Genomic DNA, 144179 nt, shown 5'->3' with positions numbered 1-144179 from the left:
AGGCAAATCCTCTTGTTCTTTCAAAAACATGAATGTGTCTTTATCTTCAGGCTATAAAGCAATGCAGAAATAGTGTGGCCATGCTGGCCAGGATGAACCTAAAGTGCTAGAGAATAGTTCACCAGGCTCAGATGCTGCAAGTGTCTTCATGCAAACTTTTGTTGCCCTTTACTGACTTTGGAAAATCTGAGTCTTTCTTTGCCCTCATCAATGGATCTCTGCTCCTTAATGTCCATCCTCAGGACAAAAGATCACAGTCATTCTTTCAAAGGCTTTTCCTTTTTTTTCCCTGTTTTCCTTGCCATTCTTAAAGCAAGTCCAGAAAAAGGGTGTGTTCTAATTGTCTCCTTCCAAACAATGTCACGATTTCCCCCTTACAACTTTTCCTGCTAGGGTCAGAATGAAAAGCAATTATCAGTGAGCATTTAAGGGTAAATGACACCTAGTGTAAAGCCTACAGGGATAAATTGGTGAATATACAAACAGGTAGCAAAAACACATTGAAAACAGTATTTACATTTGAACCTGACACAAAGCAACTCTGAATAATAGACTTAAGAAAAAACAACAACAACAACAAAAACCTACCCAGTAAGATGCAATTACTGTAGAAGCCAGAAGGATAAAAAAGTCCTCTGAATTATCACCATTTTCTGACCAACTACTAAACGAACAGTTAAAAGGGGCTGAATACTTTCTAGGCTAATACAGAGAGGCATTATGACAATCCTGCTCCTAAGCTTCTCTGAGCTTAAATCAGCATGAGTATATTAGAATAATGCCACATAATTTTCTACTTGAATCTATCATTTTGCTGTTACCTGAAGGGACACTGTAAGATACACTACAGTACTATAAATGTAAATATTCTGTACACCAAGTGTTCCATGAGAATGGAAACTTAATGATGTATATATTACAACATCACTGCTGGAGTTAGGGTTGTATTAGCATTTTTGTGATAACCCACCCCACCATTTCCCAGAGGTTTATAATTCAACTGTAAAAATTTACTACAAGTTAAAATTTAACATATCAAGTCCATTCCAGGAGCACTTTAAGGAGACAGCTATCTGCATGTTTTGAGATTGAAAATATAATGTAAACATATAATATAATAATATAAACATTAAACATACTTGCTAGTGTTCAATGGGAAAAAATTTAAAATTGTCTTAAGAAAAAAAAATCATAACAGCCAAACCTGAAAGCGTCAAGTTAAAATAATTCATGCACAATTAAAATAAATTTTCAGAAACATTTTATGAAGTGTCAAAATAACTGCTAGGAATAAAACCCGATGAAAAATGACAAGATCCTGAATTTCTTCTATGTTTATTTATTTTTCTGTGTTTAAAGACCTAATTTTCAACCTGTTCTGTTTGGGCTCACAGCACTTATTTTGCTAGTACAGCTACAGATTCACCCTCTGAGTTATTGATATGCTTTTATAATGCAAGATATACTCTAAGTAAGCTGAGCTATGAAAGAGTGTCTTCTCCTCAAGCATGCTTTCTCCCCAGAGCTCATTCCACAGATTTAGCTCACCCTGGTAGCCACCATGTCCAGCTCAAACCTCAAGTAGCTGTGAAGGAATCAAAGCTTTCACTTCCCTGATCCAGTACCTATAGTTGTTGAGGTTAGTTCTCAAGAGACCTTTGTTTGCTCAGATCATACCTAATATGACTAAGGGAGACAGCTTTTCCTATGCCTGCAACTGTATTGTAAAGCTTTGATACTCACTTATATTTTCATTGATTTTTCTCTGTTATTGTTGCTGTATACATTTTGCTTTCTTGAATATAAATAAGGTTTATTGCTAAGATCTAGGTTATTGCCATAAGCTATTCTACAAAATGTAAACTATTTCTTCTTCTGTAAGAGTCTGGGAATGATCTGAGCCCAAACTCAATATATATTTTTCCTCAGAATAATAATGGAATTATGTAACATAGCCCAAAACTGGGAAATTTGAGGTGGGATGATTGAACACATGCAAATTTGAAACTAGGATTTCAAAATCACCTTACATTTTGTTTTCAGAAAATCAAGTTACCTCTCTGTAGCTTCCTGTAGCTTCATTTTTTTGCAGAAAAAGTTGAAAGGAATCGTAATATTCTCCCATCAGCTAAAATTATTTGTATTATAATTCAGTGTAAAAGTACTTAGCGTGGAGGAGTGGAGCAAGATGATCTTTAAGGTGCCTTCCAACTCAAACCTTCTGTGTTAACACCTCTGCATTATACAATGGCAGATAGCCCATGGACAGAAGAGTGTATGTGTAAAAACATGAGATACACAAGAGAGTACTGAAGAACACTGAAATTTCTCAGTTTTCATTCTTTAACATTCTTTATTTGTGTTGGAGAAAAATTACTGAGAAGCCAAAGCAGTGCAACACTTAAAAACATGAGTCTTCCAGATGGATCCAAGTGGAAAAAAATTCACCTGCAAAAATCAATTGTGATGGCAACAGTATGCTTTGATGTGCATGAAAACAAATCTCAAGTTCTTGTGCAGAAATATGAAAATCAGGGCAGATCAGGGAAGAACTTACTATTTACTTAGTTACTTGAAGCTGACTAGATCCTTTCAAGCTAAAAACATACTCAGTGAAGTAACCATGAAGCTGGGAGCAGCAAAAGCACAACAGCTTTGAGGATTATGATCAGAGTATCAAATAGTGATGTCTACTTCCTTTAAAAGTTTGTTTGCACTTTGCAATCAGCCATATGTTTTTCTCTCCTTAATAATTTCCTTCCCTAGCACTCAAAACCCACAGCAGTTTAGCTGAAACTTCTGCCTCTAAGTCGTGTTGAAGTGTCAAGAAGTGGTTGCCATAGAATCTTTCAATGGTAGCCAGAGCAGACCTTGAAAGGGCAGGATATGTGCATAAGAATTATAGAAAAATCATTGCCAAAAGCATTCTTAAGACCCTTCTCCAGCAGCCCTTTCCTGCCTAACAAGTGACACTGGGCCTTAGACATGTGACCAGCCTGTCTGTAGGAGGGAAGAGCTCCAAGTGAAGTTTAAATTCAAATCCTGACCTTCCCACCAGACTGGTTATCTTTCAGGAAAACACGTATGTTGGTTCTCCAGTCTCAAGTCTTGGCAGCTTTGATAGAATTGCTATCCCCAGGTTTTCAGATGAATGTTTTTCTAACATTTCTCATTTTTCCTCCTCCAGCTCCCTTTGTAGATGCACTGAATGATAGTGTTGTACAAGCCTGGTGAGCTCTCATGAGAATCAATTTGACTAATACATATAAAAGGGGGTATTTAACCACAAAAGGACTTTTTTCCCATGAATTGGAGAAAAAGAACAATCATTTCAGCTAGTTTCTCTATGGAAGTCGGAGAGAAGTGATGGTTTCCCCATGGATTAACATTTCCTGACTTTGCTCTTCACACAAAGGTTACAACTACTTATGTTATATGCAAGCTATGCATAATAATTAGAAACAGGGCACACTGTCTAAATCATCATACTTGTTAGCATTTCAATGCAGATATCATTTTAATCCTTGCATTTCTAATGTCAACAATAGCCGCTTACAGTTGCCACTGAAATCTTTAATTTCTCTCCTCTTCATATTGCATCTATGTACACACATTGTTCATTGATTATGGTTTGGCATTTCTTCTAGGTTTTTATAACCTTGGAGTAGATTTATGCACACAAGAACTTAAACTGGCAACCTAGTACATGTTATACAAGAGAGGTTATATTTGAATGAAAAGTATTGAAGTTACTATCCTATTCAGCAGGATTATATAGATAATAAAGGTCAGCTGTGATACATACTATTATGTTAACATGCAAAAGAATGCATAGTAGTAGTACTATATGATGGGAAGGGTTTATTTATCATAAAAGCAGGTCATGCTTTAGGAATAACTTTAGGATAGCAGTAGACAGTGATAGTGGATTATGGTAGGTTTGTAGGAAAAAAACATTTTCATGTCAGATATAACAATTTAAAACTAGAGTCAGAATCTCAAATCCTAACAAAGCAAAGAAAAATACCTGAGGAACTTTAGAAAGAAGCTTTCACAAAGGCTTTGAGCTGGTGTGGTTGTTTCCATCAGCAGGTTTCTTGGCAGTGGATCTATTCATTCATATTAAACTCATACTGAAAAGTCCTGACTGTGACAGTGATTTTGGCATATCATGCATCAAGAATACAAGTATTTTCTGTGATGTCCCATAGTCAGTAAAACTAATTAAATCAGGACATTCTCTAATAATTAAAAATAAACATTTTTAGTTTTCATAGCCAATAGTTGTCTCCCTCACAATTCTTCCAGATTTTCTGCAGTTTGGAAAAGAAAGGGGGGAAAATTTCTCTTCTCGGTAGTTTTCTTATGGAAGATGATGAGTGTAACAAGGTACTTAAGGCCCTGTACAAGTCAGTTCTGAAACACAGTTCATACATTACTTATGAGATTTTACTGAAATGTAAATCTGAGCAATTTTCATTTGTTCCCTTGGTCTTAAATGAAACAACATTTACTGAGTCCAAGGAATCATTCTCAGAGTTCAAATTCTAGAGAGAAGTGTGTGGTATGGTAAAAATTATTAATAAAAAATACATACATGTCCAGGCAAATAAAGCTTCTGCACTAAAAAAGTTCACATTTGTCTGTATTAATGTTTAATGCATTTGTAAAAAGCAGTCCTGGTTTGTAGGATATAGCCACAAAAGTGTCCTGCAATCTACTAGCACTTATGATCACAGCATGGGTCCAAAGAGGATTGTCAGAAATGCATGATCCATGTTGATAGATCAGAGGAACCATACAGAGTATATTAAAGCCATATTATAGCTGTTAAAAGAATGCAAAAATATTTCTGGATTAGCTCTAAAATTAGAAGTTAACTTATCATTTGATTGGCTTAAGCACAGAGCATATTAGCAGTAGGTATTGGAGCTTCCTGAGAAAACTCAGTTATGACCTACAGAAACCAATTACATAAGAGGGAGCTAAAAAAATTAAAATTATACTAATCGTAATGTTTATAAGTGCCGTGTCTTTCTAATATAATAAAATAAAAATTTTGGAATACTATGATGTGTTCTACCATAAGCAGTTTATATCCATGGTATCAAAAACAAAGTATAGTGCATCATTTCTTAGGTTTAAAAAGTGCCTAGTAGTTTATCCAGACAGTTTTCTCACATCTCTGATTTAACAGGATATGTAGCATTTAAAAACAATATAAGCTTAGCACCCAGGCAGAATATACTTGCTCTAGCATTTTTTCAGATGATTTTACAGAAGGTTATTTCAGTGATATTGCTGCTGTTCCTACGTTTGTGTCCAGGTAAGAGCACCATGATCTGCCAGTCCGCAGAAAATATTTTCCACTATCTTCACAAGATATTTCAATTTCAACTGAAAAAGATATTTAAAAGGGTTTTTTGTATCTAAAGACTACAGACATAGCAGTAAAAGTTAAAGCAATGAATTGAGTAATTGCACAGAAATTCAAAGTGCTAATATTTGAAGTAAATGTGACCCCAAATAAACATGTTAGATGCAGACACCTTGTTGAAATGCAAGCTCAAGTTATTCTCCCTTGAAAGATAAAAAAGGGCAGGGGATCTCAGCTTAGTCTCAAGTTGTTATACATACACACATGACTACTTATAACCTGAACTTGAGACTTGAATTCTTTCTTATTGAACAAAAGCTTAATCCTCCAAACTCCTTGGGGAAATAGCCTTAAACAGGTGAAAATAAAATACAATTAACATGGAAGTGAAAGGAGATGAGGAGCCCTTTGAGACAGTAGTGAAAAAAAAAGGCAAAACAAATTAAATTTTCCAGCCTGAATAAATCTTTCTAGGAAATATTAAAGCAAAAAAGGATAAGACAAAGATATTAAATAGATCCAAAATTATGAGTGCACTAGAAAACACAGTACAATAAACTTGAAACCAGCCTCTTGAGAAAAGATTAAAAATAAGAATTGCAAACTATACGAGAAGTATTTTGTAGAAACTTCATCTTGTTCAAAAATAAAACAAACTTATCTTTCCAGATGCAATTTTCTGTAGTTTAATTTGGTAGGCTAAATATTGGTTTTGAACTTTTAGCTGATTTCTGTCTAACTAACTCTAATTGTTATGTTTACTTCTAATTAGCATTCAGCAAATCCATTATTATGAGTTATTTACTATGTAGAGAGGCACAAAAATATCTTGAAGCCAGAGCAACCAACTAACATGTTGTTAAAATTTTCTTAAAATACTGAAGAAGAGGTTCCAAAATGGCTGCAAACTTGTACTATCACAGGAGGAGTCAAGAATGATTTACAATCCACTCTTGTAGATAATGGCTCCCAAACAAGAGAGTCAAAGCATACCATCATGTCTCCAAAATCCTTTATGATTGAACTGCAGTTTGTAAGATAAAAGTATTTCCTAGTATATGTCATGTGATTAGGAATATGCTCTTGTGCATTGTGCAAAATTCATTTGTGTGTGTACAGCAATTGGTTTTAAAGAGCCAAGGGACAAAGCAGATATTGAGCATTTCCAAAAAAAAATAGTGAAGTCTGTCAGACCAAGATTCCTTCCTGATTCCCTAGGATTACAGTCTCCATAAGGGCAAATTCCTATTTATAGGACAGAACTGGCAGAGTGTTGAACCACTGGAATATCAAATCTTTTATCATTAATTTGGCAGACAGAAATTAAGCCTAAGTCCCCAGTACTTGAAATTGGAGAAAGAAATTTCCATGGGTGTCTTTGTTCTAGTTTCAGTGTGCACAGTAATGCAGCAATGGAGATGCAGTCACAGACTGGCAGCTGTATACTTCAACCCCCAGTTTGAATTTTAGTTATCAGTGTCTGTGTTTTTGTATATGTAGATACAGAGATACAAGTATATTCATTTTGTTCGTAGTGTGCTGCAATCACACCTACATTTTACTTTGTAGTTATACCTTCAGGGAATAGCTTTCAGGAATATTATGCTGGGAAACTTCCCAGGAAAATGTCATTAAATGTCTGCATTTTCTTTCCTATCCCTCTCTTACTCCTGAAATTTTCTCCTTCACATCAAAAGTTTACTGTTACTTTGAAGTAATAGGAATCAAAGAAAAGGGAGAAAGCTGGCTCTCTCAGAACCAGTGTTGAAAAGTTCCTGAGGATGTGGGAGAGATGAAAGAAACTGGAATTGTTTCAATCAAAGATAAGTTGGAGGTGGGAATGCAAAGATTTTTGGACAAGTCCATGGAAGATGGGGGGAAGTATATATATATTTACACATATATTTGAGGGGTGAAAGGAAGTAAGCACAAAATTTCTGAAATCTACTTCTTTATGTTATTCATTAAATCCTTGCTTTGCCTCCTTTCAGTCAACTTCTTGGTACTATTTCAAAAATGAATCCAAGTTTAAATAAAACAGTCATAGAAAATAACTGCAAAGCCCTTCAGAGTGGGTACAATAAATGACAACTTTCTGCAGCTACAGAAAGATGATGTTGATATGTTTAAGCATTTCATCCATTTCAAACCTTTCTTCAAAAATATTTCAGTCTTTATCAGTTCCTAGAGCTAAAAAGAATAGACAAATACAGCTCTTTGGATTACAACAGTTTCAGGCTTAAGAATAAATGTAATTTAAAATACTCTTTTATTGCGTATCGGTTTTTAGTAAGTAGAAGTCAAAGTCAGCAAACTCTGAAAGAAGGTAACTAGTTTGGCTCTGAGAAATTCAGGGTGTCTGAGAAGCTCCTCTCAAAGACACAACATACAGATGTCCTAGAACTCACCTGGAAGAAATACTGTCCAATCTAATATGGATAACTGCAGGTATAAATCCACCTTCTCTGCTTCTGTTTGCAAAGCCCACTCATTGCAATTCTATAAATATCCCTTTAAATCAAAAGGAGATGTAGCTTCTAATATCCAGAATCATGTCCCATCTTTAAAGAATCTCAGAAGAGAGAAAATTTTATTCCTTTTCTCTTCTTCACTACAGGAATAATTAACAAAGATGAGAAAGGACAACAATAATAATAAAGCCTCATTTGTGTCTCCAAAGCTATCCCAAGCTTCATCCAGATATTAAGGCAGCAAGACAGAGATTGCATTTCATTGGTAGGAACAGAGAACTACAGCTCTGCCAGTCATCTCACCATCTGGGCTTGTATGAAGCAGGGAGATACAGTCTGGAGCACAAACTATTTCCCATAGCCACAAAAGCAACTTCTTCACTTGGACCCCACACACTGGTAAATGCTAGGTACCTTTTCAACAAAACAAATGTATGCATCATAGCAAAGGAGAGGAAGGGGAACTTGTACCTTTCATGCCAATCCTTCTCCAAAAAAACAGCAGCTCTGCTTTCTCTGAATCACTTAGTCCAGAAATGGATCAAAAATGAAGAAGGCAAGCTGAAGATAATCTGCTCAATTATATAAATTGAAAGTGATTCCACCAGCTTCTCGGTAGACCAAGTATTGCATCTGCATATCTGTAAGTCAATATCAGCAACAGCAGCATGAACTTTCGGTGTTTTGCTGAGGTATAACAGGAGGAATAGGTATGGAGCAGTGGGAGTAAGGAAAGCAGAGAGAGAGAGCCCGAATTATACATATCGTGCATGGATCCTATACATTTTTGCACCTTTATTCAGATTCTATGGAATTTCATCTTTAGGGGGAGGAAGAGAAGGCAAAAAAAGCACAGGACTACGCATCACAGGCCTGTGATTACAGAGAAATCCTGTAAGTCTGAATTATGTTCAAAAAGCAAGAAAAAGATTCATAGATGCAGGAATATCAGAGATGAAAAGCTATGCTACTAATTAACTCCTTCCATGAGCAACACCAACCTGAAAGCCAGAGTTACACCCTCTTTCCCTCACCACAGCCTGACACAGAATACCCAGCTAGAAACTAAACTGAGAAACCATACAATCAAAAGATGAGATGGCTATTCTGCTTGGGGGGGAAAAAAGGGGTAACAGTCATTGACTCCCTTGAATTCAACTTTCCTTCCATTGAATTATCTTCACAAACTTCTGCTGCCATCACTACATAGATAATAGTGATCTCCTTTCATTAGGACAAAAAACATCATGCCCAAAGATTCAAACCAAATTAAATTCATTCATATTACTGCCATTTGATATTTCATAAGAGGAATTATCTTCTGAACAAATATAGAGGCTGTTATGTGAGGATTGCAGGGTAATTCAGCTTGGAAGGTATCTCAGGACATTTCTAGTCCAACCTCCTGCTCAAAGCAGAGCCAACTCTGAGTACAGATTCCTGGAACCTAACTCCATCTCTTTCATGATCTCTCTGGCACTGGAAGCTGATATTAAGTGTCCCCATATCTATTGTGCCATCTCTTCTCCAACAAGCTCAGTTCCCTCAGTCTCTCCTCACAGGACAAATGCTACAGCTCACCTACCATTTTTTAAAGTAGTTGAGTATTAGCTTCTAGATGGAAATAGAGCACATCACATATTCCTTCATTCATCCAGTAACATCTTATGGAAGAAATACTACAGAAAGTTTAGAAATTAGGTAAATATATTTTTTTTATAATGGCACTATGATCTATACTGGTGCAGTTAAATAACAAACTGCTATACTGAAAATATTGCTATAGAATCTCTTATAATTCATAAAATCGGAAGAAAAGTCAGGTTGGAAGGAATTCTAGTCCAACTTCTTCCCAGAAACAAGGTCAGCTGCGAAGTCAAGGTTTTAATTCTTCAGTCATCTACTATCACGAGCAGCAGATGAAGAATTCAACCTTATTTTCAAGAATTCATTTTCTTGCTAACTCACATCTTATTATAAGATTCTAAGGAATGAAAATATTTCATTATGCACATGGAAATTATAAGGCAAGAGGGAGGGGAAGCCATCTGTAGTAGAATACACTGCTCCTATTTACATTCTCCTATCAGTTTGTTTACAGTGAACCCTCCTGAACCTCTCCTTGTTAGATAGGATGCCTTCCCTTTGTGTTAAGCAGGCTTATGCTCAAAGTCAGAATGAGCAGATGGAAAGAAAACTTTTAACAACAAGAGTGCTCCTCCATTGTACTTATGATAACAAAACAGTACAAAGTGTCAGCAGTAGGCAGTCTCCTGCCATCTATAATATTGGGTAAATTTTTGGTTTTCTTCAATCCAGAGTAGGCTGTTTCTGAGCAACTTGAAACATGCAGAAAATGATTTTTAAAAAAACTAGTCAACTGAGGACAAAATTCAAAGGAAGTCTTTCATGCCATAAGGTCTTATCCTTTTGTGTATCATAAATGCAAAAGAAGTAGTCAACCTACAGCCTTGGTTCAGAGGTAATGTACAAGTACAATTCATTTATGTCCCCACTTGCTGTTTTGCAGTCAGGGCACCTTAGGCACAGGAGGGAAGAGAAACAAATACCTCAAACAGGCAATCAGAATCTGCTTCCAGCCAATTCCCTCAGTGTTGAATTCAGACACAGCAGCTTGCACAGCAGTTTCTGGACCCTGCTTCTAGATCTGCCTGAACCCCTGGGATTGCTGGAGGACTACTGGGTACTCTGAGGGGCATCAAGGCTCCTGCCACTGCCAGGTAAGGATAGCTACAGGAGACAGAAGTGTCTAGCAAGCTATATCAGCTTCTAACAAGATCTCATAGCTCTTGGTCAAAGGCTGTTCTAGTCCAAATCAGGATATTAGGAAGGGTCAAGCACCCTTTCAACAGGAGCTACAGAGAGGCATGGGTGCATTCGTTTGTGGATAAAGGGGCTAAAAAATTTTAATATGTGCCTAGCCAGCAGTAATGACATGGCATAGGGCACAGTGACTGAAGCAATTAGTCCCATTATCCTCTGGTTGCTGAGGACTGCTTGGAAGAAGCAGGACCCACTCAACAAGTGGAGCAAAAATATCTTTACCAACAGGCTGGCCAGCCTGGTAAGGAGACCTTCAAATCAGGAACAAGGGGGCTGTGAAGTTGGCAACAGCCAATGCAGAAAGGAAACGATGGGTGGGGTTGGCAAGTGTGCAATGTGATGTGGACAGGAAACACCTCAATCTGACATGAAGAGGATGCCTCAAGTCTATGCAAACAAATTAAGTACCAAAAGGACAGCAGATTGCTTAAGTTTTCTCTGAAATCAGTACACTGGTGCTTCTCTGAAGTGCCTGTTTGCAGTTTGCAGCATGAGGAACAGGCAGGAGTAATTACGTGTCTGTTACAGGGCTACAACCTCCTTTGGTTAGAGACGTGGGGTAGCTCACTAAAGTGCTGCAATGGGTGAACACAGGCTTATTAGGAAACCTTCTTAGGAATGGTGGATCCAGAAGCATCCACCACTTGGATGGTCAAGATGGTGAGGAGGGAGAATTGCCCTTGATGTGAAAATAGCAGATGGGTGATGAGCCAGCTGACAGCTTGTAAATCAGAATCATTGGGCAGACCAAAATCAGTAATATCACAAGGAAGTACTGGATTTTGTGGCCTTCTTCAGACAGTTGTAATAAGCCTCACATGCATAGGCCCTTGTGCTCATGCAGACTTTGACCATTTTTCAAGGATTATTTCCCACCAAATTCAAGATTGGCCCACCACAATGTGCAGACAGCCAAACAAAGGCAGCAGAGAGCTCCTGAGAATCTCGACTATTAAAAAAAAAAATAATAAGGGGTGGCAGGAGGGACACTTGACTCAGAAGGAATATAGAGATATGGTCCAAGTGCAGGATCATGTGTTGGTGTTAGGTACAACAATCTGGACCTGAATGTGACAGGGAATCTACAAGGTAATCAGCCTCACTTCAATCTCTGAGAAGGCAATGAAGCAAAAAAAATTGGAAGTACTTTCCAAAAATATGAAAGATTTTGGCACTTCCTCCTATAACTTTCTCATATACATATTGACGAAATACAGAGTAGATTAGGGGATAGTAAGCAATGTGGATTGAAAACTGGCTGAACTGGCAGGATCAAAGGGCTGTGATCTGCAGCACAAGGTCCAGGTGACACCAATCCCTAGCAGTGTCCCCTGGGGTTGATACTGGAGCCAGTGTTGGTTAATATCTTCATTAATTACCTGGAACATGGGCCTGAGTGTACATGAACAGGAGGAGTGGCTGGTACACCAGATGGTTATGTTGCCATTTCAGAGCAACAACAGCCTGGACAAATGAGCCAGCAGAAAGGTCATGAAGAGGGAAAGGCAGAAGTCCTGTATCTAGGAAGGAATAATCCCATCCATCAGCACAACCTAGGGGCCAACTAGCTTGGAAGCAGCTCTGCAGAGACGGGAATGGACAACTTGATCATTAACCAGCAATGTGTCCTTGTGGCAAAGGCAGTCAGCAGATGCCTGGTTTGTGTTAGGGAGAGTACTGCCAGAAGGCTGAGAGGGCTGATCCTCCTCCTTCACTCAGCACTGGTGAAGCCACTGAGTGCTTGGCACAGTCCTGGAATCCCCAGTGCAAGAGAGACATGGATATAGGTGGAGCAAGTCTGTTTACAGGATGTGAGGATGATTAAGGGTCACGTGAGGAAAAGCTGAGAGCTGGGACTCCAGCCTGGAAAAGAGAAGGCTCACATCTGATCCTGTCAGTAAAGAAGATGGAAATAGACTCTTCTCAGTGGTACAAGCCATAAATTAAAGTACATGAAGTCCTGCTTAACCATTAAAAAAAAAAAAAAAAAACAGGAAGAAGAAGAAGAAGAAAGAAGCCCCACGTTTTTGGCCTGAGGGAGATTAAGCATTGGAACAAGTTTCCCAGAGAGGTTGTGGAGTCTTGGTTCTTGAAGATAAGATCAGATTTAACACAACTCTAAGCAACCTGCTCTAGCTGACCCCTTTTTGGAGAAAGGGAGCTGGATGATCTCCAGATATCGCTTTTCACCTCAATGAGTCTGTGGTTCTGTGTCAGTGTGGTCGCCTTCCCAAACTCATTTCATTGTGTTACATGTAGACTTGTGTTCACTTGATGGGAACACTCCTCTGTTTTAGCTACATTACAAGCATGCATTCATATCCATAACAGAAAAGGATCATGACCTACAAGCCCTGGAGTGCTGTAGGGACATGTGTATGCCGCACTGCGCCCGAAACATTGGGAACTGCTGATGGAGGAGATTCTTCTAGTTAAAAAGCCTAAGCAGAGACATTATAATTAGCTATGGACTCAAAGCTATATTTGCTGGCAGTAGAACTCCCAGGAAGAATTACTCTGATTTACAGTAATTTTCCACTGAGGATTTCAAACTTCACCCAAAAAAAATTTTTATGGGTTCATAATATAAGAGCAGAGATGAGAACACTCCCCAGGAAAGTTTTCTGTGCTGGAATATTTCTGTAATATTTTTGCATCCTTTCTCCACTCTCATTACATACAAGACTGTATTTGCTGGCAAAAGGATTAGGAAAACTGAAAAAACATTGTCATACTCTCTAGAATCAGTGATGAAAAGAAATGGCTATCTAGTTTCCAAAATATTTCTATTTGTCAGATTTTATTTTTTTTTTTTTGCAGTTTTGAAACAGAAGAGGAGGGGAGAGGACAAATAAAAATAAAATACCTCTTGAGTTTATCCTGTTGACTCTGGCACTTGCAAAGGAAAGCAGAGCTAGAGGTTTGCTCTCCTGCTCTGAATTAAACAAAGAAGGGAATTGAATTTAAGTCTCCAGTTAATGCCCTGTGGGTTAATTTATAGACTATGTTAGGCAAAAAACCAAAATTTTGTGGGGCTAATATGACTTTACTATGCCTTTACAATATCAAGCACTAAAATAAATCAAAAACTGGCACACTTTAGCTTCTTAGCAGAAAATAACCGTTATATTTTTTAACACTTTATGGAAAAGAGAAAAACAAGCAAAAAAGAAGCTGAAAGCAGGTATTTCTGGGTGGGAGATTGCTTGTTTTACCGTGGAATCTTTTCTATCACCAAGTACATTTTACAGGATGATAACGGTGCTAGGAAAAGTCCTTTATAGGACAGCAAACCATTCTGTGGGATGAACTAGGTTAATTTTAAGAACAAAACAGAAAAAGACAAAATAAGGAGTACCAAAAACATCAAAAAAGGCAGAGCATATAATACCTGTTCATGAATATTACACCACATGGTACAGTACATATGATATACATACACACACCTGCACATATGCACTGCCATGTCCTGCCTCACTCCTGTTCACAAACACACCACAACTAGCTTTAAGCTAACTACATAATTGTTGCTGTCAGCATAATCACAGCATCTCAGTGCAGTCTGGGAGACCTACTGGGGAAATTTACCCAAGACCCATTGGTAATCTCTGCTAAGACCAACACTTCCAGAACAATACTAATAACTATATTTGAAATAGAACGTTTAACTTCGTATATTGGCACAAGACATACTTATTCAATACTACTGAAGGATATTCTCTAACTCATAATTCATCATGGACAGAAAAAGAAAAGGAGAAGACTATAAAGCTGACAAAGAGGCAGCAACCTTGTACATTTATATCACCTAAGAAACATCTATCTGCATCTTGGTTCAAAGGTTCCCAGCACAGTATTTCAGAAGAGCAGTCTCACCTGGCTAGGAAGCAGTCACAGCAGAGGTCAGGGAGCCTGTAAGAGTGAGACATTAATTTCAGACAACCAGACATCCTCCAGGATCCCTTCTTACTTGAACTGTCTGAACAGTCTCTGTCTCTCTCCCAAATCCAAGATACTCAAAGCCCCAAATGCCATGAGGGATCCCAGGACGTGGCAAGAGCCATGAAATTCAAGCTCTTCAACCTAGCTTTCACTCCAGAAAGGAGAGATGTAAATGGATCGACATCTAATTGTTTCAACCACCGTGTTGTTTAATCACCAATTAGACCTCATTTCTCATCTGCTAAGTCCAACCTATTGATTTCCAGTCACACACTCTTCTTGTTTACTGTAAAGACAAAGGCATGCCTCCTGTCTGCTCAGAGGAAGCAGTAACCGTGGCCCCATGTGTGCCCCAGCAGCCCCATCAGCACACATCCCTGCCTGTGCCGTGCCCAGATGCCCACGTCAGGAGCAGGGCATTTTATTTCAGGCATAGCTGCACAATAACAAGTCTGAAAGCTTCGGGCTGAAGCTGGCTCAGAGCAAACATCTGACTATGCAGATAATACAGTCGAAAGCTGCCCTGGGGTTGTGCCTGCAGAGCTCTCTGTTCGCATTAGTTTTCTGACTTTCTCAGACTTTTCTTAGAATAATTTTACATAATAGATTGGGATGGCACTTGGGGTAGGTGCAGCAGCATAACCCTTTATATAGGGGTTGTATAGAGGCCTCTGTACAGCATAAGTACCAAACTAAAAGCAACACATCTTCAGTTCCTGGCTGTCAGCTGTTCTTGGATTAATATATTTTTTAGCTCTTTGTCAGTATTCCTGATAGTCAGGCACCTTCTTAAGTATTTTTAATCATTGTTTCGACAAAATGTTTTGGTTTCAACAAAATAGTAATTCCTGACAAAAAAAAAATGTGCATTCATTAATGCTGAGCAGCTCCATCAATTTCTTAAAATAAGCAAAAGTAACAGTATCAAAAGCGGTAAGCTGCAGTCATATGCATAGTAGAGGCAGGAAAAAAGGCAAAAAGTGACCATGTAGCCAAGAAACTCTAAAAAAGGTTTGCATTTATTGCCTGGGTATTTTATATGCTGACCAGTATAAACCTACTGTTTTTGCAAGACATTAATGCATCTCATCTACATACTGTACATTTTCATGTTGCTGTGATCTGAATGGGTCTTTCTTATCTATCACTTCACAGTTTATACATCTTATTGATACCACAAAATCAAATTCTTAGCAAAAGGACAGTCTGTCATTTTGTGGAAAGTAATCTATACAAAGCTATGCTTCTGTTAAATTATCTGTACCTATCAAAATAATCTGATTACTTCTAAGCTTCCCTAAACTATTCAGAAGGAGAAAATTCTGTTAGAATTAGGAGTTATGATTTTTATGTCATTCTAATGTGCTTAACAAGATAAATCATTACAGAATTCAAACACTTTGGCAACACATATCCCCGGCAGGGGAATGGACATTAAAATGGCAACAAAACCGGTTTCTCATGCTCAGGAGACACCCTAGAGGGCTGTCCTGGAACAGAACTTCAGTTTTGCATGGGCTTAAGTCAGATAAAACCAGTTGAAGGAAATAAAATTGAATGTTGGAGAACAGACATTTCAGCAGTTCCTATGAAGAAAGGAAAAAATTGCAAACCTACCATCACAGATAGCTGTAGAGACACAAGCTGATTAATGAAAAAATAAAGCACCTGATCCTGTGTTTGGCTAGATGCTGAAAAGCAAAGTCCATTTATTTAGAAGAACAAGACGACAAAGATACAATCTGTTTAGAACAAGAATGTAATTTTCAGTTGCATGTCCACTTTCAGCAAGTGCAGTTGCTGCGGGAAAAACAGAAATCGAATCACACTTGCTGCTAAATACATATTTAATTGCTTATGTTTTTTTTATATTTTGTTTTGCACCAGACTGTTTACTCTGCTCATGATGATGTGGAATTAGTGTTGCTGTTTTCTGCTTCCTTTAAGCAGTCTTAAAGTGCCACCTAGTGCACATTTAAGGCAACAGCCCTGCCTAACACAGCAGTGCCAGGGCTGAGCATGCAGAATAGTCTGGCAGATTTTATTTCATGTAAAAACACTTCATTATCTCCCTCCAGTCAATTTCATCAAATTTTAGAGGCTGAAGTGAATTCTGCATCTCTGGGAATGTGTATTAGTAGAAGTTAATCCAGTAAAACCCTAGATTGATATAACATCAGAAGTTGTACTAGTGCTGTCTAGCCTTCTAACCTGCCCAGCTGTGACAGAGAAGGGACAGCTTGTCAGGGAGGCTGGAGCACTCTGGGGCTGGCTCTCAGCACCAGCTCCCACCCAGGGCGCTTGCAGTAACATCAACCTAACCCAGCAGGCTGGACCCTGCCCAGGGGCCATCAGCCCCACAGAGACAATCCAAGCCCCAGACCTTCTGTCCTCTACTCAGCAAGAAAGGATGAGCCCTATGGCTCTGTTTGGACTTAGGAAAACAAACCTTAAGGAGTGGATTGATCTCTTCTGAGGCTTTGGAAGAGAGTGCCAGGGCCTGATACCCTCCCTAGAGTCACAGCTGGCTGCATCAAACTAAGCAGCTACAGCAACACATATTGCTGAAAACTGCAGTTATTTAACCACACACAGACATAGCATTATACATCATCCTAACTGCTCATGTTTTCCTTGGGAGTGAACAAATCACCAGTGCTCTGTGGCACAGTGAAAGAAAAGAGAGATTGTTCCTTTTTTTAATCACAAAGATAAAGAGCTGTGACTTACTTAAAATCCTGTCGAGAATTACATGTAAAAATCTGAAATAACCTGAGCTTTTAGCTACCTGACATTTGCTTGAGCCACAGACTTCTTTCTCCCTTACAAAACCATGTACACTCCAAACGAGCTCTGCTTTTCCTTCACTAATAATCTTAACACTGCAATGGTGTGAAAGAGCTTGTTTCTCAAATGCTTAAATATTACTCTTGATGTATAGGGATCTACCTGTCTTTTGTGATATGTTGTGATAAGGTAATTTCTTCTGCAAAGCTTTCCTGCCAATACATTGTACTGAAAGAAATCACAGAATCACAGAATAAGGATCCTCAGGTCCTACACCCAACCCTTCACAGCACCATCCCCAAGAGTCACACCCTGTGCCTGGGAGCATTGTCCAAACACTTCTTGAACTCTGCCAGGCTTGGTGCTGTGACCACTGCCCTGGGGAGCCTGTTCCAGTGCCCAAACTCCCTCTGGGGAAAGAATCTTTTCCTAATATCCAACCTAAACCTCCCCTGACACAATTTCAGGCCATTCCCTCGGGTCCTGGTCACCACAGGAAAGAGATCAGTGCCTGCCCCTCCTCTTCCCCTCATGAGAAAGTTATAACTGCAATGATGTTTTCCCTCAATCTCCTCTTCCCCAGGCTGAGCAAGCCAAGTAACCTCAGCCATTCCTCATAACACTTCACCTCAACACCCTTCATCACCTTTGTTGCCCTCCTTTGGACATAGTTTAGTTTAATAGTTTAATACCTTTCGTATATTGCAGTGCCCAAAACTGCCCCCAAGACTCGAGGTGAGGCTGCCCCAGCTCAGAGCAGAGCAGGACAATCCCCTCCCTTGCCCAGCTGGCCATGCTGTCCCTGATGCTCCCAGGACACGCTCGGCCCTCCTGGCTGCCAGGGCACTGTGACTCAGATCCAACTTTCCACTGACCAGGACACCCAGGTCTCTTTTTGTGGCACTGCTTTCCAGCATCTCATTCCCCAGTTTGAACCTACATCCAGTGTTGTCCCACCCCAGGCACAGAACCCAGCATTTGCCCTTGTTGATCTTCACATGGTTGGTGATTGCTCAGCCCTCTGACTTGTCGAGGTCTCTCTGCAGGGCCTCCCTGCCTTTGAGGGAGTCAATAGCTCCTCCCAGCTTTGCATCATCTGCAAACCTGCTCAGTCCCTTCCAGTCCTGCACTGAAGTCATTTATGAAGATGTTGAAGAGCACAGGGCTGAGGATGGAGCCCTGTGGAGCCCCACCAGTGACAGGTCACCACTCTGATGTCACCTCATTCACTGAAACCCTTTGTGCCTGACCTGTGAGCTGGTTGGTAACCCATTACATGAAGTGTTTATCCAGCTGTTTGCTGGAAATTTAGTAAACTGGAGTTGTAGACAATATTTTCAGCTGGATAATTATAAAAAATATTAAGAGTCCTGCAGTTACCACTATCACAAATAAACCCAAAACCAATTGAGGATCAATAACACATCCAGCTGACAAAACTCAGTGACAAGATGTCCATATAATTAGAACAGCAGCATCTGCTTTCCCCATGCTGCCTCACAGACATCACTTCGATCTTGCCTGTTTAGATATTTAGCATTTACATTGATGAGATGAATCTAAATTCCCAGGCAGAAGTCACTGTACCTATACATCAAGAATATTTTAACTCTTTTTCGTTTTCTCTTTGGGATTAAATCAGAGTTCATAGTATGCCTCTGCCTTTTGTGGTTTTATTAATTTGTGCCTAATTACTTATAAAGCTATTTTGGTTTGACATTATTCCTACTTGAGTTCTGTTAAAAGATCTTCAGCAGCTGTTCCAGATCAGTGTAAGCATTATTTCACATCCATTTTATCATCAGAATTAATGAAGAGAAAGAAGCACCTGACTTATTGTGTAATTCAGGGCAAGCGGTTTTTCGCTCTGCTTAGTTTCTACATCAGTACCACCTTCACAAAGATTTATCAAGAGTCACTCTTTTCTATTCATACAACACTAATCACACCCAAAAAATGTCAAGAAAATAACCAGCCCTCTTTTCTGTGTCTTTTAATGGTGTATTTAAAATTGGTGTAGTGCAGAATCCAAATATTTTAAAGTGTCATTAGACTACAGATAACAGGACCCAAAAGATCATTAGTCCATCTGGTCAAACCAAGACAATAAGACTTTATACTACAAGATTTGAAAATTCCCTATAATGTCACAGCAAGAACTGCTATGCAGTAATGAATTAATTTATTTATATTTGCCACAAGCAGCTTGTTCTCTCATTCTCTTCCCTGTAACCAAATTACATATGCAAAGTAGGATCTGGTAGGATTGTTTTTCCCTGCATAAATATATACATGCTGCTGTGTGCCTATTTTAGAGAAGTCAAGGTCAAAAAAGTATACTTTTCATTTGAAACAGAAACTCTCACTGTGGTCTCTATAGAAGATTATTTTAAAGTCTTTGCTGAAATATAGACCTTATTTGCCTGAACAGCCAAAGTGACAGTACCTGAAGGCTTTCTTCTGAAACTTGTGCTTGGTGGAGTGTTGAACCCAGCCTTTAAACACCTTCAAGCTCTTAGGGGTTCAAATTTGGTCAAGGAAACTGAGATCAATATCACTGAAGGGTTGCTTGCAAGAAACCACTGAAGCTGTCCAGTCTAGTCTCACCCTCCAAGCAGGATTATCAGCAGAACTGAATCAAGTCATCAGTAGAAAAGTCCCCAAAGACGGTCAGTCACCTGGCTCAGTGCTGCACTGCACTCCTGGGAAGAAGGGTTGGCTAACTTGACCCTCCCTATGCAGAAATCATGGTCATTACCTCCTGATACATTATTTGTACCTTCTGAGGAATTTTGGTTCCCTCATTTTCATAATTCCCCATATTGAAGTAGTTATAAATATCTATTAGATCACTCCTTAGTCTCTACATGACTTTATACAAGCCCAGCTCCCTCAAAGAGCACATTCCTGCAGTCCATCTTGGTGGCCCACTGACAGACTACCAATAAATAATGTATGTATTTACTTAATTGAAACATGGCTGTGTTCTGAATAAAACTTCCTAAGTCACTGGGATTTATATTTAAACATGCTGTAATGGTGTAGACTCCAAAGCTGCATCATCTGCTGGGCAGGACAGTACAGAGAATGACAGAGGGTTTTTCAGATGCTATTGTACAAGAGCACACACAGAGAATTCATGCTCCCCGTAGAGAATACTGCACTGTGGCTGAAATTACTTCAATGTACACCTCAGGTCTAAACTAAAACTCTTGCATGTATCTTGTTAACATTCCATATGGTTGTGGTTTGGCCCCTATCCCCAGATCATTTTGATTGGATTCATATCACCTTACACAACTGACAGTGCACTATAACATACATTAAAATGCTCATATCTTAGATCAGCTCTTTCTAGGTATTGTCAGGTTTCATAATGTCACAGTCAAACACACCATCCCAATGGATCTTTGTAATAACTCCGGGTAAATTTTCAGCAGGTCTGGAAGAGGATTGACCCTCCTGAGAGGATGGAGCCATATATGAAAGATCAGTTGGCATAAGCATGATTCTCTTTATACTATTGTTTGTCTTGGACCAAGTATTTACAATTTCAGGATTCACAACTGAAATCTTAAGTGAACACATCATCAGAATAATCACAGCCACAGCTTCATTAATAAACTGAAGGGTTAGAAATTAGAATGTGGAATGTATTTTCAGTATACAATCTAGTGTTCAGCTCAGAGCAGGAGCAGCAGAGTCTGGCCAGCAAAGTACCCCTCGAACATCACCTAATGCTTAGGCCAACACAGGATCTACTTCTTACAGCTCTCGTGTCAGTCACTTCCTTTCCAGTCACTGGTCTAAAAATTGCCTTTTTATCCCTGAACATTTTTACTTCAGAAAACCACTTAAGTAGCTTTAGTTCAGGACTGTGTCAGCTCCACTCTAGTCTGAGCTACATCATATTTTCCTCAGTCAGACCTTTTTTGATCCAATGCATCCAGTTCACTGGTTGTTTTGACATGTGCATTCTGAGAACCATGCTATTCCAAAATGGAAAAAAAAAAATTAACATACTGCTAGAAACAGAGAGAATCTGCAAAAACATTTATGATAGACACCACATCTCAAAATTTTATATTAAGCATTGAAAGATGGAATTCTATTTGTAGGTTGTATAGTCCAATTTCTAGTTTCTGGTCTGTAATTTTGCACATGCATGCAAACAAGTGAGAAAACAATATTTTACTTTTCTCTCCCAAAAGAAAAACATTTTAATCCTGGATCTGAAAGCACCAATGTACAAAGGCCGCTTAAAGGCAGTAATAAAAACCTAACACCTACCCTACCTGCCAATATCTGTGGTGCAGATAACTCAGCTAGAATCACCAAGGGTTTGGCTTAGTTTTAATCTGGCAACTGTTTCAGAGGATTTCCATTACTTTTACACAAATGCGAATGTTTTCCATGCATCATTGCATACCAGCAACATTTTCCAATGTCTTTCTTCAATAAATTTTTACAGAAGACCACAGCAGGAAATTCTGCATGCCCCATTGGGCTAGCAATCATTAAATATACAACATCCTAATGAAAGGCAGTTTAGAGTACCAGCAAAGAACTTTTCACACATTGACAACCAGATTCTCAGTTTTTGAAAGCCTCATAAAAAGGCTTCCAGCTGCCATATAGTATTTGCAACCAAACAAAAACTAATCCTTGGCAAATGTCTTTGCAAAAAATAACTACAGAGGATAATAAAGTGGTTAAAAACAGTCACACCAAGGGTAAAAACAAACACTAACCCAATCCTTTTTAGCCTTCATTCCTATTTCAAATTGATATGACTCACTCTTCCACATCATTCTCCCACCTGTGCAAACTTGGAGGCAATATACCAATTTTCAGTCCTTCAGCACAGACAAATATGACAACTGTCCTGTACCCAGCCAAATTTCACACATCTCAGCATTCAATAGTACAGAACCCAAATTTAGTTCAGCTGAAGCCTAGTACAGACTGACACAGTATTTTAACATTCAACTATGTTTTTCATAAATTTATGATCAATTCATGAGTAAATCTCATTTCATAAACAAGACAAGGGAGTGCAGTTTCTCAAGGCTCTTGCCTTCCCTTTCCCCTTGGCTGCACAGGGACCCGTGACAGCCCTCAGGGCAGCAGGACCATGATTATGGTCTGGACATCAGTGATAGAGAGCAGAAGCCTTTTCCAAGGGCTTGCATTTCACTGTTTTTCAGCTGCAGGAGCCAGTCAGCAAGGCACACAGCAGTGTTAACCCCCTCCAGCACAGCACAGAGAGGAGGGGTAAGACTGCACCCACAGGGGGAACACCAAGGGGCAAGCGAGGCCAGGGAAATTGAATGGAGAGCATTTGGGGTTGTTATGGGCTGGGCATCAGCAGAGCAGCTGGGGCCATGCTTGGCAATGCACCAATGTACAAATCCAACCTGGCAGGAGTAACAAAAGAGTCAGATGATTTGAATCAGCATCAAAGGCTTTATCACAATCCCCCATCCAAATCCTACCCCAAAAAGTATCTTGGCATTTGGGAAGGAAACTTAAGATGATACCTGTGGAGGAAGGCCTTGTGGCAGCTGGACTGCCATGCTGCACTCTCAGTAAAAATCAGTCTTTCCCCCAGCCCAAGCCTGTATTCCCAGACAGCAAGCTGCAACTTTCTCAGAGAAGACAGTGGGTTTGCAGCTGTGTGATATGACTCAATACACAGCCAAAGGCAATGGCACATATCTGACCTATTTTAAACCACAAAATGTGGAAACAACTCTCAGCAAGAAAATATGAGCTTTACTTTCAAGAGCAGGGAGGTCAAAGTAGTCCAGTTATTTACCACCCAAGATGCTAAGGAGGAAAATAAGTCTCTCACTTCCAGTGTTGTTACAGAATCTCAGAAATATTCATGTCTCTAATTACTAGATGATATTCCTAATACTCTTCACTAATGCTCCCCTCATTTTTTTTTCTTGGTCACCAGCAAGCTGAAACTACAAGCATCTTGAACTGACCTCATTAAATATGGCAAATTTTTTTTTCTAGATGGTGTTACATTATTTTCTTATTTACTTTGAAAGTAATATATTAGTTAAACATAAATTAATTGAGATCAGAAAAATGCAATGTTAGAAATAGTAGAAAGACAAATGTATGTTTAACTTTCAGCTAACTTTTAATTTTGTAATTCCACAAGAGAAAAACAGACTTTTCCTTCTCCCTGTCAAAGCAAGCAAAAATATCACTAATGCAGAAATAGTACATTGCAAATGTTTAGAAATTGTTTCTCTAATTCTTTTAACCTATCCCCATGAACGCCACATAAAAAAAAAAGAAACAAACAAAAGAAAAGAAATAAACCCCACAAATAGAGCCTTGTTTTAAGCATTTTTTTACTTAAACTTTTTCCATTTAGCATTCTTAAGTACAGGGAACAAAATTTTTATGTGCTACATTTGTAACTTGCACTTAAAAAAAAAAAAAAAAATGGGCATGTATTTTTTCTTGTCTTGCTCCCTCTCTCTAAGGAACTTGTGCAAGAATCATCTTTTAGCATATCTGCTTATTGGCCTGGTCATTAAAAAAAAGCAAAATAAAAACACAGATGTCTGCCACTAGAACTAGCTAAGGTAGCAAGAGTCAGCCAGGAGCCTGCCTCCAGTGACATCTATGAAGATGTCCTTTCAAAAAAAGGAAATGTTTGCTCCCTCTCATCACTGATTTTAATAAGATTCATTGGCTGAGACAGCTATTCATGCACAGCAGTTATGATCCCGTCAGACTTTCACTGACCTTCAGGGAATTATAAAAAAAGGAACCAATTTCCAGTTCTGGAAAGGAGGAGGGAGAAAGACAAGCCCCCTCTCACTGTGTAAAGGTAAATACTTCAACAGAAAGAGCTCTGATGTTATAAAAGAATTCCGAACAGCAGGAAAGAAGGCATCAAATCAACTGCTGTCATTTTAAATATTTCCTACAAAGGAGGAAATACGCTTTAGTGCAATGAGATATCCAGCAGTGGATTTTTATGTAGCATGCTCAAGAATTAATCTCCATGTTCAACCCTGCACTACTACAGCTGAGTCAGCACCATTCTTTTAAATGACCTGATTCTGCAATCGCATTATTAATATCATGAAAATTACTGTCCTCCTTGCTGTTTTGTGCTATCAATGGAAAGCCACAGAAGCAAAATGCATTAGCTCTCACAGGTCTCCTCTAGGATTATTTGCATCAATACAAACTGAATTAATCATGGAGACATTTGAATAATCACCAGTCGCATGATAGTGCCAGAGCTGTGTCAGGAGCTGTGGTTCACTTCTGTAAAATGTTGCATTTTATTTGTGTCATTGTCATCTGAACCGTGCTTATTTTATCATTCTCTATCAGGATGATATCTTGCAATCTACCCTGTTATTCCTTTTATTTCTTGGCATATTTTATATATACTGCCTGCTTTGTGTTCCCTAATGTTCAATTCTAAATTTTAAGTGGCACATACTTAAATTTATTAATCTGAAGAGGGGAATTCATTCTAAAAAATATCAGCATAACAGAGACCCCCCCCCCTTTGTTCTGAAAGACATTGACTCAACTTTTGATTTGTAGTGTTTTGTATAACTCTGGGCTTTAACTGCAAAGAGGAGAACAACTAGAGAACCAGAGGATTGCTCTGATGGTCAGTAAAGTTTAGCTCTTATTTCTAAGCACTGCTATAATTCAAGCAGACTGCAAATGTCAAGAGTAAAGTACTTTGGAAAAAAACACTCATGACAAAATTGACCAGTTCTAATCCTACTGGATTAGTAACCAGTGGGTTCAAGGCATTTGTGGAGCCTGTTTAGCAACCAAAATTCTACAAACTTCAGCATTTCTAGCAATATATTGGTAAACATTTCAAATTCAAAAGAGGTTCAGATAGCTAGAGTCAGAATTCTGATGAAAGTGCTATAGGCTTTGTCAACATATTTAATCTGCAAAACGGATTTTAAAATATACTTCATGAAACAAAAGCAAGCAGATTTCTCATAAGACAAAGAACATACTAGGAACCTATCAAACACTGTGATATACTGCTGGAAAAAAAGCATCTCCCTCAAAAACAGTACATAAATACAAATGAAAGAGATTCAACAGGCATGAGAGTTACAAGCAGTCTTACACACACAAACACAAAAGCAGGAATCAAATTACTTGTACTCAAAATTATAGAAACACACATTTATATCCCTGTTAAACATGGTTCAAGCAAGTTTTAAACTATGAAAGAAAAATATCCTTATCAAAGGGAATTCAGAATAACCAAAGTGCCAAATGGTTGCCACAGGCTTTGGAAGAAGGACAGTCACAATCTCATCCATCTTGCCCACCACTTTTCTGAGTCCCTCCAGCTTCCAGGCCCCTGCTGCAGCAGTATGGCAACATAAACATGATTTCCCAGAGACAGAAAATTTCATGATGCAAACATCCTCTAAGCAAAACTATGGAAATAGTATTACCATACCAACAATAATAAAATTGGAACAGGAAAAAGCTGCAGTGTACTAAAAAGCATCCAATCAAAGCAAACATTGACTTTCAGTGGAGTAAATATATTCATCCCTGCCCAAAAGGAGACAAGACCTGTCATTTGGGAGGGTAAAGGCACTTCATGAAAGTACCACAGCCAATTTATCCAAACATTCAACTGAGCTATTTGTCATTAATTTTCTTCTGAAATGCTTTTTTCTTTCTTGTATGTGGAAAACAATGTTTCACAGAAGTCCACATGGGGAAAAAAAAAAAAATCAAGTGTTTAATCCTACCCTGTTACTGTACAGCTCCAGTTACCATAACAACTTGCTGTACCTCTTCTCATAATAGGCTTAGGCTAGCTTGTCCATTAAACCATTCTGTGACTGGAACTACAGCTAGTACACTATTCTGCATCCATGCAGCTCCTCTGTTGCCAGAAATTTATTTCATTTTAAGTGTAAATATAGTTCACAGTATTTGAGATTTTATGGGTAGAAAAGTCAGACTATATGAAAGACAGCAATAACATCATTTATCCATGTGGTGTTGCATTAATCATTAATAAAAACCCCAAAACACAGCCTACAGCTGTTCATCAAATGCTTCAATATTTCACTATGCTTGCAACAGGAAATAAAGTATTTTAAATGTGTGTGAATTTGTAGCTATATTTTCAGTTACGTCACCAGTTCGTTTACAACAAATCTGTAGTTCTTTCATTTCTAGATTTGACAATTAAATGTTATTTAAGCCTGCAATATATTTCAACTCTTTCTCAGATATCTTTTATCTCTGTCTTTTGAGAAAGTACTCCAGCTATGGAAAATGACTGTGAAATCTGCCAAAATGCTGTGGGTAAAGTTGGAAATCTGGTACTAATTTTGTTTTCTCCATTTTGCAATACAGATATTCTTTCATAACGTTTATTGTTAAATATCAGCTTCCCTTTAGCATAATTTTGGTAGGAAATGTTTGTAAAAAGGCTAAGATGGAACTTGATGTCAAAGTACTAGGTTGAAAGATCCTCAAAATATCTTTTAGCTGTTTTGAGAACTAGTAATACTTTAATGAAATTACACTATCTATTCAAGATAATTATTCAGTGTTTCAGTGCAAGAGAAAATATGTACATCCAGGCTGGTCTGCTATTTGGTGTTCCCATTCAAATACATTGAAGTAAAGGTGCCAGGCAAATGCAACTTTCAAATGTTCAGAGTCTTCTGGACACCCTCTACTGTCAGGCAGGGTAAAAGACTAAATTTAAAGCTCCAGAATTTTTTTCTGTTGAAAGAGAGAATAAACCTTTTTCTCCAGATGACAAATTTAAATGCAGACAGCTCCATTTTTCGCTCTGCAGAAAGCCTTAAAACCTCCTTTTCAGCAGGTCATAAATTCACAGGTTTGCCCCTATAGGTGATGATCAAGATCCATCCACATCCCCAACAAAATTTTACTCCTCTGGCTCAGGCCCTTGGAGCAGGCTGCACTCTAATCCTGTATCTGGTTTTAGTGCAACTATTCTAGAAAATTCATACTAATACAAGGAATCTGCCTATTAGATCCAAGACCCAGAGGCAAAGTAGACAAGGAGTGGTACCCTCTAATTCTACAGGATAACAGGATAATTTCCACAAAAATTGTGTGAAAGTCTCTGCCCTGCTTGCTGCCTCCTCCCATCTCTCAAAATGCATGTCCAGGTGGGAACCAGGATGAAGGTGGGCAATGGCCTTACTTGCATCTAGGAAAACTCCTCACAGTTTCACTGGTATTCCAAGCAATTTTCTGTACTCTTATTAAGACATTTTCTATACCTTGTCAACTGTTACAACAAAATTAGAGTCCATTTGCTGGTTTTTTAATTTCTTTGTTTCCTTTTTAAATGAATTTCCTATTTTAAATTCTACCCAGCAGAAGTTTATTTCTATCCAAATCATTTGTATCTGCAAAGTTCTCCGAGTTATTCAAATTTGAGGTGTGTTATTTTGTGAAGTTTGAACTTTAAATCATTCCTAAATCAAAGCCAACAACGTGGCATATTTGGACTTAATTTGATGTGCAAAGACCACTATTATCTAGTTAGCAATCTCCTCTCAATTTTAAGTATTTTTAAAAGATCACTGAGGGAAAAATTCTGCAGTGTTTCAGTCAATGCATACAAGTCATTAGCTAGCAGAATGTCTGACCTTAACTATGGATAGAATTTTGTCTGTTTAATTTAAAGTGATGAAGAACAGCCAGAATTTTTGCATGTAAGCATCCTAAGTGGCTCTAGTCCAATTGATTAGTATTTCCTGAGCAGAAGTGGCAGGCTAGCAAACACCACTTTGCAGATGTCAGCTCACTCTGGCGTCAGTAAAGTCGCTACTAAAAACTTACAAAGGACATCTAAGTGCAATAAGAAGATCTTTATTTCGGACCCATTAAAATGCTGGAAATTGCATTGTCAGTAAAACCAGCAAAATGAATATGAAAAGCAATTATTTCTACCTTTAAATAAAAGTGTACTTGAATTTTCCTTGCAAAAATAACAGCATCAAATTCTTGGAAAATCACTAATCTGTTTAACATGGTCCAACTTAATACTGCAAATTCCTCAATATGCAGCCTTCTGTGGAGGATAAGTCAAAGTGAAAGATCAAGAACAGATGATGAAATGACACAATACAACCTGAAGGTTACCACTCCCTTACAACTATAGTTAACTCTATGGCCAAGTTAACAGGTTTTTACTGTATACAAATTGATGCCCTGTTTCTATTTTAAAAATTCATGTCAATCACTAGCCAGTCCATTTACATGAGGGAACAAATAAACATTCCTTTAGGAACACATTGCAAAATCCAAAGCTGTTGTCCAAGACTCTGCTTTGTAAAGCAGTCTGAGCACAACTTGTAGGCAGGGTGAGAACGAACTTCCTGAGAATTCTATGCAAATGCAGGATTTGGAAAAACACACAGGAGCTGTGAGCTTCTGGCACAAGTAATGATGGAAGCCCAGAAGAATTTTAGTTAGCAATAGTCTTAGAAGGCCTGGAACACAGAAACAGAAACTGCATCCTGTCGAGTAAAGTTAGACTTCCATATATCTTCATAAATCTGTCATATATACAGGACAATGCCAGAGAAATGCTTGCCTCATTCTCGACCCTCCTCTGAAGAAGCCTCAGTGGGGGCAATCACTAAAAAACAAGAATTCCAGAGGCATTCATATCCTGAGATGCTGTGACAGCTATGTATCTACAAAAACCATTGAGAACAAGGTACAAAGCCACATCCAAGTACACATGCAAAGTCTCCTCTGTCGTCGTAGCATGAACAGTGGCCAAGTGAGTTTATCCTTTATACTCTTCTAAACACAGGATTTTTGCTGTATCTCTTACCAAGCAGCTGGATGTTGGACCAATTCATAATACCCCGAGTATTACCACTTGCAAATTACTTCCAAGGGAATGAGTACTCAGGAATTTGTCGGAGACCTGATTAGATGGTGAAATGAATCAGTGTTAGAACCGCAGCAGACTTTGATCAGTTTAAAAATGGCTTGTTTGAACATCTGAAATCATTAGCGAGGTGCAAATGGGAGTGATTTAATATAGTGTTGAGAGCAATTAGATTGGAGCTCATTCTGTAGTGTCTATTGAGAACATTATTTTTATCTGGTTTAGAAACACTATAATACTTGCATAATAGATGTGACACCCATTCTCCTTGAGCATTGTTATGGATGTCTTTTCAGTAATATTCATACATGTGAAAGCAGCAGTAAAAATAGTATTTGCTCTTGATCTTTTTCTGGGAGAAGGCTGGAGATTTCGGTGGATCAAATACTTACTCAGCCTTCCAAGCTCTTCAGACATTTATCCAAAGATCTACTAAAGTAGTCAATGCAAATGGAAATGAAACTTTAAGACCTAGCTCTACAAAGCTCTACAATATTGAATTGCTTTAGAAAAATCCAACTACACATACTTTAAAAATGCACCTTCCTTACAAAATGCCATTAATCTGGAAGCTATGCCTCCAGTTTCTCCCAAAATTTATGGCATTACTTTTAAAATAAAACCTAGTAAAATGAACAACCTCCAGAAAGATCCAGTTCAGAAAATATTGTGCTCAAAGTCCCAGAGTTTTCCATTATTTATCAAATTGATTTCTATGTGAAATTCTGTGTTTGCCTCCTTTCCTCTTCCCAGCAGTTCTGCCTTTGTCTCCAATAACAGAAATTTAAAGCTCTTTCTTGTATCGTTTTGCAGTAAAAAAGAGTTGGGAAATATAGCTGGTTCAATGGTAGCCTGTAGAAAAAAAATATATATTGACTGTAGTGGTCTGAAAAATCAAGATATATAGCTCAAGAAGTGACCTACTGACAGACAACAGGGTTTTCAAAATATCATTGTTCCATATAGTTTTATATCTACTTGCATTAAAGTAGATCACATTAAGGGCCTGAGCCAAACCAGTTCAAACTCGAGAAATTATTAGTAAGCTTGGAAGTCTATACACACAGACTAAAAAGTGCCATTTAGAAACAACGTCTGCCTCCATGTGATTTATGTGCAAAAGCAAATTGTGCAGAAGTAGACTAGTAAATGGAGGGCTTTAGTTTTTTCTTAATGGCTGTATTCACCATTAGTCATTTCTTACACACAACACTTACTAATATATGGCTCACATCAGGTTTTCAAGTTGTTTTCCTCATAGTACCTGCATGTGATGTATAGAATTAATTTTATCTTCATTTATATACAAAAATTTGGAGCCTAAAATATGCTCATAAACAGAAATTCTATGACAGTAAAGGAAGCTATTAAACCAAAATACAAAGTTCATATAACCAGCTTTTTCATTCCCATCTATTAAGTCTCTTGTTTACTCAGGCATTGCTGAGATATTTGTCTCTCTACCTAAACAAAAAGCTACAGCTTCCTTCAGGGAAGCATCAGTAGTTCATATCAGTGGCACAGGCATGTTCTGTACTGGTTCTGGATGCAGATTCATCCCAAATCAAAGGATGATTGCCTGTTTCTCAAAGTCCTATTCCAGGTTCCACAAATAAGTTTTGGGTTTTCTAGGGCAGCATTGACAGGGGAATCAGCTTTGGCACATTAATCTTCACTATTTAATGCTGCAAACACTCCTCCTATGCCAAATAATTTATGCCTTTTACTGACGCTAAATCCTTAGAACAAACATATTAACTATATAAAGAATCAGTTTCAAATAAAATGATGATTTCTGCCCCAGTGCCAAGTTTTCACTTGGGAGCCTAAATTTTTTTACCAGGCAAAGCAAAAGCTGCTGCTCCCCTCATTAGCACTCCACAGTTATTGAATGATTACTTCTCATTCAAATACTTCCTAAAAACTCACCTTGCTGATACACGTGAATGTGGGAGACCAAGTGCATGATTTTCACTAAGCTTCATTCATCCTGCATTTTCAGTCAGGTATTTTATGGGAGTCACATAGCATAATCTTTGTCATATGTTTTATAAAGAACAGAGTACACTAATATTCAATAAAAGGTTAAGAACAGAGTAAAACTAATGAGGAAAAAAGAGGTTGTTCAAGTATCCAATATCTATTGGAAATTTTCTCTCCTGCAGGCCATGATGACATGGAAGATAGGGCAGGGCAAAGCAAAGCAATTCAGCTCATGAGTTACATCTAGTTCCCATGAGGAAGTTCATAAGAACAAGATTAAATGGAATCATCCAAAAACATTTGAACTATGAGTTATTTTTCTCAAGTAAAATGTTTCCTGTGCAAAACACAGAATTTTATATATTTTTAAAATTCTGTAGAAAACTGGCCATGTTCAAAAAGTAACAAGAATTATTCTTCTTCTGCAAATTGCCAGATGGAAAATAAACAAACAAGCTTTCAATGCAATTTGTCCCCACTAAAGAGTTTCATTGTTTTGGGTAAGGAAAGGGTTGTGACATTATTTTATTTTAAACAATCAGTCCTTCAAGAACATCCAGTCACTTAAAGCAGAACCATTAAAATAAAATTAAAAAGAAAGCAAACTAATTTCTGCCCTTGTTGTAAGATGCGCAATTGCACAAAACCCAAGAACAGTGAAAGCAAGATCATTACAGAGAGTTAAACAGAGAGAAGCTCCCAGAGGAGCACATAACAGATGTGGATGGTATATTACACCATTGTTATCAGGAAAAATTATTCTATTTTCTTGTAAATTAAGTTAATGTGTTAGTATTAATACTCAAGGATTTGAAAAATAAACCAGATTTCAATTACCATCAAATTTCTATGCATGGTGAGGATCGAGTCCCTTGTGTCAGGATGCATCCTGCAGAGTATTACCTACTTAGAAGTGATTTCTCTGGGTTTTTACCTCCACTGCTTGTGGGACAACAGGGCAAGAGCATGGGAGGGAGGGAAGGCTGACATGGGTGGCAGCAGCAAAAATTCTGACTGTGTCCTCACTGAGAGCCCATGTAGGCTCCCAACACTACCCATCCACCAACCCAACAGGGCTAAAGAAAAGCAAAATTAGGGCAGGCCTTAGAGCAGTCCCTGTTTAAAATATCCCTAGGACTGATCTGAAGAGACAGTGCAGAGCTAAGGGCTGTGGCATGTGCATGAGTAGGGAGAAGCAGCAGCCAAGGGCCCCAAGTCTGACCCAGCCAAGAAAGAAGGAGTAAAAACATTTCCTCACCTCCCCTGCTGCAGCCTCACAGCTCGTTTGTGTTCTCCAGTTTGACCCCACCATGGGCCTTGCCAGGGGAGTCTCTCTGCATTTGGCAAAGGCCCTGAGCCCTTATATCCATCTCTCCCTGCACAGCTTCACAGAGAACCTCCCTGTGCCAGATCCAAGTGATACAAACCAGGGCTGAAGGTTCATTTGTAGTACAAGGAGCCTTCCTCCCACCTCTGGAGCAAGAAACAGGAAACTTGCATAATTAGTTAATTTAGACCCTGTAATGAGCATTGTTTTATGTTCTGACATTAAAGAATGTAGGAATCATTTAAAACCTGGAAGGCAAATTCACTGTTGGTGCAAACAGCTGACTCCAGTGACATTCAGCTTGTTTATGCAAGCAGTGAATTTGGCCTGCGTGTACTTTTTGCTCAATGCTTCTGTCAGACAATGCAGAACAAACAATATTTGGCTTCATCTCACTCTGGGCAGATCAACTATTTGCACCCAGGACTTTTTTTCTTTGCCTGCCAGTTTGAATTTTCCCCCAGCCCAGGCTTTGATGTACCTTTATAACAGCTGCAAAACACATTTCATGCCAAGGAGCAATTTGCAGGCACAGCACTAGACATTTCAGAGCATTGCTAGTTATTCATACAGTATTTTTTTGGCAGCTTTTCGAAATATAATACCATAGAACTGTCGTCTCTCACAGTAACAAGTATTTTCATGCATTAGTCTTTTTTGTGAAAATAATTTATAATTTCTTACCACAACAGAGAACTCATCCTAGCAACACAGAAATTTTAAATCCAATAGTTCATTTTAATAGTACTAATCCTAAAGCAGTCTTAACAAAAGCTATGTTGACATACGTGTACAAAACATCTCAGGTAACAGAAAGGAGGAGAAAAAGGCAAACCCATAAAAAGCACCTTACATCCCCACTGCATGTTTTAGCTGACCAACCTTTCCCCAGGGAAAGAATGCAATGCCTGATAAATCATATACATGCTGTGAAAGCAAAGGCTCATTTCTCCGTTCCTGCTTTTTCTGTACAAAATGTATATAGAAACACTTTTAATTTGGATAAAAATTCTCCATAAGAAAAGATTTCTGTTAAGCAGATGTAAGTCTTATGTACCTCATTTACTCAAAACTCCTAAAGCTAGGCTAGGAAGGCCTTGCATTCTGTCTGAATTTATGAGTAATTACATAGCAAAGATATGGGAAATAGTATTTGTTTTTAAAAAACTCAAACATATCTTACCCCATAGCCTACTATCAGCAAAAAATAAAGCTGCTCATATTAGCTTTGCTCAGTGAAAAGAGTTTCCATCACAGGCTAGATTCTGGAATATGAGAGGATGACTTGTTCTTAGTTTAGTTGCCTTTTAAGTCCCAAATATATCTCCTACAAAGTTATCCAAGGACAGTTTCATCACAGAATTTAAATTCCATTGATATTCAACTACTAGTAATCCACTCCTACAGGCCAACAGCCCCAGGGCACCATTTCTAGCCTTCTATTTTTCTCAGTTCAGCAGGCACATCACTGTTTTCTTACTTTGTGTTTCACATCACAGGCAGACTGAGCCATCACCCTGAGCTACATTTTCAATGTAGAAATCAAACATTCAAATCTCATATTCTGAGAGACATCCATCCCTGCTCACCAAACCCTCCCGTCTCATTCACCTTGTCAAGTCATCTCAGCAGACTTAAAGGCATCCTGATATTCTGGCTTTTAGGAAAGTACTAATTCATCCCCAGGATCTGGGCTTCAAGCACTTCAAGGAGAATAGCAAGTTTCAGCTCACCAGCACAGGTCCCCTCTGTCCTGGAAGGCAGGTGAGCCCTGTTTCTGCAGGAAGGAGTGTCCTTGTCCCTCTGCTCCAGGCCCAGAACCTCTTTGGAAAGAGAGAGAAGGATAACTCCTGCCAATTCACCACTCTGCTCCTGCCCCCTCACACACCATCCCCAGCTGCCAGGGATGAACAATTTGATGTTTAGCTGGCAGCAAGCATCTTGTTCTCTCAGAGAAAGTAAACTAATTGCCTTCATTATTACTGCTGTTCCTCATACGGTTTCTGCTTTGTGCCACTTGGCTCTTTTGATCACTCACCTTAAATATACACAAACTTCAATCCGTTTAGATTTACCAGTGTTGTATTACTCTCTCAGAAAGCAAGTTTTCTCATAGTGTGATAGCATTTGGATAAGTAAGGAATCAGTGTCTCCCTTTGCACCTTATTTACTTTTCCCCTGCCTCCATGTCAGTTAATAAAAAAATATGGATGCAAAGTATACGAAAATCTTATGAGATGAGCTCCTGCACAAATATACAGAGAAGTTAAACATCATCACCTAGGAAATCAATAGCAAAGTCAGAAGATCCAATCTCTTGATCCAAATCCAACAATCTCAGAAAAGTACTTTATGTCTAATATCATGTTGGTTTCATTTATGACATATTTCTCATTGCTGTTGCTTGAAATACTTTCAACAGGGAAAGAAAAAATAAATGATGAGCTGTCCTTTATTTTCCCGGTTTAGTTTTAAATTAAAAAGAACCTCACATCATCCCTAAATCCTATATTTCAAATTTTAAGTTTGCTTAAAGAAGAAAAGATCAAATGAACAGAAGAAATTGTGGATGTTTCTCGTTTAAAAAGAGGGATTTTTTATTTAAAAAGGAAGGAAAATATCTACAAGTATTTCTCAACTCTAACTTGCTAGACATAGATATAAAGTACAAGTGCAATTTAACTGACAGTATATTAAATACATAAGAAAACCAGTCAAACCCTAAAGACTGATTTTCTAATATTTAAAACTTTACTTAGAAGCATTTTTGGCTATTTGGTAGGTGAAAGAGATCCACATATCCAAAATGATCAGAGCACATAGCACAGCAACCAGGTAGTTTTCGAGTTGTCATTTAAGAGACCCAGACAGCAAAATACACAGCCAGCAAGGCAGCTGGATGCACAATTTATTTCCAGTCCCTTTTCTCATAATAAAGACTACTTTTCTGTCATAGAAGCAACATTCATTATATTTGAAGCAGTGAAACAATGAAAACATCATCACACTGTAATTGGCCTGAGGGATGCTGGCACGTCAGTTCTTTCAGTCAGAGGAACATTGTGGCTCATTCCTCCAGCGATCCCCAACCAGAAACAGCTCTGCAGCTGAGAGCTCCTACACCTTTGTTACAGCTATTAGTCTGCCCTGTCAGTGTTAGATATCCTAAAATGGAGTAAGCAAACTCAACAATCAGTCATCCCTACAGGATTCCACTCTGGCTTGTCACAAATTGTGGGGTTTATGAGCAATTACAATTAAATCATTTTGTGCTGAAACTGTTATTGAGAGACACGACAGAAACAAAACCAGCAGCATAATTCAATTTGTTTTCTCACTAAAGATACATTGTTGATCAGCATTTTTCAAATCAAGGCCTTCTACCCTTGTGTCTTGTAAAAGGCAGAGGACATTTCTCTAACCTCATTAAGTTCTCAACAAAGACCAGAAGGAATACTGTCTTCAGTTTTCAAAAGATGACATATGGTGTGTTCCACAGGATTGTCAGAACTAATCTCTGAAATCTTCACCTTAAATTGGCTGACAACTGTGCTAAGCTAAAGTTATTTTTGTATTAACCCTTAGGAATACAGATTGCCAGCAAATAGTAAAACCAGTAACCTTTGCAATGCCTTTTAGCTGTGGACCTGAAAGGCACCAGGCATCATACATCTGCCAGCCTTCAAAACATCCAGTAGGAGAGGTACTAAAGCTACTTTACGGTAGAAGCATCAAGTAACAAATAGAATAAATAGATGGCAAGAGAAGTTTGCAACTCAAGGACAGACATAATTTCCCAGTCTAGCTCACAGATGCAGACAGTCTTGTCATTAAAGGAAGTTATTTCCTAAATGTTTTCCAGACCCACTACAATATCAGCACCAGCCAGTTTGAAAACTTCTGAAATCTAGCATTTTTGCATTCACAGAAAAACACACACAGAAGGCACTCACCCCGGTTTTGTTGACTTTATGAAAGCTGTTCTGGTCAGGACTCACAAAAATACTGATTCCAACACTTCTATTGATGTAAGTCAATAATTTGATGAAACCATGGAGACCTCTGCCTAAATAGAGAATTAAATTGCTATTGTCCTGAGCAAGTACCTAAAGTGAGATGTTCAAAAATATTAAGTAACTTCCCTGCCCGCCCTCCACCCAAATCTATAAAACATAATTCTGCACTTCTCAGATCCCATGGAGAAAGCTGATTAAACACTAACCTAGTCAATTATTACAACCAGAAATCATGTAGGATGGGACTTTATTAAAAAGAAAGTTTTTTCTATAAAGTACAGGGTCATCAATTACAACTTCTTCCATCATTTCAGATGGTCTCTTCCAGCTTTTGCTGAAGTCTGTTTCTAGCATTACTCTGTAGAGCATGTGAGGCTATCTAAAAAGATCAATAAGACCAGTGAACACTAGCAAAATCTGTTTTAACAACACATCCAGACTAATTTTTCTCAGAAACTAGACAATATAGGCATTCTTTATCTTAGTAGTAGAGAAAAGGAAAGCTCACATCTCTAGAAATCATTTCCTTCTGCTGATTTCTTGATCAGACACAAGATCTTTCCTCAGTTCCATCTAGAGAAGTTGCCTTACCCCCTCCTAGATTTTCTTCACACTAGGGCATATTGCAACATACTACTGCTCCAAGGTGAGGTATTTTTCTCATAAAACATTTGACTAGAAGAAAAGAAAAGCCTTTTTGGAAGCAAGGAATATCTATTGTCCTCAAGACATTTTTGTGTTAGATTCCTACATATTTTTATCTCTAAACCTTGCTCCTCACAGCTTCTTCCTAGCTGTATTTCCATAAACAGCTACAAGCCATACTTATTTTTGATCTGCATGTTCATTGTGCTTGACTGTAGTGTTATAAATCACAGCTCATCTGGGTATGTCTTTTTCTTTATCTGACTACTGTTTACAAGAATTTGCCTCTGCATATTCCCCAAGCTGGGAATGTGGTTATTCAATCATGATACATAAAGATCATTTCAGAGATAATCTCAGATTCAGCAATAAGTATAGGCAAAAAGATAGGCATTCCTTTCATGAACAGCAAAGAAAAAATCTTCAGCTGGTTTTGTTCAGGGAACATCAACTTACACAGTGTCTTTGGGATTCATCCGAATTCTTGTGAATAGAGAGTCATCAGAGCCAGAGACTCTCTGGCATGCATCAAACATTAAGTTTGCAAGATCCTTTAGGCAGAGAGAAAGAAACAAAGAAACCATTCAAGTCCTTTTTATATCACATACACATAATACACAAGTGAGGGAGCAAAAAATAACACCAGTATACACTCTTCATCTAGCAGCTCATCACCTCCATGGGAACTGCTATAGCAAAGATTTCATGACAGCTTCATATTGATCAGATGAAAATCAGTTAACCATTTTCTCCTCACAGAGACTCTTGTCTTGAAATTGCAAGCATCTTGGTGGTATAGAAGTTTCTTGCTCAATAACAGAATAGAAGCTTTAACTTCAACAGTCCTGAAAATTAGGCCACCAACTGCATTGTGCTGGATGCTATTCTCAAAATTCACTGCACTCAAAGGAATTATAAATGTCTATCTATTGTTCAAAATTTTATCTGTTGATTTTATGAAGGGGTTTTTTTTGCAGCTGTACAGTCATAATAACATAGGTATGCCTAGATTTTTCCAAACTTTATTTCAATTGTTCCCTAAAAATTAATGATGATCTTTTGCAGTAGGCCAGTAAAAGTTCAGAATCTGTAGACTCTCTTACAGAGCTCTGAGAAGCATTCTCAAAAGAAATAGACATTACTGCGGAAATTCACATCATCAGAACACATGAAATGTTACACCAGAGAATACCATAAGATTGTCAGATCAGTCACAGCTGGCCTATAATTAATAGCATTGCAATGAAAAGTATATGCATGTGCGTGTATATGGAAATTTTTATATGCATAAAACAGCTTTATCTCGCATAATATTCATAACATATAAATTAATACGTAATATAAATAATTCTCTCCTACAATGCTAATGATAGTGGTTTCCAGTTAGACCTCATATACAGTAAAAGCTTATGCCTTTGCCAAACCATGTATCAGAACATGCAACACTCTCTTGCAGGCATTGGCAGCCAGCAGGCCCTAGGTTTGCAAACATCTAGAAATCCAAGCCTGTTTTACACCAGCTACATTGGCAAAAGCGTTTTGCTTTTAAACTGAAATCTTGACCTTTCTAGGGCAACAACACTTTCTACTCTGCATTGCCATTTCCAAATATAGTCAGAAATAGTCCTTTCTGTAGTGGGTTTATGGGAAGGCATTCAGTGCATTTTCAAGTGAAATACAAATCTATTTTCCCAAGCAAAGCTGTGAAATTCCAAGGGTAGGGGAAATGGTTATTGCTGATGTCTGTTATGTGAAGATACAGGGCTGCCCAGGAACTAAGTGCCCCAAGATGTATTTGTGAGAGCCTCCAAAAATCATGAGGAGTGATAAAATACTGTTTCAACAGCATCTGTAGGTCACACCACCTTTCTTACTGGTTTCAGTAGTCCAATAGGTTTTACCATGCCAGATTTGTGGCTGCATTCTCGTGGGCTCAGACTCCCCAGGTGTGTCCAGCCCTGTCTCTTTAGGCAGGGAAGCAGGTCTGTAAAACAACAGAGCACTCCTGCAGGAACAGTCACTGCCATAAACACAGACAGCCCAGCTCCAGGGGACACCCTCATTCCTCCCTCATCACATTTCTACAGTTTAGTGCTTTATACAAATGTTCATCTTCATGACCATAGCATATTTAAAATTCTCCTAGCTGGCTGCAGAAGAGCAGGATCTGAAACACATCTGCTGCCTTCTCTTGACTTCTGATTTAGCAAAACTTTAACAAATCATATCATTTAAATAATCATATTAACATGAGCAGTTGCCACCACTGTTTTGCTTCCTCTCCTTGTACCTCCATCGGGTCTTTTTAACACATAGCATCTCTGATATGAGGACTAATTATTGCTTTGTGTTTGCACTGCAACATGATTAAGCCCTACTTACAAGCATTTAAAATAATAATTGCATACTTTTATAAATTGCCACACAGACAATTCAGGCACAACTGGTTTTTGTCAGTGTGTGTAAAAAAAATTCACTTTACAGTCATTTGGAAAACAAGATACAGCACTGAGGTCAATGCAAGTTGGCAATTTTATATAGATAGAGATATAGAGATAGATATATATTTAAATCCTTGTCTAAAAACTTCAGGATTTAGGATGAATTTTTCATGCCTGAGCCTATTCCTATCTCAACCATCTCTCTAGTGAATAGAGAAAACAAATAAAGCTCATGGAGGCATCCTTGAAATCTAGCTTTAAGACTAAATAATAAAAATTGCATGGAGTTTCTTTCCCACTATTTGGGGTTTAATTAGCTTAACATGTGCAAGATATAACATCATTTAGTCTAACCTAGACACTTCTTCTGATCCGGCCTCAAGTATCATAGACACAACCAATTCCACAATGTTTTTCCAGGGAAACAGATTTTTGCCTGTAAAATAAGTTAAAGTGTTAGTATCTGCAGGTTTACCCAATATAAATGATGGCATACATTAATGTGATGTGAACTTTCCAATGAGTTCATGAGAGAAACATTTCTGTGTTCATGCATCAGTGTGTCAAATTCCTTTCTAGTTGTAGCAACAACATTCATTGTTCTCTCCATTAGATTATGAAGAGTTGTGCTGGTTAGTTTGGGGTTCTCATAAAGCAAAGAACCTAAGAAAAAAGTGGCTATTTTAATCTATGTAAATATTAAACTAAAGAAAATGATGATGAGACTGTTAAGGTGATACAGGTTATTACATTAACCCGCCTCAGCAACTCCTGAGGAATGAAAGCTGGGCCAGGAAACTCAGCTGTAATTGTTTAATGTGGATGAAAACCAACAGTTTAGAACTGATCACATAACTGACAGTTAGTGTACAGTGTTAATGTACAGCATCCATATGAGACAAAAAAGGCAAAAAATCTATTTTTTGATCTAGCAATTATTTAGAGAAATGGAATTTAAATCAGAATTTAGCATCTTAAAAATGCCAACTCAGAATTTGAAGATATTGACATGTTATTGTACTTCATACGTCAGTATTTTCAGGGAACAGGAATATCTTTGCCTAATTTCCTGGGATGTTATTAGGACATAAAAATTGCATGGGAAAGGATGGTTGTGCTCACTTGTACACATTAGTAACAAAATCATATGAAGATCTCACACATGCCACATACTTCTCTGCCAGCTTAATTTTCAGTTTATTAAACATTTCATGGAATTTAGTTAACTCTAGGAATAAGTCCATACCAAGTACACAAATGTGACAGATAAGAGGCAGCAAAGGGAGAGGCACCGCAGGCCAGCCCTGCATCCCCAGCACTCATGAGCTCTGTTTGCCCCTGATACCCCCCAACACCATTCACAGGCAGAGGAAATTAAAAACCTGAATTTAAGCTGAAGGGAAGAATAAAGTACAATAAGCCTGCAGCACATGACTCATTCAATATCACTACCCCCAGGACAGCAATGTTGGGGAACATTGCTACAGGTAGACTTAATGCCATCTTTAATATGCTTAGCATAAGGGGTTTTTTTAATTGGCTATACTGAGTGATTTTTTTTTAATTAACAATAATAGAGCGCAGTCTCCAGACTCCAAAGAGTTTTTCCAAATAAAAAGTAGCTCTAATGACAGTCTCTGAGCTTTTTTAACACAGTGAAATAAGGTAACTCCAGTGTCATTTGAAAGTGACACTAGCAGCAGAATACTGCTCTGTCTACGCCTCAGAAAGAAGAAAAACCTTCAGGAAAATTTGTTCCCCATTCAGAGTCACATGACTAAACTCCACTTAGATTAAGTCAAAACCAAAAGTTATTGAGTCTCTGATTTTCAACAAGATAATTTCGAGGTGTCACATGGATAAACAGAGTACACAAGAGTCTGGCTGGGTACAGCACTGGAGTTAATTCCTTTCCTTCTCACTTAAAAAGTACTTTAAAAGTATATGATTTTCAATTTAGACAATATAGTTTAATTTCACAAAAATGTATGTCCAATAATAAGCAAAAAGAAAAAAAAAATAATCCAAAACACCACATCAACAAATTTTAGGAAAATTTCAATGTGGAGATCAGGAAATAGATCCTTTTGCTCCCTTCCTGTACCCACCAGAGCATTTATACTCTTTACACAATGTGACAGAGCAGTACTTTAATAAGTAGGATGAAATTTAAAATATATTTCAGCACTGAATAGGTATGACTAGGACATAAACTCACCACAAGTGGTGGTATCCAAATTCTCCACAGGAGAAGGCAGTCTTCACAGATGATTGCTTGACTTTCATAGCAGGTTAGAGAATATGTCACACCCCTTTCCTACCCACATATTCTGTTCTCCCTATTATTCTTTCTTTGGTTATCATAACCAATAAAAACAAAGAATTTCAGGTTAAATAGCATTCCCAGTTATAGAAGTAACATTGCACATATTGGGATTAAGGCAATGAATACAGGCTTGTAGTCACCAAAATTTTCAAAGATAGTACCTAGAAATCATGAGAATGGGTGTGAGCAGATTGCACACAAGAGACTGAAGGTGATACCCAAAACATCACGACTTTCAGAACTAATATGATTCGACCCTTTAAAGAAAGAAAAAAAATCTGGGAAAAAAAGAAGTGTGACCATGAAAATGCAATACTAAGCTACAACCATGGAAGCTGCTCTTGATAACTGTTATGTTCTCTTCTCTGTGCATATGACCTGCAGGGTCTCTCCAGAGACACTCACCTCCCTGAGGGGTGTGAGCTGATCTCCAGACTGAACAGACACCCCTGCCCTGTGTGACCAACCACAGGTGCTGCTCCAACAGCTTCACTTGAGACACAGATCCAGAGAAACCAGAGCTGACTGTGCCAGGTCTGGGAGCTTACACCAGGCTACTTTCAATCTCCCCTTTTACCTCCCCCGTTCCAGCAACCATCACCCAGGGAAGAATGCAAAAGGAGAAAATCCCTGAAGCCTACAAAAGAAAAAATAACAAAATAGCAAATCTATATCTGCAGTAAAGCAGGCAGATCCTCACTGCCAGAAAGGGAGGAGCCTGAGACAAGTTCAGCCATCTTCAACGTGGGGAAGGATAGGTTGGTTTCTTTGCTGACTAAAATCCTTCCACTACAAGTACTATGAATAAATGTTGTATTTTAAGAATCTGTTCAGATGAAGTGCATGGAAATTATTTTTGTAATCAGATTCTGAAATGTTTGGGGTATTTTTTTCCACATTGATTAAGAACTAATACAGGGTTCTTCAAGTAGAACTTCAGGTATTCATATGTATTACTCAGTAGACATTAGAAAAGCAAAAAACTACCAAAATACAAGCAAGTTTTTATTGAGGTACACCAAGAGACCCTTAAAAACCTACTTCAGCATGAGATGGAGAGAGTTTTAGCATTTTGAACAAACTTTAAAATCCCATTCTTGTGCTATTTGCAGAAAAAACCTGCAAAGTATTCCCTGCAGACAGAGTCTGCTCTGATAAGAGTTTTATGAGACTTAGCATAATTTAAAATGGAATAGTCTTTTTTTCTCCATATAATTTTCTGTTTCTCCCCATTCTCTGTCTATCCCATAACTTTATTTTTTAGAAGTAGTTTTCCTTTGAATTAGATTTTAAATACTCATCATTACAATTCCATTAAGTAAGACTGCAAGCACAAATGTTCCTCTCAGTCAGGAAAAATGTCCTGTGACAAGTAACATTTTAAAGTTGCTTGGTTTTCAGGTAACATCTTTGCTTAGGCTTTAAAAAAGAATACCAAAAAAACCCCACCACTAAACAAAAAATTCCATAACTCCTGAAAATCCAGTCTATAAACAGATCCATTTTGTTCAAGAATCTCCAACCCACTGTTGACACAATAATCATGATCCTTCAGTTTCCAACATGTGCCACCTATCCAACCTCAACTTTGCCATTTTTAATCATTAATAATGTTCTAGTATTAATCATTCTCTGACAATACATGAATGATGCATCTGCGTGGATTTTGAAGAAGGTTGAATCTTTATTAGCTACAAGGTTTTTCCTCCTCTTCCAAAAACCTGTCACCTTACTGTGCCTAGGCTGTTAGATGACCTCTTTCAATAGGCAAGAAATCACAGCTAGCACTACTAAAGCAAATCCCTTGGCATCTCTCCCTCCTATGAGGATAAGTAAATCAGCTATCCTCTAAGTCTCTGTTCATTACTTGCCCCCTCAGCATACCTTCCTTACAAAGTTGTAAATTGTTAAGATATATATCCCTGTAACATGGCAAACCCTATTTTCATTTCCCTGTGAAACAAAACTGTCCCTTAAAATCCGTGTAATGACATAAGCTGTTCCCTTTTCTTCCAGCTAGTGAAAAACACTTCAGGCCAAAAACACACAGGCAAACCAGGCATTAAGGTCTAGGCAATATCTCCACTGTATAGGAGAAGGACAGGCAGTGCTAACAGAACCACTGTCTGATTCTCAGGAGTGCTCAAATGCAGAAAAGCCTTGTCAGATTGCCAATGTCTGCAGGAAAAAGACCAGGCCCCCTCCACCTTCAAAATGTAAGGAGATATATGTCTCATAAACAGCACATTTTAAGGGCAAGGATATAAGGGAACTTCAGCTAGGGACACATTTTACGTTCTGCAACAGTAATTAAATATCACGATTAATGCCTAAGCAATGTTCCAGCATGCATCAAACTCCATTGAAACACATTTTAATTCCAAATTTTATTCTGATCAACCCCTATTAATGCAGGGGGTGGTCAGCATTTACTTCATTTTCAGCATTTACTGTACTGTACTATTCCCTTTTAACAATTGGATTTGAGATGCAGTACAGACTATATATCTTCAGATAATATTTTGAAAAAGTACTCAACCTCAATTTTTCTTTTCTGCCTGTCAGGGATCTTCATAGGTCTAAAATCATCTGATCTATAAATAATTACATTGCTTTGTTATACAATCACAGATTTCTCACACCTCTCTTTTCTCTGCAGGTCATACACATACAGTGTTACAACCATTCCCTAAAATGGCTTGTGCTTCTGTTATGTGTTTTCCACAGAGAAAATATCTAAATTGAGAATAATTTTTAAAAAACCTCTGAAAACTAACTTCTGTCTTTTGATTAAAAGGCAAAATATTCGAGCAAATATTTACTACTAAGTTGTCTCCGGGTTCTGTCAGTGAAACTACAGCAGCCCCACCAGGCAGGCAGCTTTAGCTTCTGGCATTATCCCTGCACAGGTTTTTCCCTGATGGGCTTTGCAGCAGCACAGCAGCTCACCAAGGTGGGCAGGCACCAGCACAGCACATTGCTTTCAAGAGGGCAGGCAAATCTTTTCAATCACTGTTTGAGTAGTAAAATACTGAAATGGTATTGCTGGAAGAAAATGAGGGCAACATTGATATAAAGGTCAAAGCATACAAACTCACATCTCAGAGAGAAGCTAAGACACTTTTACTTAATGCTGTGTTAATAAGGGTGGAGTAGATACCAATACTGTTTGCAGCTCACATAAATAAAATTGTGCATAGTACTTGGTAAAGTGGTGGGTGTTAAGGTTTCACTTATGCTTTCACCGGGAGAAAATGCAAAGTCAAAAACCTTTTGTATGATAGCTTCATAAAACAGTCAAAAACCCTTTGTACAATAGCTTCATAAAGCACAGTAAAAATCCTTTTGTAAGATAGCTTCATTAACATTGAAAACATGTAAGAGTATGACATTCCTCTTGTACAGGGAACAGCTACAAAGGTAGTAACCCTTACCTCCTGAACATCACTTTATGTTACTTGATAGCAAACCCCTGTGGAAAGCATATTAAACAATATTAGCATAGAGCTTTCTGCTTTACAGAGAACAGAGTCTCCTCACAGTGACTAGAGCAAGTAGAAGAAAAATGATGTCACAAAAGGTGTCCTCTGAATAGTTTTATAGAGAGGTGATAATATAAACCTATTCTCCCAAAATAGAACAGCACAGGAATCGCAGTTTTTACCTAAAGAGGATTAGTTCAATTCTCTTATAGCAAGGAGAAAGTATTCTGTTTAAATTTAAGAAACTAAAAATTAAGAAATATGATTATACTAGGAAAAATTCAGTTTTGTATGACCTTTCCCATTGACAACAAGGTATGAGTAATCTATAGAAACACCAGTCTTGTCATATCAAGCAGTGCATAGCAGCATTAATGCTGAAGACCTTCAAGACTCCCTAATGATAAATGGTTGCATTGCAGTAGCACTAGTTAGCATGCAGAGTGCCAAAATCCCTCCAGAGTCAAAATATTCCCGAAAATACATATCGCAAATTTTGGAAAGTTTTGAAAAGTAAACACAACAGATTTCCTACAAACAAATCAAACAATTGAAGACAGTCTTTATTTAATAATGGGGTTGATTTATTTTTTTAGAAGCAGTAAGACAGCAAATTCATACAAGTTTTAGTCAATAAAATGCTGCTTTTATAGTCTATAGAAATGCTAGACTTATAAGCTTTGAGGATTTATACATAAATAAAGATGAAGCTCAGAAATAGGAACAGCACTCTTTTATTCCTATTTAAAAATATTTAGGAGCCTTTGAGCCAAGCTGAATGATGGATTTTTCATAAATTCAAGTATTCATATTGTCCTGAAACTATTACAATAAAATTTTTTGTTATTTATACATACTTTTGCTTTTCACAGTTAAAAAAAACCTCATTGGGATAGTTCTCCTAATTTTCCCTTTAACAAAAAAGCTTTGTTAAGGGCCATTAGGGAGCCACATCCCCACTCTGACTCCAGCTGCTCCAAAGCCATTCACACAGCACTCCAGCAGCTGGTCTGTGTAGCATTCCCTTGCAGGGATTTTTTCAGAGAATCTTTAAGACACGATCTGATGGAAGGTCAGACAGATTGTGACCAGTATAGGGTTCAGTCAGGCAAGCATTCTGACCAGCTTTGTTTTACAAGTGACCAACAGGTTTTTAATGCCTTTCTGTCTTTATCCACACTGTTCTGTTTCGACTCCCTTCCCCTGCACATTCCCCCACCAGTTTGGGCAGTACCAACAACCCTTTGCAACATTCTGGACCCTCAGGTTTACCACCTTATCCGTTTTAAAGTGCAGTTTGTTTGCAGATAGCTCATTAGCTTTTGTTTGCTTCTTGTCTTTGTCCCATTATGTTTGTCTGCCAGGTCTGTCTCTGTTTTTCAGTTATTGCTTCCCTCTTCTCCTTTTCATCATCGCGTTTGACAAGATCCTTGACCAGATAATCTTACAGAAATGTGTTCCCATGTTCCCCACACTATCAGTTAGTTTGACATACCTCTACATACTCCCACATGGTCTTAGTAACTGCTGATCGAGTGAAATCAAGTAAAAAATACAATTCAGAAATATCCAGGGATAAATTCCCATGGGAGCATTCCACCTTCTATTCTTGCTTCTGGTGTGCTCAGGCAAGGACTGCATTCATACGCTTGTAGAGAACTTATATTCCCTGCATTTACAAAGCAGCTCCATTTTATTTCAATGAATCCTCCAGCAAGGAGAGTTGTACTCAGCATGAGTAAAGGGTGCTTTCAACTCAAAACACAAAGCAGATTATACTGCAACAAGCCAATAAGAGAAAAGAAAAAACAATCTAGATGGTCCACAAACCAGAAACAAGCATGTAGCCAACAATTCTACTTTCTATGAAAAGGAGGAAAAAAAATTACTCTTTCTCCAACTTCAAGGAGAGGCTTGCAAGTCAATGTTAGAATTGCTTTACTCTGTTATTAAATCACTAAAAATGTAGAAAGCTTTCGGTAAAATGTAGCATAACTTTGAAAGAAAGGATACTTTTTCTTTCCCTCATATTTCAATATTTACATTTATTTTTTATTTAGATATTATTTATTTGCCCAGCTAACAGTCCCCACCTTGCAAAGATGGGCACCATCAGTCTTGGGAGCAGCACTACAAAATAGTGTTTTGACTCCCACAACACCAACCCTGCTACAAAATCCAGAACAAATGGTAAGCAGTGAGAAGGTTTTTTTTCTAAATAGTTTTCATTTAGGAGCAGCAATAACCTACTTACCATGTGTGGAGAAGGAGCCTAACAGCGTGGGCAATGACAATACACACTAAACAGAAGAAGTAGTGTCACTAAAGGTGAGGAAGGAAGAATATGAACATCCTTGCAATTTTCTAACCCCCTCCACAGCTCCAGAAGGATTTGCTAGATTTGAAATGTCTGACCTCCAAAAGAGCCTAATTAAAACCTCCCTCTTCCTGAAAGATTTCATGGCCCCCCATTTTTCCTCCTATAATCTAAAGTTCAGAAACAGTGCCAGGAAGGCACAGACATTATGCTTAAAATATATTACACTGGACAACAAAGAAATTATATCCAATGTTTCAAAATTCTTGGAATTAGAGGACCTAGGGTGGAGCTTTTGTCAAAGTGTTTATCTTGGTAACCATTAGAGGGGCTCAATCCTTCTAGGCTCTTACAATGCACAGAGCAGTTTACACGAATGTATTTCAGCCTGAAAGAACAGCTTCCTGTTTAACATGCATTTTGTGTTACAATTTAATCCCTTCATATGCAGAGAATTTGACATAGCACTGTTGGAAAGATTAGCTCTTCCCCCAGCCTCAACCCCTCCTAGGAAACTGTACGTACGTGGCAGTTCACACACATTACCTCAAAGTCATTCTAAGTATCAGCATTTTGTAGCAATTACACTTTACAAAAAATCCTGCAGCTTCTAATTGAGCAAGGCACTTTTCATTTAGGAAAACACTTTATTTTTCCCCTTTAAAAAACACAGTTTCTGAATTCTACCTGCTTACTGATACATTTGACACTATTGGAAAAATAAGGCAACTGATTTAGGAAACAAGAATTATTTACACTAGGGACATCTATATCATTAACTATTTTTTGTTTCTTAATCTGTTCTTTGTGTGCTATAGGTAGAGCAATTCTGCCACCTAGAGTAAAATCCAGGTTCAAGATAAAAAATTTTGGTGAACATATACTGTCTGCTTGACTAATTTGAAATGGAAGAGATACCTTCTCTGGCAGATAATTAAATGCAAATATTATGGGTTTATTCATTTATTTTTTTAAAGCATGCTACAAAATATTTAGTTGGCTGCTTGCTATCAAAATCAGCAGCATTGCCAGACAATCAGGTGAAATATATAATAAATACAGTAATAAATACAGCTGAGATAATTTACATTTTTATTGGCCCTTTCATTACACACTTCTTCAAATATTTCTACAACTTCACATAGAAGTTATAGGTTTCCCCATACAAATGGAAGAGAATTCCCTTAGCAAGGTTTTTAAATTAGGAATTAGTCTATTTGGGCAAATGAGAAAATTAAGAAAATTATAATCCAACTGAGCATAAAAAATTGTTCCGGTTCATTCCTATATATTTATATATATATGTTATATTTCCAAACATTTCTATTTTGGATGCAAAAAACTTCTGCCAGTCGATACATAAAACACTGTCTGTTAGCTGGGAGGGGAAAAGTGAGGCAATGGCATAGCAAATTCCTTACATAGAGCTGATGATCTTTAGTTCAATTTTTATAAAAGCCAGGATTTTAACATCTCATTAGTATGAACTAATGCCTCTACATCCAGTTGTCTCACAAGAATGAAGAACTTATGTCTCCCCAGATAGGAATCTGCGGTTTTAAAGATTCTGATAAATTTAAAGCAATAAAGCATCCTTTTCTGGAGGCTGAAAGGACATATACTGAGCTCTTCCATGAGCAGTTATGTCAAAGTACCTAATATCACATAATTTTAATTCTACTGACTCAAATACATTTGTCATCGTGGTGGATGGAGATTTGCTTGCAGTTAAAAAGACTGAAAATATTAATTTCTTCCTCTATTTTCTCTCTTTCAGTCAGGGGAGAACACCCTATAGAGGATATGCAAGGTTAATCCCTTGGCTCACCAAGCATTGGCTGAAAAGGAGGAACAAGAATTCCCTTCAGGGGCAAGTATTGGATGTAATCTTCAGATCACAAAGTCTTTAAAAATTTGTTTCTAAAAGCCAGGAAAGTTTGCCAGATAAAGCCTCTGTCTTTTGTGCAGATCTGTTTCTTAAACACCTGCTACTCCTGAAGCTGAGAGAGTGAGATAACTGAACCTTGGCATGACCCTTCCTGGCCATCCTCATGTGGTTGTTCTCATGATAAAAAAAGCACCAAAATTAGTTGTTGCTGGAATTAAAAATAGTCTCTGCTCGTTGGCAATAATATGTTGCACTGAATGCACATAGCACACTTCATTTGAGGATCTAAGTGTTTTGCAAACATTAATTAAGCTCTGCACTGCTATTATGATTCACAGAATGCCATTATCACACCCAAGGGATGCAGGAAAGAAAGCCATTGAAGCCAAGTATAGGGAAGCAAGCCCTTGAAAGCACAATGAATCTGGTTCCATTTCAGATCACATCAACCTACATACATCCTAGGACAAAGAAAATAAAGTCAAGGATTACTCAGAATAGAGCAGTTGGTTTTAATGTGATTTATGAAGTATATATACTTTTAAAAAGTACTGGTTTCTTTTGACCTTTCTTCCTTTTCTTGTCATTTGCAGGATTATGTATTATTAGCATTTCCCAGTCGTACTATTATTTCTGTATATTCTGTTATCTTCCTAACCTTGAATACATTCACCTTTCTTTTCAAATCTGCTAGTCTCAACCTACTTCCAATCATTTGACCTTTGAGTATCACATTTCCTCCAAACACCCTATTCCTCAAGTTCTTTCACTTGACATTTCCCTTCAGAGGTCAGAGAACATTTTTCCTCTCTCAACCTTTAGCACATTTTTCAATATTGCACTGATCATTGCTGACTCCCTGGGGAGCAAATCATTTTCTATTCTAGGAGCTAGGAGTAAACAGGCAGGGTGGATCTTGGGAGCCGAGAGCAGTAAGCATTCATTGTCCACCACTACATCCTTTCAGCTCATCTCCATTACAGCAGAAACACATTGAAGGACATCTTCTGAGGTTCCATAACTGGTGTGTTCTGTGCTGTGCTAGGTCTTTGAAGAATCAGTCATGTTATCAACAAGCAGCCAGGATGACTGAGTGCCTCTCTGAAGTGCCTGTGTACCAACACTCAGTGTGCAGACACGAGGACTTGCACACAGTTGGCAGGGCTATGATCTCACTGGGACCATGAAACATGGTGCGGTAACTTACACAGCTTCTGCAAGGGGTGGATGTGGTGGTGAGGAGCTGGAGCTGCCCTTGAAGCAAGAGCACTGCAGGGAATGGATAAGAGTCCTACCTAGGGATGAATGATGAGCCAGCTGACAGTTCATGGGCCCAGAATCCCTGCTTAGACCAAAACTCCAAAACTGCTAATGCTGCAGTCAGTGTCTGCTACCAACCACCTGATTTAAAGTGTTGGATTTTTGTGGACTTCTTCAGGCAATTGTAGAAGTCCCCTGTGCACTGGCCCTGCTGCTCATGCAGGCTTTGACCACCCCAGTATCTGGTGGAGGGAAAATACAGCAGGGAACTGAAGTAATTGAGGATGTTTCAGGAGTGCATTAATGATGACTTTCTGACACAAGTGATCAACCAAAAGCCAGCCAAAAAGGGCAGATGCTCTGCTGGACTTCATCCTTGCAAAGAAAGAATAACTAATCAGGGGTGTTGTGATTTAAACCCCACAGGCATCTCAGCCCCATACAGCTGAGCACTCACTATCCTCTGCACAGTGCTGAGGGAAAAAATTAAAAGAGAAGCAAAAGTGAGAAAAATTGTAGGTTAAGGCAAAAACGGGGAGGGGGTGAACAGAAAGGGAGAACAACAAAAAGAAAAAAATTGCAAGAGCAACTGTTTAGGACAGCCAACTAATGCCCAACTAAATCCCTGAGCAACAGCAACCCCTGGAAAACTCATTCCCAGTTTTATGTTACAGAATCTCTTTTTGGTCAGTTGGAGTCACCTGTCCCAGCTATGTGCTGTCCTAGCCTCGTGTCCACCTCCAGCCTCCTCACTACAGCAGAGTGAGAAACAGAAAAGGCCTTGATAGTGTGTTAGCACTGTTCAGCAGTGGTGAAAATATTGGTGTGTGATCAGCATCACTTTGGCCACCAGTCCAAAACACAGCATTAACAGGTATTTTCTGCACAAGTACAGAAATTAACTCCATCCCAGCCAGACTTAGGGAGTGTGAAGGCTGGGGGCAATCATGAGTTGTGGAGTTCAGGATCCAGAAAGGAGGGGACAAGGCAAGTAACAAGACCCTGCACTGCAGGAAAGAGTACTTTTGGTTTCCTCAGGGACCTGCTTCATCAGAGGAGCCATGTGGAGTACAGTTCTGGAAAAAAGAGGGGGTTAGCTGTTGGATTTTGTTCAAGGATCATCTCCTCCATTCTCAAGATTTGTCTCTCCCAATGGAAAGGACTCCTGCACAGATGAACAGGGAGTTCCTGACAAAACTCATCTATCAAAAGGAAAAAGTAAGAGATGAGAGCAGGGACAAGTGACCTGGGAAGAACACAGAGACACTGTCCAAGTGTGTAGTAATGGAGTTAGATACATCAAAGCCCATCTGAAGCTGGGTCCAGTGAGGGACACAAAAGGCAATATAAAAGGCTTCTACAGGCATATCAGGGAAGGAAGATTAGGGGCAGTGTGGGCCTGCTGAATGGGCTCTATAGTAGCAGTCAGCATGGATAAGGCTGAGGTACACAATGCCTTCCACACTGTGGTCCCTCCTAGCAAGATCTACCTTTCAGAAATCTCATGTTCTTGAAATCAGAAAAAAAGTCAGGAGCAGGGAAAGTGGTGTCAGCAGAGATGGGATGCACCCAGAAGTGCTGAGGGAGCCAGCCAATGTCATTGTGAGACCATGATCAATGATCTTTGAAAAGGCATAGTTATTGAAGAAGGTTCCTGAGGAGTGGAGGACAGCAAGTGCCATCTTCCAGAAGGGCAAGGAGGCAGATATGAGTAACTACAGGCCAACTGGCCTCACTTCAAACCCTGGCAAGGTGCTGCACCAAATAATCCTGGAAGCTATTTCCAAGCACACAAAAGTGATGAGTCAGGATAAACTTACAGAGCAGGATTCATACCTGAACAGCCTGACAGCCTTCCACAACAAAGTGATGAGCTCAGAGGGTGAGAATAAAGTCATGGATGTGGTTTGTCTTTGCTTCATCAAGGCTTTTGACAGTGTCACATAACTTTCTTATAGATAGAGTGACAAAATACAGACTAGATAAGTGGACAATAAAGTAGATTGAAACTGGTTGAACTGCCAGGCTCAGATGGTTGCTGTGATCAGCAGTGCAAAGCCTGGCTGCAGGACAATCACTAATGTATCCCTGAGGTTGATACTGGGCCAGTACTGTTTAACATCTTCATTAATGAACTGAAAGATGGAACAGAGTGTGCCAACAGCAAGGCTGCAGATGATAAATTTTGGGGAGAAGTGGCTGATACACCAGATGGCTATATTGCTTTGCTGCCATTCCAAGGGACTGCAACAGTTGGGAGAAATAAGCAAACCTCATAAAGTTCAGGGAAACCAAATTTAAAGTCAGGTATTTGGGGAGAAATAACCCCATGCACCAGCACAGGCTATGGGGGCAAATGGAAGGAAAGGAGCTCTGGAGAGAAGGGCTGGGGGATCCTGGTGGACAAGGAGTCGAACTTGAGCCACCCTGCACCCTTGAAATATTCTGGAAGCACTAGGCAGAGCCAGGCCAGCAGGCAGAGGGAAATGATACTCACAATGGTGATACACAACACAGGTGCTGTGAGCAGCCCTGCACTCCCCAGCACAGACATACAGCACAGATGAACTGGAGTAATTCCAGCACAGAGGTACTGTGGAATCTCCATCTGTGGATATATAAAAAACCAAACTGAATATAGTCCTGAACAACCTGCTATAAGTAGCCCTGCATTCAGCAGGGGTGTTAGATTAGACAGTCTCCAGTGGTTCCTTCTGATCCTAAAGGTTCTGTGACTCTGTGACCCATGTTCTGGTGACTGAATAAGATGTAAATAAAATAATTAAGAAAAAAAAAAAAAGAAACGGACTTTCCCCCAATATGTTTAAAACTGAATATACAGAAAGAGATCAGAGATTATCAGACATTATCATGCACTAACTGCAATCCACCAGCAGGTTAAACCTGCAGACATCTCACCCACAGTAAGAGCTCAGAACACTTGTGAAAAACTAGGAGGGCTCACTGAGTGCATTGAATTCTAATTAAGACAAGCTGCAAGACTTTTCCAAGAATACAAACTACAGAAACAGAGACTATACTCTAGCAGAATACTTATGTTAATATTGCCAGCTAATGAGCAGAAAAGAGGGCATAAGCTTGAACATTCCCCTCTCCTATTCGTGTGGACTCCATTAAAATATACAGGGTTTTAAAATAACTAGAATACAGATGTGAAATACATAGAGATCATTACTGAAAGTCTTTTTGATGTTGCCATACCACTTATGTTTGGCATTCTCAGTACTTCTGTATCTTTTCCATCCCCCCATCATGTTACTTTATGAAAGTCCCTGTTCAAGACGAAGGAAGGTCAAACATGATTTTTATAATATACTCTTCCCTGGATTTTCATTTTACTTTCCATTCACCCCTCCCCATGCCCCCATATGAATAGGTTAGAGTATCTTGAACAACAGAGGAGAGTTCAATGTAGCTTTGAAAATCAACACTTTTCTTTGCAAGAAAAAATGCTTAGCTCTCAGAAGTTCTACCCCTTAATCTGGTGAATTACTAATATCTAGAATTCAAAATAGTACTTTTAATTAACAGAAGCTTAACATTCATTCAACCCCTTGCAAGAAGCCTGTCACGATTACTTTTATTTTACCAAACAATTGAACTGTCTAATTAAAAGTTACAAAACAAATAAGTGACAATGAAAACTAGATTTCAGCTTCTGAAGCTTGGCTAAATGTATTATGTTATCTATTTATATTCATTAGAGCAAAGATCTAAAGGCACTATCTTTGCCAATACTCACCTTTGAAGGTCCAGAAGACAAAAGAAATCTCTCACTTCAAAGTGACAATAGGCAAAACAACAGAATTTTTCACTTGAAAGATGCATTGCTCTAAGGTATTAGTGGGAATTTATATAAATACTTAGCCATCTATTTATTTTTACATACATATGTATGTGTCTATATGTATATATATATAAAAATTACAAGCACACACTAGCTGATGTTGAGCTTGAAGTATACAATGTCAATTTTCTTTTAAGGAAGCTTCTGGGGTTTGGTGTTTTGGGGTTTTTTCCCCTGTCACACTAGTGTATTCCATGCTAGGCAGTAGCTATTTCATCTAGAACCTGGCTGAGCTGCTCAGGGTTGAGTCTTATCAGGTACAGCCCTCAAATCACACAAAGCACAGCCAGCAGCAGCCTAGGCAGATCAAATACTAAGCTGGGGTGCAGTGGGAAACCGCAGCAGGGACTGCTTTATCTGTCTCTTGAAACACAAAGAACAAAGTGCTACCAGTTCATTAAAAGCAGCTTTGAAAGTCCTGTAGTTTTCTCAGGTATTTCCAGAGCCGCTTAAGATGAAGAGGGCTGTAAAAAGTTGTGCAAGGTTCATGAAGCAAACTTCTTCCCAGTTCAGAGCAAGACATTATTGTTACATGTTATGACTAAAAAAATGGAGAAATCAACACCACACCACCTCATTTTCACTAAAGACAGGTAAATGCCTTCAACAGTGCAGAACATAAGTAATAATAAATTATGTTCTTCCACAGTGAGACTGCACCTTGTGTTTTCATACATAATAGACATTTTCTGTGTATTTTTACAATCCAGTTCTACAGTATTGTGGAAAGAAAGTACAACTAAAGATTCAGTGATTAAGGTTTTAGTTGCACTTCCAGCAGGACTTAGCATGAAGCTGACCATATCACATTAACAGAAATGGGGGGCAGAAGTGCAATAGAAACAGTAATAGCCTAACTGGAAAACATTATTTGAAAGAAATGCCCAAGCTAACTTTCATAAGCTATAATTTCAAGCTGACAAGTTGATGGAGCACTATGTAAGTGTTTCCAATTTATAGGATAATATTTTAAATCAACTTAAAATCAACAGGTGTTGATAAATCTTTCTGGTGTCCATACCAGTAACCTATAAAATTCAAGGAGCAAGGAGGCTTCCAACTATAGATCCACTGAAAAGTAGCACCAATATCATCTTTGAATTCCTGCCATTTCTATTATTCTCTGTCCCCTGAATTCTCCATAGTTTCAGTCACACCCTACAGTACAGTACTGATTAAATTAGATGTCCCTTACTGCTGCAATCCCCACTTTTCTTATATATAGAAAAGCATCCCAGTAGGACACACAGATTTCCCCAAGTCTTCAAGTAGGACAATTGTGAATTGTGCTACATCATGAGCACAGCACTAAAACAGTCATTCACCACTGCAAGATCCTGAAGAAAAAAGAGGAAACAGCCAATGTTTCAACAGAGCTCAGGCTGCACCTAAAGTGAGGGAACTATTTGTTTAATTTCCAAGCCTCTCTGTTAAAATGAATGTTTGACTTCTCCCAGACAGGGAATACAGAAAAAAGTAAAAGGTTTTTTCACAGAAAGCTAAGAAATGGAGCTGCCTGCCTAGTTTATGTAATTCTTTGCAGAGAAGTCATCCTCTAATGTGAATACTAATTTCCCTTGTGAAAAGGAGCAGCAATAATAACCAACAAGTTGAATGTTAACATATTTGCGACCTAACTGTCAAATCAAAATGTGTGAATTACAGTGCTGCTTTCTCCACTGATGTTCGAAATCTAACATATGCCAGTTTACACAGTGCTTGGAGATGGAGAGCATCTTTTAAAGACATGGAAAACAAACGCCCCCTTCTCCCTCTGGAAGAAGAAAATTAATATTTGGTTGTAATGCAAAAAAAAAAAAAAAAAAAATCAATCACAGCTCTTTGATAAAGGTTTCTCTGAGATCCCCTGGAAAATAGGACACTTGAGAATTCTTAACTACAGTAGATACAAATCCAAAACAGTTACAGCAAATTATTGCCAAGGAAGGCTGAATTATTTCCGTACAAATCTCAGACTAGTCTGGTTCCACAGGAATGCTGAAAGGTCTGGCAGAAGCCAAAGAAGATAATCACCCAAACCAAGAGGCACCACCTTTATCTATAGATGTGTATGACAAGTAAATAGCATAGGGTAAATATTCTTCACAATTTTGGCTAAGGGCATGTTTAAGATAATCTAGAGAAAAGAGTGAATATATGTTATTGAGGATCTTACATTTGATTTCAATAGCTCTAGATGAAATGGGGAGCATGAGCAACAGAACTGTCTTCTCTGCTACACACCCAGAAACAAAGCATGGGGAAGTCTGTAGTCTTTAACTGAAAATGCCAGGTGGAGTTTCTGCTTTTGTGGAGCTCCCCTTCTATAGTACTGCTGCAGGGTCTTTATTTTTAAAATACAAAATCTCCAAATAATTCTCAAATTATTACCATACAATGTTAGTAATGAGGGTCTGAACAGCAGGAGTCTGGTCAGAAATGTGGAGGAGCCCCATTTGTGTTTTTCTTCAGCTTGCTTTAATGCTGAAGAGTATATTACCTCTCTCAATATGATGATTCAAAAAAAAAAAGTTTCTCCTTTACAAGAGAAATTATTACCACAGCAGCTAATGATTACCTTGCACACCTTGCCACTCTATAAATGTGTTTATCACTGTATTTATACACACCCAATCCTAAAACCAATGTTGTGCAAATTCAAGTTGATTAGCAGCTCAACACCAAATTCTACATGAGGCTGCCAAGTCTCTTTCCTCACATCTAAACTACATCTACAGCATATTACAGGAAAAAGTAGATGATATTAATAAAACTAATAATCTAATCTCTCTTGTATGCTTTTTAATGCATATTGCATCTTTAATGAAAATAAAAACTGAAAAATCGAACAAGGTGCCTTCATGTTCCTATCCAGTACACAAACATATTACTCCTTTTAGTTTCTTAATTCCTGGCTGCTATGTTATGAACACTGTCACAAAGGGTTTGCAGAAACTCGAAGAACTACTATGTTTCCTTTTATGTTTTCCTACTTTGGGATATTGAAAGAATATTACTAATTTTTTCTTTTCAAAAAAATAACCTGATGCAAGACTACAGTAACTAGAGCTCTTTGAAGGCTTTTCCTTAATTTATATTGGCATGATTTAGGTAGAAATTAGAGAATTTTCTCCACTACCAGCAGAGCCTTAATTGGTATATTTGTCTCTGGCTAATATTAACAATGGTACTGAGTAGCTACAGCAGCTCTCTCAGACATGCAATTGATCATTAGCAATGCACAGTAGCTCTGGCCAGACCTGCCTGGACTGCAGTATTCCAGGCTCAACAAAGCAGAACTCCAATAAAAAAACCCTAAAAAAAAATTTTAAAGCCTTAGATTTGCCTGTAGGATAAGGAGATACATTGCCAACAGGAAAGCAGCAGAGGTGTCCCAGAGCTGCTTTAGGCACTGGAGGCTTCACGAGCCCATTGAAGAACACAGATTGCACTGCAGAAACTTTTCATTGCAGTACACAAGAGTCAAATTCACTACAAAACAACTTCATGTTGAAGGTGATGCTGAGACTGATGGGTTGAGTAGATGACTGAAAGAAATCAAGACCACCAATACAAAATTAATTGTTATATTTAGTCTACACTAGAAAACTTATCTTTTAGGGATGTATTCTTTTCTATAAGAAGTTTCTAAACTGAGGTTTTGAATATTTTTTATTATTTGTACATGTTAATTTTGGAATTTTTACTGTTTACAAATCAGAAGTCATACATCAAAGCAGAAACTACAGACTTAGCACACACCTGTGGCCAAGCAATGTCTAGATGCATGAATGCAGGAACTCTTCAAAGTGACAGGAACCTTGTTAGACAAAGTTCACATTCAGAAGCCCTTTGCTTGTTAGCTACTGGAGATACATTAACTTTGCCAACTTTATCAAAACTCAGTATGTGTTTCTTGTCTCTACTGGTTCTTCTGAAATTAATCAAAATCTGACAATGTAAACTGCAGTTATCCAGGCTGTTATATGCTCCAACTAGGCAACAGTAATCTGAAAAAAGAAAATACTTTAAACACAACAGGGTTGAGGTTTGGGGGAATTTGGAAGGCAGGGTTGGTTTGTTTGTTGGGAGTTTTTGTTGTTGTAGATATTTAGGGTAGCTATCTATCTTACAGTGTTCCTGGTAGATGACCTTCTATCTCCAGAGGCAAATCCTGTTATTTCTGATGTTTTATTTATCTTTTTCAAAGTATTTTATCTAAAATTGCTATAAAAAATTTATACACACTATAGATTGAGCAGAAAGCAGAACTGACCTCTTTTTTTTAAACACAAAGCAGTATTTCCATTGCCAGTCCTCCTTAGGATCCTATATGTATACCTTAAAAAAGGGTGTATTTCAAAAGAGCAGGAGTAAGGGAGGGGGGAAAAAAACAAATATCAATTACATACTGTGTTTGAGCTTCCCTCATACATGTACCTTCAATCATTATTCCAGACTCCTGCATTCCAGAGTACAAATAATTCACAGCATACCCTTCTTCTCCTGTGCCCTGTCCCCTGTCTGTTTCTTCACCCATACAATTATTCATGTGCCTTCACACCCAGGCTGTAATTGTGAAAATGTCTGGAATATTTCTCTATTGCTAAGCATCTTCTGTGTAAAACTTAAGAGAAAAACTGGAGAGTGAATAGTTTGGTAGTAAAGAGAACAACAAGAAATCTAGCAAGAGGTTCAGAAATTACTTCCAGAATATGATTAGCCAAAGGTTGAAAGATAAGACCTCTTAAAATACAGAGGAAACCTGGCCTTTAGAACTTAACTATTTAACTTCCTCTTTGAAACACACAAATAAAAGAGGAAGGATTGAAACAGACAAGTACTGCAGCATTAGACAGAAAATTCAGCTAAACTTCTCTTTGAATACAAATAAATTTCTCTTTGAATACAATAAATTCATTGAATGAAGAAATGTTTTCCACTGTATTGATATATTTGTGGATACTTAGCATATCCTTACAAGGCACTCAAAGTAACAGGGAGCATATGGTAAACCTTTCTGAAACTCTTCCAAAACCAACATAACCAAGAACACTCTATGCCTAGGAATAGCCAAATGCCCAAAAGACCCTACAGGAGATTACCTGTCCCATTTCAACACTATTTCACATCCTCCATCTCACTTAGGGCAAGCAGGGTACTATAGAATTTCACGAGTGACTCTATCACCCAGTGAAATTGGAAAAACTATCCATTTAAAAGCCTAGTTTTGGCAGGGTAAGGCAACAGACTTTGATTCAATAGTAGTCAAATACAGCTCACCAGAAAAAAAAAATCAAACCCTGACTTCACTGATTGCATACCAGCTTGCTGAAGCTGCTAATTAACCAAAGCTCAGTAATGTCCTTTGGGATTAGAATGCTCTGTGTTCCACTTGCTTGGGTGCCAAGTTTTGCAGTAAAATAAGCCATTTCTTATAAGATATGCTATAATAGCTCAATCAACATTGCAAAAGAAATTAACAGCAGGTTCCCAATAATTTAGCTCTCTGAAGATGCTGACTTAGGCTTTGCCAACCTATATGATTTCCCCATTGATAAACAGTTAATACTGTTTAATCAAGAACACTAAAGACAAATTGAAGTGAAATCAGTGACCAACTCATGCATACACTAAATTATTGCTTCTGAAGTGGGCTGTGTTAGACAACTACAGTTGAACATAATTTATATGCAGATTCAACTATCAATATCCATTTTTATCTGGAAAAAAACAATTTAAATTCTCTAAACATGACTCACATTGATCCTGTGGTTCACCTGGTGCCACTCACCGATTTACCCCCCCACTATAATCGTGTCACCTCCACATAAGTGGGATTTTGGATTACAAGAGAAGCTGCTTTGAAAAAGCTCTTCTTGAGCTTCTTCCTTCTCTGAGCTACAAGGAAAGAGAATATTTAATACCAAGGACTATTAAACAACAAGGATTTTTTTTTCTGGTAGAGAGCCACAGGCTCTCAAATCAATCCTCATGCTCAAAATCACAAGGCTACATATTATTCCAGCAGTCACTTGGAAAGGCTTTTCAGCTTGTTCAGAAAGGAAAAGAAAGAGTGAAAAAAAACCCCCAACAACAAACACACAAGCCCAAAATCCCAAATCTTCAAAACGTTAAACAATTTAAACTCAGAAAAGCTCTTTCAAGCAAAAGCAGTAAAACTCAGGATTCACAAGCCTCACTGTGGCACCCTAGTTGCCGAACAAAATGGTCTCCACCTTTCCCTTCACAGCAATATTGCTGTCAAGCTTTAACAACAGCGTGAAAAAAAGAGATACTGGCCAGAGCCCTAAGCAGAACCAAGAAAACTTACCTCAAGATTAAAAAAAAAAAATATATATATATACTCAGGGAACAGGCTAAGATCAATTAAAATTACATAACATTTTCACTAACACAGTTTCACTTTTCAAAATGAAAGTCAGATTTATTCAACATTAAGTGCAACAACACATCAGAAATCAATAAAATCAATTTTCACTTATAAAGTAAAGCAAAGTAACATGAATAAACACAGGAAAATACTGTCTGAGACTCTCCAAGCAGGACATTTCTCATAAGACTCACAGAAAAGGGGGGGAAAAAAGGATTTTTATATGCAAACAGACTTAATTTCCAAAAATTCAGGTTTTTCCAGTTGTAAAGCAATATATAGCTAATGGGAGGTAAACTAGAAAAGGGAATGAAATGCATCATGCTGTACAACACCAAAGAAATACTCCAAATGCATTTGTGTACAGCATTAACAACATGCAATAGGTGAGATTAAAAGCAAGTACAGTGTATATCTTAGAGACAGAAACTAGTCAGTCTGAGGGCTTTGTTTCTTATTTTAGTTCAACAAATGAAAACAAACAGAAGCCAAGAGCAAACAGAGGAAGAGCAGAATCAGCATGGAGAACATCTCTTCCCAGAACAGTAAAGCATCTTAAGATTCAAATTTTGCACACATTTACTTGTCTTGGTCCTCTTCTTGCTGTGTCATTAAAATATATCCAGATCCAATGGGCTTTATGCAAGTATCTACATTTTTATAAAGCAGTAATTAAACAAAACAATGCAAGTCATTCAAATTCTGCAAATCTTTTTAGTCAGGCATTAATATGCTGAACACTCACTACAACTCAGTATTATTTAAATTAAAATAAAAACAGGGCAAGACATCTCCCAAACAGCCTTGCTGAAGTCTAGGGTATTCTAACTATATTTGTTGCTTGGAGAAGAGCAGTGTGAAAACAGACGTGCTACTCAATTAATTTCATTACGAATTATTTAAACAATACTTTTAGACAGCAGCTGGTCTCTTTGTTCATTCTATTCAGTTCAAAGCCTGACAGATTTCTCTTGCCAGTCTTTTTTTTTTTAAGCAATTTTTTAAGACAAACTCCCAAGATCTCCTATAGATTTCGTCAACTATTGAACAGCAAGCAAGCATAGCACACATGCAAGTTATTAGAATTAGAGAGCCAAATATAATTAACTACAAAGTTCCAAGCAGTAAATACATCCACATTCCCCTGGGGAGACTCCATCTTACTGGGAGATGGATTTGAAAGCTGATAAAAAACACAGGTTACTTAGTTCACTTCAGAAGTTCTCTGCCTTCCACCTGAAGACTTGCCAGAATCCATTCTACCACCCAACAAGCTAACGAGCTAGTACAAATATTCAAGATTGTCATTAATTTCTGTAAGAATGGCGTGATGGCTGACAACTGAAGACTGACTTTTGTAGCGTTGGACATACTGACCTTAATTTTAAATTAATTCAAGTCTGAAAATAATTGTGCAGCATTAACTCAAGACACAAATAAACAAATCAAAGGCTAATTCAAGGATAACTTTATCACTCACACACAAATCACACCAGCCAATGCTCTACCTCATTCACCTGAAGTACAACAGCGTTTTTACAATATCCAACTGTGACAAAGTCTTTAAAAGGCAACTATTTATCATTTATCTATTAGTAATTCCCAGCTGACAAAAAACCTGTAGTACTCTAAACAACTACCAGTACCTGTTTATTTCTTTAACAGGAGAGAGATCACAAAGAACTGAGTTGAAATAAAATAAAAGGAATGTGAAGGACAAAGTTTTGATTCAGGTGTCTTTAGCACATATTAAACCAAAACTGACATTAAGACATGCTACTAAAACTTATCTGAAACTGCTCTGAGGTCTGGCAATCAATCACCTCAGTTAGTACTGTAACTACTAAATTTAATGCTGGGTGAAATATAGAATAGAAATTAGAAATAAGAAGGTAATGCCCCGAAGAGTACACCTAAAGAAGAAAGTGGCATTTTTTGTTGGATAAGAAGTTACTGATCTGAAAGCCTTGAGACTGAATGTACCTCTTATCTCCAGCAATCTAAATTGTGAGTGTTCCTTAGGAGGAGACCAAATACCATGGAACATTTTTCATCCTCTCTGGTGAGCAAGAAGCATTTCTTTTTACCTTGCTCAAATGAGTTATCCTTAACATCTAAGCAGAAATCAAACTTCCCACTTTCATTCAGTGAAGCATTAAACACACAGAACACACACACATAATTTGGTAAACTTGAGATTTATAGTTGTAAAGAAAAATGAAAGATAACACAAATCTACTTTATTTCTGAGTGCCTGAAGTGTATTAATAAGTACTGCCATCTATTTAAGCAATATCAGATGCAAGAGCACCCAGGAACAATAGTTTAAAGTTTGATATTGTTACCATTTATATGAATTGGTACATTCTGTTTATGTAATAGAGGACTAAGTGGAGAGTCAGAAAAACACCATCTGTACTGGGCTGGAAGCAAAAACTATCTGTTAAACACCTGTGTGACACATTTGATCTGCTAGTGAAGCCTCAAAGAATGGTCACCTAAACATTTACACACTGTGAGGCAGCCAAACTCTGCAGGCAATTTTTGCTTATTAGTTATCCCATCATCTGTGTCTCCAGTAGAAAATGTTAGCAGCACTTAGACTCAACCAGGCTTCACCATGAATCACTGAAGATGCAACATCCAGGATTAAAATGCCTACAAGCAATTTGGAGCTGTGATTCAAACATGAGATAGTAACACATCCCTATAGTAAGAGCAACTGGAACAGATTAGAAAAATGTGGTCATTCTACTTAACATATTGTGCAAGGAAATAAGCAAATAGACAAGAGGTCCAAGAATTAGTAATTCCCCTACTTGGCTTTAAATAAAAAAATTATTTACTTTCTCCACTGCTTGTAAATACGCTTGTAATTAAATGGGAAAAAAAATATTTCATTGTATACTTATGAAAGTAAGGTAGCAATCACTCTCCAGCAATGTATCGTGGAAATGGAATGAAACTATCCTAAAACTCTAAAAGCTGGTGATACAAGAAATACTAATCAGCTCATTTCCTTCCTGTGCATGCCATGTTCCCATATTTTGGGAAGCAAAAGGGCAAAACCTTGAACACTTTAATTTCTAATTAGCTTTATCTTTTTAGGCTTTCAATCAGTTGTAAATTACTGCCTAACTCCAGCTGGTATGCTGGTATCCATAAATATCATAAGAAAACTGAAATCAAGTATTCTTGGCTTCATCATCTTCTAGGCTTCCAAACAAGGAACAATATTCCTACTATAATACTACTACTTGGCCTATGATTGAGAATTTCTCCTCTTTCAGCAAATTGCCCTTCAGGAAGTAGAGGGTAATCTGCTACCTAGTTATCAGTGGGGGAAGAAAAGTTGACATATGCCTGGAACTGTCAATGGACAATTTTAAGTTCCATCACTGAGCTGTGGGGATGAGGGATGAAGGGGAACCACCAAAATGAAAAACCAAAAAACTCAAACACAATGAACTGTTTTAATCTCTAAGACCACTATAAGATGGTAAAAACTATTCCCCACGGCAACCAAAATGCCTTTCCCAAAACCTTTATGCTAATCAAGTGTCATATTGCTTTTGTAAGAATTGTGGAAAGGTTTGGGTTTGTTTAGTTTGGAAGAACTGGGATTTTTTTTTCTTCTTTATATAAAACCATACATGACACTTCCTCATTTTACAAGTGACTTAAACAGCAACCTTAAACAGGGAGAAGTCTTTTAGGCAATTTCCACAAATGAGCTGCTGTCCTGACAAAGTACTCTAAAAAATATTTAAACAGCAAAGAGCCTCATCTTCTGAAATACCAGAGAATTAAAAATAGAACATGGATTTTAGCTATAAAAGCAAAAAAAACCCAAAACAAACAAAAAAAACCACAAACCAATCTCTAATGACACAAGCTGACTGTCTCAAGTGACTGCTATGTCCCATGAATCCTAGTGGTGGGAATGCTGGCTGGACTCACTGACTGCCAGCGAGTTCAAGTTACACTCTTAGCAAATGGAGGCAGAACAGAGAGCCTTTTGAGGCACATTGTCTCACTTCTTAGATGTTGACATATGCCAGGTACTTCAGGTACTAAGACTGGACTTGATGACTACCAGTGAAGATCTACCTTAGAGACAGGGCTCTCAACATCCCTCAGTAAACCATTTGAACCATTTGAAGACAGGAATTTCTGCAGTGGGAGCAATAGAAGCCACTTACACTGAGGACAAATTCAAATGGCAAGAAATGCAAGTGGCTATTAAAATAATAAAAATTAAACTCAATTAACTTAAAATCAGTTTGTGCTCCAACATATAATACTCACCACTTCTGATTGTATTAATTTAAGCTTTTTGTTCTCTAACACTTATTAAGAAGCAGCTATAAAGTTACAGGACAGCTGATGATACACTGAGTGTTGAGAGTAGTCTGTGCTCCAAAGGATTGCCATTTTGAAGCCAAAATATATCACTATGATAACCTCATTTGAATTGTTTGCACAACATCGTGAAATATCTTTTCCCAGAAAATAGTTAAATTGGGTTTTTTTAAATATATTTAACATTAACTCTCAGCCAATGAAGAGTTCAATACCTCCTCTATTTCACTTTTAGTTATACTTACTACAGAAAACTGAATTTGTCTGGTTTGAGTTTGCCCAATTTTTATGCCAGAATTAAGAAGTGCTGCCCTTCCACTACTCACTACGAGCTTTTTTTCCATGTGTAAATGTTTACTCTCCAGTACCAAAAGGCCACATTTTTTTGGTAATGATAGACACAGAGTTACTCAAACCTCACACCAAGATCTACTATCCAGCCCCAGATCTTATTTTCAACTCAATTATTGCTATAGCCTTCTCAAGTGCATCAAGATTTTTCTGGTAGTAGTCTTCTCCAGGTTGTTTGGGAGGCACAGTAAGTTCCCTACTTGCATAAAAGTAATTGTTCCCTTTGTAGATGTTCAAGTACTTCATCAGGCTTTAAACTACAGCTCTTGAAGGCTCAGCATTGAGGTGGCTCTTCAGCATTAGTCTTTTTTCATTGCTGCTTTTTGTTGTCTGCCACATAGAGAGTGTACAATCGTTGTTCAAAGAGACCAGCGTTACCTTGTGATTACTTTTTTTTTTTGGAGCTACAGCTGTTCAATCTGATGATTCAGAGAATAAAAGAACAATATTATGTTCTCATTATTTTCTATTCCACCAATTTTTTTCTTCTCCAGACTTTATCAAACAGTTGATTTGTCCCATGCTTTTCTGCATAGATGGCCTACAATCAGTCTCTGTTAGACAACAAAACTCTGGATTATTGATGTTGTCTTAGGGAATTAATCAATGTACCAGGACATTTAAAGTACTTGCATATACAAAGTCTCCACCCCTTCTCTTTCAACCATGTCACTAATCACAGTAAATCTGTTAAAATCACCACCACTTCTTGAGGAGAGAACTAACACATTTGGTATGTACAGTGGAACCTAAACAGAAAATGATAGAAAAGACATATATCACTTGATTTCAATTAGCTACAGGTTTTGAAGGCTCCTTACTAGAAAAAATGTAGGCAGTCCGTGAAATATTTTTTTCATACAGTACATCACATACATATTGGCAAGAAGTGAGCCCCTAATCACAAGTCCCTGGCAGTGGCACCTGCTACTGAGGCAACTAGAACACCCCTATGGAAGATCTGAGACTGTTTAGTCATCACTGGGTAAATTGCTTCTGTTGACTAGAGCAGGAGATATTTCTTTGGAATGTACCTCAGAAGAAATTCCTGCTCAGCATTAATATTTTCAAACTGAATAAAAGGCACTGTTACTTAAGCCATACATTTCTTGTCTCCAACTGTTTAAAAAAAATAAAAAGATGTTTTTGAACAATTAGCTACTGCTACCCTAAGAAGGCTTCCTTGTTACCTCACAGTAATTTCAACTCTCCCTAAAAAAGCTTCACAAAAATTGCTTTTATCTGAAGTATGTCATCGCACCTTTATATCTATCTTTATATCTAAAATTATGAGTTAGTATAACAGTATGCATTATAAAATTATACCATTTACTTCAGACATCTCTGAACAGCTAAATCTTCAAACTATACAAAAATAAAGTGTATGAAATCTTACAAAAGGAGGACATTAAGACAATAATAGCTAATTCAAAAAATATAATAACTTATACACAGCAGTAAGCATAAGCAATGTAGCCCACGACAGCTTCCAATTAACAGGACCTCTGAAACAAGCATCAGCTAAAATTGGAACATTCCCAAGCACAATAGCATTTCCAATTTATTATCTTTACCACAGTACAAACTTTCACAACCCAAATGTCCATTGTGTGTCAATCTGTAAACAAGATCTACTATTCCCCCTCCTCATTCTGAGGGGATGAATTTTTTCAGTCTTCAGTCAAGTTTCACAACCATCTTGCATAAGGAATCAAGAGCCTGTTCTCTTGGTAACTAACTTTCTTCTTTTTTGTTTTTTTTCTTTTTTCTCTTTTTTTTTTTTTTTTTGTTTGTTATACAGCCTGCAGTGAATTAAAATCACAGTGAAAGTCCTGGGAAAAAAATGATCTTTACAGCAGGACTTGAACCATTCTAATAATAAATGCATCTAACAAAGCTTCCCATAATAAAAGCATGACATTTCCATTTCCAGAAATCAAGTCAATTAGAAATGCTAAATTCTACTTAAAAACCCCAAAAGATCTAAAAGTGAAAAGATTCCTCTTCTCAAATACAAGTCTTTCAGTTTCACTTGCAGAGACTGTTCCAGTCTGTAAAACAGTAGTGCAATTCATTTAGTTCTACTTCTTTTATTTTTGTTAAAGTCCAGTAGATAAATGTCCTATTTCTATGGAAAGATAGGAAGATGCTCCAGTAAACAAGAAACTTTGGCAAGCCCAGGAAGGCTTACTAGTCCATTAAAGCTTAGGAGTCCAAAGTGGCTTAAAAATGGTTTATGAACAAACTTAAAAAAGCTCAACAAATCAAATTAAAAAAAAAAGCTGAAAAAGACAAACTAAAAAAATAAAGAAATAAATAGACAGAAATTAATGTAAACTGTCTGAACTTTTTAATGATTTCTCATTGACAGCTGGCACAACCGTTGACAGTACAGTCATTAAATATAGGTGACCTACAGAGTATTCCATTAGGGCATCCAGTCTGGAATGCTCAAATGGAATTACATTCCTAAAGATTTTAAAAATAGAGTTCTTATAATATTACTATAGGTTTTCTTCTGCCCACCTCACTTGCACTTCTTCTTGAAGAGGTTTTTTATTTTTGATGGCTTTTTATTTTTTTCACCATTCTGGTAGAGGTCCTGTGGGATGCTGCTTATCCTGGGGACAGAAGCAGCTTCATGGCTGGGTTTACTATCACTGCCGGTTGAAGAACATGAGGTGTGACGAGGCTTTGGGACTGGGATCCCAGTTGAAAGCTGGTTCATGCTGCAAGACTTCTCCAGGATTCCATTATAAACTTTGCTTGCAGGACTAAAGATCATGCTCTTAGTTTCTGCCATGCCTACACAGTCAGGAGAGCCCCTAGAAACATCTGCAGTTAGAGAAGAGGAGTCTCCTGTAGATGATTCCTCAAGTGAGAATTCTTCTGGTGATACTTTCTGAGGAGAAATTGTCTGGTACATCTCAAGACTTGCTGGAGGAGACTGTTTTCTTCCAATGGATGAATTTAAGGAGTCACATTCCGAACCTGTTTCCTGTACTTCCCTGAGTCAGAGCAGAGAGAAGAAAAAGTATAATGAAATGACAATTTCCCTCATACGATTAAAAAGGAAATTAATTTAGAATCAATAACATTAGTCTAAAAGCACCACCCACACTTTTCCTTAGTAGTTAATTAAACAAAAATTAAGTTAAACATTTTAAGTTACAACTTGCATTACATCATTTCATTATCTAAACTTAAGGGAATTAGTTTGTGCAATCTTGCTTTTGTGGGCAGCAGCATCTGCCCAGAAACAGTCATTTGCATCTCACTTCAAAGAACAAAATCTTTCTGGCACGTGAAGTCAGAAAAGTTATGAAATGAAAGAAGGAGATTTAAGCCTATCATATACAAAAAGTTTCTTCAGGACAAGTGTCCCTACCTTTCAACAAGCTCATTTGCTCCTTCCAAAAGGAATTTAACCTTTTCCTATGAGGCCATGTAACAAGAGTAGGTACACGCTCAACATGCTGTAAGAATTGTGTTACCATCCATCTCCTCTTCGCCCAGTAGCTGACATTGCTTTTGATCCTAGTTTCAGATGTAAAAGCCAGTAACATATTGTAATGGAGAATCAGGGTTAGTTCAGTGCACCCTGGATTGTAACATTACTTAACTGTATACGACATGCTAGTTATTTACACACACATACCAGACAAGAACTCTCTGCTCCACGTAGACTATATTAATTTATATTATCCTATAGATTACTTTAACTTTTGGCTTGGTTTAACCTCTAATTCTAAACTGTTAGTCTCAATAATCCTATCAAGAGTTCCAAGTGCTGTTTGCTAATCTCCGTACCATTGTTTATCAGCAGAGAAGTAAATGGCTTCCTCCTCCTCTTCAGTTCGATAGAGAGCTGGGCAGCTCGACACAGAGAGGATGTCAGGGTCAGGGGAGTGCAAAGCGTGCTGAGACTGTGGAGATGATGGCACAACACTGCGTCTTGATCTACACAAGCTACTGCTTCTTGCCAGTGTGCTGGGAGGTTTTACAATGGACCCTGAGGCAGAGAAAAAGCAAACCAAAACCCTCCGAGTGACTTCGATGTTATAAGTATCTACCCTGAAGACTAAGTAGCAGATACCTGCTTCAGCGACAGCGACTTTTAAACAACTTTGACATAGCTCGACAGTTGTAGAGGAAGAAAGACTGGCACAACTCATACATTCTAGTTAGATGAAGCAGCTAACCAAGATGCAACTGCAGAGATTTTGTGCCTGCCAAATACTACCCTGACCAAGTACACCAAAGTTCTGGCTCACTATACTCTCTTGAGAACAAAAAGATTCTACTGAAACTCCCAACCCTTCATAAACTAAAAATAGCAGCGCTGAAATTAGTATGTTACACAATGTCCTGTATTTTAATTGTGTGGTGATCTGGAGGTTAGAAGAAAATGTAAAGTTTTGCAATGTAGGTATGACTAACCAACAATTGATATATACTACACTAGTGGAAAAGTAGGTTAGATAGGGAAGACCAATTTTATTTATGTAACATGACAGAAAATACATCATTTGACTTCATTTTAAGCTTAAGAACTTCCTCTTAGATAACATGGTCTCTTGCCAGGCTAACAATGAATTTCTGGAAGCAAAAAGACTAAGAATGGGTGGAGGCAGCCTCACAAGACTTCATCAGCAAAGTACCCAACAGGAAGTGATTAACTCAAATGTTCCTAACTCAATTCCTTCTTCAAAAGATTATTAGGCAGCAATACTTGTACAGAATCTACAGATCTGTTTTCAGGCCAGCTGTTACAAGTCTCAGGATGCTTCATATCCCTCCTCAAAGTGTCCCATGAAATGCATCACTGCTTATGTAAGATACACCAGATCCTTATTGGTGTTCAAAATTGTTTAACAAACACAACACACTAAAAATCCCTTCAATTCTTTTTGTAGACAAGGATGTCTAGCCTGACAAAATACATTTTATTTTCTGCAATGCCAGTTTATCATCATTTAAGTTATAGTTTCCCTTCCTGGAATCTCAGAGAGATGCAGAAAGTTGGACAAGTTGTCCACTCTCTTTCAGTACAGGAAATCACAACTTCCACTGCACCTTTGCTGACATTTATTTCCAGTCCTGAGCAGGAAAGAAAGGTTTGTGAGTCTCAACATGAGAGTTGTCATGTAACTCAAACTTCTCATTTTACTTTTGAGGAATTCCCTACTGACCTTAAAAGCATGTTGGGAGCTCAAAAATCATCTTGTGTCATTACAAAAAAAATTCCTCAAGGAGCAAATATGAACTGAGATAAGAGATTAAGAATCTCTTTAGGAAATTTGTGCTACAGGTCCAGGTAAATCAGATGCCATCCTATTTGCTGGTATTAAAAAACAAAACAATACAACTGAAAAAAAAAAAAAAAAAAAACAAAAAAACAAAAACAACACAACAAGAAAAACCCCACCACCAAGATTGCACCAGCACTGGATTTTGAAAGAAATAACAAGCATTTTGGTTCTTTGTAGGTATACACACAGGAATATGAAGAATTAAGCTATGACAATTTAACATGTAGAATTTTCCAGTGCAAATGAAACTCACTAAATCAAGGAACCAGCTGAATCCTAATCAGTCAATGGAAAAGTAGAAGTTTCACTATCACCTTCCTGCTGTAAGGACTTTTTTCCATTGTCAGACACTATTTCTTAATCTATTTTTGTTCTTCAGCTTGATACTGATCAAACAGCTCTATTACTCGACACCATATTAGCCTATCAGTGCAATTGCTCTGGCATAATGAAGCCTGTCCAACAGACTTCAAATTTTGTCAATTTTAAGAGTCCAAAGGATGCTGGGGCAAGGCAATAGCCCAGACCACTTTAGATCCAGTAGCTAAAATAGCCCCTTTCTTAAGTGACCTCCTGCACAATGCATTTTGCCTGATGCCCCATGACCAAGACAAGCCATTTTGCTTCTGTCCTTCCTTGTGTGCATTTGTTATTTTTGTCTAAAGGATGGGAGTAATTCAGCAGTTACTGAACTAACCTACAATAACTTCAATAAATTCAAACAATCCTCAACACTAGTTTCAACAACAGATCATTTAGCATATTTTCCTCTCCTTCCCCACTCCTAAGTGTTTCCATATTTTATCTACTGACAGAAATTTTAAAAGCTAGTAAACTAAGGACAAGCTACTTCCTTCATGTGATAACTTTGACAGCACCAGGTTCTTGTGCCTTACCAAAATTCAGAAAGGAAAAAAAAAGGGAAAAAAATTTTTGTGGTGTTACTAAGATTCAGATTACTTTCATCACTGAGAAAGAAATACTTGCAAATGAACTGATCTTAAGCAAAAAAAAAAAAATTAAAGTATAATTGTAAAAGCATACAGTAAAGTTTCAGCTAAGTATGCTCTTACAAACAGTACAGTCCTTTTCTAATTGTAGTTCCTTCAACTGCACTCTCTTGTCTAGCTTCACTTCTATGCAAGAGCTAAATGAGAAGAGTGACTAAAAAAAACCCACAAGTCTGAAGTCTTTTACACATATCCAAGTGTTGTATTGTAGACCATCTGGAAAATCATGACAATAAATGGAGCTCTCCATTTTGAAATCAGACCACAGGCTGCTCTATACAGAATTGGAAGCTTAAGTATAGACATCCATATTTTATTGGGTCTCCAATAAATTTGTTGCTAGGGTTTAAATCAAAGTATTTGCACTGAAGACAACTAGAGAAACAGCGTTCCTTAAAAGTGATCAGAACTTGCAGTAAGTAATGTTGCAAGAGGATTAATGAACTTTTCAATGTGGCCTGCAGAAAAAAAAGGTTGGTACGTTTAGAAGAAAAACAAGTGCCCAAGGCACACTAAGTGAAACCAGCAAAGTGGCGACCTTATGTTATTTTAAAACACAGTTTGAAATTCTTCTGAAAATCCCAGCCCTGGAAGAAAAATGTGCCCACGTGACAGTTTTCCTTCCTACTCATTCCTCAGTTTAAAAAAGCTTGTTTGAATAGCTGCATGGGAGCTCATCTTTTTGATTTGCCTCTAGAGTCCAGTTAATCACAGTCTCCATGAAACAGGCTCTTGTTCTGACACAATGACTCATGATGCAAGGGTGGTCTGAATCCCCAGTGCATATCTTCTGATCACAGTTTAACCAAAGCTGGATTTCTCTCCCTCCAGAAGTCAGCCTCTCTGATGGACACTCAAACAACCCACTGTATCCAAACACAAACATTCTGCCTAAAAGCTTCGCCTGAACAACAACGGGATTTTGTTCTGACCATGAAAGAATGTGCATAAGGCTATGTAGCATGGGGGCCTCCCAAAGGACGTGATCTTCTGCATAGCCTAAGGAACCCTGAGCTAACAGAAACTCAGCTATTCATTACAAACTTTTGTCTAAGTCGCAATCCAAGGCTGACAAGCACTTGCAAAACCTTAGCTGAATTTGCCCCACTCTCCCACTGAAACAAAATAAAGGCTTTTTCTTCATGTTATCTTCATTGCAAAACCCAATTTTTCATTTATGTAAGTCCCACTAGATCTATCTGAAATGTTGCAAAGAATTTTGGTCCTTTTGACTTTGATCTAATCCTGTTTGATTTCAGTACTCTTCTCCCACCTTGACTTGAAAATCCCATGTCCCCACAGTTTTTCCCCTTTCTTTTTACTGAGCTCATCACTTACCATGAAACTGTGAAACTATTGGAGGAGTGTCTTCATCTAAGTCATCAACTCCCCCTGCAATTGGGTATGGAGGAATGGAAACTCGAGGCATAACTACCCAGCTGTGATCAGAGTAGAGAGAGGAGGTCAAGCTTGGTAGCCCAGAATTGTGAGCGATTTGAAACCCGCAAATCTTCTCAATCTGTTGCCATCGATAAAGACGCTCTCGCAAACACGTCGTCAACTCAGAGAGTGCTTTCCTGAAGAAAAACACATATTAAAATTATATGCACTGTTCTTATTGATAAAGCAAAGCAACACAATCATTCCAGCATACCAGAAGATCCATTACAGCTGTAGAAATATTCACATTTTAGTACCTTTTAAATTGCTATTCTAAAGTGCAAAACCACTAAGACACTCAATTCCATAACTCTCAAAAATGCCATTGTTCCAGGAACAAATAATCACAAAAGAATATGCATCCTGTGCTGGTAACCCTCTTACTTTGCTTCAAGAATTTTATGGTCCACTTCATCCAGGGAGGAGCTGTGTGCAACATGTAACGTTCCAAATACAGTGCTTCTCTTCTTTTTTATCTTTTCTGCCTAAAAAGCAAAGTAAAGTGAAATGCATAAAACCAGAAGCATCCTTAAGAGATGACCAAATATTAGCAATATTGGCAAGCAGCAAACAACAATTCAGTGAAGAAAAAAGCACAGATGCTTATCTGCTTTGTGTTTACTATTTCAAATCTCTAGCAACAGATCAAAAAAATTAAGTAGCTGAAGAATAATTTATTACCTCATCTTTAGCAATTGCTAATTGCATTTCTGCATGCTGTCTTTTGATATTGTAATATTGTACTTCAACTTCATGTGTTAACTGAAGCCACTTCTGCAAAGCTTCAGGAACAGACCAATTACTTCTCAACTCAAACTCCTTCTCAGCCTTTTTTAAAGCCATACGAACCTAGCAATCAAGAAGAAATTAAAGTGTCACCAAAAGTATCGTTAGAACTAACAGGTGAATTATAAACACCTTTATGCCCCACAGCAACATACCAAAGTTTGACAGTTTTGGTGTGTGCCTATTGTTGTCAGGTATGCACATCTGGCATCTCTGAAATCTACCATATGACCTTCCATAATTTTTCCAATGATATATAATTCCTAATTCGAAGTTTAAATTTTTTTGTAAATTGATAATTGTTTTAGAACAATAAATCCAAATTTATTGCTGTTCAGATGAAAGTTACTCTCTCGCTTCTAATAACAAGATAAAAAAGAGCTTTTGTATATATTTTTGCTCAGTGAATCCCAAAATATTATGAAAGGCTAATATACAATGTTTACAGCTTCTAATAGTTTCAGGATTATTTTACTAGGTAATGGCATTAAGCACTCTCAGAATTTTTCCATTCAAATCTAGCATTTGGAGAACGCTGCTTTTAAAAGTGCTGAGGATCTAATAAAACCAGGACCAATTTAAAGTCCACACTAAATTTATAAACAGCTGGCAGGTACCTGTACTAACTCTTCCTCTGCATATTTGAGCCTGCTGAGCTCACATTCAGCTCCCTCTCTCAGTTCCCTTAGGCGATGAGCTTCACGTTTTGCATCATTGATCTCATCCATCATTTTGCGCTCCAGATTTTGCTTTTCAACAGCAACGTTTCTATTCTCTTCTTGTGCTTTCTCAAGCCTTCACAATTGAACAAAAAATATGAAAAAATACACAAAATATTTGTTAAATGTTGCAGTCCTCAGGATAAAAAAATTCATCCAGCAACAGGGCAAGAGGCAATGGGCACAAACCAAAGCACATGAGGTTCCGTCTGAACATCAGGAAACACTTTCACCATGACAGTGACTGAACACTGGCACAGATTGCCCAGAGAGGTGGTAGAATCTCCATCCTTGGACATATTCAGAAGCCACCTGCCCATGGTCCTAGGCAATCTGTTCTAGATGATCCTGCTTGGGCAGGAGGGGCCGGACAAGATGTACTCCAGAAGTCTCTTCCAACCTCAACCACTCTGTGATAATAAAGACTCTGCAAGCTTCATGAATCAGCAGCAATTACATCACACAACGTGATATCCACGCCAGGCACAATACCCAAACTCTTAGGTGAACATCATTAAAAGTGTAACATCAAAATACAAGTCTCTATAGACAGCTGTGTTACAGGTGCACCATAGACTATCAACTCTCACACTGCTATATATGCAACAGAAACTAATCAGTTCAGGTCTGTTTCAATCTTAAAAGCTTAAACAGAGAAAAAAATGTTCTCATTTCTATGTATATAACTATTTAAAACAAACTGTAATTATATGAAAATGACAATACATACTTTTAAATCTGTAGGAAAAAAGACTGAGCCTCTATTCTCTACCTTCATCCACAAGTTTGTATTGCCTGCTAAAATATCCAGGAGCAAGCTCTACCCAAGATATCAGCACAACTGAAATCACAATTTCCATGCAAAGGGAAGATGAACAAAATCCAAAAGCAGTTAATGCAAAAAGCTTAAGACTGTAAAAAATCTGAATTCGTGTTTAACCTCAAAACAAAAGGACAAGGTTTTTTTCTTTCAGGTTTTATACCTTTCCTGCAAGTCAAGAAGACTTTGCTCTGCTGTTTGGAGACTTTCTAAGTCCTTCATCATTTTTGTGATATGTTCTCTTGAAGTTCTGTTCTGTGTATAGGCAAACCAGCAGCCTCCAAAACCAATAACTATAGAAACTGTTAATATAAAATCCTTCATCCAGTTGTGAGGGGGACCTGTGCAGAGAACAACACCATCATTAACTAGTTCATTGATACAGACAACAGACTAAGGCCTTCCCCCTCTCTCCCCAGCCTAAAAGGTGACAGAATTTGATGCTAAACAGAATTCTAGCTCCTTTAACTCACACCACCTCCAACAACTACCTTTCAAATGCATTCCACAGCATTTTCCATACAACATAAACAGCTCTGCTCTATTACAATTTACTTAATCCATACTAAAATATTCATTAGACTGAGAAAAGCTTACTAAATCCCTTTGGAGTATTTAGAGTTAAAAGAGTTCCACAATTGCACTTTATCAGGCCAGTAGGAGGTGAAATTCGATTTGAGCAAGTTCTACCCAGTCTGCACCCTTTTGAATACCTTATGCTGAGTTAAAAATGCACTTGGAAAAAATAAAGTACATTTTAAAATGGTAACATAGCACTTTTTAAAAGTAAAAGTTGGATTGTCAAATTATCATATCCAAGATTCACATTACACATCTTTTTTAGCACAACTTGTATAGTCACTTGCCCATCTCTAAAGACAGTTTCTGCAAGCATTAAAGATCTAACACAAAGTGCTTTTCTTCCCCCCACTAAAAATCCCCAGCTGAGATCTGGCCTGACTATTTCAGGAACCCCTGACATGCACAGCACCAGAGCAGAACTGTAACTGTGCACAATCAAGCATGCAGAGCATTGGTGATGTGGTATGGACATGGCTGCATATGGTAAAATGGGTCAGATGTGGAACTCCTGAATGAAATTTAACTGCACTTAAGTATGTACAAGACATAGGTGTTGGATTTGCATCATCATCTCCTTTTTTCTTCTTGGAGAAGGTCATCCCCTCTCATTTCACCATCCCAGCTGCACTCTCGAAGCTAATTAAGAAACGAATGCAACCTCAGTTATAAATGTAATTTAAGCAGTAAAAAATATTTAGAAGACACTTCTTGTGACACAAAAGCCAACATTCATCTGTCAAGTGAGGTTATACTAAAATTTCTACATGATCTTATGCACTTCACTTCAGAAGTGAACCTTTGTTCTGCTCACAGCACCTAAATAACCTCTTTTAATTCACTGCAGAGTTCCACAACACATGCCAAGCAATCCATCAGCACATCCACAAAATAGATAAGCTGTCCTATCTACAGTATCAAGTGTCATGGAAAATATGCTCTGTTGAATTCTTACAATCAAGAGCTAAGAAAAAAAACTCCAAAAAGTTACTAACGGGTGAGAGGTCCAAATAAAACAACATCCAAGGCTTTAAGCTGAAGCTTCTGTCTATGACTCCGGTCAATTATTTTCAAGTGAGAGATCATGAAAGCATGTTCATTTACTGCTATCCTGTTAATGACAAGACAAAATGTTACCTATTCCACAAACTATATTCAAAATAAGCCTATGCAAAAAAAAAAAAAAAAAACAAAAAAAAAACAAAAAAAAAAAAAAACCAACCAACAAAAAGAAAAAAGACATCAATAACATCAATAGCATTTCTCATAGTTATATAGATTACAGCTATGCAATTAAGAGTGAGGAATACAATACAACAGTAATGCTGTATAAATGCATATCAGCATGTGGCAAAAGAAGAAAATAAAATCCTTTAACTATTCTTTTCCTTCTGGAAAAAGATCATTAAATAAAAAATAAATCCATTTAGCATAGTGAAAGATATTTACAGACTTGTGACACCAACTCTTAAATACATGCAGTACTCAGGTGCGGTATTTATTCTCCAGGAAAGGCATTTTACTGTTACGTTGTTGTATATACCCATAAAATAGATGGGAAGAGGTTGAAAAAGAAGTTTGCTACCACACAGAATTATGTGGTCTTTGATAAGAGTTCCACAGAAAGAAACAGAACTTTTATGAAAGTTGTATTTTGAAATATTCTGGCAGAGAAAAAAATGCAGCCACCTCTTCAAAACTGCAAGGACACCTCTTTTCTTGCATTTGACTGTATCTTGTTAGACTTTAGTTTCACATAGTTGTTCCTACCATATAGACTAATGCAGCAACTTATGGGGAATTATTTGAAACTAATCCAAAAGATATATTCACCTGGGAAGTGTTGTTCCATTGACATTGCTGTCTCTAAAATTCTTTTCATATTGGGGCAATTCAACAAAGTCTGAGAGCCACTGAAGAGTGTCTTCTTGAGTCCAGTTATGAACTGAAAGAAAATCAATTACCTTAGGTTTTTAGTAAAAATCAACAGCTTAGAAAACAAGCAATAGAAATGCAGGTTACAATAACCAAGAGAGTTTAGCCAAATATAATTCCAGAAAAATTAGCATTACCAAGGTGTTTCTGGCATTTCGTCTTTTTCATTATATGCCCCCCATGAAAGCTTAGGCAAACTATAAATAAACAAGCATGGAACCAATAGAAATATTTCTTTATTAAAACTTTCACAGAACAATTTAGCTTTTTGCTTTAGCTTAAATCAGGACAGCATCTTGTGACTTTCATTTACTTAACCCAATTCCAGCCTCAACCCCTTTGTCCTTGCTACCCTTGCAGAACTAAACACACATCAGCTGGTGCTGTAACCATTTGAGGCAATGTACCAAGATCTTTCCCAGGATGATGCCTTAAGAACTTGGTTTGACAACTATTTTCTTAGAGACTTATGCCTACTAACCACAAAATGGGAGCTGACAAGAGAAGGAGACTGAAAGAAAACACCAAAAGACAAAAGAAATTTAACAAGAAAACTATTAAATTTCTCTCAAACATGCCCAAGAAAAGTAGAATTACATTTCAAAAGTACTCTAAGAAAAATTACAACAAATATGTAGAGAATAATTAACAAGTTTCCTTAATAACAGCAACACTCTACATAAACATTCATAGATAAAAATGTGCTAAGAAAACACTACCCACAGATATTTAAAAAAAAAAAAATCATATTTCTGTCCCTTACAGACCAGCTGCTACAGTTTACAGCTTCCCGCTGACAAAATTGAAAGGAAATTGTTCGTTCCATTTATGAATCTGCAAAAGTCTGCATATGAAAGAAGCAGGGACAGCCTCCTTCTGGACAGACATGTATTCACATGAAAAACTGGGCTTTTTTTAACATTTCTCTATCTAGAACTACTTGCATATGACAGTGCTGGGCAGAGATTATCACTAGGACACATTCTCAGTGGTGACTTTTGAAAATAATCCTTTAGAAAGCATTGCTGAAAGCTTGACAGGTAAAGCTGCAGGCAATGGAAATTTTTATGAGTTCAAATTCATATTTCAGTTCACACTGTAACAGAAATAAGGACTTCTAGGTCTCTTGTCTACACTAGCACAGCTGCAAAATAAGCTTAAACATTTTAGATTATTATCATTCCAGATAGGCAGAGACAGAACTCATTTCACAGACTCACTTATGGCTTCAAGAAACAAACTCACAATGCAAACCTGTTGTTATCTACCCATATGAATGGCTACACAACCTTCCCAGTATGCTGCCCCGTTTCTTTCTCTTTTTGTGAGCTACAGTCAGGTACTGATTTGAAACAGACTCAGTTTTGCCATATTACCCTAAGATTTTATGCTAAATATCCGGGCTCCATTTATAAACAGATGGTTTTCCCATTGCAAAGATTCTTAACTGTTTTGTGAATAATAAGTAATCAGATTTAAAAATCAAAGTCATTTGACTGGTCTTACAAGTCTCAAAAGAGTGGTTAAATCATCCAGAAAAATATCACCTTAACTGCATTCTAGAAATATGTTCATAGACTCATCCAAAGTAAAAGCATTGTTTTTTGTTGCGACATGAGAAAAAAAACCACCTGAAATAGCCACTACACACTATCACAGACAGTACAGAACACTCAATTTCAGAAGCAACACAATTGACTGAGTTTATAAATTGGGGGGGAAAGGTTAAAAATACCGTTGAGACTTTTCACTTCTACTGCTGAAAGAATGTTACATAAATGTATAGGTTTCTATAATCCAGTAGTAATATTAAACATATTATGCTGAAAGAAATGAGGTACATATTTAAGTGATTTAGCATAGAGCAAATCACATCTGTTGCACTGCTTACACTGGTGTGGTGTTTTCTTCATAGACCATCAAGGAAATTTTCCCAAACAAATCAGTTTTCTTCTGGAAAAAGCACTTTATTATTCATTATCTATGTGTATCAGATACCTCCGCTACTACAGAAACTGAAAAAAGAAGCAACCACAGTCTATCCTAAACCAGAACTGAAACCTGGACCTTCTCCACTCTTATACTGTTAGTCATTTATTAAAAAATAATATTGATTACTTCTTTATGTTGTGTCCCTTTAACTCACCACTCAAGCTTTTAAGCTATGACTATATATTGTCATCTCTTGTTCTGGGATGTCGAGAACTGAATCTCTTCTCACATACACGTTTTGCAAGAAATTTAGATTTATTATGTAAACTAACTCTTCATTCAGAAAACTCCAGTGCCAGTGCCCCCCAAATCCCCAAGTTTTCCAGGCAGACTCAGACTGTAAACTACACTTCCTTTCTTCTTTGCTTTTCTATCAATCAGTGAAAACATTCAGACTATTTCTTTTTGTTGATATCTTCCATATGCCATAGGTTGGTAAGGAGCATTACTTGACTTGTCCCCAATAAGACTTCATGACATATATACACGGTTGTTTCACAACAGCATCAAGTACCGAAAAGCAAACTGGCTTTTCTCCTCTCCACAAGAAGCACTTACAGTCCACTGAAACATGACACAAGTGTGACATACACCAGGTGTACTGAAGGGCAAGCAGGCCAGTTGAAATCCATCTTGATCAGCACAGCCAATTAGAATGTGCCAACTCCCACTAACTAGCTGAGGTGGTAATTTTTCCTTAGTTTAATCACCAAAAAAGAAAGCAGTACTTCAGACAGCAGAGTAGCAAGTCACAATTACTCTAAGTTAAATGCATATAGCATTACAGAGTAATTATCCTTCTCTATCACACCCCTTTTCACAAAGAGATGCCTTCAGAGAGAGGATGTCAGCACTGCTTTGGGCAGGCAGGCATAGAAGGCACAGTGTTCACACCCCAGAGAAGCACTCAGTCTCTAGACCTCCATCAACTATTTTACTTCAGACCACAAGTTTGAGTTTTGGGCGTTTTTTTCTACTTCTTTTCAACTGTTCTACCAACACAAGGTAGAAGGTGAAGACAGCAAAAGTAGCTTTAAACTGGTCCTGTATTAAAGTTTCTGATTGTTAACCCACATTAATTAGAAGATCAGAATATTTACCCGTTTTTTGTGTTAAATTTATCATATCACACAACAGGATTCAAAACTTAGTTTTTAGGACCTTCAGCAGTAACATCAGCAGTATGCAGCATTATGTAACTCATCTTTAGCCAAGCCCTGCTTGCATGCATTTCCAACCTCCAGATATTTAAAACCTGAGACAGCAGATGATTAGAGCAAGGCAGCCACAGCATGTTTGTGGTATGCAGTTTAGTCCCGGTTGCAGTAAGAACACTTGTGTAGTTTTACATCAGAATAAAACAGATGATCACACATGCAAATACAGAGCCATTTTTTATCTTTTTACCCCAATAAATAATGTACCAGACTTTAGTTCATCTCCTATTTTCCACAAAGAGGGAAAGAGAATTAAAGGGGGGGAAAAAAGGGCATGCATACAAGGCAAGGAGATGATTTTTTTGTATTAAAAGGCAGTCTATAGGAGATACTATACGTTAAAGCTCATATATGTCATAACGGTAAGAAAAAAAAAGCTACTTTTTCTTTTTTTTTAAAGGCTGTTTGTAACAACTAGGTTTTGATAGGATTCAAATTAGTCTGCAAATAGCCAAGCATTCACAAACTCCAGGTTTGACTTCAACAGTTTTCACTACAAAATTAAGTCCCAAGGGACAATGCTACATCACTAAGAATGCAGCATCCAACCCTACTCACTGAGACAGGTCAGAACTACCCAGATGAAGGCCCTGGACTGAATTTACAGCCCCTTGCTACTAAGTACCTACACTCCACTCTTCAGACAGCAAATTCACATGACCACAACCCATTACAGGGGCAAAAAGAGAAAACAAGTGCCATTGAGTGAGGAAACTTCCTAAGACAATGGTACGAAGACTGGTATTCAGACATCAAATCAAATGTTCATCTATCCCCTTTTCCACACTCAAAACTACTACCTCTTCAAGGCTCTTGCAGAAAAAATACTGAGGTTAATATCAAAGGAACATCTTAACAGTAGCTACTATGTTTGTTACTTTTGAATAGCTGAAAGACTCTGTAGAGTACATATATAAATACTGCTTAGTTAGGAGACAGTCAAAGAATACCATTCAACAAGCATATACTGGCATTTACATCTAAAGAACAGTAACACACAATAACAGAGGTCAGAAGACTTTCAGAGAGGAGCATCTTCTACATTTTAAACAGCTATGATGGTTCATAGTCACTCCTCTAAACAGAGCATTCCGTAGAATTCGATTATGAGATTTTAAAAATTCAAAGGTCACAAAAAGCACATTCTAACTAAATTAAATTAAATTACAGTCTTGTTTTGTACCAAAGGAGTCCTTGCAGCAACAATAGGCTAGATGCTGATTCAAACTGTGATATAACTCCTTGCATGCAGGTAAAACCTGTAACAGCCTTGAACTTCCTTTAATTTGCACCAGCCTAGGCTGTGCCTTAAGGATTCTGCAGCAGGCAGAGACTTCAAAAACCTGCCCAGTGCCAGAAATATTAAAAATCAATATTCTGAAGCCCCCCTCTTTTATTAGGCAATTTTCAGAGCTTTAAATGCAGCCAACCTTCAGTGTTACATTCAGTGCCTAAAATCCTTCTCAATCAATATTTAAAAGCAACCTCTATTTTCCTTAACCCTAAAAGGAGACACCAAACAGCAATGGCATTGTTTTGTTTTCTTCCCTCAAATCTTATCTGTCCTGCACCACCAATATGTTAAACAAAGAATACCTTTAAGCTATTTGACAAATATTTAAGACAAGCATTCACATAAAGCAAGCTTCATGGCAAAGAATGGGCAAGTTCTAATCAGCAACTACTCAGCAGTAGATCAAGAAGATGTTTTTGTATATATTGTCAAGAGCACTCGAGTCTGTAATTCTCACACAGATACCTCAATAGATTACTGTCACTGTCATTTACACTACCTTCCATTCTCTTGTTTAATGTTGTCAAATTGCTATAAACGAGTGGCACATAAAAATAAATAAAAAATTCTTAAGACATATAGAAAGCAATGGCAGTATTTTGCATGTTACCTAAAACCAATTTAGAGTAGTTCATTTTCTGAAGCGCTTCATGCTTTCTAACAGTCAGCAGACCACTATTAACACTGCTCAGGGAGTCTCATTCTAAAGGTCTCCCTGTGGTACAAATTTAGTTCTCTCAGCAGGATACACAAATAAAGCCATTATAAACAGACACAACGAGATGAGACGTTCCTCTCCAAGTCTTTTGAGTCTTACTCATCCTGCTCACTGCATTCAAGAAAACTGGAATAAAGATATATACAACAGACAAACTACACTTCTAGCATCACTATAGCCTAAATTTTTGAAGAGTTACTCATGACTTAGACCAATAGTTCTGAGGAGGTAATTTTTTCTGATAATTTAGTTGCAATACTTTCAGGGAACAGGATCTTCAGTATGTATTTAAAGAATATTTGAAGAGATGAGGCCAAAAGTTATTGGTTGAAACAGATATTTACTATATACCAAACACTTCATGCATTACCTCAGAGTGCACTTAAGTGACTTCCTGCATTAGCAGAATGAACAAATGCCATATTCCTGGTCTCGTTCCCCTCTTGTTCTTACTTCCAGTTGTTTGGCCCATACCAAGTTTTAGTCTCTATGCTCACCATTAGAACATGTGGTTTAGGAATGGCATTCTCAAATTTAGTAGCCCTTCTAAAAACGTGTGTGGTTTCCCTTCCCCCTCCAAATGGAGGCACAAAGGGAAAAGATCACAGGTTGAGATAGGAACAATTTACTGGAAACAGCAAAGAGATAAGAAAATGAACAATAATAGCAACAATACAATAACAAAAGGTATAAGAAAAATAAACTACTCACATGGAAAGCCCCTGACAATAAACAAATACCAGATCTGTTCCCCCTGTTTCTCAACCAGAATGAGCCCGTAAGAGAGAGACTCCCATTCCTGGGCTCCCAGCAATGAAGTGAGGTGGTATAGGATAACACTCAGCCTGAGCTATGGCCCCTCCTGACTACTGCTGAAAATTAATCCTGTCCTGGCCACAGCCAGGATAACACACCTTTGGAATGAGGGGTGGGATGGGGAAGGGGATGAGGAAGTTAGGTATTTTTCTCCTAACAATTCTAACATTACAGATCTCTTTTTTAACCACTATATCTTGGGACATATTTGGCAATCAACATTGTACTGTTGATTAAATGCTGTCCTTGGATATTTGGAATAGTTGGCTCAACTTACTTATTTCATTTAAACCAAAGTGAGGGACGGCTGGTGGTGTTGGGGAGTCAGTACATTTTACTGTATCCCAAGTCAAAGAAGATTTTCAAAAATGCTTTGGACTAAGAATTCTAGATCTTTGTAGCTCAAATAAAATTTAAATCAAAGTGAAAGTGCATTGAATTTTTCACTTAATGCTATATAAAAAGTATTTTAAAATAGCTTGAGAGAAACCTTTAGGGTTTTTTAAATTAAAAACATGCTAATCTGAAGTTCAGCACCTGCACCAGTCACCTCAAAAAATTAGAACCTCATGTAAGCTATCTTAGTTTACTCAGTTTACAGCAAGCTTACTTAGTTTACAATACACAAAACACATGAAGAGGAAGTTACCTCTAGCTGGAATAAATTAGTTCTTAGTCAGGTTTATGTGTGCCTATAAATAACAATGTCAAAACAGATTGATGAAGATGCTTCAAGAGGTCATTTATTCACTACTCTATATCTGGTGGAAAAATTGTTGAATTATAACTAGGTCAACAGCCACAATAATTTTCAGCTATACTTCTGTTATAAGTACAAGACATGTTGTTGGCTTTTTGCAAATATTGGCATAAATGCTATATGTGTGTGTATATATATATATATATATATATATATATATATATATAAGCTTTTCTATACGAATATAAGTTTTTCTTTTCTTCTTTCTCTTCTAATAGCAAAAGTTAGACATGAGTTTTTTTAAGATAATATGCTTAAACTACCCGCTTAGTTGAAGTAACAGCCTGTAAACGTGTAATGAGAACCCTGCAGCTGACACAACAATTATCAACACTCATGGCTGCAAAAAGCCGGGATCACAACCCAAATTATAAAGGTGATTAGAAGAAAATTAAAACCACAAGCCAAAAAACACGCATACTCTAAAAAGACAAACCCAAGAAGTGGCCATGCTAAACGGTTCCCAAAAAAGGTTTGACTATGCATAAAGGACTATGAATATGCAACAAGTTGATGTATTGTAAAATGTATTTAAAGGGGCTTTTCCGAAGCAGCCACGTGCTCTTGGCAGCACGCCAAGCACCCGGCAGTTTTAACCCTTTGCTTTATGTTTGTCTCCTATTGTCTTTTTATAAAACCTTTTAAATTTTACCAAGACAGAAAACCGTGTTTTTCACACTTCTTTACCTACCTTCAGACGTTTTCCAGCGTTTCCACAGATCCTCAATGGTGATATGCTTGTCTTCTCTGTGCAGGTGACTGTGTTTATTTGAGGCATCCTTGTATTGCATATCTTCCCTTAGAAACTGAAGAAAAGAGAAAAACATCACCTTAAAAGTCTAAATAACAATTTCTGAAGAGAAACTACACAGAAATCAGGTCGAGTCTTTATCTCTTCCCTATGCAAGCAGCAGAGAATTGATCTGAGTTTTCTACAACAAAGACTCAGAAACTAAGTTAAACACTCTTACAAGATTTGTTTTTCACAATAATAAAAATCCTAGAAAAACTGATGATGCAGTTGCTAGTATACTAAGTTTAACATTATTAGTATGCCTCAGATTTATAGTGATTGCAGGAACACACCACACAGTCATATTGTACATTTCTCTATTCCCCTCCTTGAAAATAAGACCATGTGAGATTTGAAAGTGTGCCAGTCATTTTTGGATGAGTAATCCTGAATCCTGCCATACCAGTTAAATGCAACTGCCTGAGGGATGAGTGTAAGCTGTTTACTAAGTAGCATTAAAGTCTTTTGATTAGACAACAAAAATTTGACTTCATCGAATTAAAAAACAGAAGTCATCTAAGGGCCAATTTTCTGCTTGCTAATCATTCCTCAGTGGTTACACTCCAAGCACAGAATCATTACATAAAGCTGCTTCATTTTCAGTAATTAATAGGAAGCCTTTTAGCAAACATTATAAAAAGGGAGATCATGCAATCATGACGTACAGAGTGGGTGGTGAGGCACTGGCACAGGTTGCACAGAGAAGCTGTAAATGCCCTATCCCTGGCAGCATTCAAGGACAGGTTGGATGGGGCTCTGAGCAATCTGATCTAGTGGAAAATGTCCCTGCCTACAACTGGGAAGTTGGAACTAAATGATGTTTAAGGTCTCTTCCAACCCAAACCAATCCATGATTCTATGATACAATTTTATGATGGCAGTGTTGTTTCCGTATTCCACAAGTCGCTACAAATGGTTCTCCAAATACATACCCAAGAAAAGCCATGGAACTGTAAAATTAATTATATTTTTTTATTTCATAAAGGCCTAGAAAAGTTGGTATACTGGTTGGCAAATGACCTCCCATTAATAGTGGAAACGTTTCATAAGTATCAGTCCCTGAAAGCATTGTATGAACAGTCTCTGTGGGTGAAGACTTAAGTAATAGTATCAGAAAACTAGTATCTGGTACTAACAGTGCCAGAAAACTAACTCATCTTCCACAGTAGACAGCTTGTTTTCTTCAGTTTATGAAGAATAAAGCAGCTCAAATAAAACCAGGTACATATAGTCATGACAGCTAAGTCAAAAAACAGCCTTTTATGTGGCTGATCATATGCTATCACCACTTCAAGAGAGGTAAGGAAGAAAGCCAAGCTAGTGATGCACTGCAGAAGAGCTTAATTCTTAAAATTCAGTCCAGGTAATAATGTAAGTGCAGAGCAACCTGCAAAGGTTCCATTTCTAACAAAGACTCCATTTTTAACAAATCCAGAGATTATACCATTCAGAAATTGCAGGAAATACTGAAAAGTAGCCAATGTTAAACAATAATACTAACTCATAATAAAAAGAAACAGAATACAAGAGCAGAAATATGCAAACAAAAGCTAACACTTACCAATTCTCCCTAACTAAAATCTTTTTACTAGAATGTAAGGGAATCTAAAGTTATGAATGGATTCAAGTTTCTCCTTGATGGTCTCGGGACAAAATACTAGTTGTCCTCCTTAAATAAACCACAGAGCAATAGTATCCAAAAACTGATTGGATGTAAATCTTCTCATATTTATCTACAACTTGAAAACTTTTTCTAATTGACAGACATTAGCTTTATAAAGCCTTTTGATTCCTAAAATAGCTCAATTTAGCCCATACAAACTGCATAAGCATTTTTAACTCCACTTCCCCATGTATCTAAGAATGGCATAAATTGAGATATATAAATATATATATATGCACACACATGCATGTACATGAGAAATATACGAGAAACCTATGAAATACACAAGAACTGAAAATAGCAGCCTGTTAGGGTAAATGCAATTACAGAACTTCTGAAAAACTATGGATCAGCAACAGTAAAAAGCACAGGAATGTATACTGTAACTGCATGCAAAAGGAAAAATATCTGTTGCATATTCCATCATCCAAGTGGGAACTCTGAATACTTCCCATCTTGGCAATAAGTTGGCATGACGCTGGCAAAATCTGCAATTGTCACGCAACGCAAGACGAATTGTCTTGTTCATTCCCACTCCGTGTTTATTAAAGGCTAAACTGAAGAGCAGGAACTAAACAATAAGAAAACAAACAAAATAATTTTCTTATCCACTAATGTCCCTAAGCCTTTCCAGATTATAGGACAGTCTTACAGATGGAACAGCAGGACAGAACTGGTGTTTTCCCACCTTACCTTTTCCCTCCAGACTGCAAGTATCTACTGTCAACTGACATCCTCAGTATGTCTTTCAGGAACTTGCAAAAAACATACTAGAAATACAGCACAAACATGTATTATATGCCCCTCTCTGTAAAGATGATCTTTTTTCACATGGGGGTTAAGGCAAATGCCAATGCTCATTCTTCAGCTTTCTAATGACTGATGATGCCCTGTCCTTGGACACTCCAAATGGCAGGCACAGACAATTTTTTTCAAAACAAGCGTAGGGTCATCAGGTTGCTGAAGAGGGATAGAATATGTTGTATATACAGGTTTGGGCCAATTTCGTGTTTTCTCAGCTAAAACTCAGATCACCTATGTTTGTACAAACCTGCTACCTTTACTGACAGCTGCCAGTAAAGGCTGTAAAATATCAAAGGATGAGAACTTTTGTTCAGTTACAGCTACTGTCAAGGAAAATCTGAATTGCTGTTAACAATATTACTGACATTGTCAGAAGTAAATAAGAGAAGGAAGATGCCAACTGAACGCCAAAAGCTCCAAGGATGACACCTGTCCCCATCCTACCAGGCCCTCCCCGCAGGAGCGCGCCCCGAGCTCGCAGCGGCAGCGGCGCGGGCTCCTCCTGCAGCTCCGCCGCGCCGCCCGCAGAGGGCGCAGCGAGCCCCGCTGGCGGCAGCACGGGAACGGGGCCCCAGCGCTGACCGGGAACGGCAACGGGGCCCCAGCGCCGCCCGGGAACGGCAACGGGGCCCCAGCGCCGCCCGGGATTTCCCGGGAGCGGGAAGGGCTGAGCGCACCTGGGTCACACCGACACACCGACCAGAATATTTGACTATCCTTTTTAAAAAGGAAGTGTCCACACACAAACGGAAAGCAGCTTGCAGTTAGGAGCCTGTACAGCTACTCCTCGGGGCAGAGATAGTCAATCCATGGGAACTTCCAAGTGAAAAGCCCCTCTCCTGTTCTGTCCTACCCGTCCTGCTCTCAGATCCTGTGAAAATAACCACGATGATTTCCTCGAAGAGGTCCTCTGACACCGCAAGGTCACACCACTCTAGCTACAGTGCACGTATCTGGAAAGAGGTCATGGTGTTTCAAAGAGTAAGTGCATTCACTAACTCACTCACTAAGAGGTATATAGCAACATCAAACATCTTTCTTTTGCATAAAAGATCTTTGTTTCAAAAGTGGCCTAATATGGAAGTGCTTCTTTAAGAAAAAGAACTGAGACCTAAATTGAAGAAAGACAGAAACAGAACAACTCTAGTTAAAAAGAGGATTTTTCTGTTCCTTGTCATGGCAGCTAATCTCTCTTCTGTTGCTCTGGTCATTAAGTACACAAAGAAAAGGTTAGAAAAATAACTCTAAATAGGGAGGTTAAAAGAATAAGCTCTAAGAAAAACACATCTAAGTATTATCTTAGCCAACATAATTACTCAGAAAGGAGAAGTCCTTTTAAGACTACAAAGTTGAAACCAAGAAAGCCGAAGATAAATTACCTAAAAACTCTGTATGAAACAAAAATAATCATTTGTCAAAGCAGTTACTTCAAAAACAAGTATAGAATTAAAAAAACACCACACCTAGACTTGAAACTAGAGTTTTGATCCCAGAAGTACTATAAGAGCTGCACCTCTACAAAGACTGACATCCCAAAGTGCAAGGTTCAGCAGTGTAATAACTCCAAAGGAAACTTTCCCCTGCCTGGAGGGGACAGGACCTGTGGAGCGCTGGACAAGTCCCAGGATCAAGTACCCAAACCACCTTCCTTCCTCTTCAGAAGGCCTTTAGTATTGTAACCTTCACCAAAATCCAGTCAACTAATAAGCAAAGACCAATCTGAAGCAAGACCATCTAAAAAAAGAAAAAAAGAAAAGAAAAAAAAATGAAAAAAAAGACAAAAAGTTAAAATATCAATGCTGCAAGACATACTTGCAGGGCAAACAAGCAGTTGCATACTTTCAAGAATGCCACTGGAAAAGTAAAATTAACCACACTCACTAACTGCAGCAGGAAGCACTCTCATGCTATTTATATTTTGCTGTAAAGGCTCAAGTTTATGATTTTCAGTTTTATCAACTTAAAATAGACCCTCTAACTGACAAGTTTACTTTAAGAGCAATTAGTAACATCTCCTGGCCAGGTATTACTCTCACCCTTGAGCATCTATTCCTCAAACAGTGTTATTTCCTTCAGGTTTATTTCTTCAAAGAGGAAACCTGCAAAAGTTACAGCTTCAGCCTTTTAGTACATTTGCTCATATCTATTTGCTACAAGATTTGTTGCAGCTATTGCAATGTCACACACACAGACTAAATTATAATGGCAGATGTACTCTTAAAAGGCAACACACTATCATTCAGGTATGACTGCCTACTCTACAGAAATGGCTTCTAAAGATGCTATAAAGTAAAATAAAACATATTTAATAATATTAATGATTAGTGATAAAACATGACTAGAAAAATGTAGGACACAACCAGGAAAGTGTTACCAAGTATATCTTAAGTAACCTACACATTCAAAACCTATGAAAAAAGCTAGTGCAGCTCAAAACAAAAGCTGTCTATTGCAAAGTAAACTTTGCAACCTCTGCAAAGCCAAGATAGAATTTCCAAGGGATCATTTCATTGTAGCAGGACTAAATAAAGAGGTGCAGACAGCTACATATTAGCTTAAGCACGCCCAAGGAGGCAAGGCATGAGGTTGGTCTAGTCCAAACCACGTTGGAACAGGTTTTATGCAACTGTACCCATGATAACACGTGCTGCCTCTCTACAGGGCTTCTTTGCACAGAAGCTGTGAACTAACACCATCAATGTTTTCACACAAGACCTGGCTCCTTATCCTGCTCTGCCGAAACAAATTGTCTAGACATGTTCAGAGCTGCTTACAAAACTTCAGGAGATTAAAACACACTCTGCCTGGGGACAAATACATTAGCAGTTGAATGCAAAAAAATTAATTCAAAAAAGACCTCTATTAAGAGAAGCACAACAAATTAAGGAATTCAAAGTAAGCCAATAGCTTTGAGGGCAAAGGTTTGCTGCACTGATTAGGAAGTTCAAAATCCTTGTTTGGAAGATCAGTGTTTGTAACAGAATGTCTTGCACAGTGAGATGTAAAACACACTCAGGAGCCATACCAGCGTCATGAAAACACAGTCATAATGTCTTCAGTTTCTGAACCACTGCAGCATGTATTTTTCCACATGCAGAATTTTGTCTAAACAGCTGACACCAAAATATTAAGTTGTTTGCAGAAATACGAACTCCAGTTTAAGGAATTTTATTACATAAATGACAAAGACAAAACCAAAATACTAAGGAAACTTGAAAGGATATTTAACATCTTGCTGAGAGTATATTTTTAGAGAACAAAATGGAGCCTATCCCTGTTAAACTTACTACAAGCAAAGTGTTATAATAGTAGTACCATTCCAGATCATGCTAGCTACTTTTCCTGCTTTAATCTCTGTATAGAAGAGAATCATCTTCCCCGGTTTAGGCCACAAAAGTTAGATTCTATTTGATTCTTGCCTGCAGACAACATTTTTAAGTCAGTCACTTTGGCATATCATCTCTGAGGTTCCAGCTTCTTTGACGATCCTGTTAAAAGCTATTCTCTGATGCTCTAAATGCTGTAGTTTTTTCTTCTCCTTACAGTACTTTTCTTTTTTTTTTTAATTATTTTTTGGGGGGAAGGGTGTGGGGCAGGATGTTGAAGGTTTTCTGTGGTGTTTGTTCAGATTGTGTTGGTTTTTTTTATAAAGTAACAGTTTCAGTTAATTCCTTAAAAGAACTTGAGCAAAATATGAAGTGATCTATCCAGAAATCCTATGCAAAACTGTACATTTGTGCCTTTAGCTTGGTGAGATATTAGACACACAGTAAGATACTAATACTTCAGAAACATCAAATTATTCTACTACTGCAGACAGATTCCTTGAGGAAATGACTTTACATAGGATCTACTTAGGGAAATTCTTTTGAAACAGGAAAAACCTATGTAAATAGTGAACATATGATAAGTCTGTTTTACTGCTTGTGTCTCATCATGAAAACAAAACATGTTCCCATGGTGCAGCAGATGCTTCCTGAGGCAGATAGCCTCCCACAGCACATGACTAAAACCTCAGTTCTCCCTTTCATTTACCCGTTTACAGCCTACCTCTTGAAACCAGCTTAAACAATAGCAATCCTTGACATATAAAGCAATATCAGTAGCTGGGTCTGATAGGAAAATTCATGTTAGCCTGCCCTCATAATAAGTATAGAGGACTTTTTCCCTTCCTTTTTCCTTTTCTCTGCTGCATACCAAATAATAAGGAAAAAGTAACTACTCCATGCTTAGACCAGAGCCCCTCTAACTTCCTTAAAAGACTTTAACAAATTCCCTAATGTTTTGCTGACTTTAAATCCCATGCTAAAAATTTACATCAGGTTTCCTTACATCATCTTTATCAAGGTCAAATACAAGTTTCTTTCTAGTCCAAAGTACATCCAAAGGTCTTCCAGTATCAGACAATTTTTGAGCAAATAAGAAATATCTTCATTCAAATTTTCTAATATCCTAGAAAAACTCCTTTACAGAATGGCTTTAGGTGTGCATTCATTTTACAGAGGAAAAACAAGCTGTAGCCTAAAACAGGGCATGAAAACATTAGGAAAAACAAACTGCATGCAGATGAAATTTCTGGAAACACTTTTGGGAGCTACCTGGATTAGCAAATTAAAATAGTTAAAATAAATAGTCCAACATCTTTAGCTTTTTTTACCTTCCTGTCTCAAAATAGCTTATTTACAAGAACTTCCTTCCTTGGTGTAAATATACCCTTGTAACACTGTTGTAGTTCTGGTGAAACAGCAGAAAGTTATTCTACTTTGTCACATTCTTCCTGCCAAGTAAAAAGCTAATGAACATCTAATCAACATACTCAATATGCTGCTCTTCAGGAGTCTTGCAAGTAAAATCCATGCAGTATAAAACAGAAAATCCATTCCCTGCTGTTAAGTAAAATCCCTGTATTTCATGTAAGCTTTACTTCTAATAAAGTGGGTTTTTTAATTATCAGTCCTCATTCTTAATCAAGATAAGCAGCATTACCCGCTGTGACAGAACAAAAAAAATCTGGTTCTGAAATATAATTAGGATATATTTAGTACATATTCAGACCTACTATAATCAGGTAACTATGTAACTATGTTGTGTAAATGTAGATCTTTTAAGATAATGGTAAAGATTTACTAAAAACACTGCAAGAAAAACAGAGGTTACTAGCTGAACTTGCAATTAAACTGCATTTCTCATTAATTTCAGGTTTGCATTTAATGTCTTAGAAGAAAGCACTCTATGCAAATACATATTCATCACTGATTTGCATGGAAATTATATGTAGAAAAGCGCTACTTTGCAGGGAGTGGGTTATTAAATATTTCTTCAATAATTAAAAATGAACTAGCAGAAACAAGGGCTAAAATTAAGTCTTATTTTATGCACAATACGTAGTTTGAACATATAGTTTCACTTATCTCTAATTACCCCAGCTGAACAGCATGCCTCATCAACTATTATAATTTCAGCCATTTAAACAGGTTTTTAGGGTAGCTTCTGTTGCTTTCTCTGGAACAGGAGGAAACTTAAGGTCAGATATAAAGTTGGTCCACTGGAAACCAGGGCAAATCTTCTGAATACTAATAAAATGTTTCCAATGTATAAATGTTTTCAGTATTTTCTTTGGACTTTCTTAACTTCAATGTATAAAAAATGCATTACAAGTCCAGAGAAACAACCAAAGTACTTGGAAGGTCCTCAGGAAGTTCACACTCCATCACTAATGTTTCAGTTTGCAGACTGAACTGCGCCTGTCCCAAACATTCTGCAAGAACAAAGGCAGACTATATGCATTAGTTTTGAAAAGCCATGGCAGTCAGGTAAAGTCCCTGGTGATTGGGAAAAAGGAAACATCCCTCCTATTGAAAAAGAGAAGAAATGCAGACCTGAGAAAATAAAGACCATTGAGCCTCACCTCTATGTTTTGGAAGATCATGGAGCAGATCCTCATGGAAGCAATGTAACAGCACAGACAATGATCTGAGACAATCCAACGTAGCTTTACTAAGGGCAAACAGTGCCCAACTGATCTGGTGGCTTTCTATGATGGGCTGACTGCAGTGGTTGATGAGGGAAGACCAAACAAACGTCATCTACTTAGACCAGTGAAAGGCCTTTGGCACAATGCCACATAACATCCTTATCCCCAGACTGGAGAAAGACAGATTAGAAGGGTGGGTCATTTGATGGATAAGGAACTGCCTGACTGGATATAGCTGTCAATCAGTCTGTGTCCAGGTGGAGGCCAGTGATGAGTGGTGCCCTTCGGGGCTCTCTATTGGGACAGGGGCTCTTCAAAACTTTTGTCAACAAAACAGATAGGAGATCAAGTGCACTTCTCAGCAAGGTTGCAGATGACATGAAACTGAACAGCACAGTTAAACTAAAAGAAAGCATGGATGTCATCCAGAGGGATCTGGACAAACATAAGAAGTGGGCCCATAAGAACCTCATGAAATCCAAGAGCAAGGTGTTGCACCTGCATTGGTGCAATCCAAGACATGAGCAGAGACTGGGAGAAGTCACTGAGAGCAGCCCTACCAAGAAGGATTTGGAGGTGCTGGTGGATGAAAAGCTGAACATGAGCCAACAGTGTGCACTCACAGGCCAGAAAGTCAGCTGCTTCCTGGGCTACATTCGAAGAGGAGTGGCCAGCAGGTCGAGGGAGGTGATTCTGCCCCTCTACTCTGCTCTTGTGAGATCCCACCTGGAGTGTGGGCTCCAGGTCCTCAGCACAAGAAAGGCATTGACCTGTTGGAACAAGTCCAGCCAGCCAAGATGATCAGAGCACTGGAGAACCGATCTTAAGACAGGTTGAGAGAGCTGGGCTATTCAGCCTGCAGAAGGTTCCAGGAATATCTTATTGTAACCTTCAGTACATATAGGAGGGGTATAAAATAGAGGGACAGCAACTTTTTACACAGGCAGATTGCAACAAGACAAAGGAGAATGGTTTTAAACTAAAACAGGAGAGATTTAGACTACATGTCAGGAACAAATCCTTTACTCAGAGGGTAGAGAGGCACTGGAACAGGTTGTGCAGAGACGTTGCAGATGATCCAACCCCTGGAAGAGTTCCAGGTCAGGTTGGATGGGGCCTGTTGGTGCTGTTTGCACATAGGCACACAGAAAAGTAAGTAGCATCACATTAAATTTGACAATGATAATTCATAACAACTCATTCAGGGAGAACAATCTTCCCCTAGATGTAAAAGAGGATGACAAAACAGGGCTCCCCTTGGTTCTCAAGTATGTGTCCAATAATAGCCAAAAAGCAAAATAAGCAAGCACAACAAAACTACATAGACATTTCCATTCCTACCCAGAATCTCAACAGTAAAGTTGAGTACAAAGGCAAGTCCTTTGCCAGGACCACCAGGAGCCTACCTACCAAACTCACTCAAGCACAGTCACAAAAAACTTCCCTAGGTTGTAGGACTTAAATTTCCATTAGTAAGCACGATGTTCTTTGTACTTGCCTGCAAAATGTAAACCAAATCAGAAATCTTTCTTCTAGACTGCTCTCTGTAACAGGTTTTACACTATGAAGTGCCTGCAACAGATCTAAGGTAAATAGGTTAGCCCAGTGATGCTTTAACCATGAAATTTTTGAGTGAAGAAACCGTAACATCAAGCAATGGATCACATCACTGTCTTACTGCAAGCTGAACCTTTACACCTTTGCCCACCTCCTACACCAATCACAAAAGTAGCAGCTTTTATACATAGTCCTACAAAACTTTCCTTTAGGCTAGAACAATGGACACTAATATCCCATTTCAGACAAATACAGAAATTAGGCTTTCCTTCCATATTTGCCTGAGGGAAGAGCTGAATGAAGAAGAACAACAACTACACAACTGCTGAAAGATAAAGAGCAGCTATACAAAACAAATGGATGAAAAAGACTTCAAATATGCACAAGTATTTTTGCTCCTACCTCATCACTTTCATCTACTTCGATACCACCATCTTTGTCATCATCCATTTGCTTATGGATCATGCGGAGAGCTTCCAGGCTGAATCGGTCCTCCTCTGTAAAGCACGGTGGGCTGAGTGAACTGCAGGGATCTAAAGTGAGAAGGAAAAAAAAACAACACAACAAAAAAATGTTATTTACTTTCACTTCAGAATATAAAGCTCCCCAGCAAAATAAAGGGTTTAAAATTCCGTATTGTGTACATGTACTTCACTGAACATAATCACCAGGTCACAGATACCAACTTTAACCATAAAACTGTGCTTGTACAAAAAAGTGAAAGGCTTGTGTGTGCCACTCTTTTTTATTCAGGAAGGAGTCCCAAAATATGGGCTGGAATATTTTTGACTCTTCAATTTATTTCTTCCATCCCAGTAACTTACTATCTCCACTTTTTCTTTTATCATCCACCTTTAGTTAACGTCAGTGCAGCAGCAAACAAAGCTACTGCATTTCCCAACCTCCCTTCTGAAAGTCTGCACGAAACAAAGAGCAGTGGAGGAAAAGGAATTATCATATCATACAATCATAGTTTCATAAACAGAAAAAGCGATGGTAATCACATTGCAGACCAAATTCGAAATAGGTAGTACTACTGAACATAAAATACTCAAGCACTGCAAGAGCAGAAAGCACACTGCAAAGAAAATTCAGCTGATCGCAGTACACAATGTATTAGTCCTGTACACTCTGATCACAAACTGCAGTCACTGTAGAGCAGGATTCCAAGTCACAAATAGCACATTTTCATTTGCATTCATTACTGAAGGCTCATGGTTTGCGCACATCTGATGGCTCAGCTTGCACCACATCAAACTGCTAAATCTGTGTTCTTTCCCTTCTACAAGGTACATGCCAAATGCTCCAAAATTCTACAAAGCATGATGATCAACCATCACCATGGTGGCCTTGTGCAGACCTTGGCATTAACTAAGAGCAGCTATTACACGAATCCTGATGTACTGAACACCAGCAAAGAACAGAAGGTGGAGAAGGACACAGATTTGTTTTTTTCAAAGTTGGACTTTAATAGGGTAGGGAATTCCCACTGTAATAGCCATTATAAAAATTAATTGAGTTCCATAAACTATTAAACTACATTTAAATCATATCAATGCAAGTAAAAATTGAGGGAGCATATGAGTAATTCTTACTTCTTCTAATCTATCAAAGAATTAAGCTTTCATGTTGCTATAGAATCTATTAAAAGCCTCACTTATATAAGTAAAGGAAGCACATCTGAAAAAAGAGAGGAATCAAGTGTTTTCAGAGAAAAAATAAATTTTTGGTATATGATTTCACACCAGCTGGATTAGCATGATTCTGCTTTTCTGTCTAAAATAAATTTTTAAATAATTAAAAATCAAAATAAAGGCATGCATAAGGTTACAAAGCAGGAAGTGCAAAGATAACAACCATGACATAGCTGGAATCTCAGACACATAATAAACAGGACTGGTTTCCACAGCTAGACAAGAGTCAATGCATTCATATGTCATAGTTAAGTTTTCTTATACAGGAATTAAGGGAAATCTGTTATCTGTTCCCAAGTATCAATTAAAAAAAACAACCAAATAAAACAAAGTCAGCAGAAAAAAAAAAAAAAAAAACTAAACACTTCACTGACACTGTCCAAAGACTGAGAGGTGTTGCTTTTGGAACGATTTTATGTAATTCAAAGACGGATTTTTATATTTATTAGTTACTAAATTACTAAATATTAATTAATATTTGTTACTTTATTATTATAATTATTATTATTTATTACCAAATACTAAACCAGACCAATCACAAACAATATAATTTTCAGCTTTGGAATGCAACTGATATTTTATGAAGGGAGAGATTAAATTTTAAAAAATATCTATTTTATTCATCCATTTTTGGTTTATTACAAAAGGTTTCATTTGCACAATACTCAGCCTTTGGATTTTTCCCTCGCAATTAAAAAATTACTATCATTAAAGGGGTTAAAGGACCTGTCCCTGCAATTACAGTGTGCTTCATGTAGAAAGGTTTTCCTTGCAATAATAATGAATCACCTCAAAGTTCTTCTAATAATTAAATTCCCATGACCATGAACAAAAAATATTATTTTACTAAGATACAATCATACCAGAAGAATAATCTATTACAAATTTTGATCTGCACCATATCTTAAGTTAGAAGAAAGTATGATTGTCAAAACAGAAACAGATCCCTCAAATACACCCAACTTGTTTAATTTGTACTTAATTCTATTCTAATATGGAATTAAATTCCAGATACATGTGTTCACAGTTTGCAAGCACCCTCTCAAATGTTTTTTTTCATTTTGTTCAGCTGAAAGCCCAGCTTTCAAAAAGCTTTCTCCAGAGTACATTTTCTCACAACCGAGGCTGATCGGTCCCTTAATCAGGGTACTTATCTTAAATATACTTTTTTAGGATATTCAAGCATGGAGGCACTTTAAAGAGCTATGGCTTTTCTTGAGAGAAGTAAACAGGCTGCTTGTGCTTCAAATGTCCCATGTGCTGGCTCCAAGAACACTTGATCTCTCTTTAAAGAGCCGACAGAGTGCCAATTGCTCTTTTTGGGACTGAGGAACAGAGTAGGACCACACGTCAACTGTAATAAAAATTAACCCATTCTAAAAAGAATCCAGATTTATTTTCAAGTTTATTTTCATCTGGTAATAAACATTTAGACTGACAGACTGACAACACTAGTCATCCTCTTCCTCAGAGAACAATCTCAAAGCAAACTACAAAGCCACAACCTGAAGAATAAATGAAAAGCATTTCACAAGCATACCTATGGAGCCCTACCAAAGCCAAAAAACAGCTGATGGAAATTTAATCATCTGCAGTTCTGCACAATATTCGATGATGCAGTAGTTTGCCTCAATTGCTTGGCAAAACCAATTCAAATTAATACTAGATGAAGTATGGTTAGTTAACTGGATGTCTGGGAAGTTTTTAATACAAAAGCCACGAGAAAAAGTCTCAAGACAAAGGAAACACTATAAATATAGTCCTGAAGCCTTACAACAAATCATAAGACTAGTTGGTAACTTTTCACTTTGAACTGACACTATTGAAGATGTTCTGGGATACCAAACCTTCTCTTGTACTTTAAGGACAAGCCTAAATTGATGTCTAGACTGATTTCTCCATCCTAGTCCGGTGTGTTGTCATAAATACGCTTAGTCCAAAATCATCACCACAGGAAAGAACAGAGATGATAAATTCACTCAGGGAGTGAACCAACAGCTTGGAATTTGAGCTTTCCTTTAATGAAAAACACAGAAGAATTAGCAAGGGAACTAAAAGAGACAAGGTGGGCAAGAGGAATAAAAGCACAGCAGATATCACTCCAGGCACAAGTTATTTTATACCTCAGTTTTTCATGTTGCTCAGAAGCAAGGAACGTTCAGAAATACTAGTCATAATAAGGAAGGAATTTGTTCCTAAAAAAATTAAATGTCAGACTTGTGGCTCAACAAACTTGTCAGAGGATTTTGAAACAAACCTTCCTCCCACCTTGAGTTAGTATCTGCCTGTCCTAAACCAGGACACTGCCCACCAGCTCTAAGGCAATGGGGGAAGTGCTCACCAGTCCATAGGAGACTCCCATAGGAGACAGCCTGACAATGAACCAAGCACAGTTATCCAACCCAAGATAAAGAAAACGTTGCATTTATAGGCCAAGGGAAAATAACACTTCACACCCTTTCCCCCCACTTCTATCTTCTTCAGTAAGACTAAAATATGGTGAGACTACAAAAAGAATTTTAGTTTGAAATTCCCCTCAATTTTAGATTCACAGTGTTTTATTCCATTTCCTAAAGACAAGAGACAGAAGTTAATTTTAAATGTGACGTTGCCAATACGAGCCAGTAAGGAAAATAGATTACACCCTTATCTTCAAGTGTTCATCTCAGCAAGGTCCCTGAAATATATTTAGGAATAGACCATCAGAAGAGGTTCCAAAGCAAAAAGGATTATGCACTTCCTAGTCCTTCATCCACCTTGCATTTGCTTCTCCCTGAACAGCTGCAAATGTTACAGACTTCAGAATAAAAAGGACTGACAGACCAATAAACAGGGAATAAGCCTGCAGTTCTCTCACACACCTCCTTTTGCATACAGACACTGGAGCACAAGAGCTATGGCGGTGCCAAGCATAACAGAGTGACTCCAAACAGGTGTTCACAGCTCCAGTATGGAATTTTTCAATGCCTGAAAGAGCCTTTTTAAGAATACAGGGACACCCAGAACTTTCATGATTTTTCACAAGTACCTGGAATCAGGTGGACACTTCCAAATCTAAAAATTAAATGCCTTTAAATTTTCCCATTAGTTCACTCAGAGCAATGTAGCAGTTGGGAGTTATTTCAAGAGACTGACTACCACACATCAATTTTGTTCTGTGAGGCTGTTCAGCATTCACTAAGAAAGAAAAGCATGTTTTTTATAATAACATATGGTAATCCTATGGAAGCCCGCATGGTTTCCATGCCTGTCTTTTACTGATGAATTCAGAAGTGTTGTGCTAGGTTTATGATTCCTCATTCCTAAAAAGCCATATGGGATAAAGGGAAGCCTCACAGAAAAGGCAAGCACTAGAAAGCATCAGCTTCCTAAGTACGTACTCTCGTCTTAAAATAACTATGCTTCATAGTGCCATGATGACAGAAGTGCATTTCTTTGCATTTTCCAGACACAAAGGAGGCGTCCACAATACGTCCAACCCTCTGCCAAATGAATATTCACTTAACTGGCATTCCTATTTCCTTACATTTCTGTTTTACATGTACATTAATATATCACAGTTCCTTAATCGATTCAGTGATACCTTTCAAGGCAAAAAACCTTTACGAGAACAAGAATTTTTGAAGACCCGAGTACAAATTGGGGTGCCAAATACAACAGGAATTAATGAAGATACTGAAAGGAAAGTGTTTTCAAGAATTTTACCTGATGTTCAAAATAAATTTATTCACAGTAAAGACAAACATGTTTTTATGTTAAATCCTTACATAAGGTGTCACTAAAATCTTCAAATGCTTGAGACAGCCTCAGAGTGAGCTTCTTTTAATCTTTCAATTAAAAGCTCCCAAAGCAAATCACTCCTACTCTTAATAATTAAACTCCTCCATATGGCGAGTAGGCTGAGCAGCATCTAACAGTTAACTTGACAAAGTAATTTGTGACATTATTTTTCACTCTAATTATTTAAATAAAAGTTTATCATTGCAGCACATCTCTCCACTAAAAACACTTTTAAAAACCTAAACAAACAAAACCAAAAAAATTTTTGACAAAAAGTGTAGAATACCTTATCTTCTAACCACAACAGTGATGTTATTTAAATGAGCTTCCTGAAGAGGAAAATCCAGTAATACGAATGACAGGGGAAGGGGTGCAACAGGAAAGGAAATTCAGAACATTGTTGTCCCCAAGGATTTTGAAAATGTTTCACATTAGGCTTTTCCATTGCTCTGTATTAGAAATTCAGGTGACTTCTATAAACTTATGCAATAACAGTAATAAAATTCATAGATTAAACTCCTGACTGCTAAGTCTGGTATCTGCAGCACTTGCTTCTGAATACATGTCTAATGTTTAGTGACTGCAGTTTAACAGGAAAAAAAAAAAAAACTACAAAAGCCCCAAACTATTTGCAGATAAGCTGCATGAAAACTGCCATGATTCTTTTAAAATCCACTAAACACCTTCAGTAAAAAAATGACATTTCAAACAGCCTTAAAATAAATCATTACAGCTTCAATACGTAACAAGCGACTTTTGCATGAGATTCAAATCTGAGTTTGTCACTATTGAAAAGTGTCCATTTATTCTGCAATTTCAGTATCTTTTCATATATACAGATTAATTAGATTCTTTCCCCCTCACAGAAACTTGATGAGGCAAGCAAGGCTTTGATTTTTTTTTATTAAATCATTACTAGCTCATCTCTGCTTTCTCCACACCCACAAAAAAGCTGTCTCATTCTGAAATTCATTCTCTATATACCAAGGAAAAAAAGAATATCAGTGAGATGGGTTTATTTGAAGTAGAAATTAGTCAAATAATGTTATTAACAAAATCAAGTGTTAAGGCAGGTTTATTAAAACTTTTCTAATCTTGCCAAGATAAAAAGCATCAAAAGAAGCAGCAGGCACTTAATTTTCTGATCACTTGTTAAGACATTCAAAACATCAGACACTATCTTAGAAAAATATTTAAGAACTTCATACCTAGATAAACAGTAACTCAAAGGAACATATATGACAGGAATTCCCTAGAGAATTAGACTTGATGGCAAATTAATTTTGCTTTAATGTAACTGCATTAAAAGCAACCATTCCAAATCAGCAATGCTTGTTTAAAAAGGAAGTTGCAAAAAGGGGGTTGAATATGTTAATCATGACAAGGATCATTCTGACAAGATGAAAATATATGAAGTATAAATACTTCACTTACACTGATAGGAAATTAACTATTAAAATTACAATGCTGCTCTGACTAAATAAAAATCAAGAAGATGTGTTCATGGCTTTTCCATCTCCTTCCCACACCCTCTCTGAGCAATTACACAGTTTGAAGGGAAGAGGAAGTTCGACAATTATTGTATACAATGGTCAAAGTAGACTGATTTAGAAGAGGAACTCCTGCCAACCCTAACAAAGCAGGACAAGAGGAAACTGGGAGATGCATCTTACGCAAGCCCCTAAAATCCTGTTTTTTGCTCCTTCTAACCTTACTTGTACTACTATGATACTTAATATATAAACCTACAAACACACATGGACAGATATTCAGCATAAAAAAGATGCCAAATGACTGATACTTACTCTCAGCAAGAGAAAAGTCTCTTTCACTTTACTTATATTTATTAGTAAAAAACCAAGAAAGGAAATACTTAAAGTAGTTTAAATCTAAGTTTTTATGATTTGGTAGTAAAGACTGTTTAATGCATCTTCAGAAATGTATGATGTACTCTGCACATTGTAGTGATTATCAACATCATACAGTTATAATAGTTCAAAGAAAAAATTACAGACTTTTAAATGACCTGAATTGACATGGAATAAACACATCCTTCACTCAAACAAAATTAAAAAGGACAGTCTTATTTTCCATATGTCTTTAGAAGAAACAAGTTTAGAGAAAAGATGTAGTGAATTTTGAGTTCATTTGTCAATAGAACATTCATTAATCTGATAAAAAGTGAGAGATTTGTATTCATATATACTTGCTGACAAGGCATCACACACGTCTAAGCACATATAACAACACACTTCTAAGTTTTTTGTGTATTTTAGGTCTGATTGGTTCTTTACTGCTCTTCTAACACTTTTCTCCCTTTTCTAACAGCAGGAAGCTGGAAAAGATGCAGTATATCCCTGATTATATACTTTAATCTGCCCAAGAATTTGTCAGTTCTTAAGAAAGAGCAGCAGCATAGCATTTAAGCCACTTTGTTAATTTGGTCAGGAAATGAGAAAAGTAATATATACAGGTGACCTTCAAATGTCTGATAACATGTCCATGTGATTTCAAAAGTAATCTTGCTGGTAACCACTTTCTTACTAAAACCTCATTTTAGTAAGAATTCCATCCTTATTAACACATTAACCTGAAAGCCTGATCTCCAGATGCCTGGTGAAAGCCTATAAATCAATATTGAGTGTACTATTTTCTATTCAAGTATGGCTCAAGAGCTAGAAGGAGCACGAGCCACTAAATTCCTTTCTGGAAGACAGTGTCTGCAAAATATAGCAACTACTATGATATTAAAAGTTCACTTATTTTTTCATACTTACAAGATAGTTCACAACTTCAAAGACTGAAAAAGAGGAAGGTAGGGAGAAAAGGATTTTAGCACCTTAATTTTTTTTTAAGTTTAATAAAAGGCATAAAAAGTTTTATAGATGTGGGTTTAAAATTTAAAAAAACATCTGATACTTTCAGACAAATTGAAATTTTCTAGAATTAGAGGAGTTTATTAAAGTCTAATTAATTGTTTTCATATAAAATTATATATATGTATATATCTTTAATTTTAAAGTTTTAATCGCGTCAGTGTTTCCTCTGATATATTTGTTTTCACATGTGATTCATAATCATATCCTATATCCATGAATCAGGCATGTAAGCATGACATTGCTGGCATTACTGAATTACTTCACTCTTCTACACCATCTGATCTAGTACGCATATTATTAACTGTTCCAACCAAGGAATCAAATTTAATCCTCTGTGAGCACCATCTGTAGCATCATCAGTTCCCTCACAGTTCCTGTAACAACATGTTGTCAAGATGTATTTATACTTTAAGAGATCATATCAAAATTATACAACTGAAACTTATATTAAAAAGATGTAACATAGTACTTACAATAAAGGAAGATTAAAATAAAGCACCAGGGCACTTTTTTTTTAATACACAATCTGATAGGATTCTAGCATTCGAGTATTAAATTTGCCATGTTATGTTTATACTTTCAGAAATACAAAGGCAATGAATGCAGAGATTCACTTTATTTAATAACACCATAATGAAACACTTCCTTTTAGCCCCCCCATTCATCATATCAGTAATTTTAAGTATGTACTCATATCATTTACTTTAAATAGCCTTATTAGCTTTTGTGAAAATTTAGTAGCACAGATTATTGGCTAGTTAAGGACTATCCTACTTCCAGAAGCTTACGTGAACTGCATTGCTGTTAGCACTCCGACTCCAGATTGCATAACTGGCAGTTTTGCTCCTACTAATATGCTGCTAAATATTTTTCTCATGATGAATTTCACCAAGTGATAAACCAGGCTGACAAATCTACTTATGGTGTCTCAGTTCACCTTGGCTTATTTGAAAGAAATTAGATTTAAAAATCCTTTTAAAAAAGAAAAATAAAGTTAAATAATTAAATAGTGCATGCATCTTGGGAGATACCACATTATCATTATGCTCTTGCTCAAACTTAGCACAGATAGTGAGATGCATAATTATCAGAATGTTAGAATAAACCATAGCTGCACATATCTTAGATACATCTTGGCTGATACCATTCTGGCAAATGTATTTCTGGGCCCATAAAAACAGTAGCAAATGGTGTACTTTTCCAGTCCGTATTTCATAGCTGTTAAAGTGGTGAATAAAATAGATGGCAGTTCTTACACAACAAGTATACACTGAGCATACACTCTGTGCATAAAGTCATGCAATGGAATCGCTCAGAGTAGAAAAAGAAAAAAATCAGTAATTAAACAAGAACTCCAAAACCTAGAGTAAGTTCCATCATGTTAAATTTAGCCCAGACTGATTGTTTAACAAAGAGTCCATGCTACAAACACACGGCTGTTGCCATCAAAATGAGTTAGATGTAATTTAGAAAAGAAAAATATAAAAGTTTAAAGTAGTGTTATTCCACCTCTAGACAAACCTCAAGTCATTGCATACAGAAGAAAACAATAATGAAAACTCTACATTTGCTTGAACAGCACACCTTGTACAAATACTACTTGTACAGCTTCAAACACTGTCAGATGCTCCCCAACAGCATGAGCATATTTGGGATGCAAGGAAGAGCCAAGTCAATAATTCCACATATGCTCTAAGGCAGAATAAGCCAGACTAATGCTAAAAGGATTTCTAATTGTTCGTGCCCCTGCTGTTCATTTCTGTCCCTGTACTATCTCCTTCCTGGTACAAACACGAGCACATTTGTACAATCCTGCTGCAGGAAGCATCAGGAAACTGATTCTGTCTGAGTTTGTTCTCTGTGCACCTGCACAAACACTTTTGACAGCAAAGGTGCAGGGGAGGAGGAGGAAGGCCGGGCAGAAGCAGGGATGCCCTGCACAGCCACAGCGCTGCTGCTCAGCCCTGGTACTGACACAGCCCGTGCTACAACCAGACCTACAACAGCCAGCAGCATTCCAGGGGAATTCCATGCAAAATACGGAATGGAACAACAGCTACGCTACTTGAGCGGGAAACTCCACCTCATTTCTTAGATCCTGGCTTTCACTACTAGGAGGCACAGGACAAGGATGTGTCCTAGACAACTTGTTGCAATTCACAACTATCAAGTGTTTTTTCCAAGCTTTTTTCGAGTGTATTTTGTAGCCTTACAAAACCTAAAACAGACCTTTGCAACACTACAGCAGGAGATGAACTAATGGCAAACCCAAAAAAACCTCTCCACAACATGTCACAGAACAGTATCAAACCCCACAATTTGTCCTTTCTCCAAGGCCCTCCTCATGAGCCTAGAGAAGTCTCATCTCCAGGCACAGCCCACTGGCAGCAGTCAATCCACATCATAAACAGAAGGATTTGAAAAGACACCACATCTCTACAAACACACCAGAAAGCTCAAGGTGTCTGCTAAGAGCACATCTGCCCCAAACACTGCTCTAATTTATGTTGTGCCTTCCTTTAAGCTCCACTTTCTTTGACCCTTTTCCAAAACCTTGGCGCCAGAACATGCATTAAGAACTAAATACACAAGGCTATAAAAAAAAGCAGCATAACAGAATCTGTCCCAAAGCTGACAAACTATGACACTTGGCTACACAAAGCCAAATGAGTTTGTGTTTGGGAGCGTTTTGCTTTCTTTAGAGGTTTGTAAAAGTTTTATTATTGGCAGACAAGACGACAGCTTTCTGAAGAGAAGAAACAGACATACTTAAGGAAATCTCAAAGGAAAGAGCAAGAAAGTATAAAGATCTTTTATAATTTAAGACTGTGACAATTGAAGTTATAAGCAATTGCAAAACAATATTGACATAAGATATCCTTAAGGGTAAACAGAGACAATAAGTGATATATAATCTATTCTTAAGTCCTCATTTAAATCCCATTGTATATTCCTGACTCACTGGGAAAAGTTCAGAAGAAATGAAGGGCAGTGTGCTTTTCCCAGATGATGACACTTTTACTTCTGAAATTCATTACAAGTACTATATGACATTTATACATAATATTTATTTAAACATAAAACTTTGGTGTATAGTTTTGTCATTTAAGAATTCATCAACTAACACTGATTTGTGTCTATCATACTTGAAAATACTAAAGCATGAAAAATATTATTCTAGATTATTTTTAACTCTCCTGGACACATACTGCAAATGGAGCTATACCTCTTGCACTGCATTACTGAAGGTTCTGTGCTATTTGCCCTCCCCACCAGACAGGAGTAGGAAAACAGGCACTGAGTCAAACTGCAACCAACAAGTGTTTCCACTACATTACCTCCTCTTAATGTATCAAGTATCAACACATACAGCCAGTCCATAATTTTCAATATCAAAAAGGAAACAACTTCCTAAAGTTAAAAAAGCCATTTGCCTGTCATTAGACATAAACAAAAATAAACCAGAACCGTGAAAGATTAATTCCACTCTAATACATTCAATTAGACTCCATCTTCAAAACCACAGGAAGTTAATTTCACAAGAAATATGATTCTGTTTCCCACAGAAATACACTACAAATAGAACATATAGAAAAAAAAGCACTTTTAATAAATCAGAATTGTTTTCAAATACGTTGGGGTTTCTGTCTTGTTTTGTTAGGTGTCCTGTTGCTCAGCTATGGCCTTCATAGGCAATTAAATACATCTTAATTTTTCATGTATTTCGAATGAAGAATGAAAATACATTCTTCATTCACATCTCTGAGAAACATGTTTGGTGATACTATTCTGCCTTGTAATTTCACTTTGATTTAATTAAATGTAAGGAACATACATACTCCAGGGTTTATCTCCAAGGTCTGTTTTTATACCCTAAATGCAATACCTGACAAAGCTGACATCCAAAAAGCTTAAATCCAAAAAACAACTATTCCATATCAGTCACATCTATCAACCAGCACAATTGTTTTACTATTTTCTATATCATCACAGTGATTTGTAGGCTATAAATCTTTGCTTTAAATATTTTTCTGTCTGTAACTATTTTAAAGCAATTTTTATACCAAGTCATCTGCTGGGGGCAGGGGAATAGTGTTTTTCTATTCTGTATTTCTGAAAAATACTGAGCACAATTGACATACAGCTGATACCAGAAAACGGGTAGCATATTTATGCCTTACTGCCCATAACAAAATGCTACACTCTCTATTTGCTCCACTAAACAAATGAAAGTTTTCTCCCTTCATTAACTCAATTTCTTTACTGAAATTTTAATTAACACATATAAGGTGACATTTGAAAAAGTTTCCCGTTACTATGAAAACAGAGAAACATTAAAAAATCCTCTTCTGCATTTAAAATATTTGATGAAGTTCTCTTCATGAAAGTAAAATTTTATTACTAATGTCAAACCAAAGCCAGATAACATTGCCTCTAAAATATTTTTAAACTTACTCAGTTCACACAATCAAAAAAACAGGATCAAAATTTTTCAAACTAGGAGAATATGCTCAGAAAAATTTCATTCCTATTCAAAAATTCTCTCTAGAGAAAACACACTGGAGACAGATTAAAATATTTGCATATGTGACAAAGACAAGGAAGGCTATCATGAAAAGAGAACCCAACTTTGAAATCCATGGCTTTAATAGTTTCACCAAAAAGTTTTTACCACTTTAAAGTGATATCAATCTAAATTGAAAACTTACTCTGCTCACCATATTGTAAGCAGATGCAGGTTTTCTCACTTCCTTTACCTATGATAACACTACACACAGCCTACACCAGACTACACTACTGACCCCCTTTCCTACTAGTTTAGTAATAATCGATTAAGTTCTCAATTTGTCCTTCCTTTCTTCTTTAAAATTCAAGTTTGGTATTCTTAAGACTTGTTTAAAGGAGAAGATGTAAAGGCATTAAAGGAAAATTCTTCCATCCAAGCATGTCAAAAATTAAATTTTATATCTTTCTTTTAAGCAAGTCTACAAATTTATTTCTCTCAGCATTTGGGAGTAGGCCAAATTATGAGTTCTTGCAATGATGACATTCCTGCCCAAAGCACAAGTTTGACATTCAGTGGTCCCTTTTCAATCAGCATCTATCATCTCTTTGCAAAGGCAGATCCCACAACAACAGTTGTATCATCATTTCCTCCCTTATCCCCTGACACTGAGGGCTCCAATTCACAAATACAAATAAAAATGTCATCTTTATTTATAAAATCTTGTATCGCCACTCTGTTTTCTTAGAATGCTCCTAGGAAACACTCTATAGCAAAGAAGTTGCTGATGAAGCACATTTACACCCCAAAGTATAAAATAAATTATAACACAAGAAGAAACAGGGTAAGGCTGAAGAAACCCTTGGAAAGTCCTGACCAATTCCCAAATAGGATTATCTGTGCACAATTTCTACTTCCTTTCAATATGTACCTCATGTCAATAGTAAAGCATGTCTGTATTCATTCATGCATATAAATAAACTCCTAAGCAACGCCTTGGCAAAATCTTTATGTTTTTATCATCACATCAGTTAGAACCAATACGTTGTACATAATGAAGAGAGACGAGTTTCAGTGGAACTTAAGGTATGCTAAGAGAACAGGGTGGCACAAACTGGTATGCCTGTAGAAGCCCAGAGTTTGAAAACAGGGCAATAACCATCCAGAAGAAAGAATTCATCTCAACAAGAATAGGCATGTTCATTCAAGAATGAGGATTTCTGTAAAGCTGCATTATGTTGTATAAAATTGCTTTGCATCTTGCATTTCCTAAAGAACTACTTTTTACACAAGGAGACATTTTGTATGCAGAACCTTATTAAGGCAAAGAACTAAAAATCTACCTTCATGGCCATGTCTAGCCCCAAAGAAATTATCATCCACACTTTTAAGTGAGATCTATTGCAAAAGTCTACACATTTGTCCCAGAGTTAGAGCAAAGAAACTCCCTGACACTGCAAGTTTTTTAAAGTTCCAGTAAAATTCCACATTGTTTTGGTAAGAAGCCTCACCTTTGCTTTCAGTGATTTAATAACTGAGACACCTGAAATTCTCAGGGGATTAATACATTTAAAAAGTTTTATGTGGCTTTATGACATTTACCAAGTTTTAAAATACCTTGAGAAGAATTAGAAATTTTCATGTACAAAAGAAGAACGGAAGAAAAGACAAGGTATTTTCAAAATGTTTATACAAGCCAAAAATGTAATTAATGAAAAAGTGTTACATAAGTTACTGCACTACAACTGCAGTCATGATCAAAAATAAGATTCAGCTGTTAGCTAAGTTGCAGTCAAAAGCAGGGGGAAGGGAAAGAGAAGAGTATGGAAATAGTAAAAAAAGGGACAAGATAGTAAACCATCAGTTTTATTGATCTACTTAAGAGCAGTGTAACAAAAGCACCTTACAAAAAAACATTCAGTGTATTGCAAAAATTATTTGCAACCCTAGATAACCCTCGACTTTATCCATATTTTGACTGGAACGCTGTAGAAACGACTGCATATATGAAATACGCTAATAATGAGAAGCAAAAAAATCAAATAAATTGAAATGAAATTAACATGCAGAATTAATACAACCAACACCCTGAAAAACCCAAATCTGTCCCAAAGGAATTCAGTTCTTAAAGAAGTCCTACCTTATTATAAAAATACTGAGCTCAGAGCTCATTTGTTTGTAGCTACCCACAGCAACACCTTACAGAAGGTGCAAACCCCGAATCAAATTCGGGACTTACACAGATGGCCAAAAAGAATTCCAACCTTTTCTGAACAGCATCAGCTGTTCCATGGAACTGCACACTGAACTTGGCATTGTCTAAAGGTAAGCTTTAATGCAAGCAATCAATCAAAACCTTGTCTCTCACACTTGCTCAGAGTAGCTTACCTAGTAAGCAGAGTAAAACTATTAACATTTTTTAAGTAACAATACTTAATCAGTCTCAAGCAACCAACTAACACAGAAATCAATGCAACAAACATTGTTTAAGTTTACTAAATGTACTGGTGTAAACAACTGCAAGTTTCATTAGGCTTTTAAATCTACGGGTTTCAAGAATACAGAAGTCAGCAGATAATATAAATTTTTGGCAGCAAAATTTAATCACTGCTTGTTTTTTTTTTTCCCCAAAGAAGTGTAATTATTTCAACAGAGAAACACAAACTTACTTACACTTGGGATACAAGTAAGTTACAACAAACAAACTTAAACACTTTTGTTCTTTAAATTCCCTTTGATGCAAGACCACATGGTTAATGATTTACTGATCCCTTACAAAGGTTTATCTGTTGTAGTAATACCTGATTAATAGAATTACTTTAGCTTGGCAATTAAAATAAATATTACACCACTATTAAAAGCCAAAGACAGAACTGCAAGAACACAGGACTAAGGCAAAAATTAAGTGTATACTATTCCAAGTACAGATAACCAAAAACTTACAGAAACTGTCAAACAAGTGAAAACACAAAAATACACAACTTTAATAAAAGGAAAATTGAGAGCCAAGTACAATTTTTCAAACTGCAATAAAATTTTGCAAATACATGCAGAGATGATAAAAAAAAAAATCTGCTTTACCAAAAGTGCAATCTATGATGCTACCAAAGCACCGCCTTTAAAAGGATCATTCCTTTTGCTACCATTTACATGTGCCTTTCCAGATCAAACAAGAATGGGCAATTCTGCAGAGCAGTGAGGTGACAAATGAAATAACTAGCTTCAGAACATGCATTTTCACAGCTTTTTACTCTAAAAGCTAGTATTCTTTTTATTCTAAAAACAAATAACACCTAATTCCTGTCTACTCTCTAGCATATTCAACTTCATATACACTTTAAAAAACTCCTATAATAAAGACAAGCACATGCTTTTCTAACCTGAAAAGAGCTTTCTACCTGCAGACCTAGTTGAAATGGCCCAAAAAAAGATAAAGCAAAAGGGTAAGGACTTTCAAAAAAGGAGATAATATTTTATATGTTTTAACATCCACTTGCACTTTTCAAGCTAGATCAGCATTTGTCAGAATTGTATACTTCTACATATGCACAAGAAAAAGTACACTCGTGAGCACAAATAAGAGTGTGAATAATTGCTAAATAAAAGATATTTGAGGAAACAAAACACACGCAACTACAGAAAACTAAAATGACGACAAGTAGGATTTTGGCCCCATTTTTCACACAGACATCTTGATACAAATGGGATCTGAAGATTTACATCTTCTCACACTATTTATTCCCATATGTATTGCTACATAATGAACACAGCAATATATGCCAAGTTCATATAACAATACCTGAGCACAGGCCCATTGACCTATATATGAAAAACACCTGCAGTAGCCCAGCAAAACCCAGAAGGGAGGCAGAGTTTTTCAGAATAGTTTTCTACCTTGTTGAAAACAAGCCAGATGGCAACTTAGAAAGAACAAACCTGGGCAACAGTTTCATGCTACATTTTTCCTTCAAAAATGCCAGTCAGAATTTGTTCAGTGATCCCCATTACGATCCAAACCTAAGAGTGCCACCTGCATGCTCTGCCTGCACTCTGTACACGAGTCTGATTAATCTGTCCCTGCAGTGTAGGGAGCTAGCCACCCACGTGAAGATGTGGCTGATAGAAGCCACACCTCAGAGAGGCTTTGAGCAGAAACCAGGAAACCGGGTCAAACATAGAGCCATATCTGCTGCAGTGTGCCTTCCTGTCACCTCCGAGGCCCTGAACTAACTCAAAACCCTCTCTCTTCTCACGAGCATCATCCCTACTCCGACCAAAGCTCCCCTGCCCAGCCACCCCCGGGCCCCTTGCACAAGCACAAAACACGAGAACAAACTGCAGCACAAGTTGAAGCTGCAGCCTTTGGTCATTAACTCATCGGGAAGATAACAGAAAGATGATTTCATAAGTCACTTTTGAGATTTTCTGTATGGGTGCAAATATTTAACTCAGCTTGCACATGCCTCAGGCAGGACTTGCAAAGTGAACATAATAAGTTTTAGCACCTCGCTGCAAGGAGAACCACCAGCCTGTGGTTTTGCAAGCTCAATTCACAGCCAGGAAAATACGTTCCCTTCTGTTAGGACATGAGAGAGAGACAAGAAATGTGTTGAAACTAAAGCAAATAATATCTCCATAATTACATATTCAATTGGAGGTACAATAACTCACTAGAATCTAAGCAACATTACTGAAGATGTTTTGTGCATAAATAGGCATAATACATAAATAAAATGTTGCTTTTTAATAGGAGTTACCCCCCCAAAAATGTGACACCATCCATCATTTGTAATGTAAAATGTTTTAGCAGAAATCAGGAAAATTTTGCCTTGTTTGGATCCACAGGAATGCTTGGTCACACGGAGCCAACAGATTCCTGACACAATGTCCTCCAATTGTTTGCTATTTCACATCACATGTTCACTAAAGATGGGAAAATTACCCCTGCCTGTAATGAGCCTGTTTTAACTCAGTCTACCCAAGTGCCTCGAGTTTCCTCTTCCCTCATCAATATAATAAATATTGCATAAATATGTTCTAGGAGGAAAACAGCTGCATTCAATTCTGTCTGAAAAATGTTGACTTTGTTTCTTGACGGTAAGCTAGCATTTTATCTGTAGACAAATTCAACAGCCAGTAGATCATATAAAATCCTTTTCATAAGTTGTTGTACTCAATAGAAAAGACAGTACAACATGTAAAACCAAACAAAAGACAATTTTCAGAGACAGGATACAAATGCATCAGAGAAATATTGAACACAATGTATGGAGCATTTCTTTGTACTCAGAGGCTTATAACCAGTTTATGCCTGAAACAAACACCGACTTCCTTTTTTCCTGCTGGAGAGCTAAAAGTTCAATTGCAGAAATGACACCAAGCATAACAATCTTCTTCCTTCCTACTGAATTCTGCTGTTGGCAAAGGAAAACATGTCAGCAGAAAATGCCATTTATGACAATTTGGAGAGAAATTCAAGTCTGAGCTGCAGAGGGAGATGTGGAGGGGAAGAGGCAGAACAGCTGACCATTGCTGACTGGCACACTGAGTCACCTGAGGTAATTAAACATATTGGAATGTTTTTGAGAACTTCTTACCAGAAAGACTGCTAATTGGTGTTAACTCCATTAAATTATTTGCTTAATAAGCAGCTATTAAAAGTCGCTAAACAGAGAAAAGCAGAGGTAATTACACCTTCCCTGGTTGAGTACTGCACACTGCTGTGCTCATCTCTAAACAGAATGAGCATAATTTCAAAGGAAGAAAGGGGAAGTCTCCATAGATGAAAAGCATAGGATAGAAAACAAACCAAAAGCACACAATAGGAAATAAAGAAAAGTTATTCTCCAACTGATAGTATTTTGGAAAGCTACTACTAGCTAAAAAAAATATATATATACAAACTAGATACAAACTGCCTTTACATAAATGCCTTAATATACAGTTATGGTAATGAGTTCTATCGATCATCATGTCCAAGACACCAATTTTTTTCCAGGTGAGATCTACAAGATGGAACATAAAGCCAAGTTTACATTGGGTAAGATAAAAGTCAAGCAGTCTGGAACACATCTTCACAGTTCAGGATAAAAACGTTTAGTAATTGTTTTTTGTTAGGAAGAATTACATTAAGTTGCTGTGCACTAGACTTCTTGCAATACCCTTTCTCAAACCTCAGGCAGATGGTTATTTCAAGATTTTAGATAAGCTATTTATTTCTCTGAATTTGTAGGGTAATGATTAGGCTGTTAAACAAGATTTTAACCAGTTACTTATGGACTATTGTGGGGGGAGAAGCACACAATAACATGCCTAAAATCCTATTTGTGAATAGCATCGGGTTTTGTCTGAAAGAGCAGTCTCTGGAAAAAAAATACAACTCCCTAAAGAGCCTCTGTGGATTTCTACATTACACCAGCATGGATAATAAACATGCTTTTTGCTTACAAATGCAGACACTGACGTTTTAGTTAGAGTTTACCCCACAGGAATTGAATCCTCTGTCCTAACAGGAAGTGAAATTTTAGCAATATGTTTTTGAGTAACAGATGACAGTGATAGATGCTCGGTAGAAATGCAAGTAAGTTAATTATTTTATGAAAGCAGTAAAAATAGTGTCCAAGACCACTTTGTTCTGAATACAGTATTTCTTTGATAGTCTGTGAAGATCTAAAGTTACATCCAAATTTTGATTCCATTTATTAATTTCTTTAAAATGGGTTAACAGAAGAATATGATACATGCAGCCTCCTTGTCTGTTATCCAAGTCTTCGAAAGAAATCAAGTAATTGTAAGTAAGGCTAAATTATGTAGAGCAAAGTAAAAAACCTTTAAGGTTTCTTGTGGCATATTTTCAGTACTACTGATTTTTGGACAATCTGTTCTCATGTGTACAGTAAAACAAATTCTGCTAAACCAAGTTTTTTAAAAAAGTAAACCTACTCTAAACACAAAGGTGCTTTGTCAGTGAATTAGCTAAGAACTTCCAGGCACATAACAAAGAATGCAAGAATATGCTGTGAGTGGAATAAAAAATACACAATGTAACCTGTCAGGCACACTCAGAGTGGAACATTTCAAAATCACCATACTTCTCCTATAAAAATAAACAACACAATTAAAGATGTTTCTTAATTTAGCATTTCTGTTTTGCTTTATAATTGTTTCTTATACAGTTATAAAAATTATACAGCTAAAAAGTATTATTTACTTACATGAACAAATACACCAAAAGAATGGGAGACAAGGAATAATCCAAAGCAACATTTCACAGCTTCCTGACTTGTTTACTGCTGGGAACTGCACATGTAACCCTTTAACCCAACACAAAACAAATCTGTCATCTCTACGTCTTTAGAATAGTATGCCATTAATGGCTAGGGTTTTTTTCCTAAATAAATGCAAAAATTACTCAATAATTTTTACAATGGATTGTACAGCATGGACAATCTTTGCTACCCTGCCTTGACAGAGCTTTTTCCAACCCATGCCTTACTCCACTGGCAACTTTTACTTAGTTGCTTTGTGTTCAGTCAGCATCCATCTTCTGCTGAACACTCCTAAGGCCAGACTGACAACCTCTCCTTAGTTACTCTCTTCTTTCTACAATCTGGTTGGGAAACAGTGACAGCTAGTTGGAACATCACATACTGCAGCAAGCAGCTGCATGGAGAGAAGGGAAGAGTTAACTTTGACATACCTTTTGCTGAAAGTTGACTATACTACTTTTAATTCTGGAATATTTCATATCCATGGAACATTTGGTTATTTACTAGCATCACAATACATTAGCAAGGTCCCATTTCAGAGATATTAGCAGTGTCACACTGCATAAAACAGTCTTTTTGCATATATTCAATGATACAGGCATTCAATAATTGGGCAGAAATCAGAAAAAAGTCAAAATAAATTCAGACAGTAATACAGCCTTAACTAATCTAAATGGCTGTGCATTATATTTATTAAGAACAGATTTCTCAAGTACTCTCACATGATTTACCCTCTATCTGAACAGAACTGCTTTATAAGCAATATAAAAGGAAAATCTGCACAGAAACCTACTTCTGGAATTTTTTAACCCACTGCTTAGCAAGTTCCATTGGACATTCAACTGAGGAAAAGACCAAAAGAGAAGGTAATGTTAGATAGGCATCCAAAACCAGAGTTTTCATCAAACAAAAACAAAAAGACATATACTTTGAAGATTACATGACAAAGTAAGTAATTCTATACTAGAAAATCATAACTTCTAAAAATGTTTAGTAATTAAAAGATTTGTGTATAAAGAGCTGACCAGAAGATTTCTAGAAGCCCTAATTACATGAAACCCATTTGCTGTGCTCAGAATTACAGTGAAGAACTTAGGCATAACTTCTCATCTATTACAGCTTGCATTAGCCAGAGATAAGAGGCAAGAGTTCCTGCAGATTCCAAAGTTCGTCCAAAAAACCAAACAGCTGCTCAGGAGAATCCTGTCAGATATTCCCAACAACTTCTAAAAGATCCTCAAACAGGGGGCAACTGTAGCCTCCTAACAAACTGCAAATTATGTTATCAAAAATTCTTGAAGATTCTGGGTTTTCTATTCCATCAGGAAGAAAAAGGCACTGCCCACAACTCTCATCCTTCTCACTGAAAAAAAACAAAAAAAAACAAAAAAAAACCCAGTAATAAACCACTCAGAGCAACTCCAGGGCTATGGTAGCTTCAAAGGCAGAGTAGGCAGCCCAGAATTCTGCCTGTGACTAAACCAATCACAGCTGCACGATACTGAACAGTTGTGGGCGAGCATATCACAATTTCTAATTTAGCACAACATTCTGCTATGAAGTACAAAGTGTAACTTTAAGCTCCCTGATGCAATTAATGCAGAGGTGGAATTGTTCTTCCTTTTTTTCCATAGCTCTGTTTCACTCTTATCTACTAAGAGTTTTCAGAACCACATTGGCTGATGGCAGTCTACTCTATTTCTGACACTCCTATGAACACGGGCAAAAGGGTCTAAAACCAGCTGTGCCCCTCCCAAAAAAAAAGATGTAGTAAAGCAGCAAAATTCTTTCTGGAATCTACGTGGCATTTTCAGCTATGTACTCTTGCATCCAGGATTTTATAAGACCTACACAACTCCTGCATCAGAAGTTTAGGATTAGAGAAATGCTGTCTTTACCTTTTCAGTATTCCTGTTCCATTCTTAGCTTGGAGCAAAAAATAAGTGGTAAATCAAATGAGTTGAGAAGGCCTGTTAAGGATGCTTGAGGTATATACTCAGAATATATAAAATATTTACAGGATTTGTTGGGGTGAAGAAGGCAAGGCAAGACAGATGCAACAGATAAGGCACTTTAAAATAATTTACCAAATCTATTATGAAACATTATATCCTAAAAATTCTGTTTCACTGCAACTCAGATGAAGTTTGTAAAACAGTTCAAAAGCTGAAGTGAATTCAAGCATTGATCTTCTCTAGTAAATAAACCATCTACTACGAGGTCTCAGACCTCCTAAAAGTAATAAATTATTGCTAACAAGGCTAGCAAAGATGAGGAGGAGTTAACACCACTTCCCTTTCCCTAAGTAGCATATTAACTATAACTTCCTAGGTAGTATTACTGATTGGCTGAAACCTTATCCTGCAACTTTTTAAAACTAAATAACAGAAAACAAAATTTAACTGCACTTAGTAAGCACTGGAAACGTAAATATCAAATTAATTATTCATTCTGTAGCATTCAAAAAAGTTAAAGACATTAAAGAAATATGGCAAAAATAACTGACTCAAAAAAAATTAAGTTTATATGTAATCATATATCCTTAAACAGAATAAACCACTGCTTTTAGAACAGTTCTCATATAAAGCCAGGAGAGCAATATTTTTCCCCTGTATCTGAACTAAGTGTCATCTTCACACTCAACAGAAATCTGACACAGTGAGCAGACTTAGTGGCAAGGTCCATATGTTCAAACAGCATTTCCTATCTCACAACAAAACAATTTGAATCTACTACAGAAATAGCCCAGATGCTGACACCTCAAGAGGTGTGAAATTAATCCTACCCCTAAAGATTCTGGTCAATAACACTGTGGGTATGCACTTCAACACCTCTGGGCACTACAAACTCAATAATGTTAAACAACAAATTAAAATAATATGACTAGGTGTGGCAGGAAACTGCATAGTAAATGCTACCCAAATATGCTTTTCCAACCACATCTTGAAGTTTGCATGATCTGAAACACCAGCTCCCAATGATGCTGCATTCTCAAAGTCTGGTATAACAATAGCCTTGGCATGAGCCACAGCCATTCAGAAAAGCCAAGAAGGAAGCAGGCTCACTGCTGGATATTTCCAGTGTGAGAGGTAACAGCTGCTACTGCTCTGGCTGCTTTCTTCTGCTCTGGGCCCTGTACCCCACCAGTAACCATGGCAAATGCTTCACCCAGCATTGCAATAACAAAGCTTTCTGCCCGCCCTGCCAAATGCAAATTATTATTTCCCTATTTCCTCTGAAAGGAACAACAGCCAAGAGAGAACTGGAGGATGCCTGAAAGCCAACCTTTGGATGGTGGCACCTTAACAAAAATAAAGTATCATTTTTGATAAAAGTATTTAACCCATATTCAGATATTTAGGTATACCCTTTGTCTTTAAAAATCTACTAGGTTAGGAATGAAATATTGAAGTTGTTTTCATTACAATTTAATTAATTTCAATTGCTAACAGAAATGTACAATCTGTAAAATCAAAGGATTTTGCCTATTTAACAAATTAGCTCCAACTTGTACTTTGAAGTATTCTGTTTAACAACAGTTTGAGATAGGCCAAAGAAGTAGCAAGTTTCAAAATATTTCTAAGTGAGAAATCCAACACTATTAGCTGAAGCTACTTCATAAAATAGGTGAACACAACAGCTCATTATTCATGCAAATATTACAGGCTACTTAAAACTCTAGGGCAAGATGCACAGGACAAGAACAACATTTACTTTGCCCTAGCACTGCAATACATTGAGAACTTCATTATTGGTACTGGCACCTGTACTCGACACCTGCATGAACGTCCTAACTCAGCCTTTACTACATCTCTAACTTACACCTAGTTCACATAGTAACACTATTCAGAAAAGACTCAGGAACTATCCTCTCCACTATGTACCAAACAACCCTGGGGTTAAGCAGAATACTTCAGGAAAATTCCTTATATGCTTTAGCTCCACACAATACAGACTGTTCTGTAGTCAGGTGCTGAGGTCAAATTCACTACCTAGCCAAACAAAAGGAGCTCTTTGAAATACCCAAGCAGTTGCATAAATGGCAGCCTCTGAGTTGATCCTAGGACATAAGATGTTGTTTTCCATAGTGGTTTACCATTGATTTTTCCAATTCTCATCTGTGTGCAGAAAGCAACAAAGAATTTAATATTTAAGTCAGTCTTCTTCAAAATTCTGGACACAAAACTTGCAAAGAAAAACACAGCTCTGACTTGATAGTTAAATACACGCTCCTTTTCCAGCTTCTAACCATCTCTTACTACATTCCCAATTAATATAGGAGAATTAAGATTGTCCTTCATGATAATTCAAACTACAGCACACTCCTAGAAGAGCAAACACAGTTTTCACTCCTTTAAACATCACACTTCCCTTAATTTTCATGTGCAACCAGTTCTTATTACCAGCAGTGTTTCACTTCCACTTTCGTTTTAATTGCGTACACCAACAAAATTTCAAAGAAGGCAAACTGAACTAGAAACATTCATGAAACATTTCTACAATGAGTTTTCAGAGCAGAACCCAAGACAAGACCAGATAGTTTCACTTCAAGTATGCACAATCATATGAGAAGCAGTGAAACAATTCTTTTCCTTCCAATAATCCCTATAAACCTTTGGGGGCAGGGCAGGTGGTAGACTGAATAAAAAAATACAAGAGGCCACAAAGTCTGAGAAGTTAACTATGCTCCCTCAAGTGTCCTACAAGTAAGAGTGGCCCGGCAGTAACTACAGAGCAAATGCCCATTTTTATATAGCAAGTTGGATGAACGATCTTCAAAAATTAGTTTATCAACCGGCAAAATCGTCACTATCACTTAAAACCTTTTACCTGCCTAAAATCTCCACCCACAGTCAGATCTAAAGGTAAAATACCAAAGACAGATAGCAAGCCACAAAATCTACTCTTTAAGCAGTTACACCATTACTGTATTCTGAAAATTCTGCATATTCAGTTGGTATGCTTAGCTCCCTGCCTTCTCAAACACTTCACAGACCCCAAAAATACAGTACTGAACAACAGATGACCAGAATTAAAAGAAGCACTTCCTAAAAGATTTCTACTAAATTGTAAAAAACATCTATTCAAATGAATAATCAACTATTACATTCATATTTAAAGAATAAAACCACTTGAGTTTTATTTGGGCAACAAGGCAATGGCTGTCTTGTTCTTTGGCTTTTATAAGAATGTTAATGTGCTGCTGACAGCCTTTTGGGCACAGAAAAATAAGTATGATAAAAGAAAATCAAAACCAAAAAAGTAATTGTAATTTTGCTAACTTCTGGCAGGAAAGAAATTTCGGTGTCAGGCGACTGCAAACCAATACAAATCAACAGCAGAAATACAGTTCAATAAAATCAATTTTAAAAGTGAGTCAACGCCAGCAAAAATTTTGCCATTCTTCAAACTGAAAAGACCAAATTAGTTACATCTCCCAAAAAAATTAACACATAAATTATGTTGCAGCTCATGACATTATGACTTTCTCCTGTAAGTATTTTACTCTTATTCTTTCTACTTTAGCAATCACTTTAAACATTTGCACAAAAAGAAAAATGAAATGCTAATGGAAATGGCAACTATACTGTCAAATTGTTTTGTCTCAAACAACACAATCATACACAATCATCAGTTTCAGAGATGAGCAAAAACATTAAATAGCCACCCTTATTCAAAGGCGTCCACTCCATTCAATCTTGCCGAGGACTATCTAGCAGCAAATGGTGCAGTACAGAGAGTGATGGCAGCAACAATTTTTCCCCAAAACAACACATTTTTCTTTTCCAAAATAGTCCACTGTAATGAGACTTCTAGTTCATGCAGACATGTTCTCCTACTTCACCCTGGAAACTGGGAAGCAGGGCAGAGATGTATCTATTTTCAAACATTCTGCTGATTTTACAATTAATGCTTCCAGGTCTCACAGCATGGAGATAAGTACCAGTTTTCTTACAGTTGCCTGCTTTACAATACTCATTATTTCAAAGAGGCCTACCACACCCTTGGCATCTCCTCCCAAGACCCAAAACCCATCTGGCTGTCACAGCGCTTTTCCATCCCTCCCTCCATCTTTTTGGCCTTCCTTCCTTCCAGCCCAGTGCTCATTCAACCTTTGCTTAGCTAGTTTCAGCACATTATTCCAGCAAAAAATGAACACAACAACTAAACTGAAATAGCTCAGCATGAGGAAGAAGACATGCTGAAGGCCTAAATTGCAGCTGCCTTTAGCTTCTGAAGAACTACAACCACAGGGCAGGACTTTTAGCACCAAGAAGTCCTACTAGCTTATCTTACACAAAAATGTGTATATAAAAGCACTGGCAAGCTTGATTCAAGTATGTTAGCTCAGTTGGTTAGAGCATGGCTCAAGTAACCAAGGTTGTGGGTTCAGTTGCAGTCATTTACTTAAGGCAGGACACAATGATCCCTCCAGATCCCTTCTAATTCAGAATATTCCGTGTGTCTCTGTACATTTTCTAGTTTTACATATCCTTTCAAATGACAACGATTAGTATTCTATTTCTCTATATTCATAATTCGTAGTATTTCTTCCTGACCAACACCCAGACTTCTTCCAAAGAACAATCCACAGTTACTCTCAAAAATCTCAAGTATAACAGCTAATCAGAGATCCATTTAATCATTAAATCAACTCTAAGAATACACTTAATGGTATGAAACCACTCATTAAAGTAAGCTCTTTCCTCTTCTCTCTCCCTGCACCACTCTTCTGCATGTCAACACTACCATCTCATCACCCTGTCACACAGAATCATGAAATACTTTCAGAGGCCTCTGCAAGCAACAGCAGCTTAGACTGAGTCCCAGCTCATCACCCTACTACACACCAAACTTTCAGTAATTTCTGATGCTGCATTTTCAACCATCTAGTACTGTGAAGATGCATCCTTTTTCTTTCCAGTAAGACAACATGGTACCTGTGATTGGTTCATCACTGTTTTGTAAGAAAACAGTGACTTCTGTGAACCTGATTATAGACCAGGTTGCACACAGAGCTTCCACTCTGTTGGAATAAGGAAGTCTTACCACTTGTCAACATCAAGAGAAACTAAAGCCTTGACTACTGTTCATGGGATTCTATAAACAGACATGAGGCAACATAAAATAAGCTTCCTAGTGCTTCAGAGACAAAAGAATAACACATCACAGATGCATAGTTTCTTGGGATATTTACTTAATAAACAAAACAAACTAGTTTTACTTGGATTATTTTACAGCAGTGTTTAAAAGGAGTCAGTTGGATGCATTTAGAGTTCAGATAGGTGCGTGATTTCAAACATCTACAGCCGAATCAGAATGGGACATGTTCTTATTATCCTGTATTAATAAAATCACATTTTATCAGTTTCACTTTATAGAAGTAAATAATTATGCCCGGCAAGCAATTGTGAGATATAAACTCTTTTACAATAAATCAACAGGCAAAAAACAAATTAACTCCTGAAGCAAAAGTTTCATTCCAAACCATCCATTTTTCTGCAAGCTAAGTTACTATCATCTACAATAACTAATCTCTTTAAGAAGCTCTACTAAAATCATGGCTCTACTGCTAAAAGCCTCCAATCTAAAAGCCTTTTTCTACAAGTGTTATGGATAGCTAAAGTACTTCCTTATCAATTTTGAACGTCATTTTGAGATTCACAGTTGGTAACATCTGGGTAAAACTTTTTGCGAGTACCTAAGTCTCCCCTACCCACTTTTCTCAATTGCTGTTCACTTGGCATGTGTGGGCTTCCACTAAAATGTTTAATAATAGTTTTTCCCAACACTTTTATCTCCTCACAAGATACTGTTGTGCAGCTGAGCACTGAACTGAAGCAAAGACCTGATCCTGATGAAAAAAAAAAAACCAGCTTTCAGTTCAGTCAATTCCCCCAAGCAGTGCACCTCCAGACATGATAAGTGAGCAGCCAGAACACACAAAATAGGCAGGGAAGAAGAGAAAGCAACAAGCACAAAGGAGGAGCACGCCTTCCTGCAGAAAGAACCCATTTCAGGGTCAAGTTAAACCACTCACAAGGTTAACATCCTCTAAAGTGCAGAGCTACAGGTCCCCAACCCCTGCCTGCAACATTATCACTGTGAAACCAGCTATCAGCAGTGGAGCTCCACGAGACCAAAACCAAAACATTACTTTCAATGCAGTCTTGGAATGAAATCCCAGTGAATGTATAATGCAGTTCATACACTGAAATCAATGGAATCCTTTTCAGCGGCTCTTATTTGTATTTTAGACTGACATATTACTGTGCTGTTTCCAAAGTAACTAGAATACCCTCTACAGCACCGACAGTTTCAGTAAATATATTCAGGAACATGAACCAGGCATGAACTGAGGCAGCCAGGTTCCATAAAAACACTGGCAAAGTTAAGTTTTTCAAACAAAAATTAAAAATACTCTGGGAAAGACAGAACTGTCTCTATATATTTCATTTGCAACTAAAATCCACCAGTAGGAAAGGACATAAATATATTTTTCCTTCCTGACACTTAATAATATAAATTTTGGAATTATATGATATTATGTAATATCATTTTCATATTTAGGAAAACAGCAAAAAGTACTTGGCACTAAAAAAAAGCCAATTCATTTTCACTTTAAAGCAATCTTTAATACTTCAGGCAATGAAAATAACTGAAGCCAGTGGTATTTTCATATACATTCATGTACAATGTTACAGCAAGTTACCTTGCAACTTTCTATATATAGCAATTAGAATTAAAACTATGGTAGAAGGAAGACTCCTACTCAGAATAACTACCTTTCACATTTGTTTCAAAATCATCACAGAACACCTGATTTGCATATGCTTTTTATTTGTTAACAGTATAGTATTTCTTGTTTGTTGTTCTTCAAATGAAAATACTGTGTAACATTTCAAAATGAGGAAAAACTAATCAAGCTTGTCATTTCCAGATTACTAGAGAGAAACAGCCTAAGATTATAATCTTATAAATAAGATTATTTTTATATGCCTTAGATCTAGGCATAAAAACAGAAGACCCACCTACTTAATGCATCTAGTGAGGGCAGAGGGAAGAATGCATTTCAAGTAAAAGCCTGTGGCTGGGACAAAAAAAAAAAAAAAAAAAAAAAATCAGCAGATTGGCAAAAGTTATTAGTTAAAGCTTATAATCTCCTAGCAAAGCTCACTGAACATACTTCTACATGAAAACTGGGTATATTGAAAAAATAGTTACTTACTGAGCCATTTATTCATTCGTCAAATGCTACACATATAAAAAAAAAAAAAAAAAAAAAACCACCACAAATACACACCATTCAGGAGTTATTCTTGACAAATATCCACAGACCCACAAAGAGTTATTCACTAATAAAAATATAATAACATTTCTGTGAAAATTTCCTTTCTAAATAACATCTTGAACTTGCAGGAAACTCTGAATTTAAGTAATTCAGTTCACAGAGCCACTAAATGGACTTGAAAAAAACTGTTCCTTTACCTCTGTAACATTATAACACATGTTTAATAACTGCATACAATTAACCCCTTCCTTTATTCTAAACCACAAAGTGAGAAGGACCACACTTTCATGTGTGGAAAGTTTCTCCTTTTAAGGAGAAAGTACACAGAGCCTAGAAAACCGAAACTTCTTCAGCAGATTTTTATTCAACCAAACCTTGCTTAAATTAATACTCTATCACAATGTTTGTTTGCTTTTAAACACAGCTTTAAATAGTAAACTACTCATCTCAGTTCTAGAAGCTGAGCACATGACAAATTCTTACAAATTAACATTAACTACAGAAACATAGTACACACACAAAAAAAAAAAATCAATCAGGTATTAAAATTTTAGCTGGAGACAGTACCAGAGGGCTGGGCTGCTGACAGTTTTTAAATTATTCCTAATGCACAAGAAAAGGTAGAAAACAGAAAGTGTTGCCTAGGGGAAAAGGATCAAAGCTATCTTTGCATTCCTATAAATTCTGAGCTACTGCAGAAGTTAAGCCTCGAACAATCCAAGTAGCCTCAACAACAATTCCAATTTACACAAGCTTCTGTGGTGCTGCTTGTGGTTTGCAACACAAGCTGCAGTAACTCAATGATGCATTCCCTTCCCATCTCAATACCTAGGAATGGCTGGAGAAGAAAGATTCACCTGCAGTAGCACAACACTGTCTGCATAGAGAGAAAATGCCCTGATATACTTAAAAATCTTGGCTAGAGACCACAGGAATGAGATCGAAAAGGTCAGTGGTTCTTACCTCTTAATTTGAATTCTGCTGAAAATGAGGCAACAGTTCTGAGTGCTGTGAGCTCAAATTCTTAATTGTACTGACAAGCACATTATCTTCAATTTCCAATATGAATTTTAGTTAAAATTCTACCATGCATCTCATTATACAGATTTAAAGATGTCCACCTCTACCAGGTCTTTGAAAAATGCCATGGATTTTTTTTGATTTTAAGGAAAATGAGCAAGATCCAGAAGGGGCAGGAAAGGTATAAATAAACTCTCTCCAGTTAAATTTGAATTGCTCAGAAAATCAAGTAAACAAGGGCAAATTTTCTTACAATCATCACATTCTGTTTGTGCTGATTCTAAATTTTAACAACACATTATAATTGTATTCACCCCTCCTCTTTCAGATATGCAGTTTCCATAGTAACTGGAGATACTTAGTAGTAACCAAAGGCAGAATAATGCTAACTTATGTAATAACCTGAAACTCACCTTGCTTTCTAAAAATGTGTATATGCTTTTCTTAGGACAACAAACATGGTGGTTATTTATTTTTTACACACTCCCTATGCGGTCAAGATAAACATCTTAAGTTCCTGTATTTTAAAAAGCCAGTTTCACAGACAGGATGTAACAGACTAATCCCAATTAAGTCTTCTCATACATCAGGATTCCTGCAGCAAATTAGTCAACACGTATGTAAAATAATACACTTTTGACTCCTAAAGTCTTTGACCATGCACTAAAAATTAAAAAAAAAAAGTCATTTTCTTAGCTTTCCCACCTCACAGCTCTTTGCTATGCGTTCCTATCCCTAAATTCTGATTGAGAATGAGTACAGAAAAAACACAAAAAAGATGTAAAGATGTACAAGTTAGAGAACACAACCTAAAAATCAATTAGAAGGCTATCAAACTGCTTACTTCATACAAATGCTAAAAAAAACAGTATTTGTAGGTAATTTTCATAGTAGTAGTATCATCATGAAAAATCTTATCAAGATCAACGGCTCCTGGCACTGGGTACAGCCTTTTTTTGACAAATAAATGGCAGCTCAACCTAGTTATGACAGATCAGTATCCCTGCAGTTAGGTAGAAGAAAATGAGTCATGCCCAAGTTGCGTAGGCCCGGCTTGTCAGAATCGGGTAGGAGGTCCTGAGAAAAGCAGAGCTGTCTTCAGAAAGCTCACAGCTGAAAGGGCAACACAGAAACCTGCTGATGGAGACATGACAGAGCTCAAACATTTCACAGAGCAACACCGAGGGTATTAAGAAAGGGTCTGCTACATACTACTACTCTAACATAAGAAAAAAATACCAGCTAAATAACCTGTCTAAATCACAGCACTAAGGTTGAATCCTCAGAAGGGGTGAAGGAAAAACCTCACAGGACACCAGAAGGTGCAGAACACACTGGCAGAAGCACTGAAGGGTTACAATCAAAACACTGGAAGGCTGTAAGGTAAAATAACTCAGCTAAGGGCAAAGGAAGTTACAGGTGCTTGATGTCTTATCTGTGAGTGGGAGTCCAATGCCACTCAGCTACATAAAGGTCAGGATTTTTCCTGGTTAATTGTTTTTTCCTATTTGTTTCAAAAGTCTCTACAAATCCAGCCACTCACAGCTTTTTAAACTGTATCTCATAGCTATGACAATGCAACTGCTGACTGAGCTATCAAAACACAGATCGCTCCTGAATTTCTTTTATTCTTCATCACTAAAAATAAAAAACATGCTAAGAAATTAAAAACTGAATTCAACTGAGAAACTAATTACATTTCTAAGACAGATGACTGCATTGAGATGCTATCAAAAAGTAAATGATAGCTTTAAGTCAACACCCTTTAGAAGAGACAGGACTTGAAATTTCTGTCCTCCCAGCAGAAATAGTAAAACCAGATTACAAGAAGCTTTACTAGAGACAAACAGAAGAAATGGAATTGCAAAAAAACAAACAAACAAAAAAAAAAATCAAACCTGCAATGCTGAGTCTCCATCATTAGAGAAATCTACTAGCAGTTTACTAAGAAAGCAACACAAGTCTCATAGCTCACAAACTTTTAAGACCAGTGCATGCCAAACTAGTCATGCAAAAACATTTTGCTAGGTGCCCAAATCCAATATCCTCTTTAGCTCACCATACATGAAGTTTCACACACAACCACCAAATTCTAAATGCATTATTCAAGCCCCCAAAGGGTCACTGATGCAGTTTCACAGTCACCTTAGTTATGAAATTCTATGAACAGCTCTGTTCAGACTATCACTAGGTGCCATCACAGGAAGCAGACCATCCTTGGTCCCCTCTCTCGACACCATGGTCCTCTCTCTTCTTTGCATTGATGCTTTGCTTAAAGCAAGTCAGGAAAGAGTCTGATAAGAAATTCATAGTTTTACCTGTTGCCCGTGGCTTTTGTCACATTCCTGCAGGCCAAGGCAACACACAGTGCTCATCACAACATTAAGGGCAAGTCGGGCAGTACAAAGGGAGCATGAAACTCCTTCCCTCCTTGTGGGTTTCCAGTAGTGGGATGAGCATGCCTACTCCTACTAGGTCTCTTGTGGTAACAATATTGCATGCATGGCCAGCTGGGGTCAACTCCAGAGAAAAAAGCCCCACTTAAACAGACACCCACATTAAAACAGCTTAAGCCAATTGTAGAGTTGCAGCTAAAAACACATTTTCCAGAAACCTTCACTTCTCAAATGACAAAGTCTGATTAATTTGAAGAGCTCCGAGTTTTAAGACGATGGCTAAGTTCCAGAATAAAAATGTAATTAAGAGAAAAATCTTTGAATTACTAAAAAAAAAGGTTACATTATGTTACCTATTGTTTCTTCAGTAAATACAATGCAGTGCTGTAGTTAAAACTGGTCTCAAATATTACAAGACACAATTTGAGAGAAATTTATTAGCCAAATACAGGTGCAGGTTCTCTGTTGCGCCCAAAGTTAATCCCTTATCATGGATTAAATTTAAACATTAAAAGAAACCATAATCATCCAGAATTACAATGCAACTTAAAAATGTGTGATTATGAAAATGTGAAAACCTAGTGTTATCTTCAAGCTTAGAACAGAAGGTTCCTTGAAACCTTCTACCAAATGAAGTAGTGAAGAAGCAGAGCTGGAGTGAATAGCAAACAGCCTCATGATGCTCCCTCCAAGGGAGACACAGTTCTGTCAGTCCAATTTTCATAATCGTGACTAAATACCTTCAAGCACAGTGTCACATGTTACATATTCAGCTGTCATTTAAAAACACTGTTTAAAAGGCACATATACAGGCAAGACAACAGTAATGATAATCTATATACTCAATTAAGTAAATACCTGAATATCTGATGAAATATGGCAAAAATAGAATCATAGGCTCTTCCCTAATCCTAAAGCTCATCACACATCCCTTTTCTGTCAAGCATCTAGATTATCTTTGCCAGCTTCTACTCTAAGCCAATAAAAACCTCTAATACTGAGAACCTGTTTAACAATCTACGTAATTTGACTGTTTTAGATAAAAACTTTCCAACCTATATTTACTCACGCCCACAAAAATTTACTTCCTCTTAACCTACATCTCAACAACAGTAAAAAAAAAAACAGAAAAAAAGCTTTTAAAAACTCCCAGTGCTTCTGTAAACCATTTCTTACATACCCATCCCACAGCCTCTTCTACCACATCAAAATAATGCAATACTTTCATGAAAAAAAAAAATTAATTCATAGGTTCTGAACCTCTCAAGCCACATCACTACATTCCTCTGCACTTTTTGGATTTAATACTCAAAACTAGACAGAAAAGTGTAATCAAAAAGAAAGAAAGAAAAAAAAAGCCTTCTGTAACTTGATCAACATACACAAGGACGGCATCTACTTTTGCCAGCTGCATGTTGCTCATTCGGACCAGTTTGTGACTAGAAGTCCTGAATTATTTCCTACAGCTCTGTTTCCTAAACATCTCTATCTGAGCATCCCATAGCCTCTTCCTAGCACAGCATTTTATATTTAGCAGCTTTTTATCTTCTGGATTGTACTTCTCAAACCAGTCAAAATTACTGTATTAAAAGTTAATTCTGTTGTTCTCCAGACAAGTGTTGGTATTCTCTCCTAACTTAACAGCGCATTTGCAACTTTTACCTCTTAGGAAAACGATAGATAATATAACTAAAATCACCCCCTGGAAAAGTCATCTGTTTTTTTCCAAACCTTCAAGAGCTCTCCTCATTTTGCAAAAAGTAACTTAAAACTATTTGGGAGTTAGTTAGTTAGACAGGCAAACAACCTCCATGACAAATTGAAACACGTATTTATTAAGTGGATGGACATAGAACTACGTTGAAACCTCCTAAATTTTAAAACTGTTTGTAAGAGGGACATTTAAGCATATGTATCTTCCAGACCATACTGTCATATAACACAATAAATCCATTTATAGCAAGTTAGATTTCTCAAATAATTGTATTTCTTCTCCACCAGAGTCATTATTAAGTGGGAGAGAACACAGCTGATAGGCATCTGAGTACCTTTACAGCCCATAAAACATTTTTAAAAAATAGTTTTTTCCATACAGATTGACACATCAAAATTATTAAGCACAAAATGTAGACAGTGTCAGCAGTATTCATAGTAAGAACCACTTAATACCACCTACAACCAAATCAGCTGCAATCAAAAACCAAAAAGAGAGAGAGCCGTTCCAATACGGCACTTCCACAACACCCTTGGGAGGTACAACTGCTGTTCACAGGCTGCGGATGTTCCAACTTCCTTAGTTTATACAGCAAGCCAACAGCTTGGACACTTCAGATTTCAGAAATGTCGCGTCCTCAAACTGGACCGCTACATCACGTATCCTTGCACCTCTGCCTTGGCGTTATTTCATGACTACTGCTGAAGTTTCATTAATTGTTATTAAAATTCATGTCTTCAAGGTATTGGGCCAAGAATAAACCCAGGTATGTGTCATCGGCTGAAGTTCAGCACTTATAGCTCAGGGTGTCAATACTATTCCCAACAACATCAGAAGTTTTTCCCTGAAAAATGCACACTGCTTTCATTCTGAATGGATGCGGGTTTTTCTTATTTCGTCCACTTCCATGTTTTTCCTTCCAATCATGGAGCTTTTTGAAAAGCGCATTATGAGACACGACAAACTTCTAAATGTTTCTGCGAATTTCCTAATATACAAATCCCATTTTCTTAAGTGAACTGTCTAAAGGCAGTAAAGCTTCCTCCTGTTCATTACAAGATAGATTCAGAACGTGTATAAGCAATTCAGAGCCATCACAGCCTGTTGAAATTACATTCTTTTAAATGTTTCAGTACAACCGCTGGTTTTAATTGCGGGCATCTCCAATTGTCCTAAGTACGGTAATGTGACTTTTCTTTTAAGAATTAAGTGAAGGCTGGAATGCCTCCCACTTTCCTGGAGAACTGAACCCCCCATGGGGCAGGGATGGACACCTCTGCCTTCGCAGGAGCGGGGCTGCGATACAGCGGGGCTGGCGAGCTGGCTCGGCGGGTCTCTCGCCGTCCCCGCCGGAGGCGGCCCCGGACACCCGCACGGCCGGCACCGCGGGAGCCGACGCGGAAGCGGCGCCTCCGGATCTCAACAATATCGCTATTCAACAGGATCCTGCACACATCCTGCGGCGGGCTCCTTGCCGGGAAGGGCCGCGCCGGGCAGTACCGCAGTGCCGCCGCCGCAGCCGGACCCCCTGCAGACGGGCCCGGCGCCCTCTGCAGAGCCGCACCGCGCCCGGCCCCGCGGCGGCGGGAGGCGGCTCGGAGGCGCCCGGGAGCGCCGCGGCCGCCGGGAGAACAGCGTCCCACCCCTGCACCGACAGCCCGCCCGCCGGCGGGACGCGCGGGGGCCGTTACCTGTCACCGGCTCCGCCGCAGAAGCGGCCGCGCCTCCCCGTCCTCCCCGCCGGCCGCCGCCGCCGCAGCCGTCCGCAGCCTCCAGCTCGCACCCCGCGCCAGCGGCGGGCAGGAGCAGCCCCAGCAGGAGAAGGCAGGTCGGCACCGGCCGCACGCCGGGCGCTCGGAGCCCGCTCATCGGTACCGCCGCTGCCGCGGAGCGAAGGCAGGAACGCAAGGAAGGAACGCAGGGCTGAAGCTCCGCGCTGCGCCGCTGTCGCTCCGGCGGCACCAACCCGCTCCGCGCCGCGCCGCCTCCCGCCGCTTCCGGCGGCCCCCGCGCCGCCGGGCGACACGTCACCGCGCCGTGACGTCACCGGGGCGGGGGCGGCGAGCGGCGCGCGGCCCCGGTCCCGCTCCTCTGGCAGCGCGGCCCGGCCAGGACAGCACGGGACAGTACAGCACGGGACAGTACAGCATACCGCACCACACCACACCACACCATACCACACCATACAATACAGCACCATAACGCACCATAACGCACCATACCGCACCATACCACACCATAACGCACCATACCACACCACACCATACCACACCATACAGCACCATACACAGCGACGGCGGCAGCCGCAGGTGCCGGGACCGCCCCCGGGCCGCCTGCATGGCCGGGGCACTCCAGTCCGGGTGCGGGGAGCAGCCGCCCCGCGTCCCGCCCGGCTCCCCGCAGCCCGTGCCGGGACCCGGCTGCCCCAGGCCGCCAGGCGTGTCCCGCAATCCCTCAGGTCCGGCTGGGCCGGATTCAGGAAAGGCACAACGCGAAAAGAAGTTACTTCAGCTACAAGGCAAAACGAGATCTTAGACTTTGTTAAACTTGCGCTTATGGCACCAGCAATGCAGACATCTGAGGAGAGCTTTCTGAAGCTTAGGTTCGGCGTGTACCACAGCAAAACATCAACAAAACGAGAAAATGAAGAGTTTCAAATTTGATCCCACACAATTGAAACCAAGAAAACTAAGTCTTGACAAAGATTCAACTGCGATTTCATTGTGCTTAAAATCTTGACCAAAAATAACCATTTTGCTTATGATATTTCCATCAAGCCACTGAATGGCAGTAAAGTCTGTTCGTGCTTTGTGATATCCAAATCTGTGGTACTTTACAGCATTCTGTTTAGAGCCATTTAACAAGAATAACACAGCCTTTAAAGACCAAATTCAATCTAGTATCTTAGATACACAGTACGTGAGACAATAATGCAGTGCAGATGCTAAAAGCTATATAAACATTACGTTTGCTATTAACTATTGCAATTACCTAAGAAACAACAGGAGAGGGGTTGAAAGAGCCTTGAGAAAAACCTTTGCCTGCTAAGTAGAACCTACAGGAGACAGGAGGACGAAATGGAGTTGTACAAGCTGCTTCTGTGGGTCAGCAAAATCCAGAAAGCTAACTGTGAAATCATTACAGTACTATTAAATTCAGCAGGAAACAATTTCTCTAATGATATAGTTGGCCTGCAAACTCCATCCCAGTAGAAACATTTTTATGGGGGAAAAAAAGATCTTTAAAGTAATATAAAGATTTGGAAAATATGTCCAAACCTAATGAACTCTGATTGAATTCTGAAGTCTGTGCATAGCATTATCATTATGGTGAATACAACAGCTTTTTAAGACCAACATATCTGACCAGATCTTGTGCAAAGAGAACAATGAAAAGCCTGTATCTTAAGAAAGCTTGCTCAGTGTTGTTTAACTTTAGGGAGGGGAGCCCGAGCAGAGTAAATTTCCCAGATGGAAACAAAGAAACCGGCTGTTAATTTAATTAATTAGTTAATGTTATATTACGGAGAGAGCAGAATGCATAAAGGGTACATGAAACAGGAAAGTTTCCTGGACAACCGTGAACTGTTTTCACGGAGATTTAGTGAAGTCAAAAGATCCAGACTGCACAGGTAGGGTAAAGAAAAGCCCATTCTGCAACAGAATAGCTGTGAGATGGGGACACTCCAAGAAAACAATGTGGGCCTAAAATAATGAATGATCCCTGGTAAAAGTCCTCTTTCAATACTGGTTCATTTTCACCTCCTGCTTTTAACTACAAGTCCCCAAATCATGAAGCATGGAATGGATTGTTTTCAAGCAATGCCTGTGCTCTGGAGTTTTGAGGATGTCACTGCTGGTCAGGACACCATAGCAGAAGATGTCGCTGTGAGAACCTTCTTAGCTGGAAAAGCCTCATGATGCAGTGCCACTTCATACCATGCAGACTCAGCTGCATGAGCTCAGAATCAAGGAAAGGCTGCACCCTAACCCATTAATCCACAGAAATCCAAATAATTTGTGGTTTCAATGTGAGGACCCAGATTCTAAGGAGTGAGCTGCAAGGCTTCATCACAGAATCAGAGAGAAATGTATGACCTCTAGAGTTTCTCTAGTCTAACTCCCCTACTCAACCCTGAGGAACATCACTCATAACCAGATGCCAGTTTCATTTCAGACTGGTCACCACTACTTTTTAAGTAGAGTGGTTCAGGCTGCCATTCACCTCGTCTATTTACCTAGTCCCTACTGGACTACAAAGGTGCTGTGGATGTCACAGCAAAACACCCTTGCTAAAATTAGTACGTGCTGCTCATAGCACTTCAGTCATAGAGCCAACTCTCTCATGGCCAAAGGCAATTGTGTTGATAGAACTGCGCTGGTTTTTCTGAATTGACTCGTCCTTTGTCATCCCAGAAATGGCTTCCAGAAACATTTCCTTCATGATCTCCTCTGAGAGAGCTACTTGGTAAGGATGGCTGCTCTGCAGTTTCCTGCACCTTGCTTTGATGATGGTTGTGACATTTGCTTTTTCCCAGTAACTGGAAATCCCATCTGATTGCCACAGCCTTTAGAAGATGATACGAAGCAGCACAATGAAGTTACTCATCTTCCTCAGCACATTTACAGGCAGCTCCTGTTCAGCCCTAAGGACTTGAAAACATTTGCTAAATTTGCTAAAATCTCCTCCTCCAAACCTTGCCAAACTAGGCATAGCGCTCTGTGAGCCCTAAGGGCTGACCTTACTAGTAAAGAACAAAAGAAAGAGGGCTTTGAGCATCTCAGCCTTTTCACAGTTCTTAATCGCTAGTAACCTGCCCCATTCATCAGCAGAGCTGTGTGGTTTTGGGGTATGCTTGCTATTTAGAATGTTTTCTCTAACTCTGAATGTAGACAGTTGTAATAGAAGGGCTGGAATTTGTTGTGAATGGAGAATGAATAGTAATGTCTGGTCATGGGGTCGCTGGATGCAGCAAAGGAGTTCTCAGCTTGGACTATGCTATTGGCATCCAAATTAGTCAGCATATCTATGTGCAGTTTTACAAGACACCCTGTTCTGGAGAAAAAGAGCAATGAAGAAATCCTGATGACTCACAGAGGTGAGACAGGATGGAGACACTGATCACTATCAGCTGCTAAAGGCTACAAAGAGGCAAATCCAAAATCTCTGCATTGTTCCCAGACAAGAGGAGCCAGGAGAGGAACAGGAGGAGAACCTCAGAGCTGGTATCACTTCGCCCCTGTGTCATTGCACCATCTGGACAGAGGCAGCACATGGCTGTGTGGGCTTCAGGGGAGCACATATTCTGGAGCACGGGGACACCCTGAGAGTGTGAACAAGGCTAAAACTTCTTTGTTTTGAGGTTTGCTCTGAGTACGACCGCCTTTCCCGAAGGAGGTCTGGCACTGGCATATGCTACATTGTTGATAGAATGTTGCAACAGCATTTCCCACAAGTGCCTACCTTTATCTTTTTGCAGGGAGCAAACTGGTCTCAAAGCCTTTAGAGCTCTGCCAATTATGTTACTTTCTGTCACGGATCCTGATGAGTATCAATGGACTCCTACACTCTTGATCTGATGTTCTGAGTGTTCTTTGCAGTATGGATAACTCGAGAGGCTTTTATTTGAGTCTTGTCCTGCATCCTTCCATTGATCTTCAGAGCAGAAAGCTTTTTTTCCCTTTTATTAGTGTGTATTAACTGCTTTGAGTTGCCTTTCTTGTTAGCAATTTTATCATTCACCTAGCCTTAATCACCACATTGATTTATCTGAACAGAAAAAGGGAGAGGAAATAATCTTCAGAGTTTAACGCCAACAGTTCTTTCCAATATATACATTCAGCCAGCCCTACAATAACCATGAAGCAGGTTTGAACAATAGAGTAAAGGAAAAACAATTTTTTTTCCCTGCTCTTTGGTGTCATTTGCAGTCTCTCCAAACTACAAGCTGTGAATGTTCTGGGTAGATGAGAAGAGTGATGGGGAAAAATAAACCAGACTAATAACAACAGATGAGAAAGAAACCTGGTGGAGGAAACAGAAACAAAGCGCGAACTTAGAAAAAATGCTACAAGGTCCTTACAGGAAAGAAGACTCCAAAATTAATACAATAACTTTTTTTTAAATTAAAAAACAATATAATACAAACTGGCAATAAATTACAATTCAGATAACCCATGTCCACCAGATTATTGGTAAATTGTCTAAGAAACATTTGATTCTATTAGTGCTGTGTAAAGAAACACTCATTTTTGAACAGGCATGAGATTAAAATTCAAATATCTTTTCTTGATTAGAGAAGTTATTCATATCTACACCCAAATTACAAAACTTTTTAGTTCTCAGATTTCATGTGCTAAGAAAATATCAAATGAAAGTGCAATTTTATAAGATTTGTATTTGCCAGGATGAGAGGATCAGTTTAGGAACCCCTTCCCAGTTATTTCTGGATTACTGAAGTTTATGTTTTGGGGAGGGAAAGTTGTTAGTTCAAGAGGAAACTATACGAAGTATTTTAAGTGGTCCCGTATTTTCAGCTGTTAATGGACTAAGAAACTAGGGGTCATAGATTGTTATCTCAGTCCAGTAAGATAATTGGAACGTAGAGAATGGAAGTTAATGAAACATTTTCCTTATCTGATGGGAGTATTAGCCCTTAGGATCTTCTTATCAGTGACCATGAGTCTAGATATCTCTCAAGCAAGTAAATTACCTGGTAATAGGCCAAAATGCTGTAAAAATAACAAAATCTCTTTCAATAAGAAAGAAGGAACAGTCATTAAGGGCAAAACAAGAGCTGCAGATCTGCAAAGAACTTTTTTATTAAGTTTCCTAATTTGAGAATTTTTTTTCAATCAGCATTGTCTCAGGCATTGAAGAAGATTTTTTTCTTTAACTTGTTTCTTTAATTTTTCTTATTTATGGAATAAAGACAAGTCTTGGAACACACAATGTTCAGCAAGTGTTCATTGCAGCTGAGTCGTGTATTTGCATAGAAGCTTTGCTTATCCTTTCTTCAAATTGTTGAGTTCTTTATGGGAACAAAGATGCCATTCCAGTTAGAAGACGTTGGCTAGGCAGACTGTGGTTTTATTCTGTTTATTTCAAAAATAAACAAAGACTCAATCTATTTACACAAGATCTGGAGGCACATCCGGAGATAGAGAGTCTGAAGGAAAACAATGGCAGAATGAGTGAATAAAATATTTCAGGCAGCACTTTGATTTCTGGAATCTGTAGTAGGAGCCAAACAGCTTGCCAGGACACAATCTTACTGGTGGTGCAGGAGCAGGGAGGGGTCTTGCTGCTTTCAATATATCTTGAATATTTTGGCTTGTCAGATTACAACAAAGTGATGAGTTGTTATATATTTTGACAGCTAAAGACCATTTGGAGCAACACAAAAACTTCTGTGGAAATGAATTACATTACAGAATTAGGTGATCAGAAATATATTAAAAACTACCAAGGGACAATCCTGGAGATCATGATGAGACAAAGTTCATCATCTGATCAACTCAGAACATACATCACTACAACTGGTTTTGCCAAAATTGATTGCCAGACTGTAAAAGTCCAGGCATCTTATTAAATTTTAAGAAGACTTTGATTGTGGCAATTTTGCATTCACAGTAAAAACATAATGGGTTCATTTGTAGTTCAAGCTGTCTTTAAATGATCAGTATAACCATTCCTGATGTTTAATGAACAACAATATTAACACAACAAATCCGTACATTAAAAATAAATTGCTGGCTTTTTCACTTTTCAAGCAATATGAGAATTTAACAAACTTCAAAACAGAAGTGTGAGCTATAGACATGACTCACCAAAAGAGGCTATCTTAGAGGGAATGGAGAACAAAGAATTTTATCACCAAATGAAGAAAAAAAAATAAAAAGATCCCAGTATGTACATAGTATTTCTTTCACTTTCCCTGAATCTCAGCAAAGCTCTAAATCTGCCATTACCTAAGCAGAGTCAGTCACTGCTTTGTGTCTTCTTATTCCCTTCCTTCCTGCTAGACAGGAAACAAGGAAAAGCACAATCAGAAGGTGATGAGAGTCACTATGCACGACTACTTTTTATCTTATAACAAGCATATTGACCAACTGTGTAAAAAAAATAGAATAAAAATCACATTTAAAAAAATACATAATTTGGACAGAGTCATTTAGCACATTCTCGTGAATGCAGCAAGTATTGAAGAGTGCCTCCTGGGACATATTTGGGTATGTTTTTGCACAGAGAGAATAGCTCCTACTCACATGTAACACGAACTGTCAGGATGGAGTCTGCTTATTCAGGCTGATAGAGGCATTCTGGGGATCAGTTTTAATTTTCTCAGTGTCTATGAAGTAACTGTTGCATTAAAAATAATGTGAGTATTATCTTTCAAAATATTTTTTTTTGTCTAAATAAAGGTTTAGTTCATAATATATAAAGCTGTTCTTTACCTGAATGAGCATGGTCAGAAAAATGCTGTCAGATTAATTATTTACAATGGAAATAATTTGTCCCTTTAAGACAATATTTGGGATTAGAACAAAGACCTTTATTTACAGCCTTCTGAAGAAGCAAGAAGCAAGTGGCAAAAGTTTTTACTTCAAGTGTGGTTTTGATACTTTTAGAAGCTGTTGATTGAAAAGTGGAATGAGGAATCACTCAATCAGAGGTCAGAACTTTGGTAAGTAGGAGATTATATTCTCATGATCTGTGACTAACAGAGAGTAATAAAAAGCCTAGTGAACATGTGTATCATGTAAATACAATTCTATTGTCAGATGGTTGGTGGTAAATTGAAATGGCTGCTCTGAGGTCACAGCAAGCAGACTGTTTCCTGGAATTTCTGCAGGCAAGTTGCACATCCTGTAAACAGGAGCTCTCTAGATCTGTGGCATTGCACTGCCAGGTACTGTGAGTGACACAGACTCCAATAAATAAGATCATTCTGCAGAGGCAGAGAAAGCTGGTATCAAATTACCCAGAAATTTGAAGGACATATGGAAACCACTGCTCAGAAAATCAAATAACAGATATTTTTTCTTTGTCTCAATTTTTGAGTCAGGTAATAGAGAGAAAGCATTAGAGACTGCATCCTCAGTTACAAGGTCATTGGATACAGACCATTTTCTTACTGTCAGAACACAACCTTGGGCATTTGGTGTTCTGATTTGGTACAAACAGCTGCATTTCTCACAAATTTGTTTTGGTTTTTTTTAAAGAGACAAAAATTTCATCCATTGCTTACATTTTCAGAAAGAGTACACATAGTTCATTTTTGTTCCTGCTTGCCTGGCAGGCTGTGGTACTTGCAAGATTGTGTGCAATGTGCTAAGCTTCCTTGAGCATTGGAGTTGAATGAACTTGCATGATCTTCTTTGGATCTGGACTTTTTTTATTCCTTTATCTTCCCATTATGAAATTGTGACAGTTTTGATTAGGGTGGGACAATAAGGTTCTCTATTCAGTGAAGTTATTCAGCTTTCTCATATGACTTGTATAGGACAGGTCATATTTTTTATCGTCTACTTAATGAGTTTGAGCAGTTCTTTCTAAACTGTTCATAGTTAACAGGAAGTGCAGGGAACTAAAAGTTTAAATCAGAGACAGTCAACTCTGAATCCCTTAAGACTCAATAGAGAGTAACAGGAACTTCAGGTTGGTCATTTCTTACTAAAATAAGCATCTAAGATCTGAAGCTTTTCAAATATGCCGAGGAGAGGCAAATCAACTTTTAGGAAAAAGAACGTCAGTATCTTCTGTCTCTTATCCATTAGGAAATGACCAGCTAACAGTGCCCCTGATGCCTTTCTTTATTTCATGTTCTTGGGACACAAGAATCAAAATACCTTTTAGGTTTTACAGATATAACTAGAAAACAGCCATAAAGGAAACTGCTCACTGCATGAAGGAGTTGGAATGCATGTCCCATAGCAATGGGTAAACTTTTCCTAATGTTTTAGCATCTGCTTTCATGTTTATGCTGCTTTAATTTCAGAGAATATCTTCAGAATTAAAATGACAAAAGAGAGACTCAAAAGAGTATTTGGTTCCTAAAATGTGCTCCCAGTGGGATTTTCTGTGCTAACACCAGCAGTGCTCCCCTTCCCCTAGAATTAGTGTCTGTGATCTGAAAGTGTCAATATCATTCCAGAGCAAGTCTCTTCTGCACAATCTTGATACCTCTGTAATCTGTAAAAAGACACAAGCTCAAGAAACAGTTACCTACATGATCCAAAAAATTACGTTCATACAATCACAGAATGGGTTGGGTTGGCAGGGAACCTTACAGGTCATCTTGTACGTTGCTAATGGCTTCTAAACCATAAAGGCTTGAGGCAGATATGGCACGTATAGAGAGTTACTGGAGAGAGATTGCAGTAAACCACAAACTATGGCAGTGGGTGCTGTTCCTTAAGGCAGGGTGGTTGCCTTGTCCTGAGAGTTTTAAGCTGAAAAGAATGAGTGGTGTATTTCTTAAATGCTATCAACTTCCCTTTTTAGATCTAACTGATCTCACAGGCTGAAAACTCACAGTGAAATAAGTGGGCTAGTGCAAATTTTAAATATATTGCATTATGGAGGAAATAAAAAGCTTAAATGCCTAGCATTAATCCTCACTGAAATCTTAATAAAGGACTGAGTCTTGAAAGAACATTTCTGTTCCATAATAGCCCTCCCTTTGAATGGCCTGGTCCCACCAAAAGTGGAGCGCACAACATTGACCTGTTTGCATTGGAACAATTTCCTGAGCAGTATCTGTAACCATCTCTGTTTAAATGTCTGGACTGAAGTCAGGAGAGACTAATTTATTCTGCACTTGTCATTTAAAAATCTCTCCACAGTGTTTTCTAAGAAGGAACAAAACTTCCATCTAGAGAAAACTGAAAAGATGGCTTCCATTTGCATAAAGAACATATTAATTTCATTGGGTTGTGCCCAGTTTTCTCAAAGATCTACAGTAAATTCTACAAAAAGAGGACTAAAAAAGCCAGTTCAACTCAGAATACTTTTTATTAAACTGTTTGGAACTTGTCAACAAAAAATCTCTATCTATGAAGGGCTATTTCTTCTATAACATTTTACATCTCATTTGTTTGTGCTGCTGAAAAAGGTGATATTTTCCTTCATAAAATAAAACAGACTGAACTGAGATTTTATAATAATGTTCAGAACTGCCTAGCAAGAATAGTAGTCTAGAGTTGAAAACACAGAATAACTGTGAGAACTACAAGCTTTTAAACTAGGAAAATACAAATACAAAATTCATTATTCAATGAAAACAAAAAAATCTCATCTGAATGGGCCAAGATGGACCATACATGTCAGAGACTCTTGCTCTTTATATAAAAAAAAATTCTCCATATTTTACTTAAAAGAAAAAAAAGAAAGAAAAAATTACAAACCTCAAGGGCAGAATTTCATAATTTTGCAGAGACCAGGAAAAATCTGACAAACTAGAAAAAAGTGTCAAGCTGCTAACATTATGAATTACTATTGTAGATACCATGCAAGATGATACTTGGCTCTTTCTTTGCCCAGATTGCTAGGTTAACTTAAGCCTAACCCTAGCATTCTCTGTCTTTTCTCTGGAAACAGTATTCTCACTTTCTCCTAGTCTCATGTTCTAGAATCCTGTGTAAAGATCTAGTATATACAAAACAAAGAAGTTTATTTGTACAGTCTACCATCTCAGCCCTTCCCTCATCCAAAGTCTAGTAGTAGGGATGAGTTTTCTGGCAATGTTTTCTACTACTTGCTTGCAAGTTAGTGCCTAACACTCCTGTGTGTGTGATTTCTTCCAAAGCCAAGGTGGCCAAGGTCTTAGACAGGTTTTTTCCAATTTGAGTGAACACATTGATTATTATCCAGCCTGAGGAAATCTCCACTTACTGTGGTGTCTGCAACTTCCCCTAGCAGGTAGTGCAGCACTCCCTTTGTCCACAGAGCTCTCCCGTATCTGCATTTACAATGGGCACCTACGATGTTCAAGAAAAAACCCTGGGCATCACTTCCTGCTGTTTCTGGAGGACTGCACTGACAGGAAGGTCTTTGATATATTTGGCTTTCTAAGATTGCAAACTTCTATTCAAGTCTTTATTAACCTAGATTGTTGCAAAGCCAAATATCTACCACTTCCACCTTTTAATTGCGTGTTTTCAAGACTGAATATTGATTGGCTGCCTAAATAAATAATACTTGCCATAAACCAACTCTCCACTATAATACTTACCCCTTATCCCTATTACCACCTAATGCAGGAATGGACTGATACCGAATTTAAAGTTTTTCCAGGATTTCTTTGTAACAGAATAGAAACATATTTCTCAGAGGAAGAGAGCAACCCTAATCAGAAAGGTTCCCATTTTCTGTAAGCTGTAAACTGTAGTTCCCACAGAAAGGAAACCCAGATTAGACAAAATTATGTAAGGATATTTGTTGAAGATTGCAAAAAGAGAAGAGAGAAGAAGATAAAGCTCTGGAACAGAAAAATCTAGTGGTACAAGTCTGAATTTCAAAATCTATACAAACATATCCAAAAGATATTTTTTACTTTTGTAAAATTAACAAAACTTACTCAAGCTTTCAAAATTTAAAAAAATTAATTGTCGAATAAAGATGCAATATAAAGTCTGTAGAAGAAACTGTACTTTGTTAAAAATAAAAGTAGCAAATGATCGCTTTTTGTGTTGCAGAGGTCACAGTCTACAGCATTTAACGCCTTTTTCCACATACCCTTTTTCCACACCTTTTCCCTTTCTTTCAAGGATTGCTTTCCCCAGAGTGGAAATGCATTGCTTGAGGCAGAGGTGGCAGATGGGCTCTGGAAATGAGGGGCATTAATACTCCTAGCACCTCTTTCTCATGTCTATCAATTAGCTGTAATGCCTTCAGAAACCGGGTAGGGTTAGAAGGTTAGAACTATTAAAAACAGACATGAAACATCTAATTATATCTTAAGGTCAGAAACGATGGGGAGAACTTTGTCAGTAATGTGAGCACTGCTAACAACTGGAACTTCCTTCACAAGCGGTAACTATGCCAGTTTTCCACTGTCAGAACTTGATGTTAACATTAACAGATCAAGGTTGGGCTTCAAAGAAATGCTTGTTTTTGTAACCCAGATGCACTTGGAAAAAAAGGGAGAAAAGGGAAAATGTTGTGACACTGGACCTATTATCAAAAAAATTTAGATAAGAAATAGCACTGAACACATAGAAAATTAAATATTATTGCTTGTTATATTTTCTGCTGATTTACTATTTATAATTAGACTTATTGGGGTATAACTATCCTAAATAGAACTTTTCAGAAAAAAACCCCAGAGAATGCAACACTCAGACAACATGATTCTTGAAAAAAATGAACAATCAGATACCTACTAAAACACAGTATGTGAATAAAACATAATATTTTGCCGCTAT

The 144179-nt window shown here is 37.7% G+C and overlaps 1 protein-coding gene across 3 annotated transcripts; it reads right to left on the bottom strand.

Annotated features, from left to right (window-relative positions):
* Window positions 1–67324: 67324 nt before the first annotated feature.
* Window positions 67325–132700, bottom strand: STIM2 (stromal interaction molecule 2). Of its 3 annotated transcripts, XM_088163242.1 has the most exons (13): window positions 132444–132700; window positions 96608–96738; window positions 86106–86220; window positions 78516–78627; window positions 77678–77793; window positions 76267–76444; window positions 75182–75359; window positions 74460–74627; window positions 74163–74263; window positions 73677–73915; window positions 69827–70028; window positions 69405–69553; window positions 68344–69024 (listed from the first exon to the last, which is right to left on the bottom strand). In XM_088163242.1, the coding sequence occupies exons 1-13, from the start codon at window positions 132619–132621 to the stop codon at window positions 68987–68989; spliced, it is 1905 nt and encodes a 634-aa protein (XP_088019368.1). In that variant the 5' UTR covers window positions 132622–132700; the 3' UTR covers window positions 68344–68986. The 3 variants fall into 3 exon arrangements, with proteins under 3 accessions (XP_088019366.1, XP_088019367.1, XP_088019368.1); XM_088163240.1 differs by lacking the exon at window positions 69405–69553 and having other exon boundaries at window positions 67325–69024; XM_088163241.1 differs by lacking the exons at window positions 69405–69553; window positions 132444–132700 and adding an exon at window positions 126586–126925 and having other exon boundaries at window positions 67325–69024.
* Window positions 132701–144179: the final 11479 nt, after the last annotated feature.

The sequence above is a fragment of the Sturnus vulgaris genome, chromosome 4 (assembly GCF_052056855.1).
Source record: "Sturnus vulgaris isolate bStuVul1 chromosome 4, bStuVul1.hap1, whole genome shotgun sequence".
Classification (NCBI taxonomy): Eukaryota; Metazoa; Chordata; class Aves; order Passeriformes; family Sturnidae; genus Sturnus; species Sturnus vulgaris.
This window is presented reverse-complemented; position numbering and strand designations above follow the sequence as displayed.

Excerpts from the sequence above, each read along its gene's own strand:
- STIM2 (XM_088163240.1), bottom strand. The coding sequence starts at position 132,621 with ATGAGCGGGCTCCGAGCGCCCGGCGTGCGGCCGGTGCCGACCTGCCTT. Across the intron at positions 75,360-76,266 it reads CTTCTTGACTTGCAGGAAAG|GCTTGAGAAAGCACAAGAAG; the intron begins GTATAAAACCTG and ends TCAATTGTGAAG. Across the intron at positions 74,628-75,181 it reads CAGAGGAAGAGTTAGTACAG|GTTCGTATGGCTTTAAAAAA; the intron begins GTACCTGCCAGC and ends CTTGATTGCTAG.